The 130493-nt window shown below is 54.5% G+C and overlaps 14 protein-coding genes and 3 long non-coding RNA genes across 42 annotated transcripts in view; 9 read left to right on the top strand and 8 right to left on the bottom strand.

The window, feature by feature from the left end:
• The first annotated feature begins 6027 nt into the window (after positions 1–6027).
• On the top strand, positions 6028–16416 carry TMEM219 (transmembrane protein 219). Of its 4 annotated transcripts, none has more exons than XM_025854088.2 (6): positions 6028–6182; positions 7214–7412; positions 7497–7686; positions 13257–13486; positions 14919–15088; positions 16313–16416. In XM_025854088.2, the coding sequence occupies exons 2-5, from the start codon at positions 7248–7250 to the stop codon at positions 15054–15056; spliced, it is 723 nt and encodes a 240-aa protein (XP_025709873.2). In that variant the 5' UTR covers positions 6028–6182; positions 7214–7247; the 3' UTR covers positions 15057–15088; positions 16313–16416. The 4 variants fall into 4 exon arrangements, with proteins under 4 accessions (XP_025709873.2, XP_025709874.2, XP_025709872.2 ...); XM_025854089.2 differs by having other exon boundaries at positions 6030–6182; positions 7211–7412; XM_025854087.2 differs by lacking the exon at positions 6028–6182 and having other exon boundaries at positions 6217–7412.
• Positions 16417–17203: 787 nt separating this feature from the next.
• On the top strand, positions 17204–36034 carry TAOK2 (TAO kinase 2). Its single transcript, XM_025853931.2, is given in 20 exon segments — positions 17204–17986; positions 21017–21183; positions 21358–21429; positions 21525–21626; positions 22124–22169; positions 22305–22401; positions 22553–22666; positions 22773–22864; positions 25297–25390; positions 25477–25558; positions 26369–26536; positions 26712–26972; positions 27141–27302; positions 28987–29352; positions 29435–29638; positions 29949–30188; positions 33347–33559; positions 34513–34695; positions 34788–35045; positions 35047–36034. Coding segments are annotated over 19 exon segments (3150 nt in total). The 5' UTR covers positions 17204–17986; positions 21017–21051; the 3' UTR covers positions 35311–36034.
• Positions 36035–36743: 709 nt separating this feature from the next.
• HIRIP3 (HIRA interacting protein 3) lies at positions 36744–39659 on the bottom strand. Of its 2 annotated transcripts, none has more exons than XM_025854192.2 (7): positions 39527–39659; positions 39335–39449; positions 39115–39229; positions 37862–38874; positions 37589–37757; positions 37407–37505; positions 36744–37321 (listed from the first exon to the last, which is right to left on the bottom strand). In XM_025854192.2, the coding sequence occupies exons 1-7, from the start codon at positions 39589–39591 to the stop codon at positions 37158–37160; spliced, it is 1740 nt and encodes a 579-aa protein (XP_025709977.1). In that variant the 5' UTR covers positions 39592–39659; the 3' UTR covers positions 36744–37157. The 2 variants fall into 2 exon arrangements, with proteins under 2 accessions (XP_025709977.1, XP_025709976.1); XM_025854191.2 differs by having other exon boundaries at positions 39329–39449.
• Positions 39660–40246: 587 nt separating this feature from the next.
• On the top strand, positions 40247–48693 carry INO80E (INO80 complex subunit E). 6 transcript variants are annotated; one of them, XM_025854197.2, is made up of 8 exons: positions 40247–40380; positions 40537–40607; positions 40823–40875; positions 43549–43627; positions 43734–43845; positions 44224–44340; positions 47416–47505; positions 48087–48220. In XM_025854197.2, exons 1-7 carry the CDS (start codon positions 40300–40302, stop codon positions 47482–47484), a joined length of 582 nt encoding a protein of 193 aa, XP_025709982.1. In that variant the 5' UTR covers positions 40247–40299; the 3' UTR covers positions 47485–47505; positions 48087–48220. The 6 variants fall into 6 exon arrangements, with proteins under 6 accessions (XP_025709982.1, XP_025709978.1, XP_025709979.1 ...); XM_025854193.2 differs by lacking the exon at positions 47416–47505 and having other exon boundaries at positions 48087–48693; XM_025854194.2 differs by lacking the exon at positions 47416–47505 and having other exon boundaries at positions 44275–44340; positions 48087–48693.
• A 259-nt stretch (positions 48694–48952) lies between these two features.
• DOC2A (double C2 domain alpha) lies at positions 48953–54238 on the bottom strand. Of its 3 annotated transcripts, none has more exons than XM_025853939.2 (11): positions 53770–54238; positions 52784–53061; positions 52365–52444; positions 52091–52165; positions 51859–51968; positions 50063–50189; positions 49904–49963; positions 49664–49827; positions 49498–49579; positions 49324–49420; positions 48953–49222 (listed from the first exon to the last, which is right to left on the bottom strand). In XM_025853939.2, the coding sequence occupies exons 2-11, from the start codon at positions 53046–53048 to the stop codon at positions 49077–49079; spliced, it is 1206 nt and encodes a 401-aa protein (XP_025709724.1). In that variant the 5' UTR covers positions 53049–53061; positions 53770–54238; the 3' UTR covers positions 48953–49076. The 3 variants fall into 3 exon arrangements, with proteins under 3 accessions (XP_025709724.1, XP_073744204.1, XP_073744205.1); XM_073888103.1 differs by lacking the exon at positions 53770–54238 and adding an exon at positions 53334–53573; XM_073888104.1 differs by lacking the exons at positions 52091–52165; positions 53770–54238 and adding an exon at positions 53334–53573.
• Positions 54239–55691: 1453 nt separating this feature from the next.
• On the bottom strand, positions 55692–59527 carry LOC141371690 (uncharacterized). The gene is made up of 3 exons (XR_012376844.1): positions 59418–59527; positions 58892–58998; positions 55692–55888 (listed from the first exon to the last, which is right to left on the bottom strand). It is a non-coding gene; the product is annotated as an uncharacterized lncRNA (long non-coding RNA).
• A 79-nt stretch (positions 59528–59606) lies between these two features.
• CUNH16orf92 (chromosome unknown C16orf92 homolog) lies at positions 59607–60579 on the top strand. The gene is made up of 4 exons (XM_025854129.2): positions 59607–59673; positions 59992–60150; positions 60267–60354; positions 60473–60579. Exons 1-4 carry the CDS (start codon positions 59610–59612, stop codon positions 60492–60494), a joined length of 333 nt encoding a protein of 110 aa, XP_025709914.1. The 5' UTR covers positions 59607–59609; the 3' UTR covers positions 60495–60579.
• Positions 60580–60713: 134 nt separating this feature from the next.
• TLCD3B (TLC domain containing 3B) lies at positions 60714–70837 on the bottom strand. 5 transcript variants are annotated; one of them, XM_025854128.2, is made up of 6 exons: positions 70699–70837; positions 69711–69841; positions 65460–65543; positions 62590–62824; positions 62050–62145; positions 60714–61843 (listed from the first exon to the last, which is right to left on the bottom strand). In XM_025854128.2, exons 1-6 carry the CDS (start codon positions 70729–70731, stop codon positions 61556–61558), a joined length of 867 nt encoding a protein of 288 aa, XP_025709913.2. In that variant the 5' UTR covers positions 70732–70837; the 3' UTR covers positions 60714–61555. The 5 variants fall into 5 exon arrangements, with proteins under 5 accessions (XP_025709913.2, XP_073744196.1, XP_073744197.1 ...); XM_073888095.1 differs by having other exon boundaries at positions 69711–69837; positions 70699–70835; XM_073888096.1 differs by lacking the exon at positions 70699–70837 and having other exon boundaries at positions 69698–69805.
• LOC141371688 (uncharacterized) lies at positions 61647–63706 on the top strand. The gene is made up of 3 exons (XR_012376841.1): positions 61647–61753; positions 62312–62658; positions 63613–63706. It is a non-coding gene; the product is annotated as an uncharacterized lncRNA (long non-coding RNA).
• Positions 70838–78539: 7702 nt separating the features above from the next.
• On the top strand, positions 78540–87594 carry LOC112810427 (uncharacterized). Of its 4 annotated transcripts, XM_073888190.1 has the most exons (6): positions 78542–79042; positions 79265–79300; positions 80080–80223; positions 80415–80570; positions 85146–85228; positions 87574–87594. In XM_073888190.1, exons 2-5 carry the CDS (start codon positions 79295–79297, stop codon positions 85182–85184), a joined length of 345 nt encoding a protein of 114 aa, XP_073744291.1. In that variant the 5' UTR covers positions 78542–79042; positions 79265–79294; the 3' UTR covers positions 85185–85228; positions 87574–87594. The 4 variants fall into 4 exon arrangements, with proteins under 4 accessions (XP_025709820.2, XP_025709819.2, XP_025709821.2 ...); XM_025854035.2 differs by lacking the exons at positions 85146–85228; positions 87574–87594 and adding an exon at positions 84458–84979 and having other exon boundaries at positions 78540–79042; XM_025854034.2 differs by lacking the exons at positions 85146–85228; positions 87574–87594 and adding an exon at positions 84458–84979 and having other exon boundaries at positions 78540–79004.
• Positions 85385–90762, top strand: ALDOA (aldolase, fructose-bisphosphate A). Of its 3 annotated transcripts, none has more exons than XM_073888188.1 (9): positions 85385–85514; positions 87926–88052; positions 88138–88349; positions 88946–89000; positions 89100–89260; positions 89629–89712; positions 89837–90011; positions 90174–90373; positions 90462–90762. In XM_073888188.1, the coding sequence occupies exons 2-9, from the start codon at positions 87941–87943 to the stop codon at positions 90555–90557; spliced, it is 1095 nt and encodes a 364-aa protein (XP_073744289.1). In that variant the 5' UTR covers positions 85385–85514; positions 87926–87940; the 3' UTR covers positions 90558–90762. The 3 variants fall into 3 exon arrangements, with proteins under 3 accessions (XP_073744289.1, XP_025709818.1, XP_025709817.1); XM_025854033.2 differs by lacking the exon at positions 85385–85514 and adding an exon at positions 86445–86611; XM_025854032.2 differs by lacking the exon at positions 85385–85514 and adding an exon at positions 87572–87727.
• A 1860-nt stretch (positions 90763–92622) lies between these two features.
• On the top strand, positions 92623–100209 carry PPP4C (protein phosphatase 4 catalytic subunit). Its single transcript, XM_025853943.2, has 9 exons — positions 92623–92739; positions 92971–93133; positions 96711–96762; positions 97353–97403; positions 97620–97721; positions 98287–98460; positions 98551–98677; positions 99480–99669; positions 99756–100209. Exons 2-9 carry the CDS (start codon positions 93036–93038, stop codon positions 99883–99885), a joined length of 924 nt encoding a protein of 307 aa, XP_025709728.1. The 5' UTR covers positions 92623–92739; positions 92971–93035; the 3' UTR covers positions 99886–100209.
• A 319-nt stretch (positions 100210–100528) lies between these two features.
• Positions 100529–104969, bottom strand: TBX6 (T-box transcription factor 6). Its single transcript, XM_025853944.2, has 8 exons — positions 104645–104969; positions 104327–104561; positions 103102–103369; positions 102870–103016; positions 102717–102787; positions 101564–101637; positions 101296–101479; positions 100529–101210 (listed from the first exon to the last, which is right to left on the bottom strand). The coding sequence occupies exons 1-8, from the start codon at positions 104760–104762 to the stop codon at positions 100997–100999; spliced, it is 1311 nt and encodes a 436-aa protein (XP_025709729.1). The 5' UTR covers positions 104763–104969; the 3' UTR covers positions 100529–100996.
• Positions 104970–105905: 936 nt separating this feature from the next.
• On the bottom strand, positions 105906–109273 carry YPEL3 (yippee like 3). Of its 2 annotated transcripts, XM_025854101.2 has the most exons (5): positions 109143–109273; positions 108248–108430; positions 108101–108144; positions 107779–107887; positions 105906–106390 (listed from the first exon to the last, which is right to left on the bottom strand). In XM_025854101.2, exons 2-5 carry the CDS (start codon positions 108362–108364, stop codon positions 106301–106303), a joined length of 360 nt encoding a protein of 119 aa, XP_025709886.1. In that variant the 5' UTR covers positions 108365–108430; positions 109143–109273; the 3' UTR covers positions 105906–106300. The 2 variants fall into 2 exon arrangements, with proteins under 2 accessions (XP_025709886.1, XP_025709885.1); XM_025854100.2 differs by lacking the exon at positions 109143–109273 and having other exon boundaries at positions 108248–109055.
• A 1202-nt stretch (positions 109274–110475) lies between these two features.
• On the bottom strand, positions 110476–116497 carry GDPD3 (glycerophosphodiester phosphodiesterase domain containing 3). 5 transcript variants are annotated; one of them, XM_025853779.2, is made up of 10 exons: positions 115835–116497; positions 115569–115611; positions 115181–115316; positions 115044–115089; positions 114773–114891; positions 114594–114683; positions 114031–114164; positions 112467–112526; positions 112314–112365; positions 110476–110677 (listed from the first exon to the last, which is right to left on the bottom strand). In XM_025853779.2, the coding sequence occupies exons 1-10, from the start codon at positions 115971–115973 to the stop codon at positions 110540–110542; spliced, it is 957 nt and encodes a 318-aa protein (XP_025709564.1). In that variant the 5' UTR covers positions 115974–116497; the 3' UTR covers positions 110476–110539. The 5 variants fall into 5 exon arrangements, 4 of the variants coding, with proteins under 4 accessions (XP_025709564.1, XP_073744209.1, XP_073744211.1 ...); XR_003204794.2 differs by having other exon boundaries at positions 110653–110677; positions 114518–114683; XM_073888108.1 differs by having other exon boundaries at positions 114031–114683.
• LOC112810422 (uncharacterized) overlaps positions 111696–130493 on the top strand; it is a 52718-nt gene continuing 33920 nt past the window's right edge. The window contains exons 1-2 of the long non-coding RNA XR_003204824.2: positions 111696–111911; positions 115223–115330. This is a non-coding gene — a long non-coding RNA (uncharacterized lncRNA). The remainder of the gene's footprint in view (positions 111912–115222; positions 115331–130493) is intronic.
• Positions 116647–123457, bottom strand: MAPK3 (mitogen-activated protein kinase 3). Its single transcript, XM_025853780.2, has 9 exons — positions 123268–123457; positions 122038–122220; positions 119802–119991; positions 119518–119634; positions 119118–119232; positions 118622–118753; positions 118342–118451; positions 118095–118250; positions 116647–117247 (listed from the first exon to the last, which is right to left on the bottom strand). Exons 1-8 carry the CDS (start codon positions 123435–123437, stop codon positions 118128–118130), a joined length of 1140 nt encoding a protein of 379 aa, XP_025709565.1. The 5' UTR covers positions 123438–123457; the 3' UTR covers positions 116647–117247; positions 118095–118127.

Genomic DNA, 130493 nt, shown 5'->3' on the forward strand with positions numbered 1-130493 from the left:
TGGTGTATATATATATATATATATATATATTTATCCATTCATCTGGATGGACACTTGCTTCCATATCTGGGCTGTGTAAATAATGCTTCGATAAACATAGAGTTGTATGTATCTTTTTGAATTAGCATTTTCATTTCCTTTGGGTAAATACCCAATAGTAGAATTACTGGATTGTACAGTATTTCTATTTTTAATTTTTTGAGGAAACTTCATACTGTTTTCCACAGTGGCTGCACCAATTTACACTCCCACCAACAGAGCATGGGAGTTCTCTCTTCTCCACATCCTTGCCAACACTTGTTATTTCTTGTCTTTTTGATACTAGCCACTCTGACAGGGGTGAGGTGATATCGCCTTGTGGTCTTGACTTGCATTTCCCTGATAATGAGTCATGTTGAGGATCTTCTCATGTGTCTGTTGTACATCTGTATGTCTTCTTTGGAAAAATGTCTGTCCAGGTCCTCTGTTCATTTTTAAATTGGATTGGGCTTTTTTTGGGGGGGTTGAGTTGTATAAGTTCTGTTTTTTTTTTAACTTTTTATTTATTTATTCATGAGAGAGAGAGAGAGAGAGAGAGAGAGAGGCAGAGGGAGAAGCAGGCTCCCAAGGCGCAAGGAGCCCGATGCGGGACTCAATCCCAGGACCCCGGGATCATGACCTGAGCCGAAGGCAGACGCTTAACCATCTGAGCCACCCAGGCGCCCTGAGTTGTATAAGTTCTTTATACTTTTTGGATATCAACCCCTTATCAGATATATCATTTGCAAATATTTTCTCCCATTCACTAGGTTCCTTTTTGTTTTGTTAATGGTTTCCTTCACTGTGCAAAAGCTTTTTATTTTGGTATAGTCCCAATAGTTTATTTTTGCTTTTGTTTCTTTTGCCTGAGGAGACATATCCATAAATATGTTGTTAAGGCCAATGTCCAAGAGATTACTGCAGAGGCTTTTAATTTTAAATGTTAAGTTGATCCATTTTTTCATTTACGGCTTCTGGTATTTATGTCTTGTGTTAGAAGGTTTCTTATTCCAGGTTTGCAAACATATTTTTTTCTCTCAATATTTGTATCATGTGTATGTGTGTGTGCATGTGTGTGCATTACATATAGCTGCTGACTAGTTGAAAATCATGGGCAAGTTTCCTAACATTGCTAAGCCTTGGTTTTCTCACCTGTAAAGTAGGGATAATGCTGATTTGGTTTGTTGATAAGACGACATTTGAAGGCCACTAAATGTTTGACCCATTTAGACGTTATTCAGAAGAGAGTAGTTGTTTTTTTATATTATGGTATCATCTATCTATTATGGTATTTGACATTTTATCATAATTTTTTGTGCATCTGTTTCACTAAGGCTTTTCATTGGTAGGAAATGTGGCTTCCCTCAGTGCCTAACCAAGTGCCTGGCATTAAACAGGTGTTCAAGTGTTTGTTGAATGAATGAATTAGTTGATTGAATAGATGAATACCACAGGATAAAACCAAGAACTAAAAGGAAAAAGACTGACTTTGTCAAGAAGTCCTGATATGAAACTAAACACAAAATTGAAGTCCAATTGAAGGAACCTTATGAAATATGTAGGGGCTCTTGTCCAAGGATAGGCTCCAAGATGACTGAGGTTCTGCTGATTGAAACTATATAAACATTCAGGCAAAAGTGCCTTTTTCCATGGAGAAGGTCCATAGGCAGATTTTACTTTCCAGAAGGCTAGGGATCCTGAATACTTTGTCCACCACTGTATTCCCAGCTCGCAGAATACTTCCTGGTAGCTCAGAGATGTTTATTGAATGAATATCTGACTGACTGAAAAGCTTTCATCGTATTTTCACAGAGGTCCGCTACTCCAAAGAGTTTTAGAGCTTGATAATACAGAAGGAAAAAAATCAAACAGATCCCTGAGAGCTTTTATCTGGGCCAGGGCACCTAGAAGAATCTTATCATTGTGGAGTGATGGAGGAACCCCTCTCCCAATTCCTTCCAAAAGACTGGGTGATTCCTTTCTCGATTGGCTTTCTGATTCTCACATTTGTTTGTAGTCAGGCTTGAATCATAAGCCAGCTTCTGCCTCCTACTACTGTGTGACCTTGTTTGAATTATTTAAGCTGTCTAGGACCAGTTTTCTCCAGTAACATCCACCTTCAGGACCTGATGAGTGGATTACCAGATCAGAACATTGGTATAATCCTGGCAGATTACAATGCACCAACAATTTTGTGTCCTCTTGTGCTCCTCCCCACCCCAACTTTTTTTTTCTATATAAGACATTTGTTTACATCCATTTACCCTGATTTCCAGGCCTTCAGGCAGTTCCTTGCTCTAACCAGTTTGTCTCTAGTGGTCCGTAGAATTTGTTCATTGGGCTACATAAGTAAATATCAATTGTGGTCATTTACAAGAACTGCTCTCCAAATATGCCTAATTACTCTGTAGTACAAGAATAATGAAGGGAAACTCACATTTGTTGACTTCTTATTGTGTACCAGTACTACACTGGGCATTTTCATGCCTTATCTTGCCCGACAAATTAGACTTGTCATTAAGTGGAAACATTGACAAAGCTTTTGCCATATGGATATTAATTTTGTGCCTGGACCATAGTAGTCCCAAAATTTAGTGCTATTTTTAGTAGCACTAAAAAATAACTGTTGACCGAATAAACTTTCTTTTACCTTTTAACCTAAATTTCACAAACATTCAGCGCGGGCAACGTGCTCCCAACTTTAAAATGAAACTGAAAATTGCTAAGTTCCCCTGGCAAACTGGCCTGTAAGAAGTCATTTTCAATACATTAAACAACAAATATTTATTGAGTAAATACTGTGCTCAAACTATGAAAAGACCTGGGGCTTGTGGAGCATACTATTTCAGGAACTGAGGTGCTGGCTGGGTAGACAAGACTAAGACTAGGGAAAAAGTGACCTCACTGGCTCAGACTAGGCCAGGTATGACTGAGAGTTGGATGGGCAGAGACTTTTGCAGGTTTTCAGGAGAGATCTCTTGGCAGGACTGAGCAAGGAGGATCTGGTTGGAAAGGACTAGATTCAGTGTTGGGACACTTAGGCTCTAGTTCTGGATGAGGCTTAACTGGCTGGGAGACTTGGGGCAAGTCCCTTAACCTCTCCAAGACATCAGTTTAGCATCTGGAAAATAAAGTGGGGGTGGGGATGGTTATTGTTGGCCTTGTTCAGTTACTGAGTGCCTTCCAATTCTTAGGTTTTAAAACTTTCTGTCAGCCACCCTTATTTTTCCTTTGAGAAGAAAATACTTCCTATGCTTGGAATTTCAATTAAGTCAGTCAATGGCATTCATCAGCCACTATACTCTAGGAGACTGTGCCGTAAATTCCCCTCCCCAACACACACCAGGGTTTGTTTGTTTTTTTTAATGATTGTTATTTTTAATTGTGACAAAATATACATAACATAAAGATTTACCATTTTAACAATTTTTATGTGTACATTTTTTTTTAAGATTTTATTTATTTATTTGACAGAGAAAAAGACAGCGGGAGAGGGAACACAAGCAGGGGGAGTGGGAGAAGAAGCAGGCTTCCCGCCGGGCAGAGAGCCCGATGTGGGCTCCATCCCAAGACCCTGGGATCATGACCTGAGCCGAAGACAGCCGTTTAATGACTGAGCCACCCAGGCGCCCACATTTTTAAGTGTAGAAATTCAGTAGTGTTAATTACATTCACCTGTGCAACCATTACCATCATTCATCTCCAGAATTCTTTTCATCTTGCAAAACTGAAACTCTGTACGCATTAAACAACAGTAACTCCCCATTCCTGTCCCCACACCCCCCACCCCCTGGCGGCCACCATTCTACTTTCTGTCTCTATGAATTCGACTACTCTATACCTCTTATCAGTGAGATCTTATAGTATTTCTCTTTTTGTGATTGGCTTATTTCACTTAGCAAAATGTCCTCAAGGTTCATCCATGTTATAGTATGTATCAGAATTTCCTTCCTTTTAGGGGCACCTGGGTGGCTCAGGTCATGATCCTGGGGTCCTGGGAACCAGCCCCGCATTGGGCTCCCTTCTCCGCCCGAGAGCCTGCTTCTCCCTCTCCCTCTGCCCCCCCACCCCCCCACTTGTGATCTCTAAATAAATAAATAAATAAAATCTTAAAAAAAAAAAGAATTTCCTTCCTTTTAAAGGCTGAATAATATTTCACTGTATGTATATGCCATATTTTGTCTATCCATTCATCTGTTGATGGGCCCTTGGGTTGCTTCCACCTTTTAGCTCTTGTGAATAATGCTGCTATGAACATGGGTATACAAATATTTTTTAGAGATTTTGCTTTCAATTCTTTGGGGTATATACCCCAAAGTGGAATTGCTGGATAGTATGGTAATTCTGTTTTTTTTAGGATTTTTTTTTTTTAATGTAATCTCTACACCCAATGTGGGACTCAAACTCACAACCCCGAGATCAGGAATCACACACTCCACCAACTGAGCCAGCCAGGTGCCTCTCATAATTCTAGTTTTAATTTTCTGAAGAGCCACTATTCTGTTTTCCCTAGTGGTTGTACCATTTTAAGTTCCCACCCACAAGGCAAAAGGGTTCTAATTTCTCCACAGCCTTGTTAACACTTTCCTTTTTTTTTAAATAGTAGCCATCCAATAGCTGTGAGATGTATCTAATTGTGGTTTTCATTTGCATTTCCCTAATGATTAGTAATGTTGAGTTTCTCTTCATGTGCCTATTGGCCATTTGTATATCTTTGGAGAAATACCTTCAATTCCTTTGCCTATTTTTTAACAAGGATTTTTGTTGCTGTGTTATACTGTAAGAGTTCTTTACATATTCTATATATTACTCACTCTTTAGCAGATACATGCTTTGCAAATATTTCCTCCCATTCCATGGGTTGCCTTTTCACTCTGCTGCGTACTTTGAGGCACAGAAATTTTAAATTTTAATGTAGTCCAACTTACCTTTTTTCTTTTGCTGTCTGTGCTTTGGGTGTCATACCCAAGAAATCATTGCCAAACCCAATGTCATGAAGCTTTCCTGTTTTCTTCTAAGTGTTTTATACTTTCAGCTCTTACATGTAGTTCTTTGGTGCATTATGAATTAACTTCTGTATATGGTATATAAGGTAAAGGTTTAACTTCATTCTTTCACAGGTGAATATCCAGGTTTCCCAATACTGTTGGTTGAAAAGAGTAGATTTACTTCATGGAATGGTCCTGGCACCCTTGTTGAATATCATTTTACCGCATGGGAAAGGATTTGGGGCTATAAACTTTTGGGGAGCGGGTGGTACAGGAATGACCTTGTCTCTGTCTTAACGGAGCCTCGGTAGAGTTGAGTACTAAGATTTTGTTTCAAGAGCATTTTTGTCCAGCGCGGTTTTGTGCTCAGTGCACACTGGGCCCATGTTTTCCCACACTTTGTTTCTTAAGCTTCCCATCCAACCAGTGAGGTAGGTGGGTGGAACCCCTTTAGCAAACTCAAATCCCCAAAAGAGCACGGTTATGGCTTGTGCAGAGGCAGGCACAAAGTTAGGATTTGAACCCCAGGTTCCTGGCTCCATGCGTCCTGCTATTTCAGGTAAGGGGGACTTCGGTGTTCTCATCTCTAAAATACGGGCAGAAATGAAACGAGATGGTCTCTCTTGAGCAGTCTGGCAGCTGGAGGATCCTATGCATTAAGGACTCGCTAAAACCAGGGGCCAAGACGTTCGGCCTGCAGAGAACAGCAGCACCCAAAGAGTGCGGAAGGTCAGAATCTCAGGGCTGGAGTCCCGCCCCCGGGCGGACCCCAAACTCCGATCCGGAACCTGGGAGCGGCCGGGCTGTGCGATCGGCGCGGGAGGGAGACGAGCAACAGAAAAACGCCTGCGACGCGATTCTCGTTGAAACGCCCCACAGTGTCTCCGGAGTGAGGCTTTACAGTTCTAACAACGTCCCCACAATCAGCTCCTTTGCCTTCTCTCCCTCTTACTCACCTACCGCGGAGTACTTTCTTCTCCGTTGCCCCTTCACTGTGTTCCTTCTTGGTACGCCCCCAGCCGGCCGGGGAGGGGCCGGGCGGCTGCTCGCGTAGACACCGCGCATGCGAATCGCCACCGTGTGGGTGGGGGTTGGTGGGGGGAGCACGGACCCCGCCCCTTCGCTGCTCCACGCGTGACGTCGCGGGGGGCGCCGGCCTCCGCCCGGCTCCGAGCGGTGAGGGGGAGCGGCAGGCGGACCAGACGCCGCAGGACCGGGAAGGGATGTTGCGGGTGTTGAGTTCCTGCAGGAGGGGCTTTGCGGGGGGAGGGGAGGCCCAGGGGCACCGCCAGCCGCAGAACTCGGGCTCTGCCCTCCCCCTTCGTGCTTTCTCCCCCTTTCCAGATGTGCCGGGACGGGAGGCAGGGCAGGGACTGGGCATCTGTGACACCTGCATTTCCCTGGAGCCCCCCTTCTCTCCCCACCCCATATATTTATCCCGTCTTCCAGAGGTTCCTTTTCATCGGGCTGTCGCTTCTCCCTTGGGAGAAGGAACTCTACCTGGGAGCAGAAGACGGGTTTCAGACCTTGGCCCTGCCACGCCTCTGTGAAAGTCCCCGAACCTCAGTTTCCACCACAGGATTTATTGCCTTCCTTCACCTGGTTTTAAAGATCAGTATGAAACAGTGAAATGGAAAGGAAATGGACATTGTTGAGTTCCTGCAGGGCCGAGTGCTATGCAAAACTGCTTTCTCTGTCACATTTTAGTCCTCATTATTTGGCATTCTTTCACGGAATCGTAAGCTCCCAAAGGTTAACCGATTTTCCTCACATAGCCAGTGAGTAGCAGAGGAGGATACAGATTGAACCGTTTTTGCTCCAGAGTGGAGTTCTTTTCGTCAGACACTTCCTTTGTCTAGGCTATCGGATGGAACCATTCTTCAGCCAAACCCTAGCCCCAGAACAGCTGCTTCCTGAATTTCTCCCCTTAAGAATTCTCCTTTTGGGTTCCTCTTTCCAGCACAGTGTGCTCTGCTTCGCTTCTGCCTTGATTACTTCAGAAATGAAATGCAGCAAACATTTATTGAGTGGTGCATGGGGATGAACACTTGCCCTGGATTCATGTTCTGGCTCTGCAGCTAACTGGTTGTGTGGCCTTGGGCAAGTCCCTTGTCTTTTCAGTGCTTTAACTTCCCTTTGAATAAAATGGGTAAGTGCCTTCTGACCGGCAGGCTCTTGTCCAGTTCTTCCTTCCTGTCCTCCAGCAGGCTCTCCGTGGAGGCCCAGACCCCTCTCCTCTCCATGGGCAGCTGCCAGGCAGGGCACAACCTGCATCTCTGTCTGGCCCACCACCCACCTCTGGTCTGTGCCACTTTGATCCTGCTGCTTCTTGGGCTTTCAGGCCTGGGCCTTGGCAGCTTCCTCCTCACCCACAGGACTGGCTTGCGCAGCCCTGACATCCCTCAGGTGAGTACCTTCTTCATCCTTTTCACACAGGCCTGCTCATGCTGCTAATCCCTCACCTCTCTCCCACCTTTCTTTTGCACACAGGACTGGGTCTCTTTCTTGAGATCTTTTGGCCAGCTGACCCTGTGCCCCGTGAATGGGACAGTCACAGGGAAGTGGCGTGGGCCTCAAGTCGTGGGCTTACTGACCACCTTGAACTTCGGACATGGTCCAGACAGGAACAAGACACAGACATTCCAAGCCATGGTCCAGGCTAGTCAGATGGGATTGAAAGGTGAGATCAAGGAGGACTGTGGGTTGGGCGTCAGAACACTTAGGGATGGGTTCTGTCTCTGACCTCCCCAGCCTGGTTACCTTGGGCATATCCCAAGGCCTTAGTCACTTCTGCTGTAGTAAGGACTAGATACATTCAGTGAACACAGTGACACTATGTGGGTTCCCTCTAAGTGTTTTCTGTTTTCCCTTCCAGCTCTGAGGTTCTTTGAGTCTATCCTTGGAGATGTGACGAGATGGGGTAGATTTGACCTAATGTTCTTTCTTACCACTCTTCATCCCTATTGCTTTCTCCTCTTAGAGGCACCTTCTTTTTCCTCAGGGATATTCAAGCATGTCCTCTTCAATTAAGCAAGTGTCCTGAGTGTCTGCTCTGTTCTTACCACAGCTCCATGTGCTATGGAGGATACAGAAAAAATTAGACATCATCCATTCCCACAGAGCTTAAAGTCTTTTGGGGAAATGATGGGGGGAGGGGAGGGAGTCAGTGGGTGCCACTGATTCCTGCGTGAGATTTGGCCTCAGTTTCCTTGTCTGAAATTGGGGAGATGAAAAGGGAGGAGAGAAAGGTGGAACTTTCTGCCTTCTGAGGTCCTTTCCGAGGCTAAGATTCCCTTGTGAATTTCGTGTGTGTGTGTGGCGGGGGGAGGTCTCTGATGTCCAGGTGTACATGTGTGTGGTCAAAGAATGAGAGTAAAGGAAGGTGTCTGATATATACAGACTTGAGATAATTTTTCCTGCTTTTTATTTTGTAAATATATGTACATCAGCTTTATTAATATATGATCATATAACATAAAATTCACACATTTTTAAAATTGAAAAAAATTTTTTTAAGATTTTATTTATTTGAGAGAAAGAGTGAGTGAGTGAGAGAGAGAGCACATGAGGAGGGGGGAGGGAGAAGCAGGCTCCCCACTGAGCAGGGGGCCCGATGTGGGGCTCAATCTCAGGACCCTGAGATCACGACCTGAGCCAAAGGCAGACGCTCAACCGACTGAGCCACCCAGGCACCCCAAAATTCACACATTTAAAATGTGCAATTCAGTGGCTTTACGTATCATCACAAAAGTGTGCAACCATCACCACAATCAATTTTAGAGCATTTCATTACCTCAAAAGAAATCCTGTACCCATTAGCTGTCGCTCCCCTTTTCCTCCTAACCTCCCAGACCCAGGCAACTATATACCTTTCTTTTTCTGTAGATTTGCTCATTCTGAACATTTCATACAATGTGTGCTCTTTTGTGACTGGCTTCTTTCAATCAGTATGTTTTCAAGGTTCATCCATCATAGCATGTATCAGTACTTTGTGTTTCTATTGCTGAATTAACTCATTGTATGGATATTCCACATCTTATTTATCCATTCATCAGTTGTTTGACATTTGGATTATTTCTACTTTTTGACTATTATGAACAATGCTGCTGTCAACATTCGCATGCAAGATTTTGTGTGATCATACATTTTCATTTCTCCTGGGGGAAATGAAATACCTAGAAGTGGAATTGCTGGGTCATACTGTAACTCTGTGTTTAATCTTTTGAGGAATGTGAGACCATTTTCCAAAGTGGCCGCACCATTTTGCTTCCCCCCAGCAGTGTGTGAGTTCCAGTTTCTCCATGTCCTTGTCAACACTTGTTATTATCTGTCTTTTTTTTATTCTAGCCATCCTAGTCATTGGGAAGTAGTATCTCACTGTGGTTCTGATTGGCATGGTTAATGATACTGAGCATTTTTTTATGCACTCCTTGGTCATTTGTCTATCTTCTTTCAAGAAATGTATATTCAGAGTTTTGCCTTTTAAAAAAATTGGATAATTTGCCTTTTAATTATTGAGTTATATGAGTTCTTTATATTTTCTAAATACAAGTCTCTTATCTGATGTATGATTTGCAAATATTTTCTCCCATTCTCTGGGTTGTCTTTTCAGTTTATTGATGGTGGTTTTTTTTTTTAAGATTTTATTTATTTTAGAGAGAGAGAGAGAGCATGAGCGGGGGGAGGGGCAGAGGGAGAAGCAGACTCCCCACTGAGCAGGGAGCCCAATGCAGGACTCGAGCCCAGGACCCTAGGGTCATGACCTGAGCCTAAGGCAGACACTTAACCGACTGAGCCACCCGGGCACCCCAAGTGTTTATTTTTTCTTTAGTTGCTTATGCTTTTAGTAAGCAAGCTTTGCCTAACTCAACCTCATGAAGATTTACCCCTATATTTTCTACAAAAATTTTATAGTTTTAACTCTTACATTTAGCTCTATGATTCATTTTGAGTTAATTTTTGTGAATGGTGTGAGGATGGGGTCCAACTTCATTCTTTTGCAGGTGGGCATCCAGTTGTCCCAGCATGTTTTGTTGAAAAGACTGTTCTTTCCCTTTAAATAGTCTTGGCAGCCTTATTAAAAATCAATTGACCATGGATGTATATATAGGTTTATTTCTGGACTCTCAGTTCTATTCCATTGATTTATGTGTCTGTCCTTATGGTAGCACCACACTCTTAATTACTGCAGCTTTGTATTAATTTGAAATCAGAAAATACGAGTCCTCCAACTTTGTTCTCTTTTTAGAAATTATTTTGCTTATTCCAGATCCCTTTAATTACCGTATGGATTTTAGGATCAGCTTCTCAAGTTCTGCTTCTGCAAACAAGCGCTGTTCTTTTTATGATGGTCAGAAACAGAGTAATATCATCAATGATTATTTTGAACAAAATAAAAAATAATCCACCTATGATTGCATCATCTAAGCAATAATTACTGAGCACCTACTATGTACCAAGCTTGGGGAATATAGAGATGTGTAAGACATGGGTCCTCACCTCAAGCTGCTTACAGTCTAGCAAGGATACAGATGTGAACAGAAGTAAATACCTTTCAGTGTGTAAAGTAGCACACAAGGTACAGTGGGAATACTCAGGAGTCTGTCAAACAGGGTTAGTGAGGAGGCTTTTCCAAGGATTCAGTGCCTGAGCTGAGGCTTGAGGGAGGTTTAGGAGTGTGCTCTTCCAGCCAGAGGGACAAGCATATGGAAAGGCATGCAGATGGGTACCATAATGGCATGTTTGAGAACTTCAGGGGGTTCAGTTTGACTGGTGCAGGGGAGGGAGTGTTGAATCAGTGGCAAGAGATGTGTTTGAGGAAGCAGACAGAATCTTCTGGAGGGTCTTGTGTGCCAAGCCCAGGTAGTTGAACTTTATCTAGTACGTTGGGCAAACTCAAAATTTTTGTCAGGAAAATAGCAAGGTTTTGTTGTTGTTGTATTTTTTTTAAAGATTTTATTTATTTATTTGACAGAGAGAGACAGCGAGAGCAGGAACACAAGCAGGGGGAGTGGGAGAGGGAGAAGCAGGCTTCCCGCGGAGCAGGGAGCCCGATGTGGGGCTCGATCCCAGGACCCTGGGATCACGACCTGAGCCGAAGGCAGACGCTTAACGACGGAGCCACCCAGGCGCCCTGTTGTTGTTGTTGTTTTAAAAAGATCACACTCTGCTGGCTGACTGCCTGGTGAAAGTGTGTCCAATGGCAGGAAGAGCAGGTAGGAGGTGGTTGCAATAGAGGGATGATGAGGACACCCTAGCTAAGACAATGCCGTTGAAGAAGGGGACTAATCTGAGAGAGATGTTGGCAGTGGATTGAGAGGACATGGTGACTGTTTCAGTCTGGGGAACAGAGAGAATCGGGGTGGTTCTCTTAGACAGTTTTGCATGTGCATTTCATAGTTGTCATTATGATATATATATATATATATATATATATATATATATATATATATATATATACATCCATCTTGGTTTTTATTTCTCTTTTTTCACTTATGACATCATTTTTTTTTTATTTCTGCCTGGCCTGAACGTTATTATTTTAATGGATGTAAGGTGATCCATTAAGTGCTTGGGCCATCATTTGTAATGCTTTTCCTAGTGTTAAACATCTCCATTGCTTCCTTTTTTTTTTTTTTTTTTGTGAAGTCACAATAAACATCTTGGTATACTTGGCATCTTTCTTTTGAATCCTTTCCTTACGATGAGTTTCTATAAGTGGTATTATTGAGTCAAAGGGTATGGACGTTTTTTTAATAGACAAATTAGTTTTGTTGTGGATTCGTACCACAAAGAGGTATACAAAGCGCATGTAAAAATCCGTCCCACCTCCCCTGCAGTGTCCACAGTTTGATGGGCATCTTCTCAGTCACAATCTGTACCCATTTAAAATTGTAACAGATAGAGCTACATCGTCTTCTAAAAGGTGTCACTCATTGAGAGTGCCCATTTCCCCACATCTTCAGCAACTCTTGTTATCAGTCTTTTTAATTTTTACCAATTTAATGAGCAAAGAAATTGCCTGATTGTTTTCATTTACTTTCTTCTGATTGTTAGTGAGTTGAACATCTTGTTAGGTTTATTTGGCCATTTTCATGCCTCCATGAATTTCCTGTTCGTATACTTTGCTCATTTGTCTTTTAAGTTGCTTGTTTTATCTTCTTGATTTTTAGAAGATCCTCATATATTCTGGATTGTTAACCTTTTTGCCGATTAAATATAGGCATTTTGGGGCACCTGGGTGGCTCAGTCTGTTAAGCACCCAACTCTTGGTTTCAGCTCAGGTCAGGATCTCATGGGTTATGAGATCAAGTCCCATGGGTTCCTTGCTCAGAGGGGAGTCGGCTTAAAGAGTTTCTCCTGTGGGCGCCTGGGTGGCTCAGATGGTTAAGCATCTGCCTTTGGCTCAGGTCATGATCCCAGGGTCCTGGGATTGAGTCCCGCGTCAGTCTCCTTGCTCAGCAGGGAGTCTGCTTCTCCTTCTCCCCCTGCTTGTTCTCTCTCTCTCTCACAAATGAATAAATAAAATCTTTAAAAAAAAAAAAAAAGAGTCTCTCCTGCTGTCCCTCCCCCCAATAAATAAATCTTTACAAAAAATGGATATTTTCATCCATTCTGTTACTTTTTTTTTTTTAAGTTATCTTTCATCATAGAGAAGCCTTCAGGCTTATAGGTCTTGTGTCTTTTTTAGGAAGGCCTTCCCCACTTTAAACTTAAAAAATATTCTTCTGTATTTTCTTTGGGTTTTGCTTTGTTTAATTTGTTTGTATAGGTCTCTAACACATCTGGACTTTATTTTGTAGTGTGAGATGAGTCTAACTTTTTTTTTCCCCGAATGGAAATTGTCCCAAGGCCATTGACTAAATAGACCATCCTTTCCCTGCTAATTTGAAATGGGGTGTGAACCTTTTTGTGGATTTTGGTACCTAGTAGGGACTGCTTTCTTAAAAAGGACAGGCTCGTTTATACAGACTGACACTGGCAATGTGTACAGTTTCACTGCAACTTTGTGAGTATTGGCATGATTGTTTTATTGATTGTAAGCAAACTTAATTTTTTGTTTATATTGGTACACAGTTATTGTCATTTCTCAATGACACAGTGATAGTATATAGAGTACTTTATTGAATAGACTCAATGCCAAAACAGCTGTTACTGAAGGAAGCCTTAGAAATGAATGGAAGTCTGAAGATGAATGGCTTCCACCCCACCCTCCATCTTCTTCCACTGCCTATTCTTTGCCTCTCATAGGATCTTCTGCAAGAGAGCCGGTCCTCATTACTGCCAGGGTGACCACAGAAAGGACCCCAGGAACCTGCCTGTATTTTAGTGCTGCTCCAGGAATCCTGCCCTCCAGCCAGCCACCCCTCTCCTGCTCAGAGGAGGGAGCAGGAAATGCCACCTTGAGTACTGAGATGGCTGAGGAGTGTATCAGGGTCTGGAGCCACGAAGGCCTTGTGCTCACCAAGTTGCTCACCTCGGTAAGAGCCTCAGGTTGTTGGGGTTTCATAGTCTGCCATGCTGAATGCTCTGCCTTGAAGGCCGCTGGGGGCAGTTCTACCTAGGAGAAAAGCCACAGGCTCTCTAATTCTGCCTCAGAGGCTGTGTGACCTTGACCAAGCATCTGAGCTTCTCTGAGCCTCAGCTTCCTCATCTGTAAAATGGAAAACATGATACTATCTCCTGATGCCAACAAATAAAGATGAATGAGAGTGAATGTCAGGTGCCCAGTACAATGCCTGCTACATAATAGAGATTGGGTGAGTGACAGCTATGACTATTAATGATTGTCTTTACACAGAATAAAATAGGATCTCCACCTTAAAGGAATGCAGAAGCTGTAATAAGAGGCAGAATGGGCTAATCGCTATCATAGAGGTGTGAGCAAAGTGTTATTCAAACACAGAGTAAGGAGCAATTAACCCTAACTTGAACATTTATGGAGAGTGTTTCACAGAGAAGGTGGCATTTAAGAAAGAGAATTGTGTACAGTAGTTTATAATGTACAAAGTGCTTTCAGGTTCACTATCTCATTTGATCTTAAAATAGCCTTTTGAGGTAGCTGTTATTATCCCATTTTACAGATGAGGAAACAGGCTTAGAGAGAGGGAGTGAATTGCCCAAGGCCACACAACTGGTTAAGTGGCAGACCCAGGATTTCAACCTATGCCTTCTGACTGCAGTCCCAGGCTTTGTCTGCCCTTTCAGGGTGACCCTTGAAGAGGAGGAAGATGTGGGCAGAGAATGCAATAGAGGGGGTTCAGGAGAGGGGAAACACATTCCAGGCAAAAGGACAAGCACGAGCACGGGCCTGGAGATGGAAGTGTTCAGCCTTCGAGGGCACTCCATGAGGAGGGGCTTAGGAATGACTGAGGGGGAGAGGCAGGGGCCTGATTGTCAGGCACCGCGACTTGAGGCTAAAACACTACGACTTGATACTGCAGGCCATGGGGGCCGTTGGTGCTGGGTGAGAGAGACTGAGTAGAGGAGACAGACCAGTTAGAGGTTAGAGTTGGGAGGCTGCTATGTGCTTTTCTCTCACATTTGCAAAGACCCTGGCAAGGAGCATCCCCTGGGAGCTTAGAATCAGAGAAAATACTGGTTTCCAGACCGGGCCTGCTTGAGTACATTTAAAATGTGGGCAGTAGTGAATTTCCCATCTAATGGAGACATTATGGGGGTTCACTTCTGTGGCTGGGCAAGAAAGCAGTTCGTAGACCATTGAGACAATTAGCTTGTATAGAAATTACATTTTCCCTTTGGTTGCTCCCTGGATGTAGAGAGCCCTCTCCCCTCATGGGGGCTTCTCTCTATAGCTCTTGGCCCCAGGGATAAGATTTCTTCCCAGAGGAAGATTCTCCACCCTCCTTCCCACTCATTCATTCCTCCTTCCCTCCCTTTGCCCATCCTTAGGAGGAGCTGGCTCTGTGTGGCTCCAGACTGTTTGTTTTGGGCTCCTTCCTGCTTCTCTTCTGTGGCCTTCTCTGCTGTCTCACTGCTCTGTGCTTCCACCCACGCCGGGAGTCCCACTGGTCTAGAACCCGGCTCTGAGGGCACTGGCCTAGTTCCCATCTTGTTCTCAGGTAAGGTTCTTCGCCCCAGTCCTGTGGGAATAGGGGGTGGGGTGGAGGTGGCAGTTATAACTGAGACAGACTCATTCCTAAACAATATGGTTTGGTTTTACGTATTTTTGCACTTTACGTAGATGGAATCATACATATTCTTGTGTGACTGACTTCTTGCCGTTAACATTCTGATTTTAAGATTCATCCATAGCTGTAGTTCACTTTTTGGCAACAGTGGTGAGTTAACAGGGTTCGCATTTGATGATGCATCCTGGATATGAATTTTGTTTGCCTTGCTTTTGTCCTGAAATTCTGATACCCAGTTTTATGATGCAAATTTTGTAAAACTCACCTTGAACAGCGCAAAAGGATTGATGATGCGCATTTACTAGGCACATAGTATGTGCCCAAGCATTTTACATACACTTTCCCTTTTCCATCAGCCTTCACTGCATTTAGAAAAAGTTGATTTTGCTAATAGCAAAGTAGTGTGAGGAACACACCTCACAAAGGTGGCAGTGGGCGGGGAACATATTGGCTAACTAGTCCATGTGTCCGCTCATTAAGGAAAAAAATATTTCTGTAAAAAAGTCTCACTCTATGAGGAGGAGGTCATATAATTTGAGAGTTATCTGTTGCGCACCCAGCTCTTAAACTGTTCTCAGCTTCAATGACTAGCTGCTGTACCCTAGGAGATAGCCATGGGAGAAGTTGAAACAGCCCAAGCCCAGGGAAGGGCTCTGGCCAGAGGAACTGGATGCTCAAGATCAGCTTTGCTTATTTTGCTCAGGGCTAGGCTCCACCTACTTGGGATAGGAGATGGTGGAACCCTCCTAGCTTTTCTTAGATCTGAGTGGACTGGGAAATGAAGGCTTTCTGGCTCCTAGCAGATCCTAGGGTCCTGAAGCCACCCACCCAGTTGGGATGAGTGCTTGTACCCACTTCCTCTGCTCCTTCCTCACTCTTTTGCAGCCATCCCAGAGCTTCCCCCAACAGCCCTCTGATCTGCCCTGTTTTTTCGGTTTTTAATTTTATTTATTTGAGAGAGTGAGCGAGAGAGCACGAGCAGGGGGAGGAGCAGAGGCAGAGGGAGAAGCAGACTCCCCGCTGGGCAGGGAGCCTGACAACGTGGGGCTCGATCCCAGCACTCCAGGATCATGACCTGAGCTGAAGGCAGACATTTAACAGAATGAGCCACCCAAGCGCCCCTCTGCCCATGTTTTTAATCTTCTTTTTCTCCAGGTGTGAATCAACTTCTCCAGACTTTGTTCTAAGTTGGAAGAAATGTTTCAAAAAATGGAGAGCTGGAATGTGGGGGAAAATAAAAGGCTTTTTTGCCCAGTGTTGCCCAGGGTGTTTATTGGGGATTGGGTTGAGGTGGGAATTTCAGGGTAGACAGGTTTGGGGGACTTTTCCTTGTTGACTCTTCAGTTAGGGCGTGGATTACTACAGCTCTATCCTCTATTGTGACTTGCCTTTGGAAAACACCTGGTTTTGATCGCAGCTCTGGCACCTTATGTCTTGTTTTCTTCTATGAAAGAAAATCGATAGTTCCAACTAGTTGAGAGAACCATGGGGATGCTTTGACATAAAGGCTGTGTGACCTTGTGCAGGTCATGCAATTGTGAACGGCCTGCTTCCTGAAGGGATTTGACAGATTGAGCTTTCCCAGCAAAGATTCCTCGAACTTGGGAGTCCACGCCCTGGCTGTATGGTTACTAACCAGAGCAGTCCATTTTCCCGCCTTTTCTGCGCCCAGCAAGTCTCCTTCCCTTGCCCCTCCCAACCGCTACCTTATACGCAGGCGCAGATCCCGGCTTCTGTCCTTCCACTCGCGCCCCCTCAAAGCTTCCCCTAGCAACAAGCTCGGGCTCCTCGCTAAGGCGGGGCGAGCGCATGCGCTGCAGCCCTCTCCACGGCCAGTTGTCGGACTGCGTGCTGAGCTCCTCCCCCTCCAAGCCTAGCCCTCCTCCCCGCCTCCTCCCATCGAGGGTCCGCGTGGCGGAGCGCGCGCGCACTCTGACTCGGTGGCTGCCCATCTCCCTGGCCCCAGCAGTGAGGATAGAGGGGCGGGGCTATTTCATTTTAGGTTCCGCCCCCTTTGGCCCGGCGTCCCTACCGCGCCTGCGCGCTCCCGCCCGGTCTCCATCTTGGAATTGGGAGGAAGAGGGAGAGGGAGACCGGGACGAGACCGGGGCTGTGGTGCGGAGAGAGGCTGAGACTGAGAAGAGGAGAGGGAGAGAAGGCGCGGGGACCGTCCTTAGCTACAATCTTTCAGCTACCCCCAGGAGAGAGAAGGGAGAAGGGAGGAGGCCGGGGCGGGAGTGAGGGCTGTCACCCTCGGACCCCGGCGTGAGAGGGGCCGTGCGGCCGGACGTCCTCGGGGTGGGCCCCCTGTCGGTGGCCGAAGACCTGGGGCTCAGGCCCTTCGGTCGCGAATTTCCGGGCTTGACCCCTCGCTTCTCAAATATCCGGGCATCAGCCCCTCAGACCCCACATATCCAGGACTCGGGTCCCAACCTCTCTAAACCTGGGGCTCTGTTTCATAGGATTTCAAAAATCTGGGGTTCAGGCCCCTGCGTGCACCAGTATCCGGGGTTCATTCCCCGCGCGTTCAGATATCAAATTCAGCCTCCCTTCGTTCAGATATCTGGGGTTCAGACCCCACAACCAGAAATCCGGGATTCAGCAACTGTCGCTCTCGAGGAGGAGGAGGACTGGACCGCGAGGTCAGATCAGGTTGTCACCCCCTCCCCTCCAGGGGAGGCTTCCCGGGCCCGCCCCTCAGGAAGGGCGAAAGCCGAGGAAGAGGTGGCAAGGGGAAAGGTCTCCTTGCCCCTCTCCCTGCTTGGCAGAGCCGCTGGAGGAACCCAGGAGGAGGCGGAAGCGCTGGGGCACCATAGTGACCCCTACCAGGTGAGACACGGGGTGCAGGGGCGCGGGTCCCTGTATCTAGCATTGAGAAGAAAGGGTGCTCCTTTTTGAGGAACTGGGCCTGGATAGGCCCTCTCCTCAGGATGAAGCCCAGTGGGCCAGTGGTCAGCCTCTGGCTAGCCGTGCCTTTTGCTGCCACCTTGTTCCTCCTTCATTATGTGTCTGATGGGGGAGCATCAGGTGACAGGGTCTTTGATGTCATGGGGGTCACGCCCTAGGGTGCTTGAGCTAATCAGATGGGTTTGTACTCTTCTGGTCTTCTCCCATGTTCACTTTGCCCCTCACAGCTACCTGTTCTCCGTGATTATACCCCTTTCTCTGGATTGCTTTGGGTGTTGATTCCCTTGCCTTTGATCTCCATGGTGGGTCCACTTATCTGTTTTTTAGGCATGGTCTGGTCGGATTTCTTGTCCTTTCGAATGCCTGGCAATATTTTCTCCCAGCTATATCATTACTTTCCAACCTCTTGCTGATGGTGTAATCTCATACATTTGTCAAGCGATCTGTCATTTACAAAGTGCTTTACATCTGTTCTCTCATGTGACACCTCCCCCTCCATTCACCCTGTGGGGGCTTCTTTTGTTGCTGTCTTCCCATTTTACAGTTGAGAATATTGAGGCCCAGAGAGGTTACCCAAGGTCACACAATGGCAGAATCAGGATTTGAACCCAAGTTCTTGATCAAGTTTTGCCCCTGCTCCATACCTGTTTCTTGGCATCTCTTCTTGGCCAGGGATCCAGAGGAGAATGAGTTGGGGTGAGATTTAAGAATGAGGGGGAGAAGAGCTTCCTTTTTAGGAGGGCTAGACTCAGAAGCTTTTCCTGATGGGAGGCTCTGGCTCCTGTCTTCTGGTCTCGTGGATTTTTCTCTCTACTGTGACCTTCATCTTTACCCTGATTCCATTCTTTGGCCTGGGTTCCTGAGAGGGCTCTCTCTTTTGACAGATGATAGCTGTAGTGGTGTCTCTTCACAGTTAAAGCCAAGCTGCTGGGGTAGGATGATCTCCAAAGTATTAAATCCTTGTGGTGACCCTGGAGGCAGGGAAGGAAGAATCCATACGCCAAGTGTCTGCCTAGTGTTCCTAGGTTTGAGATCTCATTAAAAATCTCACAACAGCCCTAGGCTGTAATCCATTTTACCAAAGAGAAGACCAAGTATAAGGAACTTACTGAAAACCCTGTGGTATGTTGCTGGTGAGATGTACTGGTAGTGTTGCTTAGGGACAGACTTGGGTTTCCTCATCTGCAGAATGGAGATAACATTGTCCATTTTAGAAAGTGGCTGTGATTTAGCACAGACCTTGGTAATGGCTCAAATATTCATTATTTGAGGAAGAGGCCCTGCATGATGTTTTGTTGGCATCCCTTATATGTGGCTTGGGGTCCTGGGTTGGTGTTCTGGGCTGGGTGCTGGTAAAGAGGTCAAGAAGATTGCTTTGGCAAGTTGTGAGCCACCTGCCTTTGTGTGTGGGTGTGTGGTGGGGGTGAGGGGTGCTTGGCAGGGTTACTGGCAGGAGAATGGAGAAAGGGGCCTGTTTTGAGCAGCTTGGGAGCTGCTGAGGGCTTGGCTGAAGGCAGTCAATCAATCTCCCAGGCTATTCTGAGCCCTCTGCACCCTGGGGGCCCACGCGAGAGTCAGGCTTACTTCTTGCCCTCCAGCTTCCAGATGGGCTAAGGAGACAAAATTAACACAACAGGAAACAATGCACGACAGAATATAATCACATGCTAAATTGTTAGGTGCTTTAAAGGAGCTAGAACTCTGTGTGCCCTGGGAGTCCAACTCTGCTGAAGGCTCTTTTGTGCCTGAATTCCAACAAGTGCTTAGCCAGGAGCCTGGCCTGGAATTCCCTGGGAGAAAGGGGCGGGGTCCTTGGCTTCCTTGTACTGCAGGAGCTTCTGGGTTTTGGGCTGGGTGCTCTAGGAGCTCCCCCCAAAGGCTAGAGTGGTCAAGGGAGGCTTCCTGCAGGAGAGGGATGAGCTTGAGGTGAGTTGGTGAGTTGCTAAGACAGTAATAAGCACACTGGCCTGACTGGAGAGAAGATCCTGTTCTCTGACCTTGGAGAAATCCTGCCTCCTGTCTATGCCTCAGTCACCTCATCTGTGAAATGGTGACCACTCTCCCGCCCTGCTTATTTCATGTCTAGCATAGGGGACCAGCTTTCGGCAAGACTTAACCTTTTCTGAGCTTGTTTCCTCATCTGCAAGGTAAGGGTAATAGTAAATCCTCATAAAGTTGTGGTGAGGATTGAATGAGAGAGATGCATGTAAGGTGCTTACTTTACATGCTCAATAAATGTTACTTGGACACCACAAATGTCCTGCACCTGTGCATGATGCATATGCAGTTGGACTGGACAAGTAAGGCGGCCCAGGTCACAGAGGGGCCCCCAAAGCCAGGTGCCGTTTCTGTCCCTGCCCGTCCCGTTCCGCATCTCCTCCCTACCACAGCATCCCTAGTCCTTTTTGAGAGCAAGTCCTCTGGCCCTTCTGGGCCAGTACCCACTTCTAACAATGGCCGGATTTCCACTGCCTCCGGCCTGGCTGTTTCCTGCTCTCTTCCAGGGTGTGAGAGGTTGAGGGAGGAGGGGGCCTCGACGCCAAGGGGGACAGGAAGGTGCCTGGAAGTATTTGGGGTATAGGACTTGTGGAACAGGACACTTGGGAATCTGGGGTTCTGGCTGGGAGGCGGGATCTTTTATTCTTGCGGGGAGAAGTAAAGGTTGTGGCAAAATGGATCTCATTGAGGGCTGGGGGTGGTGAGGATGCTTAGCTCTCAGTCTTCCTAACAGTTTTAGGGACTCCAGGGACCCGGCCCCCGTGCTCTGGTTGCCAGGGCAACTTCATTTTTTTGGAGCTTTGATGTTGTTCCTAATCTCCCCCTTGCCCTTCCTCTGCGGTGCCTCCCCCTCATCAGGGAACTAGGGGAGGAGAAGGCAGAAACTTGAGAGGCCCCTTCCTCTCTCTCTGGGTGTCCCATCTTTGCCCTAAGGGTCTGCTCTTCATTCTCCAGGTCAGGCCCCACTCTCAGGGCCCCCAGGGGCCATCATGCCAGCTGGGGGCCGGGCCGGGAGCCTGAAGGACCCCGATGTGGCTGAGCTGTTCTTCAAGGATGACCCTGAAAAGCTCTTCTCTGATCTCCGGGAAATTGGCCATGGCAGTTTTGGAGCTGTGTACTTTGTGAGTTGGGACTTAGGAGAGTGGGGTAGGGATGGGCACTGCATTCTTCTTGCTGTGGGTCCACAGCCCTCTACACTACTGTACCACACCAGCCTTTCCTGCCCTATCCAGCAAGTCTTCCCGCTGCCCAGTTCTTACCAGGAGCCTTCACTACCTTCTGGTCTGGTCTTCTAGGCCCGAGATGTCCGGAATAGTGAGGTGGTGGCCATCAAGAAGATGTCCTACAGTGGGAAGCAGTCAAATGAGGTGGGTCAAGTTTGACAAGACTGGTGGGGAGCAGGGCAGGGGACCCAAGTCTCGATGTGTAGGAGTAAGCCTCTCCTCCCCTGACCTCCTCTCAGAAGTGGCAGGATATCATCAAGGAGGTGCGGTTCCTGCAGAAGCTCCGGCACCCCAATACCATTCAGTACCGGGGCTGTTACCTGAGGGAGCACACGGCTTGGGTGAGCTAGCCCCCTGACTCTGGCCTGATCTTTGCCCCCATCCTGGTCCTGGTCCAGTCTCTTAGTTGGGCCCTGTTCCAGGTGCTATTATATGGACCTTGGAAAGGAGGAAGTCTCCCCCCGCAACTTCTCTAGACCTCAGACAAACCCATGAACAGCAATGTCTGTCGAGAAGGAGAGGCTGGTTTGAAGATTGGCATAAACCATTAGTAGTTGGAAAGGGGCATGTAGACTGGAGGAAATGGAGATAGAATGGGGCTTTGAAGGGATTCAGATGGGAGTGGTGGTATCTTGGGCTGTTTCTAGAGGAGGCCCTGGCTCTAAGGGACTCTCCCACGACCACGTCGTTTTCTCAGTTGTCTTTCCTCTCTGTCTTTACCCCCCGGGGGCAATGCCTGAGTGGAGGATAGGCAGAGAAACTCTCTGGATCTCTGTCCAAGGGAGATGGGGCAGGGGTGGCCAGATAGGCTTATCTCTGACCCTTTATCCTTTCTTAGCTGGTGATGGAGTATTGCCTGGGCTCAGCTTCTGACCTTCTAGAAGGTAAGTGGCTCTGGCCAACAAGTGGGAGAAGGGAGAAGGAAGGGCAAAGAAGCTTTAGGGGAAGGGATCAGGGGAGCTTGTTCCAGCCCCACCCTTGGGCTCCCTTCAGTTTGATGTTTTTCCCTCACTCCCCAGTGCACAAGAAGCCCCTTCAGGAGGTGGAGATTGCAGCTGTGACCCATGGGGCCCTTCAGGGCCTGGCTTATCTGCACTCCCACAACATGATCCATAGGTACAAGCTGCACTGACGATGGCTGGGAGGGGGTGCACTCTACACCACTCCTCATTGAGCTGGTCTATAGCCCTCTTGGAAACTTGGTGCTAAAGCCCCTGCCCAGCCTTCCTGAGATGCATGCCTTATCCCTGTGCTTTGTCTCTGGCAGGGATGTGAAGGCTGGAAACATCTTGCTATCAGAGCCAGGCTTGGTGAAGCTGGGGGACTTTGGCTCTGCATCTATCATGGCACCTGCCAACTCCTTTGTGGGCACCCCATACTGGTGAGTGGGGGTAGTGGTGAGTGGAGAGAGTCCCCAGGATGTTGGGAGCAGGAGTTGGCAGAGTCTGGGTGGGTGATCAGCCTCTTTCTCCTGACCTTTCTCCCAGGATGGCTCCGGAGGTGATCCTGGCAATGGATGAGGGGCAGTACGATGGCAAGGTGGATGTCTGGTCCTTGGGGATAACCTGCATTGAGCTGGGTAAAGACTACATCCTCTGTTCCTTCGTCCTTTTTTCTCTCCACTCCTTTCTCTTTCTCTTACCATCGCCATACCATCTCATCCTTAGGCTTTCAAGCTCCTGTCCATTTTGACTCTACCGTTGATCCCCTATTCAGGCAGCTGTCAAATCCTGCCAGCTCTTAGACCTGAAGATTTCGGAGCATTCTTCCCTTCCTGTCCTCTAGTCTAGTCCTATATCTTTTTTTTTTTTTTTAAGATTTAATTTATTTGACAGAAAGAGAGAGAGCACAAGCAAGGGGGGAGCAGCAGGGAGAGGGAGAAGCAGGCTCCCCGCTGAGCAGGGAGCCCGATGTAGGGCTCAATCCCAGGATTCTGGGATCATGACCTGAGCCAAAGGCAGATGCTTAACCTGAGCCACCCAGGCGCCCACATCTTTTTTGAATGCCCACTGTGTGCCATGCTATCCTAGTAGGTTCTGGGCGTATAGCAGTGAATGAGGTTCTTGCCTTCATGGAACTTATATTCTAGCTGGGGAAACAGGCTGTTTTCTCTCAGTGGGATAGAAGCTGAAAGGAGAAGTTACAGGAACAGTACAACCATAAAACAAGGGACTTGACCTAGTTCAGGGGCTGGGGCTTAGACAGGTTCTGTCTAAGTGGAGCCGTAAGACAAATAGTAGCTGTATGAAGACTGTAGGGAAGAGCATTCTGGATAGGTAAGAGCAGGCACGAGTTGCTGAGACTAGCTTCAGTTGTTTGGAATATTGCAGGTAATGGCATGTAAAAAGCAGTGAGAGTGAGGCTCAAGTGAGTTCATGAGTCCTTGAAGCCCTGTCAAGGTTCTCATCTCTGCCAGCTTACGCTACTGAAACAACAGTTGGTGAGGTCACGTTCATAAAGCCTTCAGCAGGGAGCCAGGCACAGCTAGTTGCCCAAGAAAGAGATGCTCTTAGCTCCCCTTGTCAATGACTTCCTGCAGTGATCTGTCCTACCAATAGTCTCTTCTTCCCTCCAGTCTCTCTCATGTCAGAGAGATCCTCCCTAGCTGGGTGCTGTTGCTTTGCTCCCCTCCGCAAAGCCGTTAATGCTCCCCATTGCCTTCAAGACTGACGCCATCCTCACCCTTCCTTCCACCAAGCTAAAGGTTCCACTTCCTGAAGGTTGGCTCTCCCCTTCCTGAGCTCCACGCCCTGAGTGTGCCATGAACTGTTCCACATTCTTGCCTTGGTTTGTATTGTGTCTTCTGCCCAAAGTCCGAGATTTGGACATACATCCATCCCACACATCCATCTCCACATGTCTGCATTTGTCATTTGAGGACACAGCTGGACAGGTGATGCAAATATGTGAAACAGGCCAGGTATAAGAAAAATTGAGAGCTGTCCCTTTTATTCCTAGTTTTTGGTAGAGACATGAATGGAGAGAAATATTTCTCTATTGAAGAAACAGTCAGTCCTGATCATAAATGGCAGCTGATAGTCTGTATCAGAGAAGCAATGTGGAGAAGGCCCTGGCAAACTGGAGATTGTTCTTGCTTAGCTCTAGCCCATCGTTATGCAGGAATGTCAGCTCCTTTTCACCAGATCTAATTTTTTAGGAGAAACTAAAAATTTAGATGATGATGATGATGATGGTTATTAAATTGTTAGGTTGGAGGCACTCCTGGGTGGCTCAGTCGTTAAGCGTCTGCCTTCGGCTCAGGTCATGATCCCAAGGTCCTGGGATCGAGCCCCAAATTGGGCTCCCCACTCAGCCAGAAGCCTGCTTCTCCCTCTCCCACTCCCCCTGCTTGTGTTCCTGCTCTCGCTGTCGCTCTTTCCGTCAAAATAATAAAATCTTTTTAAAAAAAATGTTAGGTTGGGATTTAATTTAAAAATCACTGTTTAGGCCAAAAAACATAAACAACACAAAACATTTGTCTGGGCCACAAGGAGCTCCTGGCTATGTAACTTCTAATCTGAGGCCTAGCTCCAATATCCCTTTTTCCAAAAGACCTGCCCTTAATCCCCTGCCTGTGTACCAGTTTGAGGGCCCACCATGCACACCCAGCTTCCCAGCCATTTTTCTGTCTCCTTCCCTGTTAGACTGGAAGTTCCTTGAGGACAGGGCCTGTCTCTTGTTTTTCCTTAACTTCCCCATAACACTCCCCCAGTTTTTTGGTCTTATTTGGAACCTAATAAATGTTAGTTGGGCTGATAACTGTGTTTTTTTCTGCCTCCTTTGGTGCTTATGCACATGTTGTTTTCTTTGATCCTGCTCCACCATGTGTAGGGGAGAGGTAGGTGTTAACATTTTACAGAGGGACTTAATTGAGATTGTGAGAATTGGTCAGGGTCATGTGGCAAGGAAGTCAGGGAGCTGGGGTGTGGACCCAAATCTTTTGATTTCCATTCCAGCCTCCTCTGCCTACCTGCCACCTCTCACCTTCTCCCTGTTGACCTTTCTCTGTAGCCGAACGGAAACCACCGCTGTTTAACATGAATGCGATGAGTGCCTTATACCACATTGCACAGAACGAGTCCCCTGTGCTCCAGTCAGGACACTGGTGAGGACTGGGATTCCTGGGCCCAGGGGTAAGGCTGCCTGGCTCATGCCCTTCCCACCCCTCCCTTATCCTCCCATGACTTGTAGGTCTGAGTACTTCCGGAATTTTGTTGACTCCTGTCTTCAGAAAATCCCTCAAGACAGACCAACCTCAGAGGTTCTTCTGAAGGTGAGGGCTCACTGGCCTAGCATTCTCCTAGAACTGTTGCCTGTTAAGAGTCACCTGAGAAACCCTTCAGGGACATTAGTGTTTCCCAATTCTTCCTCCACTAAGAGCTTCCATTTATGAATTCCCATCCCTGTTCCCAGTGCAATGGACTCTGTATTTTGCAAGATTTTGTCTACAAGACTGCCTTTATTTATTAAGTAATAATTTGTTTTCCCATCTTTTATTAATCAAAGATGTATATAATTGCCAGCCAGAGCTTCTGGTCTGCGTGCGATAACCAGGGTTACCACACTGATCTGATGTAATTCAAGCCAAAAGCCTGTGTAGCCTTGTCATGGGTAAATGTATGATTTCCCTTAGGTGTGTTTTGAGTTATCAAAAGTAGAGGGGCCCCCATTCCCTTCACAAATCTATGGGGGCCTAAGGAGCCCTGGTTGGGAAGTGATATAGACAGTCTAGTTTGACCTCCTTGTTTTATAATCATGGGATAGCTTATGAGGTCCACAGAGGCCTCATGATGTGTCCAGGGGCACACAGCACTTTGATAGAGGACCTGGACTACAATCCAGATCTCCTGACTGTTCTTGTCTGCCAGCCACGCCTGGAGGAACAGGAGCCTGTCCCGGGAGTAGTGATCGGGTGGTGAAAATTCATGCGGGAGCAAGGGGTAGGACAAGGCTAGCATCAGTTCATGGTTCGTGGTGGGCATGGGCCCCAGGGAAGTGTCTCAGGGCAGAGGGAATGCCAAAGCCCAGGGGATATTGTGAGGCAGGGTGCTTGGCAGCAGGCCTTAGCGTTCTCTCCCCTCAGCACCGCTTTGTGCTCCGGGAGCGGCCACCCACAGTCATCATGGACCTCATCCAGAGGACTAAGGATGCTGTGCGGGAGCTGGACAACCTGCAGTACCGAAAGATGAAGAAGATCCTGTTCCAAGAGGCACCCAATGGCCCTGGTGCTGAGGCCCCAGAGGAAGAGGAGGTAACCCTGCTTACCATGCCACCCTTTTATACCACTGTGTCGTGCTTGCCTCCTAGCAGCTGCTTGGCTCACTTTCCCTCTCCCTCTTCCTACCCTCTGTCTCCCTGTGCTGCCTCCATACACACACCCCTTGTCTTTCCCCTTCCCTGCCCAAAAGCCTGCACCCTGTCCACAGGAGGCCGAGCCCTACATGCACCGGGCTGGGACGCTGACCAGTCTAGAGAGTAGCCACTCAGTGCCCAGCATGTCCATCAGCGCCTCCAGCCAGAGCAGTTCGGTCAACAGCCTAGCAGATGCTTCAGACAATGAGGAGGAGGAGGAGGAAGAAGAAGAGGAAGAGGAGGAAGAGGAAGGGCCCGAAGCCCGAGAGATGGCCATGATGCAGGAGGGGGAGCACACAGTCACATCCCATAGTTCCATCATCCACCGACTGCCGGTATGCAGCTCACCCTCAGCAAGCCTGACGGTGACAAGGCCGAGCCCCAGCTCTCCCTCCCAAGGGTGATTGCTCCTCCTCTAAGTCTCACTGGGTCTCCAGGGAACTCCCTTTGGGCCCAGTGACCTCTGAACTTTGGTCATTCCTGTTAACCTTCCCTTTCTGTAGGGTTCTGACAACTTGTATGATGACCCCTACCAGCCAGAGATGACCCCTGGCCCTCTCCAGCAGCCGGCAGCCCCGGCTCCCACCTCTACCACCTCTTCTGCCCGCCGCCGGGCCTACTGCCGCAACCGGGACCACTTTGCCACCATCCGTACTGCCTCCCTGGTAAGTGTGGCCATTCTCCCTCAGCCTGGATGCCCCAAACTCTTAAGTCCAGAGATGATTTTTTTCCTCCTGTGGCACTGAATTAAGTCCAGATTCCACCCTCACTTTCTGTTGCTGTCTCTCGCCTTGTCTCCTCGACCTCCCCACTCTCTTCTAACGGACTGTTTTGGTTACATTGCCCAATGTGGGTATTCCTAGCTTGGTAAACTCTTGCGCCATCTTCGTGGCTAGGCTTAAGTAGCATGTCCTGGGGTGTCTTCCCAGGCTCCTGGACAGCCAGGTGCTTCACATCCCTGTGCTGTGTTACTCCTAAATGGCATTATGATAGGTGTGCTGGATTTTATGTTCCTGGAGGGCAAGGAATGGTGGCCAGTGTCTGCCTCATACCATTGATTGGCTCTTAGGCCCACACCCATGCCTGTATCTCATCCTTCCAGCCTCCTCTGGAGGGAGAGGGTACAAGCCCATTTGAGAGATGAGACAGTCGTGACTCAGACATGCTGTTGTCCAAGGCACTTGCCCAAACACCTTTGGTGGTTCTCAAATTTTCAAATTAAGCAGGACCTTGGTCCTCCTAAAATCGAGTCGTGGTGATGTTTTTCTCAGCTCACAGGAAAAGATGGATAGACTTTTCATAAAACAGTTTTTCTTCCATGCTTTTTTTTTTTTTAAGATTTTATTTATTTATTTGACAGAGAGACAGAGAGGGAACACAAGCAGAGGGAGAGGAAGAGGGAGAAGAAGGAGGCTTCCCGCTGAGCAGGGAGCCCGATGTGGGGCTCGATCCCAGGACCCTGGGACCATGACCTGAGCCGAAGGCAGATGCTTAACGACTGAGCCACCCAGGCACCCCCATCCATGCTTTCAGTAAACCTTTAGATTACATTCTTGCTTAGCTTAGCTGCAGGCACCAACATCAAATCCCTTAGAGGCTAGTGGTCAGTCTTATATATTCTATGGCTAATGCTGTGGTTGTTGTGCTAGGACAGTTGTTCACACATCCTGTGGTGCTTAGTGCTTTGTGGTGCTGTGCAGAGAGCTCTGTGACTTCCAGGGACGTGGCCCACCTGGGCTAGTTAGGAGTCATGCCCACTTGACAGCGGGACCTGAGCTCCAAACTTCAGATGGGGACATCCAGGTCCAGTGTTCTTGATACTCCCAACATCTCACGGCCCAACTCCCAGCTCCATACTTGGGCTGTGTAAGGAGTCCTTAGTGTTTGCTGAAATGGAAGAAAGCCAACACTTGGTAGGTCAGAGCGTTTTATTAGGCACTATGACATCTGTATCAGATTTAATTTCCACAGCTTTCTACAAAAGGGTATCATTGCCGCATTTAGCCGATGAGGGAACTGAGGCTTAGTGTCGTTAATTTGCTTGAGGTCACGTGGTTAGTAAGTGACCGAGCTGGGAGTGTAGCCCAGGTATGTCTGATTTTGAATTAATTTGAATTGTTGCCACTTCTGTGTTGGGCCCTGTGCGGGTCTCACCGGTCTGTGAAATGGACTGAGTGTCCCTCATCCTGTGGAGGCAGCGGGCTCAGAGGGGCCGAGTGTGAGGAAAGTACCAAATGAGAATTAAACCCGAGTCTGAAGCGTATATTCTCCAATAGAGCACGACAGTTGCGTGTGTTCATGAGACGGGGCAGGGCTGAGCCCCACTTCTCTTCCTCTCGCCTGCCCCAGGTCAGCCGCCAGATCCAGGAGCACGAGCAGGACTCGGCACTGCGGGAGCAGCTGAGTGGCTATAAGCGGATGCGACGACAGCACCAGAAGCAGCTGCTGGCCCTGGAGTCGCGGCTGAGGGGTGAACGCGAGGAGCACAGCGCACGGCTGCAGCGGGAGCTTGAGGCCCAGCGGGCTGGCTTTGGGGCTGAGGCAGAAAAGCTGTCCCGGCGGCACCAGGCCATCGGTGAGAAGGAGGCTCGAGCTGCCCAGGCCGAGGAGCGGAAGTTCCAGCAACACATCCTTGGGCAGCAGAAGAAGGAGCTGGCCGCCCTGCTGGAGGCGCAGAAGCGAACCTACAAACTGCGGAAGGAGCAGCTGAAAGAGGTGGGATGGGACCGCAGCCCTGGGCAGGGCCTGTGGTGAGCGAGGTGTCCTGACCCCCTGCCCTCCCCACTGCCTTGCGCAGGAGCTTCAGGAGAACCCCAGCACCCCGAAGCGGGAGAAGGCCGAGTGGCTTCTGCGGCAGAAGGAGCAGCTCCAGCAGTGCCAGGCGGAGGAGGAGGCGGGGCTGCTGCGGCGGCAGCGCCAGTACTTTGAGCTTCAGTGTCGCCAGTATAAGCGCAAGATGCTGCTGGCTCGTCATAGCCTGGACCAGGACCTGCTGCGGGAGGTAGGCCACCCCATCCCGCATTCCCTCCCACACCACAGGCGCCTGCCCCTTCCGTCTGCCTTGCTTGGGGTCATCTTTCCCCTCTGCCCTCTTTTGTGTCATGGCTTGGCTTCTCTTCCATGCCCCTGTTTTCCTCGTGCTGTCAGACCCTGCTTGAGCTCCCTGGGCTTTTGTTCCCAGGCCGGTCAGGAGCCTGGCTCCCTTACACCCCTCGGCTCCCCGTGCTCAGCTCCCTGGGAGTCCTGGGGCTCTCTTGACACCAGCAAAGCTTCCTGACCGGGCTCGGGGCCCTGCTTCCCTTCTGCCTCAGGATTTGAACAAGAAGCAGACCCAGAAGGACTTGGAGTGTGCGCTGCTGCTGCGGCAGCATGAGGCCACACGGGAGCTGGAGCTACGGCAGCTCCAGGCCGTCCAGCGCACACGGGCGGAGCTCACCCGCCTGCAGCACCAGACGGAGCTGGGCAACCAGCTGGAGTACAACAAGCGGCGTGAGCAAGAGTTGCGGCAGAAGCACGCGGCCCAGGTTCGCCAGCAGCCCAAGAGCCTCAAAGTACGTGCAGGCCAGCGTCCCCCGGGCCTCCCGCTCCCCATTCCTGGGGCTCTGGGACCACCCAGCACAGGCACCCCTAGAGAAGAGCAGCCCTGCTCATCTGACCAGGAGGCAGTCCCGAACCAAAGAATTCTGGGAGAGGAGGAGGAAGCAGTTCCAGAGAGAAGGATTCTGGGAAAGGAAGGGGCCACCTTGGAGCCAGAGGAACAGAGGATGTTGGGGGAAGAATCAGGAACCCCTAGTCCCGGTCCACAGAAACATAGGAGTTTGGTTGAGGAGGAAGTTTGGGGTCTGCCTGAGGAGGAGATAGAAGAACTTAGCGTCCCATCTCTGGCGCCCCAGGAGAGGAGCGTTGTAGGCCAGGAGGCGGCTGGGGGATGGGGGTTATGGGGGAAGGAGGATGGGAGCCTGCTGGATGAGGGATTTGAGCTTGGCTGGATCCCAGGCCCGGCACTGACCCCAGTCCCCGAGGAGGAGGAGGAAGAGGAAGAGGGAGCTCCAATTAGGACCCCGAGGGATCCTGGAGATGGCTGTCCCTCACCAGACATCCCCCCTGAACCCCCTCCAACACATCTGAGGCACGGCCCTGCTAGCCAGCTCCCTGGACTTCTGTCCCATGGTCTCCTGGCAGGCCTCTCCTTCGCAGTGGGGTCCTCCTCTGGCCTCCTGCCCCTCCTCCTCCTGCTGCTCCTCCCACTGCTGGCAGCGCAGGGCGGGGGTGGCCTGCAGGCATCACTGCTGGCCCTTGAGGTGGGGCTGGTGGGCCTGGGGGCCTCCTACCTACTTCTTTGTACAGCTCTGCACCTGCCCCCCAGTCTGTTCCTACTCCTGGCCCAGGGCACCGCACTGGGGGCCGTCCTGGGTCTGAGTTGGCGCCGTGGCCTTATGGGTGTCCCTCTGGGCCTTGGGGCTGCCTGGCTCCTAGCCTGGCCAGGCCTGGCTCTACCTCTGGCAGCTCTCGCAGCTGGGGGCAAATGGGTGCGGCAGCAGGGCCCCCGGATGCGCCGGGGTATCTCTCGACTCTGGTTGCGGGCTCTCCTGCGCCTATCACCCATGGCCTTTCGTGCCCTACAGGGCTGTGGGGCTGTGGGGGACCGGGGCCTGTTTGCACTCTACCCCAAAACCAACAAGGATGGCTTCCGCAGCCGTTTGCCTGTCCCTGGGCCCCGGCGGGGTAATCCCCGCACTGCCCGACACCCACTAGCCCTGTTGGCGAGGTTTTGGACCCTGTGCAAGGGCTGGAACTGGCGCCTGGCACGGGCCAGCCAGGGTTTAGCCTCCCACTTGCCCCCCTGGGCCATCCACACACTGGCCAGCTGGGGCCTGCTCCGGGGTGAACGGCCCAGCCGTATCCCTCGGCTGCTGCCACGCAGCCTGCGCCGACTAGGGCCTCCTGCCTCTCGCCAACCAGTGCCTGGGACTCTAACTGGGCGGCGATCCCGAACCCGCCAGTCCCGGGCCCTGCCTCCCTGGAGGTAGCCAACTCTAGCTCCTCCTCAGCCCGAATCTAGAGCATCGAGCACTTTATCTCCCACTACTCAGTGAGGTCTCTCCAGTCGCAGTCCTCTCCTCCCTTTCACCCCTCCTTCCTTAGTATGCTTTCCCACCTCACCCCAGTCCTTTGGACCTCTAGACAGGCAGCCTCCTCCACCGTGGAGTCCAGAAGTTACACTTTGTGTTCTCCTGACGCTCCTCCCCCACCCTAAATTATTGCTGTTCTCCCGCTGTGTGTGTGCTCATCCTCACCCTCATCAACTCAGGCCTGGGGCCAGGGGTGGCGGTGGGTGGGAAGTCATGTTTTTTTTTTTTTTCTCTCTTTGATTTTGTTTTTCTGTCTCCCTTCCAACCTGTCCCCTTTCCCCCACCAAAAAAAGAAAAAGACAAACACAAATAAAATATCTGAGCGGAACTGTACCTTTGGCCCAGGCTGCCTCTGTCTGCTTTGTCCTGCCGCCTAGCATCCCGGGTATGCCCCCGATCTGGACCCTTGGCCCCCAGTTCCATGACCTCTTCACCCCCATCTACGTTATCTTAACCCCTTTCACTCCTCAGCCTCATCCTCTCTGCCTTCCTAGCTTCGTTGCCCCATGACCACCAGCAGCTCGGAGCTCTGAGCCCCTGTTGAGCTTCCACAGAACTTCTTGGTCCCATAGCTCCCCTGTTGATGGATTCTTTCCAGAGAGTCCTTAGGTTCCGGGTCCTTTTGTCCTCATCCCCTGCCTTTTCTCCCAGCCCGTTCCCTGTGTGGTTCCCTTCTGTCTGGGAGCTGACTTGCTCTCCTGGCATTAGGCTTTACCCTAGAGGGCTTGGGGATGGGCCTACAAACCCTCTACAGTAGGGGGTGGTGAGCTGGGGGGGAGGGGCCAGGCAGAGTTGGGGGGTGGGACATGGAAATGGGATTGGTTGTGGGCTTGGAGTGGGAGCTGAGTACATAAGGGGCCGGGCTGGAATGCGGAGATCTGGTCAGGGTAGCCGCTGCTGGCCCACTGAACTTGTCAGGCCCTTTCTGGACACCTCCTTGCCCCTCTCCCTGGTGTGGGCCAAGATGGGCCTACTCCTTATCCATTTCTCAGCTCGGAGCTTATCCTTCTGTCCCTCCCACCCTGAGGTGCTGAACCTGGGACTCCTTCTGTCTTTCTTTAGCTGTGTTGCTCTCTTCCATGGGTGTGTTGTGTGACTTGGTTCTCTCACCCTTGTGCCCCACTTGGCTTCTGTCTCTGGGTTGTATTTTCTCCCTCTTTGCACGGTCAGAGCTTCTTGTGTGCATTCAGTACCCTAAAGATTTTCAGTTCCCTGTCCGTGAACTCTCCTGCTGTTTCTTGTAAGTTTTCTACCCAACTCTGAACATGCTCTTGGAACCTGTCTTGTTTACTTTGTATTTCTTGCCCATTGAGAACCTTCCTGATCTCTCTCAACACAATCCCATCTCTCCGTGTCTGTCTGTATACAGCTCCCCCCGCCCCCTCTGTCTAACATGTTTTCTGTTTCTCTCCCTCTCCCTGTCTCTGCTTCTGTCTCCTCTCTCTCTCTCTCTCTCTCTCTCTCTCTCTCTCTCTCCCTCTCCCTCTCTCCTCCCCCTCTCCCCTGGTCGTTTCTCCTCCTCCTCTTCCTCCTCCTCTCCCTTGTCCCCATCTCCCCTTGGTCCGTCCACTGCATAGTCTAAGGAGCTGCAGATCAAGAAGCAGTTCCAGGAGACGTGTAAGATCCAGACTCGGCAGTACAAGGCCCTGCGGGCACACTTGCTGGAGACCACGCCCAAAGCTCAGCACAAGAGCCTCCTTAAGCGGCTCAAGGAAGAACAGACCCGCAAGCTGGCAATCCTAGCCGAGCAGTACGACCAGTCCATCTCAGAGATGCTCAGCTCACAGGCGGTGAGGCCTGGGGTCCAGGGAGGGAGCGTGGTGGAGGCTGGCCTCTGTACGCCCGGCTTAGCTATGGGGAGTGGGAATGGGGGAGTGTGGACAAAGACGGGGCTTTTGTACTTGGGGGAAACTTGGATACTTTCTCACTGTTAGTTTTCTCTGCCATGGTTTTATTGTGTCTCTTAAGTATTTTCTTAAGGTCTTGACAAAGCCAGCCTGACTACCAAGAACCACCAAGGAAAGAGTGGCTATAATTTTTTCCCCGGGCCTGAGTTAGTTTAATGTGTTAACAGGGAGCAAATTAAAATGATTGTGGCCCTTGGGCCGATTTACTCAGACTTCTGGAGGATTTTGAAGATCGCTGTTCTCTAAGAGAGATCACACAACACTGGAATGGGCCAGTTAAAAACTACGTATAGTGTAAAACATCAAAGTGCCCCTATTCACTGCCATTCTCTCATCCAATCCCACCTCTCAGAGGTAACTGTTCATAATTGTATTTTAGTTTTTTCCCTATGCATATTTGGAAAATTACACACAATTTTAAATGGAAATGGGATCAGATTGTACATACTGTTCTCTTCTTTTTCCACCTAATATTTCTTGGACATCTTTCCATGTCAGTACACCTGTCTCATTTTTGAAACAGCATAGAATTTTCCATGGTATGGATGTACCATAATTTCTTTAACCCATCCCTTATTGGTGGACATTTAGGTTGTTTCCAGTATTTTGCTATTACAACGCTTCAGTGAACACCTCCGAGCACATGTGCAAGTATACCTGGGGGATAAATTCCTGGAAGTGTAATTGCTGTGTCACAGGGTATGACGACCTTTCATTCTGATAGATGTTGAGACTGGCTGCTTCTTGAAACCTTAGGGCCCAGGCCTACCTGGGGCAGGGGAGGATTGTGGGGGTGGGGGAGGAGGCCCCTAAAATGAGTTCTTCCCGTTTGCCAGCTGCGGCTTGATGAGACCCAGGAGGCAGAATTCCAGGCCCTTCGGCAGCAGCTTCAACAGGAGCTGGAGCTGCTCAATGCCTACCAGAGCAAGATCAAGATCCGCACAGAGAGTCAGCATGAGCGGGAGCTGCGGGAGCTGGAGCAGAGGGTGGCTCTGAGGCGGGCACTGCTGGAGCAGCGGGTAAGGGGGCTCTGACACCAGGATGCACTGGGGAGGGCAGGCTCCCCATTTCCTGCCCCCGGACGTGCTAACCTCTCTTCTGGGTGTCCCAGGTGGAAGAGGAGCTGCTGGCCTTGCAGACAGGGCGCTCTGAGCGAATCCGGAGTTTGCTCGAGCGGCAGGCCCGTGAGATCGAGGCTTTCGATGCCGAGAGCATGAGGCTGGGCTTCTCCAGTATGGCTCTGGGGGGCATCCCAGCCGAGGCTGCTGCCCAGGGCTATCCTGCTCCACCCCCTGCCCCTGCCTGGCCCTCGCGTCCTGTTCCCCGATCGGGGGCACATTGGAGCCATGGTCCTCCTCCACCGGGCATGCCCCCCCCCAGCCTGGCGTCAGCCCTCTCTGCTGGCTCCACCAGGTCCCCCAAACTGGCTGGGGCCCCCCACACAGAGTGGGACACCCCGTGGTGGAGCCCTGTTGCTGCTAAGAAATAGCCCTCAGCCCCTGCGGCGGGCAGCCTCAGGGGGCAGTGGCAGTGACAATGTGGGCCCCCCTGCTGCTGCAGTGCCTGGGCCTCTGAGCCGTAGCACCAGTGTTGCTTCCCACATCCTCAATGGCTCCTCCCACTTCTATTCCTGAAGTGCAGGGTGGATGAGCAGATGAATGGGACAGGGGCAGGGGTGGGTGGAGCCTGATCCTGGAGGGCTGTAAGCTTGAGGCCCACCCAGGGGTGGGGGACAGGATGTTGGCTCCAGCTCCCCTCAGACCTCCTCATCTCATGAGCTTCTTGGGCTGGCCAGTGGCCCAGGGCCAGCTTGGGCATCGGTGCCTCAAGGCTGACCAGGAGCCCCTGCCTCCCCACCATGGTGCCAGGGTCTCTCTCCATCACAGCCTCGGGAAAGGAGGGAGATGTGCGTGTCAAATATTCATCTGGTCCCCTGGGGGAGGGGAAGGGTGGGTCTAGATATATTATATTCAGAGAACTATACTACCCCGTGTAATGGGGCCGTGGACTGGGGATGCCAGGCCCCCCAGACCTGGGGTGTGGCAGAGCAGGTCTGGGGTTGGGGAGAACAGAAGGAAAAGGCCTTCCTAAGAAAGAAGGATCAGGATGGGGTCTTGGGGTCAGGTTGCCTGGTCTCTCTATCTCCCCCCCCCCCCCGTTGCTGTCTGACGTCCTGTGCCGTCTTGTCCTTTATCTTTTTTTTAAATTGAGATCAGAGCTGGGGCAGGGGAACAAGGGAAGGACCTTCGAAGGGGCTGCTCCCAGGCCTGGGGGCAGTCATGGGAGCCCCTCCCAGCTATGGGGTTGGCACAGAGCCCCACAGCAAGCTTTTAATAAACTGTTGGTTATTCTAACAGACCCCAGGACTCACCCTTTCTGTCCAAGGTGTGTATTAAGGACTGTTTGGCCGGAGGTGATAGTGTGACTTGTATTTAAAAAGGGAATTTATTGGGCTGTGTAACTAAAAATTTCAGTGATTTTAATGACTTTGGGCATGGCTGGATCCAGAGCTTTAAAGGAATTCATCAGTCTTTTGGCCTCTACTTCCCTTTGCTTTGGGCTTCAAAGATTTTCAGAAGGCTCACTTGTACACACAGGCTCCTGGCAGCTCCAAGCCTACATCTTAGCAGCAATCTCAACAGCAGGTATGCCAGCAAAGTCCTAAAGTGACTTCATTGGCTCAGTCTGTAGCCAGAGGCCTGAGGTACTCGGATTGGTCAGGTCTATGCCCCATACCCACCCCTTCAAGGCGAAAAGAATTGGCCCAAGGACTAAGTGGCTGTTTCTAGAAGGGGAGAAGGAAGACGTAAACACCAGCTGTCACCAAGTCACTTCATTATGTTTCTCACATTTTTCTTAAAGCCAGTTATTCAGACCCTCCTCCCAGCTAGGCATGTTAACACAGCTTAAAAGCAGGATGGTGAGGGCCCTGCTGGTCGGGCTGGAGGAAGCGGGGTAGGAGCCCCACTCTTTTTTGATATAGCCCGGTGGCAGACTGGATGGCAGGGTCTGGAGGCTGGGACGTCATTTGGAGAACCTGGGGGAAATAAAAGGGAACCAGACTGGGTGGGGACAGTGGCCACTCCTCACCTTCCTGGCCCAAAGTACAGGGAGTGAGGGTGGGGTCGGTTTTCTTTTTCTTAAGTTTTATTTAAGTAATCTCTTCGCCCCAAACTCAGCGACCCCAAGATGAAGAATCACGTACTTCTCCATCTGAGCCCGCCAGGTGCCCCAAGTGGGGACCAGTTTTGATGAGGTGATTCAAACAACTCCTTTATTGAGTCTTAAACGATAAACCCCTGTAAACACCTTAAACTGAGAACATGAGAAATAGGATCCCAACAACTTGTGTCCCTGGAGGTACAAAGTCTTCTCTGAAGAAAGCTGCTTCTGAAGCTCTGCAGGCACCGACTGGGATGGGGGCTGTGGGTGCTGGATCTGCTTTCTCCAAGTGGAAAGCCTCCTGGGGAAGGGGAGGAGCTCAGTTACTCTCTCCATCACTGCTGATGATGCCGCGCATATGTGACCAGTCTGGGGGCGGGGCACGGGGCTGCTCATCCTCTGAGCCCAAAGTCCGGCGGTATAGCTCCCCCGGGGCGTCTGCTTCTCCTGAAGGGTTCCAAGCTGTGCGTCTGCGTGGCCGGCCTGGATTGAGGGGCAGAAAAAGCAGGAGATCAGTTATCTGAGAAAATCCAAGCCCCGTCTCAGAGAGTGGGAGGAAACCCCTCACCTGAACCACTGATGATGTTGGTAAGGTCCAAGGAGGCCACCTCAGCCGCCTCCTCCCGCTGCTCCTTCAGGGCCCGGCACTTCTCTAAGGAAGGGTTACCTGGGGCAGAAGAGGCTGGTGATCCCCTCTTCCCCAGCCGCCCAGGCCCTCTCCTGCGGCCCCCAGGGCACATCCAGCCTCACCCTTCATGCCCAGGGCTTCCAGCTCTGCCCGGAGGACACTGAGGCGCTCCTTGTGTGAGCGGCAGGGGCCCAGCAGCTTCTTGTAGTTGCGATGGGCACCACAGGCCCGAATGTAACGCTTCAGCCTCATCACAGCTGGGTGGTCCTCACCACGGCGACCAGGGCCAGCCTGGCAAGGAAAGACAGCAGCTGAAGGCCAAACCTTCTGGACTTGAGTCAAGGTCTCCCTCTTCCTTAAAGGTGGCCTCCCACCCCATCGTCCCCCCTCATCACCTTCCTGCCTTTGGGTTCCGGACTGCCATCTGTGGACGAGGAGGAGGAGCTTCGCGTCCTGCCTTTCCTGGAGCTCTTCTTGAAAGAGTGGTTCTCCTTCTCCCCCTTAGGGCTACCCCCTGCCTCACGGTCACTCACCTCCCTCTCCGAGTCGCTCACCTCCCCACTGATACTGCCCACTCTGGCTGTCTTTCCAGTGCCTTCAGTAGTTGGTTTCACCTCTCCCCAGCTGTCTTCCCCATCTTCGCTGCTTCCACTCTGCCTTTTCCCACCCTTCCACGGGGTCCCGTCCTTCCTCTTCCTCCGCACCAGGGGCTCTTCGTCTCCGCCGCTCTTATCCCCACTGCCTGCTTTTTCCTTTTCTCCCTCTCTGTCCCCCGACTCTCCCAGCAGTCTTGCTGCCCTGCTTCTCTGCTCACAGCTCCTCTCCTCCCAAGCTGACTTGTTCCCTCCATTGCCCCGGGCTCCAGCTTTCCGATTCTCCCCCTCTTCCTCCCTGCTGTTTTTCTTTTTGGCCAGGGTGTCCTCCTCCTCCTCACTGTCCCTTTCACTTTCCTGGTGGCTTTTAGCTCCTTTCTTTCCCACTGCCTTCTTTCTTGTCCTCTGGATTGGTTCCTCCTCACTGTCCTCACCCTCCTCCCTGGCCTGCTTCCTACGGGCAGCGGTTTGGCCTGGTGCCTGCTTATCCCTTGTCACGGGTTCCTTCCTAACCCTGCCCTTAGACTCCTCCTCCTCTTCCTCCTCTTCCTCACTGCTCTCTTCCTTGGAGACCTTACTTGTTCTGGCAGAGCCCTCTTCCTCTTCCTCACTGCTCTCCTTGGCCGCCAGCTTCTCTAATCCAGTCCTTGCAGTCAGGCCCCTCTGCTGTTCTTCCTCATCATTGCTCTCCTCAACTGCTTTCTCTGAGGCTTGCTTTGGCCTCTCCCCCTCAGCTGGACTGACTTCTACTGTCGCCATCCCATTCTTTGCTTGGGGGCCAAAGCAGTCCGGACTGGAGGCTGCAGAGCTGGGCTCTGGAATGTGGAGAGAAAAGAAGGTCGGGATGGGTTCCTCCTGGCCCTTCTTCCCTCCACTTGGGGTTGGTTGCCTCTGACAGATGGAGGGAAGGGCAACAGGAAACACAGCTATCAGTCAGTCTACCCCGTGCCTGGTTCCTGCCTCACTGGCCTCGTGCCCGCATCTAATGCTTTGGGAGATCATGCACGCGCAGTAAATACTTTTTTGAATGCACCAACTATGCAGAAGCCACTAACCTGACTCCGAATTGAAACGGAACCTTTTCCTCACGGGGCCACTCATGGGGGTGGGAGGCCTCTTTGCCTTCTTGGCAAGATCTAGCCTCTCTTCCCTGGCACCTGCTTCATCCACCTGTGTGCGCGCGAGAGGGCAAAACGTGTACCGAGTTTGCGTTCCCTACCCCCTCCCAGGCCCCTCCTCCTCAGCAACAAACCCCGCCTCGCGCCACACCTGCACCTTCAGCAGCTCCTTCTCCACCAGTCGCTTCAGCGCTTGCTTCTCGTCGGGCTCCAGGTGGTCGCGGCCCGCGTGAGCCAAGAACCTCCGCCGCACGATGGAGTGCGTGAGCGTGCTGCGGAGACATGTGTCAAGACGGAGTCCCCGTCCCGCCCCTGCCCTTTCCAACCCCAACTCCAGCCTCTAGTGCACCTGAGGTCCGGGCGGCCTCGGAAGAAGCTACGGATGAACTCCTGCATCTCGTTCTCCCGCGCCATTTTGCTCCACCTGGGATTGGTGGCTCCCGCCTTTTTTTCTCTTCGGCCTCCGTCACCGCGTTTGACAGGAGCTTGCGCACTCGCCGGGTCGTGGCGCCGTGGGAGGAGGGACCGTTGGGGGTTGGTCGCGGATCGTCTGGACCGAGAACTTTGCCAGACAAAGCTGCCTGCCTCAGGTAGTTGGAGGGGTTCGCGGCTCCTACCTTTTCTTCGCGTCAATCGTTTTTTTAAAAAATTCTCGTTAGAAACCGACTCGACGCCGGCAGCCTTCGGGTAACGTAATCAACCCGCGACACTGCCTCCGTCCGTGGTCACGGGCACTAGCTAGGCCGCAGTGATTTCGAAAGACAGATAAAAAAGGATATCCTCGCCTGAAGACTAGGAATCCCTGGGGGGAAAGTCTTGGGGCTTGCGATTATCCAGAATCCACAAAGGTACCTCCGGCGTCCGCCATCTTTATGACATCATCGCGTCGCTGCGACGCCATCTTCAGCGTAGCCCCTGAAAGCTACGTTCTTTTCCCGGTGCGCCTAAGAAGGCAACCCTTGCGGTTAAGAGGCTTGGGCGCGGGGTACGCTGGGAGTTGTAGTCCCGGCGGACACAGACTTACGGAGTCTCCGGAAGCGGAGGCGTGAGAGGCGGGGCTGTGCGCAGGCTCTGGGTAGCGGGACGCCTGACACCTGCGGGGCATTGCTCCTGGGGCGGGTCATGAACGGGCCGGCCGACGGCGAAGTGGACTACAAGAAGAAATACCGGAACCTGAAGCGGAAGCTCAAGTTCCTCATCTACGTGAGTGCTGGGGTGAGAGGTTTGTGGGGGTTGAGGCCTGGCGCTGGTAGGACCTCAGTTTACCCACGTGTAAAGGGAGCGGAGTCAGCTGTCGCCGGGTTCCGGGCCCCTTTACGGATGGCCGTTGGCTCAGCGTCCACCTTGCTTGTGATACAGGAACACGAGTGCTTCCAGGAGGAGCTGAGGAAGGCGCAGAGGAAGTTGCTGAAGGTGTCCCGGGATAAGAGGTGGGACACGGTGGGGGGAAGGGGGAATGTCTGCGGGTGATGTGGCTTCTGTGGATCTACATTCGGACCCCGTCCTTGGAATTGGGCCACAGATGCATGGCGCCTGGCTTGAGGCTGTTGCGGGGACCCCTTGACCAGCTAGAGGGGACAGGGTCCAGAAGAACGTTGCTGAGATGGGAATAAACACTCTTGTTCTCCCCCACCTCTTCCTTTAGTTTCCTCCTAGACCGACTTCTGCAGTACGAGAACGTGGATGAAGATTCTTCTGGTGAGCAAGGTCATGAAAAATTAGTGGAGGAAGTGGCTCCTGGCACTTCGGCAAGCTTCCTGGGCCCCTCATTATAGGCTGCGGAGGCTGATAAAACCTCCAGTGGTTCTTAAATCTGTTGCTTGCCCTTCACCTCCACCATTCTTTCACTCGAGTATTTATTGCTTTGCACAGGGGATACAGTGGAATTTGCGTTCTGGCTGGGGGTAACAGGAAAACAAAGAAACTAGGATCTTAGATTTGAAAGGAATAAAATCAGGGTTGCATGGTAGTGATCGGACTAGAGCAGGGGTTGGTAAACGTTTTCTGTAAAGGGCCAGATAAAACATATTTCAGGCTTTGCAGAACTGTTGCAACTACCCAGTTCTGCTGTTGTAGCGCAAAAGTAGCCACAGGTAATATGTAAATAAGTGAGCATGGATGTGTTTCAATAAAACTTTATTTATGGACACTGAAACTTGAATTTCATGTGATTTTCACATGTCATAAGTGGTATTTTTCCTTTGAGTCCACCCTCGCCCCACATTTAAAAACGTAAAAGCCGTTCTTAGTTTGCAAACGACGCAAAAGCAGATGACAGACAGCGTCAGTAGAGCACTCCGGAAAAGCGTTTCTCGGGAAGGAATGTTTGAGCTGGGACCTAGCTAAGAAGCAGAAACCAATTTTGTGCAGATACAAGTGAGAGATTTCCAGGCAGAGGGAACAGCCAGTGCAGATGCCCTGAGGTGAGAAGGGACCAGAGCAGAAGGGCTGAAGCGGTATTTCCAAACTTTGCTTTGAGCACTCCTTATCATGTCAGACTAAGGCCCCGCGGACATACTTGCTTATAAGACCACAAGATGAAACAGCGTCAAGGTCATCGTATATAATTTGTTCTGGTGGTTTTTAGACTGGTTTTTTCTTTTTCTTTTTTTTTTTTTTTAAGATTTTATTTATTTATTTGACAGAGAGAGACACAGCGAGAGACAGAGCACAAGCAGGGGGAGTGGGAGAGGGAGAAGCAGGCTTCCCGCCGAGCAGGGGGCCCGATGCGGGGCTTGATCCCAGGACCCGGGGATCATGACCTGAGCCGAAGGCAGACGCTTAATGACTGAGCCACCCCGACGCCCCTAGACTGCTTTTTTCTTTACTGTTTTGTTGTTTGTTTTTTTTTAAACTTAATGCTGGTTGCAAATCACTAAGTTGACTTCATGACCCACTAATAGGGTGAGACCCACAGTTTGAAAAAGTGCTAAGGTGGGCATTTGTGGTCCTATTCCAGCGTGGGGTCCTTATAACCTATGACATATATGATCAGCTTTCCCCATGGTGCTTTTTAAACACTGGTCTGGAGTGGGGTCAGCAGACGACAGCCAGCCAGGCTACTTGTTTTCATAAATAGTGTTTTATTGGAACACACAATGGTCATTCCTTTATGTATGATGGGTTGGTAGGTGATGGATGAGGTCAGAGAAATAGGCAGGAGCCAGCTCATATGGGTCAAGGCAAACCGTTTGGCTTTTCGTCCTGCTGCTCATTGCCTGCCTGTTCCTTCCCTGAGGTCTTCCAGGTAACTTCCTGTTTGAGGGGCACTTCAGGACAGGAGCCATGAGAAAAAACAGTATGTTCATGGTCAGAGTGAGATAAATCTTGAGGAGGGAGAACCAGAGACGTAAGCCGCCACTCGTATCCTGGAAAAGCCCACCGTCTGGTCAGGGAGACACCCACACATGACACATCTTAGCACAACGAGAGGCAAGCCCTGACAAGTGAGAGTGGAGAGTTTTGGGGAAAGCCAGCAATTAACTGAGCCTGAGGGATTCTGGAAGACTTCTCAGAGAGGCAGTGTTTAATTTTGCTTCTTAAAGGATCTGAGCAGAGAAACTGGGGACAGCGTACATCCCGGGTATCAGTTATTGTTAAATGAGCTATGGGCCTTCTAAGTAGAAGTGCAGAACTGGGAGATAAATTTCTTTCTAGAGGAAATGATGTGACGGAAGAGTATGGTTCGGTCAGGAGACCAGAAAGGTAGGTTGAGACCAGATTAAGAAGCACTCCAGACGTTTGCAGGCAGGAGGCGATGTCACCAGGAAGGCTGGGATCAGCTTTCCAGATAGATCATTCTGGAGCTGGCGTGGACAGTGGGTAGCAGGAGAGGTGAGCCGGCGATGTTGATGTGGCGGTCTGAGGTGGTGGTCGTTGGGGTGGGGAGCAGTGGCTAAAGACAGGGGAGATGTGAAGGGTAGCTTAGCAGGACCCTGGACCTGGGGAGTGGAACAGAGGCAGGAGCTGAAGGCAGCTTAAGAGTGGCAGAAGAGAGTGCATGAGCAGAGATGGGGGGTTCTAGTTCCAGCTGCACACTTTACTCTCTCAGCCTCGGTGACCTCATCTGGAAGGAGGACATGATGCCCTCACCTTCCTCCTTGGGTGGTTATGAGTACAGGGAGCGGGGGTGAACTTTTCAGAGCCTAGCACGCAGTTAAGTGCTTGACAGTTGTGTTATGAGGGAGGAGTCCAGGCAGGAAGTCAGTTGTAAAGGACATTTTAGGAAGCTGTGGGCCTCTCCTGAAGAGCGCCTATGTGCCAACTGGGGAGTCAGATTCCCTGGGGCCCTTCCATAGAGTTGAGATTGCACCTCTCTGGGGTAGGCTGGAGCCCCCCACCCTCCCTCTGACCAGTCCTCCCCCCTCACAGACTCAGATGCCACTGCATCTTCAGATAACAGCGAGACAGAGGGAACACCCAAGCTGTCGGACACGCCAGCCCCCAAGAGGTGGGAAGAAGCCATTGTTCTTCTCTGGGGGTGGGGGTGGGTGGGTGGGGGCACCTGGGCCTCCTAGCTGCCTCTGACAACCTCCCCCCCCCCGTACTTTCTCCAGGAAGAGAAGCCCTCCGCTGGGGGGCGCCCCCTCCCCCTCCAGCCTCTCCCTGCCTCCTTCAACGGGGTTTCCCCTTCAGGCCTCCACGGCCCCCTCCCCGTACCTGAGCTCGGTGAGTTGTCGTCAAGGGTGGGAAGCGGTAGCTGAGCCGCCTGGGAGTAAGGTGGGCATTGTTGGGCAGACGGGCCTCAGGGGGAGGCCGGCCCAACTCTGGGGACATCTGTCTGGGTGTGGCAGCAAGCGTCCGTTGGAGGGGTGTGAGTCGGGGCTGCCCACTTCTCTCTGGTGTAGGAATGGGGGACAGGCGTGACTGAGGAGAGCAGAGCTCAGGACACAGTCCTGCTGCTGTCCCCTCCCCTTCTGTTCTCAGGAGCCACACTCATCACCACCTCTTGTTTTTCCATTCCTCCTCCTGTTTGCGTTTCTTCCCCTCCCCCCTCAACCCCATCCACTCCATTTCCCATCTCCATCCCCTCACTCCTGCCTGCAGCTGGCTTCCCCTCCCTACCCCCCATTCCCTTCTGACTACCTGGCCCTGCAGCTGCCCGAGCCCAGCCCCCTGAGGCCCAAGCGGGAGAAACGGCCCCGCCTGCCCCGGAAACTCAAGGTACCCTGATTGGGGGATGTTAGGGAGGGGCCAGAACGGCAGGAGGACCGCCATCTGAGGGAGGCTCCAGACGGGCTGGGGCCTGTCCGAGAACTTCCAAGGATTGATTTGGGGCTGCTGGGGGCCCAGCCTAGGGCTAGGAGCTGAGGGGTGGGTCAGAGATGTCCTGGCCCACAGGCTTGATGTGGAGAACAATGAGGGCAGGACCACCCTTGGGGCCCGCAAAGCTAAGACTCTGGGGGGCCAGGCTCATTGTTCACAGGTGGCCTGTGACGCCGGGCAGCCCCAGCGGACAGGCAGAGTTGTGGGACCTGGAGTGGAGTCAAGATTCCACCAGTTAAAAACCATGTGACGTAGAACAGGTCTCTTTGGCTGTCTAGGCCTCCTCTTCTGCATCTGTAAGTGAGTGATCAAACCACATGTAGCGAACGAGTGTTTCTGGAGCACCTGCTGTGTACCAGGCACTGTTCTAGGTGCTGCAGACGCGGTAGCGAACAAAACACAAAAATCCCCACCTTCACGAACCTCCCATTCTAGCAAGAGAGGTGGAAGACAGACAAGAAAAGGAGGTGCCAGCGCTGAGAAATGGGGCCAGGTAGAGGGTGGGAAGCCCCAGAGTAGAGAGGGGCCGGTATTTTTGGGTGGGTGGTCTAGGACATTATTTGGTCAGAGGCTTAAAAGAAATGAGAAGCGAGCATGTGACTCTCTGAACAGGTGTTTCAGAGAGAGCAAGCAGTGCAGAGGCCCCCAGGAGTGCGTGTGTCCACCTGTTCACGGACCAGGAAGGAGGCCAGTGTGGTCAGAGGCAAGGGAGGGGTGGGGGGGTGGTAAGCAGGTGAGAGAAATAACCAGGGGGCAGGATGGTGGAGCGCCCTCTCGGTGTCACAGAGGCTTCGCTTGTACCGTGAATGAAATGGGGAGCCGTTGCAGGAGGTCAGGCAGAGGGGAATCTGCTCTGCTTTATGGAACTCACAGCTGTGTGGAGAACGGACCGGGGAGGCACTAGGTGGGGATGCAAGTGGAGAGACCCCCCAAGCAGGCTCCTGCAGTAAAGCAGGTAGAGCGCCAAAAAGTGGCTGATGCATCAATTTCGAAGATGGAGCCATGGGAAGACCAGCGTGGGCTGTGGGAAAGAGCAGAGCCCAGGGGCGGCTCCAGGATTTGGGGCCCGAGCAACTGAAGAAGAGGGGTAGCCTCCCTCTGAGCCCGGGAGGTCCTGGAGGAGCAGCTGTGGGAGGGAAGACGGGTTGGGACATGCTGAATGCTGTCAGGAAAGGCCAGCGAGATCCAGGAGGCCGCAAGCCTGGGGCTCGTGGGGTGCACTGAAGTCCTCAGCGTGGAGGCGGGTGTGATTGTTGGGGGAGAACGTGGCTGGAGAGGAGGGGAGAGAGGCCTGCGCGCTGAGCCCTAGGAGAGAGTAGGGCCCAGGAGGTACAGTGCCCTTCCAGCTCCGAGTCAGAGTGGAACTGGGACTAGATACGAAGCTTTCACGGCGGGTAGACGGGAGCCAGAGGCAAAATGGGAGGTCACGTTTGGGGTGGTTAGGAGTGCTGGTTCGGGGTTCAAATCCCAGCTCTGCTGCTTAGCCTCCATGTGACCTCGGCCCCCGCACTCTCCTTGGCAGGCTTTTGCTTCTGGCCTGTAGGGCGGGATGGTGCGCAAGGCCAGGGGCGGGGAAGCCTGGAGCCGATGGGTGGAGGCGTGGCACGCGTGTGGCATTGCTGTGTGAGGCTGAGGTGCTGGGTCCTGCCGGAGAGGTGACGGGGAGCTGAGTTGTGGCCATCGAGGAGAGAGGAGGTTGGTTGAGAGAGGGGCCCAGATCAGTTGCTGTGGTGGAGGAGGGGGTAAATCAGGGAAGGCCTTAAAGAAGAGGTAACATCTGAGCCCAGGGGAGGTGAGATTTGGAAATTGCAGGCTCAGCAAGAGTGGAAGGAAGATAGGGACCTGGCAGAAGTGTTGTTTGGGCTGACGCAGGAGAGAGAAGAGAGAAGGACGGCGGACAGAAACATAGGGTGAGGGGGGATCACAGAGGCCTGGGTGCCCAGGGCCAGGAGGTCCTTGTAAAGGGGTGGGGGTCACTGAAGTTTCTGGGTGGCTCAATCTGAGGAGACAAAGGACAGCCGTGAAGACAGGAGCAGGTCAGTTAAGGGCCTGGGCCCCAGTCAGATGGAGTGGATTTGAGTCCTCCACACACTTCGGGCAAGTCATTTCACTTTCTGAGCCTCAGCTTTCTTCTCTGTTCGGTGGGGTCAGTGTAGAGTGAAGTAAGTTCAGGAAGAGAAAACACATAGCCCAGTGCCTGGTTCCTAGTAAGCTGTGGCTGAACAGGAGGTGCTTTTGGTCACACAGAGGCCATTGGGGAAGGCCAGGAAGGGGTGGGACGTAGGGACTTAGGTGGAGGTCCAAAGGTGGCAGCCAGAGGAGGGGGGGCTGTCCTCATGGAGCTGGGCCTCTTGTCTGTCACCAGTCCTGGCCAAGTTCTGTACCCTGAGGCACTGACCAGGAGGTAAAGGCCCACTCTGGCCCTCCACCACCCCAGGGACAGCAGCGGGGCTGGGGGCTCCTGGAGAGGCAGCTGGTAGGCCATGAGGGCGGAAGGTGTGAAAGTAGGCTCCGGGGGCCACTGTAGAGACACACGTAAGCACTTCCTGCCGCCGCCACCTGGGGCCAAACGGGACCTGCCCAGCGGGGACCCAGAGGGCACCCAGCGGGCACCCAGTGGGCCTGTGCTTCGGAGTCTTCATTTGCGAGTCTCAGATTCCTCCTCTGGCCCGTAACCTTCCCTCCCTTCCAGGGTGGTCGGAACGGGTGTTAATGGCAGTCACCTGGCATGTAGCAGGTGCTCGGTTTGGGCCCACAGAGCTCTCTGGTGGGGGGGGGGGGGGGGGGCCCTGGCAGGGGGCGGGGGCTGGAGGGTTGGGCAGGACAGAGGCCACGTCCCAGCCTCGGAGGACAAAGCAAGACTTTTGATGGCTAGAAAAGGATACTTCAGGTGGAGGGGCTGGCCTGTTGTCGGGCGCAGCTTCCCGCCTGTCCCTTGAGTGGGGGAATGACACGCTCAGGTCTGTGTTTTAGAGAGCTCACTCTGGCTGCAGTGTGGAAGAGCTGACTCTGGGAGAGGCTGAAGGCAGGGAGTCCAGTTAGGAGGCTGGTACCGTAGCCCAGGTGAGCTGCGGGGGTCCCCAGACAGAAGAGGTAGAAGCCTCGCCCGGCGGGGGGGCGAAAGCCTAGGACAGCGTCCAGCTCACCAGTGAGTCCCGAAGTAGGAGGGAGAGGCCGGTGCCGGCAGCTGTGGTCCGAGGTGCCCAGAGGCGGGCAGGCTGGCACTGCGGGCTGGCTCTGACCGCCCTGACCGGCTCTAAGTGCTGTCCCGGGGGCAGCCAAGGGGCCTCCCTGGAGAGGGTGGGGTCCGGCCTTCCCCTCCTGGTTTCCTGGGAGATCCACCCCCCCCCCCCCCCCCCCCCCCCCCCCCCCCCCCCCACCCCCACCACCCCCCTCATCACCGCCTCCATCACCACCTCTCACCTGCAGGCATTTGTGGGGTGAGATTCAAGGGGCTGAGGTGAGGCAGGCCCCCCCCACCCTGATTCCAGCATTGGCTGGCCCGGCTGTGTCCACTGCCCCCGGCATGAGCCTTTGCCCCCCTTCCCTGTCCCCCAGAACTGCCTTAAGAGGCCCCCGCCAGCCTTCTGGAGGTCCAGTGCCTCCCTGACCAGCCCTCCCTGTGTTTCTTCCCCCTGCTGCAGATGGCGGTGGGCCCCCCCGACTGCCCTGTGGGAGGGCCGCTGACCTTCCCGGGCCGGGGCTCGGGGGCCGGGGTGGGGGCAGCCCTGGCTCCACTGCCTCCACCCAAGATGCCTCCCCCCACGATCCTGAGCGCCGTCCCTCGGCAGATGTTCAGCGATGCGGGCAGCGGGGACGATGCCCTGGACGGGGATGACGACCTGGTGATCGACATCCCGGAGTGACCCCATCTCTGGCCGAGCCCACGCCCTGTGCCTGACGCCAGCACACACGAGCCCCCAGCTTCCGCAGAGACGTTTATTGACGCCCAGTTGCCATGCTGCGGCCACTGACACAATCAGAAGAGGCGTAAACATGCACGGACGTCCCCCGGGAGGTGGGTCCCCACGGGGGTGGGGGTGAGGGGGAGGGCAGAGGCCCTGCCCTCCCGTCCTGGCCCCATCCAGGGGACAGTTCTTTAAATGAGTGGCCGGGAGCATCTGCCACCTCTGGGAGAGGCAGAGAGCCTGCGGTGGCCCCCGCATTTAAAAGGGCAGCTGTACAGGGCTAGGTTGGTTGGTTGGTTTTTAACGAAGATTCTGTATTAAAGTAGTGGCTCTTTTTTTCGTTTTTGTTTTTTGTCCTTCTCTTTTTTGGAGACATTCCCCTCCTCCGAACCCCCCCCCCGCCCCCGAATCCGACCTCCTCCCTGTGGGCCGAGGGGGACGGGGCAGCCTGGAGGGGCAGGAGAGAGGCGCGGCGGCCCCCTGTGGGCGTGCCCGGGCCGGGTTTTTGCATATCTGCGTGGGAGCGAGTCAGGCAGGAGGAAGTTTGCATATGTGAATATAGATGTCCACGGCCCCTCAGGACAGGACAGACCCACGGTCACGGAGACTCACAAAATAAGACAGGTAGTGGGGGGCGGGGCATCCACCCCGTGTAAACGTGCAACACACTCGTGCGGAGGTTGGGTCCTGGCCCCGCGGGGCCCATGCCGGGCAGCTGCCGCCCGCTCAGGCTGAGGGCAGGGCCCCGGCGGCGGGGGGCAGCTCACTGGTCAAGGTGTGCCAGCGCTCCAGGGCCGCGTCCGGCTGCTGCAGACAGTCACTCCAGTGCTTCCGGGCCTCACCCCGGGCCCCAGGTCCCAGGGACACGCCACCTGGGAGGCAGCAAGAGGCTGGCACCGTCAGGGCCCATCTCTGCCGGCCTGCCACCCCCGACCCCCCATCATAGGCTCCACCCGGCAGCCTCATCCCTCACCGATGAAGTCGTTGGATTTGCCGATGTCGTAGTCCCACACTGTGACTTCCAGAGTCTTGGTGGCCAGAGCAGAGAGCTCCATCTCGTAGAAGAAGTCCTGGGGCAGGGCAGGCCACAGCTTCCGTGAGGCCCCGGCCCCGGCCCCAGCCTCCACCGTCCCCCCGCCCCGCTTACCTCATTAAATTCCGGATTAAGAGTCTTCTTCTTCACGCACGTTTTATGCTTGGATTTCTTATCCACGTCAGGCCTCAGGTACCTGTAGAGGAGGGGGGCGGTCAGGGACACATCAGGCCGCGGAGGAGGTCAGGCAGGCTCCCAGGGGAGGGAAGGGCGGGCTCACGTCTTGACGTAGGGGTCGGAGTAGCCGTTGACATCCATGGCAGCCAGGTGGGCGCAGCGCACGATGCCCACCAGCAGCCCCCGGCGCCGAGAGCTGTAGCTGAGACTCAGCAGGATGCGCCCGCGCTCTTCCAGCAGCCCAGGCCCCTGCTCGGCCTGCTCCAGCTGTGGGGCCGACTCGGGATCAGCCTGCATCCCCGCCACCTCCCACCCAGACGCGGTCCCTGTGAGGTTACCTCACCTCCTTCAGGTAACAGGAGATGCCCCTCAGTGCCGCTGACATGGAGGAGGGTGAAGCCAGCTGAGGGGACGAAGAGAAGGTTCTGGAAACCTGGCCTCCCCAGGGCTGCCGCCCCGCCCCGCCCCGCCCCCACCCCCACCCCCCAGCCCCTACACAGACCGGGACCTGGCGCTCAAGGCAGATGTTAAAATGTTTCTTCTGTGAAGGCTTGAGGCGGCGGAGGGGTACTCGGATCTCCCCGATGAATTCATTGTGGCTCAGCTTGTCCTCGTCACAGACGGAGATCCTGGCGGGGAACTGCAGGGTCAGGGCCCCCTGGCGTACCTGAGCCTGCTCCGGTGGGGGAGAAAGGTCCTCCAACCGAACGCGGAGCACCCGAGGCCAATCCCAGCTCTGCCCTACTCTACGCCTCGCCTGTCGCATGGGCTGTGCGGCGAGTCCCGGCCCGGAACGTGAAGAGGATGCTGTGATCGGCCCTGTCCCGCTGCCCTGCCCCCTACAGCTGCCCCGGCCACCCCTGGGCCATCGGGACCCAGGCAGCTACTTCAGGAAGCCCCCACGAATCCTGAGGACCGCCACCCTCCACTGCCTCCATTCAGAGCCTGGGGACGGGATCCAACTGAACAATGTGCCCAGAGCAGGCATTGGTGGGTGTGGGTCCCGGACTCCCGTGTGCAAGGGCTGGAAGCGCCTTGAGGAGCCTTGGGCAGTCGGGCGAGGATCCCGCGCCTCCTCCGGCACTCCTGTCCTTTGCCTGGAGCAGGGCACCAGCCTGGGAGAGACACACAGGAGCCCAGCGATTAAGAAATGACAGCTTATAGGGGTGCCATGGTGGCTCAGTCCATGAAGCGTCTGCCTTCGGCTCAGGTCGTGGTCCCAGGGTCCTGGGATCGAGCCCCGCGTCAGGCTCCCTGCTCCGCGGGAAATCCGCTTCTCCCTCTCCCCCTGCTTGTGTGTACGCTCTCTCTCTGACAAAATCTTTAAGAAATGATTGCTTTCAGTTCTGTTCATCCCCTTATGCAGCTCCCTGCGCTTCCTTCTGTCCTGACCCTCCTGAGGAGCTGTCATGGAGGGCTGTTAATTTCCTTCCTCTGCCACCTACTAGCTACCTATGTGACCTTGGCCAAGTCACTCCACCTCCCTATGCCTCAATTCCCATCTATAAAACGGAGATAATGAGCACCCACCTCCTACAACTATCAGGATCAAGGGAAATAAATGTAAAGGCGCATAACCCAGGGCTGGGCACCAGTGCGCACTCGGCTACTCAGGCCCAATGCGCTCACATCTGAGAGATGGGCCAGCCTTCCCGGTGTCTTGCCTCTGTCCACCCTGCCCCCCGCCCCGATCCCCAGTCAGCCTCACAGCCAGCAGAATGATCTCCAAAATCCAAGGCTGACCAATCCCCCCCGCCCCGGTGCCAACCCTCCCCCAGCTTCCCCATTGCCAAGAACACAGCTAAAGGCCTCACAAGCCTGGGCTGTGCTGCCCTTCAGTCGGGCCAGGGATTACAGTCCCCACAGCTCCACCTCCTGGGATGATGGAGCAAGTTCCCTGTCCCTGAAGACTTCACTCCTTAGCACGGGATGTTAGGGGGACACAGGCATGAGAATGGGCAGACCTCTGCTACATAGGTCTGACATGTTGGGGGGGGGTAGGGTTGGGGAGGGCGCTCGGCAACCAGGGAAAGCTTCCAGGAGGAGGCACGGCGGGGAGCACTTTCCATGGAAGAGACACAACAGGTAAAGGTCAGGAGTCTTGAAGCTGACCAGCAGTAGGAGGAGATATTTGGAGGGCCTGCTGCCGAAGGGGGATGGGGAGCCAGTGATTGTTCTTGAGCATCTGAGAAGGGCTTAATGGGAGGCAGATCAACCAACCAAACAAGGTGGCAATGACAGCTCCCAGAGGAGGTGCTGAGCTGGAATCCTCAGTAACAAGGGGAATGGAGCCCTCACCTGAGCACCTTGTGGGTGATGTCATCATCCGTGATCCCACTGTATGTCAGATCCTCATTCCACACGGGATTCAGCGTGTTCCTCTGAGTCTTAGTTTTTAGCTTATTGGCCTGAGGTGTGGGGACGAAGGTTCTCAGTCCACGTCCCCCAGACCCATGGAGGCTGAAGGCAGGGGAAGGTTGGGGACAGACCCACAAGCCGGCTCAGGCTGGGGGAGGGAAGAGGCCGTTACCTTGCAGGCCCCAGGCAGCAGGTGTAGCTTGACATAGGGGTCAGCCAGGCCATTGAAATCCATGGGCTTGAGGCCCTGCAGGGGAGGGGAGGGGAGGGAAGAGGGCTGCAAGCTCCCAGCCCTGCCTCCCTGCCTCCCTCTGCAGAATGGATGCTCAGGGTGTGGAGAGTCAAGAAGAAGGGTGCCGGGGGATGGGGGGGAGGAGGAGGGGTCCAACCTGGGGACCTGGAAACAGGCAAACGGGGCCAGGGCTTGGGAGGCAGGGAGTACCCACCTTGGCCCTGAGGATACTGCAGTGCAGAGTGCAGGAGGCCTGGTCGTAGAGAAGGTCAAACTCCAGCATGCCCAGGGCGGCTGGAGAAGAGGAAAGACCAGCGTGAGGCAGTGTGTAAGGACAGGTGTGTGTGTGAGAGACCCGTGGGCAGGCTGGGGAAGGTGCGCACGCCTGGGCGTCTGGCGGCCTGCAAGGGAGGGTGTGCGCGAGCGTCTGGGTCCCCGGCTGGGCCGCAACTGGGGCTGTGTGGGTGGTTGAGTGTCTCAGCAGAAATATTGAATATTGAGCCTTTCGGAAACTGTAATCTCCACGCTGACTGCAGCCCTGGAGGCAGAGCCCGCCTCCCCCAACACGCCCAGCAGGGCCCCAGCCCCTTTCCACAGCCCGGAAGCACCCCCCCCCCCAGCCCCCAGACTCACTGGTATCATCTGAGTCGTAGCTGTCCACCTCCGCTCCGTCCTCGGGCGTGGTGGCCCCAAGGAGGGCTGCAGGGGGGGCCAGGGCCAGGGGTGCCAGGCGGGCAGGGGCCGCCCTGAAATCCCTGCCCCCGCCTTCGGGTCCTGGTCCCGGGCGGGGGAAGTAGTCAGAGATCTGCCGGATGGGCCGGATGGGCCCAGGGCACACGTTGATGGCCATGTGCTCCTGGATGTTGATGGTCATGCGGTCGCCCCTGCGGCCCCTCATGCAGCACCCTTGGCTGCAGGAGGGAGGTCCAAGAGAGAGTGAGCCCCAGGCGGACTCCTCGTACCTGCTGCCTGCTGGCTGAGGGCCAGACAGCAACCTCCCCAGTTGGTGGGACCCTCCCTGGCTTCCCTTCCCAGGTGTGGAGGGAGAGGGTGGCCTGGGCCAGCTGGTGGGCAGGCAGGAGGCCTGCGCCCTCCGGACCCCCAGCTTCGCTGCACCGGGGCTGGGCTGCCAGCCCAACTCCCCCAGATAGGTCCTGGCTCCACCTCGGCCATGCCCACATACCTTTGGACAGTTCCTGATGCCATCTTCCCAGCTCCTGCCCCTCATCCTGGGATGCCGTCCGCCCCTGGGCCCTGCCTACCTCTGAAGCAGCCCCGCAGGCCCCCTCCTCTGCCTCTCCTAGGCTCTGTCCATCCCTCTGCACCAGGGGCCTGTCTGGGCCGGGTGTCACCCACCCCTCTAGGCTTTCATGGCCCACTGTCCCTTCATTCAGCCCCAGGATCGGCCTGCCTGCCTGCGTGCCTGGTCCCCCCTACCCTGCAGCCCCCCGCGGGGAAACCCCCCCCCCCCCCCCCCCCCCCCCCCCGCCTCGGATGCCTCCTCCTGAGACTGGCTCTCCAAGAGGAGCCAGAAATTGCAGCCTCCGGGGAGCTAAGCACGCCGTGGGCTCACAGGCTCTCCCTCACCCTCACGCCCCCGGCGGCCCAGCCCTCTGCACCTGTGTCTGTGCCTCCAACAGGTGCCCAAGCCCTGGGGGGGCGGCAGGTACAGGCTGGGCGGTGGCGGCCGGCGACTCCCGCGGCGGCCAGCGAGAAGAGCGCGGAGTCCGGCGGTGAGAGCCGAGAGGGAGGGAGGGAGAGCCGGAGAAAGTGCGGGGAGGAGGGGGTGAGCGAGGTGGAGGCGAGGAAGCAGGCGGCGCAGGCGGCGGGAGGCGGGGAGGGGCGGCCGGAGGCTGGGGAGGGGGCGGGACTCTCCCGCCCGCGCCCGCCGGGCACAGACCGGGGCGCACGCGAGTGCACAGCACACACACACCCCCACGGGCACTCCCGCGCACACGCCTGCGCCCACGTGCGCACGCTCGCACACACGCACTAACCCCCCGCGGAGAACTTCGCCGGCACACTCTCGCAGACACACGGGCTCCCTGCGCCACCGGGAACCAGCGGCGAGAATTGCCCGGCGTTCCCCAACTCCCCGGCAGACCCCGGGTCCCCGCCCCTGCCCCCGCGCCGAGCCCGCGGCGCCGGCCTCCCCGGCGGTCTCCTAGCTTCCCTCTCAGGTCTGCGGGGCTAGACCACCCGGCTGGTTGCCATGGCGACGCCTGTTCCTCCTCCTCCTCCTCCTCCTCCTTCTCCCCCCCCGCCCCCCGCACATCCTCACGCCCCTCCCCCATGGAGAGAGCGCGGGGGGAGGGAGTAGGCTGGCGGGCCTTCCCCCTCCCCAGATCCGTAGGGGCGGGGCTTAGAGATCCGCAGTGACCCCGGGGGTGGGGGGGCAGGCGCAGGGGATCTGATCGGCCCGCTCTCGCTGGCCTGGGATCTGGGGGGTCTCCGAGCCGGGGGCCCGGGAACCTCACAGTCTGAGGGAGGCGACAGGTCCAAGGCTGTGGCTCCCCCCCCCACCCCATGCCTCTTCTCTGTAGCTGTTCAGGCGTCTCTCCTGTGGCCCAAACTCAGCCCCCAAGGGCCGGGGTGCCCTCCCTCACCCCACCCCCTGCCATCTCCAGTTCTGTCCGTCAGGTGGGGAAGGGCGTCAGGCTTCCTTCTGAACGCCCCGGAGCCTTGCAGTTCAGTCCCTCACCAGTCTGCCATTTCCCACCCGAACCCTGCCATCTGCCTGTCCAACTCCAGCCTTGGACCTTTGTTCTTTTTTGCCCCAAACCCGCCATCCCCCCAAGACAGAGTCCTCACAGTGGCCTTTGAGGCTCTTGAGCCCAAGACCCTGACTTCTCTGATCCGTGGCTGTCTGGCAGGAACGTCACTTACAGTTCCTAGAACACACCTGGATCTCCGAGGCCCCTGGACTTGTGCTCACAGGACCTCCCTGGCCTGGAAGATCTTCCCTTCCTTCGGGAGTAATCCTGGGTCACATCTTCCTAGCAGTCTTCCTAGAGTATCCCCACCCCACCTCCTAGCTTCCAATGCCCTACCTTAGGCTCCGTTCTCCGGCCTGTTTACATTTCTGTCTCCCCCACCACCAGGAAGTGCCATGGAGGCTCCCTCAAGCTGCACCTAGCCCTCAATTGGCACCCCGAAGTATTGTGATTTAAAAGTAAGAGAAGTGTGGTTGCACAATAATGTGAATGTACTTAACACTACTGAACCGTATGTTTGCAAATGGTTAAGATAGAAATACTATGTGTGTTTTTTTTAAATACACGATTTTTTTTTTAAAAAGAGAGAGAAATGCAAAGTCAAACCACACTGAGATAGCACTTATCACCTACCAGATGACAAAACTCAAAGCATCTGTTAACACACAATGCGTGCAACGCTGTGGGTAAATGGGCACCACCTCTGCGGAGGCCATTCTGATGTTGGATACCAAGATGACAAATACACAGACTCTTTGACCCAGAAATTCTACTTCTAGGATTTTATCCTACAGATATGCTGGCCCATGAGCAAAATAATCAAAGTTCAGGGTTCTTTAATGCAGCATGTTTGCAATGACAAAAGACGGGAAACAACCTAAATGTCCACGAGCAGGGGATCAGTTCAATCAGTTCTGGCACAGTTCCCAAACGGTGAAAGAGTATGCAGCCACAACAAAGAAAGAGTCCCTTGTACTTGTATGCACACACTTGTGCAGAGCCGTCTTCCCAATCGCAGCTTAACCTAAAAAAGTAAGGCGCAGAACAGTATGAATGGAATGGGGAGAAAGGAGTTTATATGTGTTCGGGTTTTTTTGTGTGTGCATAACTTATCCTTGGAAGGCTGCCCAAGAAAGTGGTAACTACATCAAGCTCTGAGGAGATTGCTGGAGGGTAGGGTAGGGCAAGAATAGGAAAGTCTTATTTTCTATGCTTTTGTACCCTTTGGATTTTGTACCATTCGCCTCTGTTCCCTATTCGAAAGAATACATTAAAATAATATCTAGGGCGCCTGGGTGGCTCAGGTGGTTAAGCGACTGCCTTCGGCTCAGGTCATGATCCTGGAGTCCCAGGATAGAGTCCCTCATCGGGCTTCCCGCTCAGCGGGGAGTCTGCTTCTCCCTCTGACCCTCCCCCCTCTCATGTGCTCTCTCTCTCTCATTCTCTCTGTCTCAAATAAATAAATAAAATCTTTAAAAAATAAATAAAAAATAAATAAAATAATATCTATTTAAAGGCAACCGTCAGGTTTCCTTTGGGGCTATCCAGGATAAGAGAGGAGGCAGGACCAAGGGAGACCCCCATCCAGGACCAGAGCTGGTGGGTTTGACAAGAGGCAGACGTGGGCCTGCGGGGAGTGGGGGGAGCAAGCTGGCCAAGAAGTCCTGCCCTCCTCTGCTGCTGCCTGCCCGGGGCTTAGCTCAGGCCCAGCAGCACGCCTCCAGAAAGTCTTGTTGGGGCACGGTGAGGATGAAGTGGGAGCTCTAGCCAGTTGCGGGGCAAATGGCAGACAATGCTGAGCCCTGGCTTGTGGAAAGGTTTTTATCCATCCACTTGGCCAATATTTATTGGACGCCTGCTATATGCTTTGGTGCAAGTCTGTGACCAAGATCGGTGATCTGTAGCTCCAGGGCCTTGTAGGGGAAAGAGACAGATACACAAACAATTCCGACACAGTGTTAGGATAGGGCAGGATCCGAAGGCCATGGGAGTTCCCCTCCTGCACCAAGTGTGGTCTCAACTGAGACTCGGAAGATAGGAGAAGTTAGCCAGTTCACGGGTTGGGGGGCAAAGACTGGAGTGTGCTGAGCGAGGGGGGCCGTGCAAGACCTGAGGTGGGTGGGTGGATGGGGCTGGGCAAGAGGCTTGCAGCTCAGGGTAAGAAGTTCATAATCACACAGGCACCAGGGGAAGCCATTGGAGGGTTTTAAGTCATGGATCCTTGTGTTCTGATTTGTTCTCCTCGAGGGAGGAGTGAACAGAGAGAAGTCCCCCAGTCCACAGGCTGTTGAAATACCAGGGGAGGAATGGGGTTGACTTGGGAGAGTAGCCGCAATGGAGCTGCCAGGGAGGCGGATGGATTTGAGATTTATGTTGGAAATTGAGCCAACAGGTCTTGATGATGGCTCTGTCAGGAGAGAGAGAGGAAGGGGGATTGGGATGACTCCTGGGTGTTTGTGTGGAGCAGAGCATCTCAAGGAACGGTGAGACCCCCTTGCGGCAAAGGAAAGCAGGAGCCCAGTTTGGGATGGGAGAACCAAGAGCTCCATTTGGGATCTGTTGAGTTGGAGATGGTTTTGGACATACAGAGACACGAAGCAGGAAGCTGGGTAGAGGAGTCTGGAGCTCAGAGGAGAGGACTAGGCTGGAAATATACATTTGTGAGTCACCAGCATATAGATGGTATTTAAAGCCATGAGACTGAATGAGATCACCTAGGGAGAGAGAATATAGACAGAAAAGAGAAGGTCCAAGGCTGAGCTGGCTGGAGAAGGGGGACCCCTGAAAATGGGCGAGCAGGGCTCCCACACCAAGAGGCAGGGGCATGTGTGCTCTGCTGCGAGATAGACAAAACCATTAGATTTGGCAAGTTAAGAGGTCATTGGTAGACTTGGCAAAAGTGGCTTCAGTGGAGTGGTGAGGACGAAGCCAAGTCGTTTTAAAGGTGAGGGAGCAGAGACAACAAGTGTAGACAGCCCCTTAGGGGTTGTCTGTCTATAATGATGTGCATCCAAGAGTTCTTTCCCCTGTGATATTCCTGAGGGCCGAGACCTGCCCTGGTGATTTCTATCTAAGCCATAAATGGAGCCCAGCACAGAGCAGGAGCTCAATACATATACTTAGTGATTGGACGAATAAATGAATGAGAAGTCATTGCCTGTGTCAAAGGAGCCTTTCTTGGGGGACGGGGCAGCTGCATCCTTTTGGGGCAAGTGAGGAAACAGCAAGATCCACTCCAATGGCTAAAGGCTCTGGACCCCTTCCCGCAGCTACACGGTGGCAGCAGCCTCAGACACGCCTGGGCTGGGAACCCTGGCCCGGGGTCAGGAGCCGGACTCCAGCCGGACTCCTCGCTGCTCCTCACGTGCCTGACTTCCGGTAAGTCACTTCCTCTTTCTTAGAAGAGAGAAGTGTAGGGGAAAGGGACCCACAGGAGGTCCCGTAGATGTTAGTCTGTCTCCTTTTCCCCCATTTTCTCCTCCCTGAGCTTTACCGTTTAGGAAATAGAAGCTGAGCAGGGCAAGGACCTCCCCGGGGCTACTGTGAGGACGCTTGAGAGGGTAGCCCCTGAGGGCAAGAAAGAGGAGGGGTGGGGACCCAGGGGAGGAGGGCGCCTCCATCATAGGACAGAGGACCTCCCAACATGCCACAGACACAAGTCTGATTTGGGGGAAGTCACAGAACCGGGACTGCCGGAGACTCTTGAACAGGCATCTGTGTAGTCAAACCAAGAAGACCCTGAACTGTCCTTGGGCTTGGGTGGGGCGGGACACATCTGTGACAGACAGGCCCACCTGCCAATCAGAGGAGAGCTAACTCTTAGAGGCCCGCAGGATTGACAGTGGCTGTTGGGAAGGGACAAATAGAGAAAAGTGGGGATTGGAAATGGGAAATGGGATGGCCCTTGCGGGCCCCGACCCAGAGAGAGGAGCCTGCAAGGGCGCTGTGGGTGACCAAGAGACAGGCCTCGAGATGGGCGGGGCCTTTCCTCTGACAACCCCCGTGCCTGCCGTTCCCGCAGCAGTACCTTCTCCTGCAGCACCTGCGGGAGGAGGCGGGAGGAGGGCTTGGAGGAGCGGGAGCGGTGCCCTCGCGGGTGGGAGGGAAACAGGCACCCGTGAGCACTGCTGCCACCTAGTGGGACACGCCTGTTATTGCTCCCGGCTCCCAATCCCAGGGTCGTCCTCAGCTGAGCACTTAAGGGACCCCTATGCCCTTGAATTTGGGGACCCAAGGCAGGGGGGGAGCCTCAGAGAGGAAAATGCACAACCCTGGGAAGTGTGCGTCGCCCACATTACTTTGCCCCTCTGTGCCTTGGTTCCCTTGTCTGTAATAATGAGGACAGGCTTGCTGTGATGGGTAAGGGAGTCCAGGTAGAGAGTGGATTCGGGGGTAGCTGGAGGTGTTTATCCCTGCCCCCCACCCCAGGAAAGACTGTGCCTACTATACAAAGGCAGCTCTCCTTAGTCCCAGCTTCCAGCAAGCTTGCCCCAAGTCCCTCCTATTTCTAACTGTTGGGGCTGCCCCTGTTACTGTTTTATCATTGGCATCACCCCAAAGGATGAAGGCCCTGGGGGAGATGGGGGGGGTCGGTCCCAAAGTGTCCTCTTCTGATGTGGGGACTTGGGGGGAGGTTCCCAGCTCCCAGCACTTTCTCTCTCCCTTCACCCCAGAGCTCATGCTCAGAATGGCCCCAGGCTGTGACATCACAGAGCCCCCACCCCAATCACAGGAGTGGAAGGGTCATGAGGCTGTGGCAGTGGGCGTGGGGATGGGTGTGGCTGGTTGGGCTGGGGGCCATAGAAACAGGTGGGAAACTGTCCTGGGAGCAGTGGGGAGGAGGAAGTCTTGGGGTGAAGGGTCAATCTGCCTTAGGAGCTGGGAGGCCAAGCAAGGGCCTGCCTCTCCAGGCCCGTCTCTCCCACCCCCCCCCCCCCCCCCCCCCCATCCAGCACGGACCTTCGCATGGAGAGCTCAGTTGATCCTTAAGATGTTCCTGGAACAAAATCAAGCCCCTCCCCAGCCACACTAAGGCTGTGTGGACTGGCAGGGTCCTTGGTCAACCACAGCCTCTTGGGGTGGAGGACAGGGGTCTGCTTGATTCTTGACATAGACTTTGCTCCCTAGCACCCAGCCGGGAGCGTGCCAGCACCTTGGTCCGGGGAGCAGAGTCTCTGCTCTTCATAGACAGACCTGACTTCTTTGATTACCCAGACTCAGACCAAGCCAGGCTCCTGGCTGTGGCCCAGTTTATTGGAGAGAAACCTGTCATCTTTGTTAACTCAGGTATGAACCCGCTTGAGAAGGGGCCTCCTTCCTTGCCAGGGCCTGGAGAAGAGCTGCCCTTGGCCCTTCCATTGGAGAGGAGGCAGGGTCCCCATCTTCCCCTCCTTGTCTAACAGGACCCAACTCCAAGCTCTTCCATCACATCCTGGTGGGCGCTCTGGTAGTGGCCTTCCTCTTCCTCCTTTACCAGTTCTGCACACACATGTAAGGCTCCCCTTCCCCGGGCCCCTCCCACCTCAGCCTGCCTTGGGAGAAGCTGAAGGACCCAAAAGCCTAGGGAGGCAGGGTGTGGCCTCCCACTTCCTGATCTCATATCCCATAGGAGCTGCCAGAAAGGGGCCTGAGGAGCTGGACAAGGGCCCTGGACTCTGCCCTGAGTGCCCAAACCCGCCCTCCTCTCCTGCTGATGAATAAAAATCTGCTTTTTTTCTTGCCTGACTGCTCGGATAACCAGGCAGGGGGTCCTGCCCCGTCCTGGGGTCCGAGGGCCATCCGTGCTTTCTACCCCCAGACCCCCACCCTTCCCCGCACCAAAGAACTGGGTGAAGAGGGCCTTGGTGGCGTTCACGCAGATCAGATCGTCTTTATTAGCGGTCTGGAAAGCACCTCCCAGGGTCCCCTGACCCCAGACTGGAGGAAGCCTTGAGAGGTCTGTAGCACCAGGGACATGCCGGGGCCCGAGGGCAAGATGTGCAGCCTAGTGGGGAAGGGACGGGGTGCCCCCTCACCTGCCCCGGGGTTGCTCAGCACTGGAAAGGTTGGGGGTAGCAGCCACCTCCCTCCCCCCACCCCCACAGACTAGTATGGATTTGGGCGAATAAATAAAATAAATAAGATTCCTCAGGCTGGCCTCCCCGAGAGAGGAGCAGTGGAGACAGCTAGCCCCAAGCAAGGCCTGCGGGGGCGAAGGGGGGAGGGTTAGTTAGGGTGTTCCCCCCCCCTCCCAGATGGTGGGGAACCGAGAGGAGTCTGCAGCAGGGGGACTGGCTGGGATGGCCTTGGCAGCAGGGCCTTCCCCACATCCTCGGAGTCCTGGTCCCCTTGAGTCAGTTTCCCCACGGCCCTCTAGCCCTCAGTGGATGGGAAATGATGCCCCCTTCCTCTGTCCTTTGCTTCCCCAGGGCCCCAGGGTTGGTGATGGGAGAAGGGGTGCGCAGGAAGGGGTTTGCTACCTTCAGCTCAGGCACTGCTGGGAGAAGAGGCACCCCCTCCCTTCCTTTCACCTGGTCCCTGCCCCTCAGTCCCGGAGCAGAGATGTCCCGCCCCTTTGCAGTGCGCCTGTCGGTCCTGGGGCTGCCAGTGCAAGAGGGCCCTGGCTCCCACCTCCTGCCCGGCAGCCCCAGAGCCCCGTCCCCAGGGTATGGGGTGTGTGTGTGGGGGGGTGGAGGGTCCCCCGGCCCCACCCTCAGTCCTGGGTCTGACAGGGAGAGGGCGGCGTGGAGCCCCGGGGCCGGAAGAGGCGGCAGGCCCCGCGGCAGATGAGGAAGAACCAGTAGAGCTGGGGGGCCAGGAGCAGCGCGGCGCCCAGGTTGACGTGGGCCGGGATGGCGAGGGGCACGGCGAGCAGCGGCAGGCCGGCGTGGCGCCCGTAGGCCCAGTACAGGTAGGGGAAGAGCAGCACCCGGCAGCAGAGGAAGCTGATCAGCATCAGGGCCCCGTTCACCTTGTGCAGCAGAGTGTGCTGCCGCTTGTACTGCGGTGGGCGGGCGGGGCGGTCAGAGGGTAAGGGGGTGGGGTGCAGAGCGGGGCGGTGGGGGGGGAGGGCAACTCCGACCCCCTTCCCCTCTTCAGCCCCCTGCGCCCCCGCCTCCCCTGACCCCGGCCCGGCAGCAAAGAATCCCTGAAGGTCCCTGAAAGTGCCCTCCCTTCGGGCTCACGCAGCCTCAGGCACCCTCTCACCTGGATGAGGATCTTGCCAAGGCAGACGAAAGGGGTGCTGACCTCAGCCATCAGCAAGCAGCCTAGGAAGAAATCTCCCTTGCCCTGACGCCACACCTGCGGAGGAGAGGGAGAACTAGCCTGGCCTCTGCCTGGACTCCCTCCCTCTCTTCTCTGGGGCCACTTTTGGAGATGCTCAGCTTGGAAGGTCTGAACACCTCTAGTGTACAGAGGCCAAGCTGCGAACATGACGTCACTGTATCCTTTCAACCGTCCCGTGCAGGAGACTCTATACCTTATGGCACGGCCGAGGAAACTGAGGCTCAGAGATCTGCAACCACAGCTCCCAGGCACCACGGCTGGGCATATCCAGCCCGGGCCAGGCTGAGCCCAGACCCTCTTGCTGTTTGGGGCTGGCCTGGTGCTCAGAAAACCCTCTGCAGGAACTCTCCATCCTGGGCCTGCCCTGCTCCTGGGGGACCCGGCCACAGGGCTCCCCGGGCTCCTGCAGCGTTGGCGTGAGCAGGACGGGGGGCCCTGGCTTTCAGCACCCCGACTCACCACCGACAGCGGGAAGCAGACGAGCACCATGACGGCGTGGTGGAGCACCATGAGGAACTCCTTGTGCAGGTAGCCGCGCGCCACGGCCCAGATGCTGCCCGGGGCTCTGGCCCCTCCTTCGTCCCCTCCGTGCCCCTTGACCTGGTGCTTGTGCCAGTGACAGAGGAACATGGCATAGATGTCGTAGATGAAGTAGGGCACTGCAAATTGCGTGTAGGCAGAGGAAAGCCAGTGTCTGTTGGGCAGAGAGAGAGGGGGGCATCAGAGAGGAAAGGAGATGGACAAAGCAGTGACCAGGTGCCGGGGTCAGCACTGGACGTACCACCGGAGCAAGTGATATTCACAACCACCCTGAGACAGAAGTGGACTCTCAAGGTCTGTGAAGGGTAGAGGGCAAGAAACTGGCCCAATGTGGGACGGTCACAACGCTGGTACGTAAGAGTGCTGGGAATCAAACCCAGACTGTCTGACCTCAGAACCCACCCATTTTTCATATTCATTCATTCATTCATTCATTCATTCATTCATATTCTCTCTCTCTCTGCAATAGGGGGAGAGGTGAGGTAGGGAAAAGACACCAAAGGGCAGCCACAGACCACAGGGCAGTGACAGAGAGAGCAAGCTCAGGCAAGATCTGAGAGACAGCTGAGGTTAGGACAAATAACAGCAGAAGAGGCAAGAGCAGTGGAGGGGGATCGTATTGGCTGACATCCACTGACACGCAGGCACTGTTCTAATATCCAGAATCTTTTACATGCATGAACTTATTCACTCCCCGCAGAAACCCTATACAAAGTGGGGATGGTTACCACCCCCACTTTACAGATGAGGAAACTGTGAGACTAGGTGACTTGGCCAAGGAATAACCAACCATCGGAAGTCTGGCTCCACTGTCCCCAGAAGATTCAAGACAGGTGTCACAGACGAGCCTCCCTGGGGACTTGGTGGTGCCATCAGCACTGCTTTTTCTGCCTGAATATGGCCCAACCTCTTGTTTTTGTTTTCGTTTTGTTTTGTTTTCAGGTACAGCCAAGCATTAAGGAGAAAACACTGAGCAAAAGGAGCCAAGAACAGAGAAAGTTCCTTGTACTTTGAGAGTAAACAAAAATGAAAAGTGCACGAATATGCAACACTGCATTTTTCTTCTTGACTCAGCACCTTGAGCACTTTCTCTTAAATGCTGTAGCCCCGTGGCAGGTCTGAGGTGGGAGTGCGAGGTCAGGGAACTGGCCCAGCTAGGTGGAGGGATGAAAGCAAAGTCAGCCGGAGTAATGAAGAAAAGGAGCTGAGACCCTATATGAGTTGCTGCCCGAGGGAGAAGAGGAATGAGGGCCTGGGGCGGGGAGTGGGGAGGCCAGCGAAGGATCGGGTGAGATGGAGACAGAATGCAAACCCTAGGAAGACTGCCTGCAAGGGGACAGGCAGCCAACTCTAGCAGGGATGATTTGGGGCAAAGAGAACCCGAGACCCATGCTGGAGTTTGGAGAAAGGGAGAGAGAAGAGGGAGCAGAAGCCCAGGTTAGACGAGCAGGGAGAGCCCTGGTGGAAAGGGGTCTGACTGGCCCAGGTGGAGTTGGAGCAAGAGTGGCTGGGAGAGCCAGCCCCAGGGGCCATGTGGCTTGTGGGGGGAGTAGTCCTGGTTTAACTTGAAGAGTTAAACCCATCCGCACACTCTCAGCAGTTAGGTGCTCAGGAGTAGGAACAGCTGTTGTCCCTGGATTAACCCTGATCTTCCCCCAACCACCTGAGGATTACCGGGGAAGGGATGAGAACAGACCTGGGGGGGGCGCGTGGGAGGGGAGGAAATGTAAGAGTGGAAAGGTGACCTCTGTGTGAAAAGATGAGAGCAAGAAATGCCTGGGAATCCAGGCTCATCTTAGACCCAGGGGTGGAGCAGAAAGGCAGAGGGGAAGAGGAAGCCAAGTTACCAAATGGGATCTGAAGAAAGAGTTAAGCGCCCACTGTACAAGAGCCAAAATTGCTTTAGGCATCTGACTCCTGCAGCTCAATGCTTCCTCAGGGTAGCCCTTCCAGGAAGGGATGTACCCCACTCCACAGATAGGGGAACTTGTCTGTAGGGAAAGAGGGGCGCCACCAGGCCAGGGTCCTCCAGACAATGTTCCTGCGGCCCAACAGTCACCAGAGAAGGGGGTCAGGGCCGGAAGTTAAGCGCGGAGCATCTTCAGCACCCTGCCGGGCCGATCGGCAGCAGCCCGCGGGTCACCTGGAGCCGGCCCGTCAGCACCACGGACAGGGCCCCTCTCCCTCCTCCTCCGGCCCCACCTCGCAGGCCTGGGCTTTTTTGGCAAGCACCAGGCCTTGCGGCAGCTGCCAGTGCCAAATTCTGGCCTCTTCACCCTTCCCCTCCCCCACCCCCAATCCCCCACGGCCCAACCGTTAGTGGCCTTGTCTCTGTCATGTCTCTCCTGTCTCCCTCTTTCGCACAGAGCTGGAACTGGGCACCTGCACTCGGGGAGGAGCAGAAGGGTGAGCCTGGCATGAGGAGGGAGGTACCCCAGTCGGGTGCTGGTTAGAAAGGGGGTCTGAGGGACGTAAGGGAGGGAGGAGGTGGGGAGGAAAGGGCACACAGGACCTACTACAATATAAGAGGCCAGGAAGCCTAGGAGCCGCTCTGACAATCCTTTTCGATCCCCACTCCTTTTCCCCCTGGCTCTGACCTTAAAGGACAGGACATGGATAAATTTATCCCTGGGTGTTGAGTTGCAGCTAATGCAGTTAACTTGCTCAGTCCCAAGTGAAGGGCTTGGGGACCACTGAAGGAGTCCCCTGGAAGACCTGGGGTCCTCGGGAGTCACACACACACACACGGGCTGCGGGAACTTGGGCCAAGGTGGTCTCCTGGCACTTACTGGTCATCAATGATGTGCTTGCAGGAGGTGGAGACGATATAGCCAGCGGTGGAGGCCATGACGGCTTGGACAGAGGACACTAGCCTACGGAAAAAGAGGGAGCAGAGGTAGAGGAAGGAGACACAGCCCTCAGTTTCTCCTCTTTACTGTCCTGTTACTGCGCCTCGGGCCACTCTCTGCCCGTCTCTGCCTGAGGCCGGCTTGCCCGGGGCTCGCCCCCCACCCCAGGCTCCAGGACTTCCCGCTGCTACTCCTCAGTACACCCCATTCCTCCCTGCCGGCTTCCTTCCCTTGGTCAGTCGTGGACACTGAGTGGCCTCAGGAGGACACCAGGGAGGTCATCTCGAGGTGAGACAATGCTGATAACAAGGTCTCTTCCCCGGGAGAGGCAGCACAGGGACAGCACTGGATGGCAAGGGGGTGTCCCAGGCCTGTTCTCACAGCACTCAGCCACCCAGTCACCAGGCCACTCCTCGGTGACCCCAAATTCCCCTGGCCACTTTCCCGCTCACTCTTTGACTGTCCCCATGCTCTCCTCCCCAACTCTGGCCCTCATTCTGTAGCTTGTACAGAGTTCTACTGTTCACTCCTCTGTCCCTTGTACCCCCAAACATGTGCCCTGACTAATACACAGCTCTCTGCCCCTTGCCTTGTTCCCTAATATCTTATAAGAATGTTTTAGTCACATGCTGGTCCTGTTTTGGAGGGCGGGAGGGTGAATGGGGGAGAGGAAAGAAAAGCAGTCTGGATACTAGTAGACCAGATGGCTGGGTTTGGACGCGGTCTCCTGGGACAGTGAGTAAGGCAGTGAGGGGGACAGGAAGCTTGGAGGTAAAGCCCACCAACCACTTCAGGAACCGCCAGTCCCTAATGGGCCAAGGGTCCAGGGAAGGACTGGGGTCCCTTCCACCCCCATAATGCCGGAGAAGGGGAGAGGGGCCAGGGGGAAGGGATGCAGTTTACCTGGCTGAGACAATGACCGCGTCAGCCTCCTCCCAGCGCAGCTGGGGCAGCCGCTGGAGCGTGTTCTTGGAGAGGAGAAAGAGTCCGGGGAACACCACCCCCCCAGCCACCATTGGGGTCAGCATGGTGGCTCAGGCCTCGGGCAGGGAGGCTGGCGGCCGCGAGGGGACAGGGAGGCCGAGCTGAAGGGAGTTAGAGGTGGAGAAGGGACACCAAGCCAGGGAGGGAGAGAGAAAAAGAAAAAGGGGCACAAAGGGGACAGGGCGGGGACGGGATGGGGCAGGCGGGTCAGACCAGAGGAAGGCAGAAAGGGAGTTAGATGAGACTGGGGAAATGGGGAAAGACTGGGTAGAGGGAGGATCCGGGAAAGGGAGCCGGAGGAAGCTGGCCAGAGGGCTGGAAGCGAGACAGGAGGAGAGGACTTGATAAGAGGACAGAGAGGGAAAGGGTACCGGAGGAGGATGCAGGTGGGGGAGGGGAGGGAGAGGAGAGGCAGGTGGGGAGGGGGGGCTTACGTGGAGAGGCTGGGAGGACCCGAGAAGGCGGGGTGGGACTCTGGTGCCAGCCCTGAGAGGGAGGGGGAGAGGGGGGGAGGGAGGAGGGAGGGAGGAAGACAAGAGGAGCAGCCCGGCAAGTGGTCAGCGGTCAGCTCGGCTCTCCCGCCTCTCGCTGCCACCACGGTCCCCGCCGCCCGGCCCGGGGGCTGCACGGGGCATTATAGAGAGTTCCTGCCCAGCCCCCTGCCCCCTCAGTGGGGAGGGGGAGGGGGAGGGGGAGTCACCAGCTTGGGGAAGGCGGGGGAAGGGTGGGGAATGATGGCACCGACCAGACACCAAGAAACCGGACCTGCAGCAGCGTCTCCCCATGCAGCTCTGAGCCACAGCAGCGGCTGCGACAGAGATGGGGGGGAGCAGAGAAAGAGGGAGGGGGAGGCCCTTAAAGAGACAGCAGCTGCGGCACAGGGGGCTGCTGGGGACATGGGCCAAGGGAGGGCGGGCTCTCCTCTTGGGAGGGAAGGTGGCCCTGGGCACCCTGGCCAGCCGGGACGGGGCTCTCAGCCCCCAGATGGGGGCTTGACCCTGTTTCCCACCAGCACATTGCAAATGCCTGCCATTTCTTCCTCTGCCAGTGCCTCCCAAAGCTTGCCCCTCAGTGGCCTTGCTGGGGTCCCAGTTTAAGGGCGCCACTCCAGCAGAGAGAAAAAAGATTCCTTTGGGGAGGGAGGGAGACAAAGTTGTGCATCTTGCTGTCTCTGAAGGATGAGTTTAAGGACTGGATGAGAATAAAAACACCTCAACACAGCCTCCTGCAGGCTCAGAGACACCCCCCCCCCATATCCTTCACTCCAATGGGAATGGGGAAAACTATAAGGTATAGGTGAGGTGCCTCTAGATCGAGTCAAGGAATGGTCCTGAAGCCTTCGGTGGCCCTCCTCAAGGTCACACAGTTCGAAGAGGCAGGAGCTCTCCCATGCTGGGTATCAGAGTGGTTGCCGGGTTTGAAGAGGGTGAGGAAACCCTGCCTCTCTGAAAACCCACCGGGAATGGGAGGATGCTCCCGCCCTGTCCCTCAGGCTACCTGGCCTCTCCTGGCCTCCCCTAAGCACTGGTCACTTTCTTTTTCTTCAGGCCTATTATCTTCTTGGCTCCCCTTCCATGGGGGCTTCACAGAACAACAGTGGGAAAGGTCCTTCCCCAGTGGGAAAGGACCCCAGGGATTAGCTGGTTCAAACCCCTCATTCACCTGCAAAGAAACTGAAGCACAGTGACTTGGCCAGGGTCACACTGTATATCTGAGGCCCAGCTGGAACCCCATTGGCCTCTGAGCTGCTTCTCACCCTTTTGTGCTGCCTTCCTGGAATTTGACCTTCCTGTCCTGAACCCCACTGTCCTCTGGGCTTCTGTATGACGTGGGGCCTGTACCCAAACCGTACTTTGGTTTCCAGGCCTACCCTAACATACACCTCAATAAGCAACCCCACAATTTGTCTTTGCCTGTCCAAAGACCATTCCATTTCCTCCCCAGAAGAGGCAAAGGGCTGGATTTGCAATTTTGTGCTGCCCTCTAGTGGCACGCGGAAGGAACAGACTGAGAGGTCTCTGGCCTGTGGCAGGAGTTGGGGACAATTTAAGGACAATAGTGCACCTAGCTTTTTGACCTCAGGGCTAACCCTAACCCTAAGGGGGAAAAGGACCCAACTTCTTGAGTGTTTACTGCCTGCTGCCATGAGGCAAGGTGGTTTATGTTCATTCTTATTTAATCTTCCCAGATGATAGTATTTGTTTTATAGACAAGAAACGGGTTCAGAGATTTAAGGAAAAAAAAAAAAGACAAAAACCTTGCCCAAGATAACACAGCTACGGGAACTGGCAAAACTGAATAGCTCCAAAGCCAAAGAGCAAAGCTGAGTTTGCGGGGAGGATGGGCGATGGTAGAGCACCGTAATGTGACTACTTGATTCAGGACTACAAACCTGGTCAAGTCGTGGCTTCTCTCTGGATGACGTGAATTATGGCAGGCGGACACACTGTTCTGTCTTCCAGGAATTCACCTAGACACCCAAGTAAATTCTGCCTTCTGCCTGCTCCCTCTCCTACCTAAGTTTCCATGATAGCTCACACGCGTATTAAGCTGATTGGGCAGCGGAAGGGCCCAATCCGGCCCACAAACATGCTTTCTTCAGCCAGTATGATGTTGCCAGGATAGTATTTTCTTAAATTCTAACTTATTTGTCAGTGTTTGCAAATTAGGAGATTTCACATCAAAGCTCAACTTCTTTTAAGAAAGAATCAGAAGGTCAGACAACATGGAGCCCACGATCTAGCTCCATAATGCTGGACTGGGGCCGAGCAGCTGTTACCCCATTCGATGGGCTGAATGTTGAGTCCTCCAGCTCACCAGTAATCCTCCACAGAGCCTACAGCCCTGTTCCTTGCAGAAGTCGGCCACCCCTATTTCACAGACATGAATTCACCTGATCCTCACACGAGGTCTCCGTGAAGACCTAAAGGTGGATGTTCTTAGTAAACCCATTTACAAGTGGGGGGGGCTCTGAAGTTCAGAGAGGTTAAATGACTTGCAAAAGATCCCATAGCCAGTTTCTTTTGACTCTTAATTTCCCCCCGCTTGTGCATGCGCGCATCGCGCGCACGCGCGCGCGCACACACACACACACACACACACACACACACACACTGCTTCTGCTCTCACCACTAACTCTTCCTGAAAGCAGGAGCTCAGCTCCACCAGGCCTGGCCCAGGAAGGACACCCTCACCCTGTCTTCTTACTTGGACGCCACCAAAACAGCCTCCGCTCTCTTCATCCGCAGGTTGGAGTGGTTCTGCAGGCCCCAGCAGAGGACAGTGAAGCTCAGTGGGAAGAAAATGCAGCCCAGTACAAAGAGTAAGGTCATGCCTGTCTAGGGTAGAGAAGATGAGAAAAGATGAGCATGAGAATGCACAGTGTCCCTCAGACCCAGAGACTCCCTTCACCCTGATAACCCAATGGCCCATGGGATCCATCCATCTGCAAGCCATCAAGCATTGTTCTTCCCTAATCACTTTGGGATTTTTTAAAAACAGATTTTATTAATTTGAGAGGGAGAGAGAGAGAGCATGAGCAGGTGGAGGGGGAGCAGAGGGAGAGGAAGAAGCAGACTCCCCACTGAGCAGGAAGCCCAAGGTGGGGCTCAATCCCAGGACCCCAGGACTGGGAGATCATGGCCTCAACCCAAGGCAGATGCTTCACTGACTGAACCATTCATGTGGCCCTCTTTGGGATCTTTATTGCACTTTAAATATCCCTCATCCAGGACAGTTGGACATCCTAATTTTTTTTTTTTATCAACCCATTCCAACAATTTCATTCATTTTCCCTGTAATCCCTGGAGCTGGTCTACACCTCCCAATCCATCTCACACTTTAAAATTTCTTCTCTTCATCCTTCAACCCTGAGGATGTGCCTGCTCCTTCTTATTAACTCCACCCCACCCCATCCTCTGCCTGCCTACAAGCTCTTCCGGTCACCTCTCCCTCCTCCTAGGTTCTCACCTCTGAGGGGCAAGGTGGAGGCTACAGAGGGAGGCTGGTGATTCTCATCAGCACCCAGAACTCAGAAAAGGGAAAGAGGGTGTTCAAATTGTAGAGATATTTGAAATTTAAAAATAATACTTTCTTAAAAAGGAAAAAAAAAAACCAAGGCATTATCCCATTAACAACAACAACAACAAAAAAACAAGAAACAACAGAACCCCTGAAAACATACATGTTTACATACGTTATTTTTGTCTGGGAAAGCCTCCCCTCCCATCCACTCCAGGGAGGGGAGGGGTGCAGAAGTCCCAGGGGGTATGCAGGGAGTTGGGGCCTGCCATCCTGCATCTCTTAGGCAGCTTGGAGAGGACCTCCTTTTAGGACACAAGGAAGGTGTCAAACTGCAAGGGCACGAGGCAGAGGCAGCTCGGCTGGAGCAGTTGAGGAGGGCAGGAACATCACGCTCCCATTGGTGGATGGGTGGACGGTTTAGAGCATGCTCTCCTCCCATTGGCCCACCTCTTGACACATGTGCCCTTTCATGTGCTTCCTGGCAGAGGGGCCTCCCCTAGGGGGTGGGCTGTGCGGGACCTTCTAACGCAGAACTGACCAATTAGAATTCGTCAATGGCTCGATGGACAGCTTCGTTTTGGGCAGAGCTGAAAAAGAAGCAAGGAGAAGGAACGAGGGGGAGAATAAGAACACGCTAAGGAGTCGGGCTTTAAAAGGCAGTACAGTATAAGGTAATGGTTAAGATGGCAGTTTCTAGGGTGGGACCATCTGGGCTTCAGAATCAGACTGCGGATAATAAAAGAAACGGACTGCATGGCTCCATTTGGATGAAGTTCAAACCAGGCAGAATATCTTCTGTGAAAAATCAGAATAGCACTCAACTTGGGGGGGGGGTAGGTGTTGACTGAGGGGAGACCCCTGCAAGCCCTCTGGTGTTGGGAATGCCCTTATTCTGATCACGACTGTACACATAGGTAGGCATGCCCTTAAAATGTGTGCACTTTATTTAAATTAAGCTGGAATTAATTTTTAAAATGCTGAACAAATTTAGGCTCTTCTGTTCCCCGAATGATGGTGGGCCAGTCTCTGTGGACCTCAATTCTTCATCTGTGAAGCTGGTTTAATAATAATTCCAGGTCATTAAATGCTACTTATAGAACATTTACTATGGGCCAGACACTGATCTTAGTGCTTAAAAATATCAACTCATTTCCTCATTAACAGAGGAACAGCTTTGTGGCTTATTATTGTGTCTATTTTACAGAGATGGGAAAACAGAGGCACAGAGAGGTTTGGTACCTTGTCCAAGGTGACACAGGAAGTGAACGAGGTAGGATTTTTAAAATCCTATTTTCTGACTGCATTGGTCTCCATAATGTTAAGCAGATATAGAAAACCCATAAACTCATTTTCCTAAAGGAACTGCAAGGTTAAACAACAACAACAAAACAACATTATTTTAATACAATTTAAACAGCAGTCACAATTTAGAGCTTATCTCTGTGGGTCCTGACTCTGAACATCAAATTAAAGGTTAAACCAAGAGCAAGATAAGATTGCTTTTTTAAAAGATTTTATTTATTATTTGAGAGAGAGAGAGAGAGAGAGCATGAGTAGGGGGGAAGGGCAGAGGGAGAGGGAGAAGTTGACTCCCCACTGAGCAGGGAGCCCGACCCCAGGACCCTTGGGATCATGACCTGAGCCAAAGGTAGACGCTTAACTGACTGAGCCACCCAGGTGCCCCACAAGATAAGATTTTTTTTTAAATGAAGATGGTTCAAATTTTAGAAACAAAGTTAAATAATTTTACTAATAGTTTTTATTCCAATATTCTCTTCAACTTTTCTTGTCTACATTTTTAAAATATTTTATTTATTTGAGAGAGAGAGAGAGAGCGCGCGCATGAGCAAGGGGTAGGGGCAGAGGGAGAGAGAGAAGCAGACTCCCTGCTGAGCAGGGAGCCCGATGTGGGACTCGATCCCAGGACCCTGAGATCATGACCCAAGCTGAAGACAGATGCTTAACTGACTGAGCCACCCAGGTGTCCCAAGATAATATTGTTAAAGATGAAGCCTTTAGTTGCCTTATTAGTGGCCATTCTCCCCACCAGCTTCTCACCATCTGATCAGGACCCCTTGCACTGGCTGCATAACCCACTGTGGGTAACAACTCAAGTTGGAAAAATTTGGTTTAGAGCAGTATTTCTCCACTTTTTTTTTCATTATTCTCCCCTAAGCAGCCTTTTTTAGACATTTTGTTTCCTAATCACCACTCATCATGAAATTTTGATAACACAGATAGGGTGCCTGGGTGGCTCAGTTGGTTAAGCGACTGCCTTCGGCTCAGGTCATGATCCTGGAGTCCCAGGATCGAGTCCTGCATCGGACTCCCTGCTCAGCGGGGAGTCTGCTTCTCCCTCTGACCCTGCTCTCTCTCTCTCTCTCAAGTAAATAAATAAAATCTTAAAAAAAAAGAAATTTTGATAACACAGATATACTATATATCTGTGCTTAATATACTAAAAAGAGATTTTTTGGTTTGGTTTGGTTTGGTTTGGTTTGGGTTTTTTTTTTTTTTTTTTTTTTTTTTTTGCCACCAAGAACCTGTTTCTGACCCCTTGGGGGCGATATTACCCCTGTCAAAATCCATTAGAGCCATCATACCAACTCAGGTTCTGAGCGACCGTTACTCACACCATCTCAACATCCAATGAAACACGATTAGTCCCATTCCACAGATGCATGCAGAGAGACCTTACATTAATTACCGAGGATTGAAAGGGCCGCTAAATGGATCGGGAATCCAGAGTCCTACAGAGATCCTAGCTCAGCCACTTAATTCTCTGCTTCAAAACTGTGCTTTCTCACATGGAACATGGTGGGATTGGTCCAAAGAGGTTTTCTCTAAACCTCAGGGTTTTGTTTGTCTGTTTGTTTTTGCCCTATTTGACCTAACAGTAGCAAACATCTATATAGCACATACTAGCCATCAGGCACCAATCTGTGCCCTATACATATACTAGCTAATGTGGTCGTCACAATAACCTAAGGAGGAGATACCATTATTACTTTCCATTTACAGAGGAGGGAATTGAGGCACAGAGAGGTTGTGTGATTTTCTCAAAGTCACAGGCAGTTAAGTGGGCATAGCTAGGATTTGAACCTGGTAGTCTGATTGGCAGAGTACCCACTCTTAACCAAGCACTTTATTTTTTATTTTTAAAGATTCTATTTATTTATTTATTTGACAGAGACATAGCGAGAGAGGGAACACAAGCAGGGGGAGTGGGAAAGGGAGAAGCAGGCTTCCCACTGAGCAGGGAGCCTGATGTGGGGCTCGATGCGGGGCTCGATGCGGGGCTCGATCCCAGGACCCGGGGATCATGACCTGAGCCGAAGGCAGACGCTTAACGACTGAGCCACCCAGGCGCCCCTTAACCATGCACTTTATTTTTTTTTTAAGATTTTATTTATTTATTTGAGAGAGAGAGAATGAGAGATAGAGAGCACGAGAGGGAAGAGGGTCAGAGGGAGAAGCAGACTCCCTGCTGAGCAGGGAGCCCGATGTGGGGCTCGATCCCAGGACTCCAGGATCATGACCTGAGCCGAAGGCAGTCGCTTAACCAACTGAGCCACCCAGGCGCCCAACCATGCACTTTAAAAGGAAACTCTTTATCACTACTGAAAATAGAAAGCCAGTATCAATTGCTGTAAATAGAAAGTAACCAAAAAATAAATACAATGAAAAAAAGTGTTCTAACCTTCAAGCTAGATACTTTCACCTGCTCCCCATTCTGAGCTGGAGGCCTGCACTCCCTTTGTTAAAAACAAGACACGGCAAGATAAGCACGGGTGGAGAGGTGTTAAAGGGCTTCTGGCAGCAAAACGAGACATGCTCCTGTAATAATCAGAAGTGTTGAAGAGGAACTGGAAAGAGAATAGCTTTCGTACGCAGGCGCCCGCTTTCTTGCAGATGGGTGTAGCGTGTCAAATAAACCCAAGACCAGTCGCGTTCCGCACACCGTGATCCCTCATCAGGGCGTTCTAGGGGTGCCCTGAACTCCTCCTCGGAGGAGGGGAGACTGCGCCAGTTCTGGGGGGCAGGGGGTGCAGCCCCTGGGACGCGCCCCCGGAGAGGGGTTAGGCGTGAGTAGCGCTCCCCCAGGTGACCGTCCAGGCTCCAGGGACTCCGGCCGCTTCCCCGCCCCAGCCTGGCTTCCCAGGGGAGTCTCTCACCCCCACGCGGTCCTCACACACCTGTCACACAATTCACCCGGGGCCTGGAATTTACAGTTTCCTGCTACTCCAGGCTCCTGAGTCCAAATGCTGTCCTGCGCATCCTCTCTGCCTGGGTGCTGCGCAGCCTCGGCCCTGGGAGGCGTGCAGGTGTCTTAGCACCGAAGGCTGTGAATAAGTAAACAATAAGCAGCCAGAAGTGGCATGTTTCCCACATGATACCCAGGGAAGGGTCCAATTCCCCCTACCCGTGCTCTGGGGAGAGTCCCGCCCAGCAGGCCAGAGCATCTATTATTTAATGCTTTTATTGTACCTGGCCCAGGCTAGGCACTGTTTAAGCAAGTCCAGTCCCACCCTTTATCTGTGCAGTAGAAAAAGCTGAGGGGGAGATGAGTGGAGTGAGAAGAGGAAGAGTCTGTCCAGGCCCTTTTTTTCTGCCACAGATTGGCTGTGTGACCTTGGTCAAGTGTCAGAACCTCTCTGAGCCTCAGTTGTATACCCACAAAGTTCCGTTGCCTGAGCTCAAATCCCAGCTCTGTCACTCACTAGCCAGGAGGACTTGGGCACGTGATTTATTGCTTCTTAAAATGAGGATAGGGACTGGAGCAGTACCTCTCCCTCAGGCTGCTAGGATGAGTGAATGAGATGTGTTCCTATGTGTCCCCTTGTAAATTCTCACTCTAATATGCATTCCAAGTTGTTCGGGTTCTATTTTTTCATGAGCCCTTTGTTCTATGCTGGGGACGGTACATAACCTTTCCTCCGATCATCACGAGCCCTCTTGCATCTTAGAGATCCCTGCTTTCCGGATAAGCAGCTCACGCTCCATGAGATCAGCTGACTTGCCCAGGGTCACACAGATACACAGTGGCACAACTAGAATCCATTGCCTGACCTAAAATTCTTTTCAACCAGGTCAGGATTCTTTTCTATCTATAAAGTGGAAATAATGGGGGCTCCGTCAGTTAAACATCGCCTTTGGATCTTTTCATGATCCCAGGGTTCTGGGATCCAGCCCTGTGTTAGACTCCCTGCTCAGCAAGGAGTCTGCTTCTCCCACTCCCTCTGCCCCACCCCCCTCGCTCTCTCTCTCAAATAAATAAATAAAATAGAAAAAATAAAAATTAAATTAAAATAAGATGGAAGTAATTGTTCATGCCACTCAGGTCTACTGTTAGGATTAAATAAAGTCTGGGAAGAGGGTTTGATTGATGCTTGCTCTAGCTCTGGTCATCTCCACTTCTTATTCCCTGGGCATGACTACCTGAGCACAGGCCTTTCATTTTCCTAAAAGGATGCCGATAACCTCCTCTTAATCTCTGGGAGGCAGTATCATCTGATGTCCATAGGAGGGGCCGAAAGTCTAAGATCAAAATCGGAGCAGCCGGTTCCGTTCCCTCGCCTGAGGGCAGGCCTGGCTGGGTTTCTTCCATCTCCTGGGTGTTCGGTGGGTCTCAAATCTCCCACCCACCCCACAAGGACTGAGAGTACATCACCTTTTTCTTTCCTTCTTGGGGTCAGTGCAAAACTCCACACAATCATATCTGACATCTCCAGCTTTGAACTTGAGGGAGAGGGAGACCTTATGGTTATTTGGCTATCGTGAAGTCAGTTTCTCCCTGCCTCCAACAAATGGTGTGATGTGAGCAGAAGTGGCCTTGGCAACGTGGGTGCATACATCACCGTCCTATGGGTTTGTCTTGCAGAGAGCAGGCCCGGTGCACTGTCCACCATCCTGCATAATGTATGAACCCTCGGTAGGAACAGAATACCATCAGCAGTGAGTCTGACCACTGCAGGCCATGGACGTGTCCAGAGGTCTTGCCAAGGCTGACGTCTCTCTGTTGGCAGGAACAGAACAGAGGGAGGGAGTCTTTGTCACCTGAGGCCTTTCCTGGGGCTGGGGTGGGAACTGGCCTCATCTTGGGCCTTGGGATTCTGCAAAGATGGGGCAGACAAGACAACAGCCCCAAGAAGGCAACCTGACTCTACCTTAGAGTCAGCAATGATGACATTGGGGATGGCTAGCTTCCTGTCTCCTGGGTCTGAAGCTCCCTCTGAGAGGGCTGGGGGTGGCAGAGGAGGGGTGGGACTCTGTCAGTGTGGTTGAAGGTGAGAAGGGAGATTTGGTAACAGGGGACACAAACCCCGGCAATTTTGGGGGTTGCCTCGGGGTGCCAGAAACCCCTAGGGGCAGCAGTAGGGACAAGGTACATGGTGAGGGGGGGAGGACATGGACAGAAGTAGGTGTATAGTGGTACTGCTGATGTGGGAAACAAAGGCAGAAACAAACTATTAAATTTCCTATAGCTCATCGGCAAGTCCTTGAAACTGGCAGAGTGACATTCCTCTGGGGACTCAACTGCCTCGATGTTGATACTTTGCTAAGGGCAAAAGACAATCCTAGCCCACCCCCCACCCCACCCCCACCTCCCAGGATCCTGTAGGCCTACTTTAACATACAAAAATTCTTTTGGTAACTTCCTTTATCTCTAAGCCCCCCAAGATACACGTTGGCTATCATCCCCCAAGCATATGGCCCACTGATATACATCTGAAGTGTCTCATGAGTAAGGTTTTATTAGACGGTGATAAATGACCTTTTCCCAACAATAGCTAGCCCCTTCAAGGTCCTGGAAACCTTGCTTCCAAAATTCCTTAGAGACTTACGCTATCCCTAACACTCTCCCAACTTGAAAGTATATATAATAATGGGCCACTCCTCGTGACCCCGGTGCAGCTCTTTCTGCTCCCGGGTCGTGTCCCTGTGCTTTAATAAAAATCACATTTTTGCACCAAAGATATCTCGAGAATTCTTTCTTGGCCATCAGCTTCGAACCCTAATGTTATTTCCTACATCACTACTTTCAGGGGAACATGCCCAGATGCAGTTATTGGATGAAGTCTGAGGCTTTGGTGTGCTTACATGAGTGTACAGAGTGCAGCCATGTATGTGTAGATCCCAAAAGGGCAGGAATGCAGGTGGGAGGTCTGAGTGGCTTGTGAGCCATGGGACCAGGGCATCTCGATAACTACCCTTCATTAGTGGATGGCATTGGATTTGATTCGTTCATAGAATCAGTGAGTACTCGCTGGAGGCCCCCAAGACCACACCAACTGCCAGGGCTTGCGATATGGGGATGAATCAGACCCAGGCACTTGTTGTCTAACCAGGGAGCCAGGCGCCGAAGGGGAGAATTCAAATACGTTGTCATCAGTGCTGGAATAGGCAGGCATATAAGGTGCCCACAGCAGCTACCACCCCCTGAGGTTGGCAGGGAGACCTCCCTGAGGCAAAACTGAGCAGAGGCTTGGAGGATGAGGGAGTTCTTCAGGGGGAAATAGGGGAAGGATGTTCTAGGCAGAGGGAACAGTATCTGCAAATGTGTGGAGCTGTGAAACCCTTTGCTCAGGAACCTTGAACAGATGGAAGACTGGAAGAATGATGGAACAGGGAACAGTCTTACTTATTTGTTTACAGATTATCTGCTCCTCCTCCCCCAGTGGAATGTGTGCCCCATGAGGACAGGAAATCTGTTTTATTCTCCCCTGGAGGCCGGGCCTAGATGAGATATGCTGTTAATGAACAAAGGGAAGATAGGACGGGCCCAGACTGGATGAGGTGGACAGTCGGCTAAGCATTTGAACTTTGTCCTTCGGAGGAACTTTGTCCTTCGGAGGTTTAAAATAGAAAAGGGACAAGATCTGAGGTGGGTGGCAGGAAATCACTTAGACAGTGACCAAAGGTTGAGGAGACCCGCCCAAGTCTTAAACTGGAGCACAGTCAATAAAAAATGAGTGGGGTAAAGTTGAGGGGGGAAAAAAAAAAGTAAAATGCTATACAATTGACAAGCTAGCTTTGATTTTTACAGCATCCCCGTAAGGCAGGAGTTTCCAGGTTTTACAGAGGAGGAAATGGATTCCGCGCGGCTCAGTGACTTGGCCAAAGTCACCCAGCACGTTGGTGGTGCAGCCCGGCGGGTCGGTGTTCCCTTTGCGGCGCCGCAGGACCCAGCACGGGATGAGGACCCGACCCGGGCAGGTGGCAGCGGGGAACTCGCCTTTTCCGTTCAGTAACGGCGGGAAAACCCAGAGGACCGCGACTAGGAGGGGCCGGCGGCCGCAGAGGATCCGGCCGGGGAAGAGCGGCGAGCGGCGGGGAGAAGGAATTTGGGTCTCGGCGGCCGCCGTAGGAGCGGCGCTCGGATCCCCATAGCAACGGCCAGACGCAGCGGGAGCTTCTGGGCGGCGGCCGATTGGACGAGCGCGGCGCGGAATCCGCGAACTGCCCGCGGCCCCGAGGGTGCAGGCGCCGGGGACCGGTCACTGGAGGGAGCCGGGGTGCGGGGACAGCCAGGGGTGTGGCCCGGTCGGGCTGGGGCCTGCGAGGGGGACGCCGCCCCGAATCCCCGGACCCCCGATCCCCACTGTCCGGACCAGGAGCCATCGTTCGGCCTCAGTTTCTCCAAGCGAGAGTTGGCGGGAGAGAGGGGGGGGGAGTGGGCATCCCAGTCCAATGGCCCCTCTCAGCCTCTGAGACCCAGGACTTTCTCTCCTCTGCAGCTCCTGGACTGACTGGCGCTGCCCTGACCCATGGACGTGAGTCCTAGGCCCCTTTCCCTTTTCTGGAGCGGCCCCCTCAGGGCCTTAAACTCGCCTTGGAGCCCGAGCCCAGACTGGAGAGGGGGCTGTTTACCCAACAGAGACCCTTCGAGCTCAGGACCAGAGCTGTGAGAGAGTGCCCGGAATAGACTTCACACGGAGAGCACATTCCCGCTCTTTCTGGCAAGATGAGAAGCTTGCCAAGTAATCAAGGAGGCTTTAAAGGCATCCCAGGCTGAGGGAACAGCTTGGGCAGAGACTCGGGGCTGGGAGACTTCAGTCTGGCTGGAGTATAGAGGAGGAGGGAGGGAGAGGTAGGCAGGGCTAGACTGGGGCTTTGTCACTGAGATAAGAAGTTTGGACTGAGTCCGTGGGAGATACTGATGGATTGTAAGGAAGGGAGGGTTACACAACACAACTGGTGTGGAAAGGGGCAAAACTGCAGGTTGGAAGACATTTAGGGCCTGAGGGATGGTAAAGTGGGGCTGAGGAATCAGAGACAATAGGTCTGTGTGGAGAGGCATTCTGAGAGGAAGATCAACCAGTCTTGGAAAATTCTCAAATGACCAGCAGGGACCGATGGTCCTGAAAAGGGGGTGATTGGGAGAAGTCACGTTTGGGGAACAGGATAGTGTAGTCCTAACGACTCTCTCCCCGCCATCTGATGGCTGTTCCTCCTCTCATCCGAGCCACGTCCAGGTGTCCGTCCTGGTATTTTTGTGCTCCCCGCAGCCCCTCCCACCTTCTTGTCACCCCTTCCTCCTGTGCTTGTGCAGGCCTCCTCTAGCCCGTGGAATCCCACCCCGGCTCCCGTCAGCAGTCCTTCCCTGCTGCTCCCCATCCCTGCCATCGTGTTCATCGCTGTGGGCATCTATTTGTTGCTGCTCGGCGTAGTGCTGCTGACTAGGCACTGCCTACTGGTGAGGAGCCTGGTGGAGGCCGAAGGGTGGGCTCCGGGGAAGAGGAAGCGGTCAGTCAGTGCCCTCAGCAGCAGGCCCTTACCCTGAGGCTCCTTTGCCATTTAGCCACCGCATCCATCCCTCCGTGCCATGTCCCCCCCACCTCCTCCCCCCACCATCTGGCCCGGATCCTGCCCCTTTGCATCTCCTAGGCCCAGGGTGGCTGCACCGACTGCAGCTCCCCCTGCAGGAAGCAAGGTGCCTCCAGGCCCCAGGACTGTTGCTGGACCTGTGCAGAAGCCTGCGACTTCCCTCTGCCTAGCCCAGCCCACTGCCTGGACGCCTGCTGCCCCCAGCCCACAAAAGCGGTGAGTTCCCGTCCCAGCCCTGACACCCTGAGCCCTGACCTGGGCCCTCTCTGGGCATTTCTTTTGTTGGTGCTGTTCAACAACATGGATTGCTGAGCACTGACTCTGGGGAGACTGGGTCAGTTGGAGACAGCCAAAGAAAGACATCATAAACAGCACATCGCATACTTTCTGGTGCTGAAAGCTACTTGGAGGACAGAAAACAGGGTGGCAGCTGGGGACAGGTGTGTAACCTGGAGGGCACACTGGCTTCTGAAAATGGTGGTTAAAAGAAAAAACAACCCGACACAGAGCTCCTTCTGTTCACTGAGTGAGTACGACGCCCCAGATTCTGTGCCACTTTATTGACATTATCGTTTACTCAACAACCCCGAGAGCTGGGTATTTTTGAAAACCTAGATATATATAGTTCTGAGTATGAAAAGCATTGATTACAAAGCGTGCATGTAGAAATGCAAAGAAGGCACCAGTCAGCGTGTAAACCAGCTCTATAACCAAGGCTGCTATGTTTTGTTTGCGCCCTCATATACTGGTAGACTGTTGTCACTGCTGTGTTATCTACCAGTATTTGGCAAAGATGGGGTCATGCCACAGATACTCTTTCATCACTTCTGCTACCTGCCCTTTTTGACTTGACATCACACCTTGACCTCCTCTCCGTGCCTGTGCATGTAGAGGGGGAAGTATTTCTGTCCTTTTGCAGGGAGAGGAGTTGGCTGAGGGAGATTCAGTCGCTTCTACAATGTTACATAGTAGAGTGGTGCACAGTAAATTGCTCCACTGTGTGTCGAAATAGAATCCTCAGGGAGAAGCCTGGCTCCTGGAGGGCAGGCCATTTTCGCTTTTGCGGGTTGAAAGATGGTGAATGTAATTGACCACCTTCCTATTTGGGGCTCGGATTTAGACAGCGAAGCTCTTGCCCTTGAAGTGGTGACCTTCCCCCCAGGAGGAAAGCAGGAGGATGAAAGACAAGCAAATTCATAACTTGGGCTGACCATAGTTGGTCAAATTCCCGGGAGATGTTTTGAGTTTTGAAGGAAATTATGGGGCAAGGGGCTCTCCTCTTACAAAAAAATCTGCTTCTGGTTTCCTAGGGGTAGCTGGGAAAGGGAGCCCAGGACTGAGGCTAAAGGGGCAAAGGGGAAAAAGAAGATGGCCCTGGGTCCTAAAAACTCCCTATTTCATAGGAAATGCTCAATTACGAAGCGATTTCTGGTCCCCTGTTGGGGGTACGCTGCTCCTTGCCCCTTCTGTCAGTCTGGGCCTCTCCTCCTCGGTCAGGGTGAGGTGCAGGGAATTCCAGACCTGGACATATATTTTATATATATATATCAGACCTCAGGGTCTGATCCACCCGGCTTCTGCCGGAGCCAGGAAGGATTCTAGAATGGCCACAGGGCAGGGCAGGATCCCATTCTGTCCTTGAGCTGTCTTGGCACAAGGTACAGTAAAGTGCCTGTTCTTCAGTTTCTTTGTAGTAACAGTAACAACCACAAATATGACAAAGCTCTTGCCTACTTTACAGCTGTTAGAAACAGCCTTCCAGAGGCTGGAGTGACTTACCTGAGGCCCAGGCCGGGACACAAACCCAGATTTCTCTTCCTCTCTGGGGGAGACACCTGCCTGCTCTGGGCTTTCACCAAGCATGTGGCAAAGATCTCATTCACTCATTCACCCATTCCTTCACCTACTAAAGATCTGTGCAGTTGAGGCACTGTGCCAGGCCCTGGGGGCTCTGCGAAAGAAGCTGGACTGGGTCCCAACCCACACGGGGCTTCCACTGCAGCAAAGGACAGAGAGGAGGAAGTAGGCAGTTACGTTAGAGCATGAGAAACAAAGTGATACATAGCGCGATGGTTGGTTCTCAGCCCTGTGTGTGATCAGAAGTGCGGATGGGACAGACACAAAGCCAGGCATCCGGGCCCCATACCCAGTAGGTCTGGCCGGGGCAGGGGCCGGAGAGCTGTAGCAAGAATCGCTGCCTTTTCTGGAGTGCTCACCACGTACTAGGCATCAGGCTCAGCTCCTTCCCCTGATGCCCCACCGTGAGCCTCTGAAGCAGGCATTCTGTTGGTTTCAGAGATGACCGAACTGAGGTTCAAAACATGAGTGAGCCAAACCTGGGCCTGAATTTGATTCAAATCTGGGCCTGAGCTCTGGACACCAGAGACGGCGGGCCATCACAAAATCACAGGGAAAGGAATCGAAGCCGAAGCTGCAGAGCCTAGAGAGACACAAGGGTTAACAGGCTTGTGGCATTCTTGTTTATGTACCAAAGTAGCAGATTCCTTCCAGAAGCCACATGGCTGCTTGTGAGAGTCCAGAAATCCATTAGACAGTTATTAATGACTAGCTCTAAATCCTTACAGTGGACAGAGCCCAGAAATGCTTTCAATACCCTCTCCTTCGAGGTGAGGGTGGCAGAGCCTCTCTCAGCCACCAGTGCTGCGCACAGAATGACAGTGTGGTCCTCCAAAACCTCACAGAGCCCACTTCATCCCAAACTGGGACTCCCCAGAGACGCCCCAAACCACTCCTTCGTCAGATACAAGGAAACCGCTTCACTCCCCCTTCCGCCATGACGCCTGTAGCCTCCTCCTCGAGAGACAGTCCTGCTGACAGCAGCGCCAGCCCAGGTCAGACCCCTGTCCCTGCAGCCAGCAGATCCCCTCCCCTCACTGGAGCCCCTAGTGATATCTGATCTCACCAGTCATCTGACAGCGCACCCCCAAACCTCAGCTGTTTCAAAGGTCATTCCCCTATTTCTGGCTTGGCCTGGCATCTGATTGAGGTGTGCAACTGGGACTGTCAGCTAGCTCGGCCTCAGGCCTCAAGGAGCCAATCTCCTGGCACGTCCGGGGTGTGTCCCACTCCAGCCACTTGGCCTGACTCCAGCCCATGCGTGAAGCAGTAGCAGATCACCCCTGTCACCAGGCAGGAGAGGAGTAGGCTGAAATAGACCAGTTCTCCCTTCCTGTCACAAGGGACAGACCCTTCTTTCCCCCCGGGGAGCTAAGGAGTCCTCTTCTTTCTTCTTTGCCCAAAGAGGGGAAAATGGTTTGATTCATCCACTCACTCGACATTCATTTGTATCTCACATACCTACCGAGGATGAGTCCTCGTGCTAGCTCACCGGTGACATGAGATGAACTGTCCCTGTCCCCGCGGACCCAGAAAGAAGCTGATAGTTCTGGCTCTGGGGGGCAGTGGAGTCAAGGGGCCTCTCCCTCTCTGAGCCTCTATTTCCTCTTTTGTGGAGAGGCCCCCTGCCCAAGGTTTGATAAATAAAAGAGAGAGGACTCTTGAAAACATTAAAAAAAAAAATCTGCCAATTACCATTTTCAAAGACAACTGGGAGATTTTTCAGAATCATGCATGAATACAGCCTTGCAGGGAGTAGGTGCTCAGAAATAATGAAAGAGGTCCTGCAGTTTGGTCTCATGCCAAGGAAGAAAACAGAACCAAGTTCTTTTTATCATAGAAGGAAAACGTGTGTGTGCTCTCCCTCGTCTCCGTACTTGGAACTGAAGGAGGCCACAAGGATATAGTAGAACCAACTTTAAGCTGAACATCAGGACTTCATGGAACAGGGCTACTTGATCTCTCAGTCTCCTTGCCTATAAAATGGGAAGAAGGAAAGAACCCCCTGAATAATTTCTTCCAGCTCCTGAGCTCAGTTGTTTGGAACGCCGCCTCCTTGCTGATTTCTCAACAGCACAGGGAATTGATTTGTTCTCAAGAAATGGTAGATGGTACCCTCTGTTCCACTGGGCAAATGTGGCTTCCCAGGCCTCTCTGTTCCCTTCTCCCCGGAGAGGGAAACAGCTTAGGGGACTGGTCGCCCTTCCTCCTGCCCCTCTCCCTCACCCCTCTCTCCTCTCCCTCAGGGTTGGGCCCCTAGCTGTCCCCGCTGCTGTCCGCTCTGTGACTGTGCCTGTGCTTGCCAGCCTCCCGACTGCCAGAGCCTCAACTGTCTCTGCTTCCAGATCAAGCTCCGATGAGGCCCCGGAGTCCCTGCCCCTTGGGGAGTGGCCAGCCCCCGGGGCCCACATGCCCCGCTCCCTGCCCCGCTCCCTGACGGGGCCTCTAGGCCCCTGGAACCACAAATGGCCTGCCCAGCTCATCGGCCTGGGAACCAGCGGCGGAGAGCCTGGCTCCCTGCAGAGCAGGACTCAGAGAGCCCCTGGCCATTTGGACTGCAGCCCCTTTGGAGGGCCAGGAGGGAGAGGGGCTAGTGCTCTGGCAGGTCACCCTGCCCACCTCTCCCTCTTGCCACATAAACTATTATAATTGAAGGTGAGGGTGGGAGACACTGCTCACCACAGACCACCTCATGGGACGAACTTGGGCCTGGAGTATCAGGATATAGGGGTACCACAGCCACACAGTGTCCATGGACTCTCGGTTATCTTGAGGTGAGCATCGCATCTGCATCTGCATCTGCTCTCCCGCCAAAGGCATGGTCTCCCCAGAATCACAAGAGCCATCATCAGGGCCCAGAGGGGAGGGAGGATAGAGAAGGAGGCAGGGAGGGCCCCAGATCCGAGTCTCCTTTCCTCTTCTCCCTCCCCATAGATTCTTGTGCGAAGACTGATTTCTCTTGACAACCTCTGAGGGCTTCAGACTGGATTTCCAAGGAAATGTCCTCCAAAGTACCGGTGAGTGGGCAGGGCCCGCCCCTGCCCCCCAACTAGGGCAGGCCCAAGCCTTCCTCCCCCTTCCCTCACTGTAGGCCCCACGCTGGCATGAATGTCAGGGGCTTCAGGTTTCCCTAAATATAGGTCCCTGCCAGCGGATCCGTGGCAAGGAAAGGGCAGGGGTCACCGGAGGAGTTGCGGACATGGGCTGGGGGGAGGGCGGGAGCTGCCTTATAACCCAGCCCGGGAGCGGCCAGGCTCACTCGCTGCTGACCAGGCTCTGCCCGCTCCTTCTGCCTCCTCGCAGGTAGGCGCCCACGGGACGCAGCGCGGGGGGGGGGGGGGGGGGGGGGGGCAGGGGGGGCCGGAGGGGGTGGGGGGGTTCAGCTGGGGGCTGACCAGCTAGGGACAGGTTTGATTTGGAGGGGGAAGTCACGTCCCAGGGAGACGTTTTCGCGGGGCTTCTGGCGCCGCATCCCCAGACTTGCTGGGACGAGCGGTGGCTGCTGCAGGACGGTCGGCGCCGGCCCGGGGCGGAGAGCGCCTGCGCACGCGCGGCGAGGCTGGCCCGCCGGACCCAGAGCCCCTGAGCCCGACGGGCGCGGCCGGGGCGCCGACACCCGCGCGGGCGGGCCTCCCGGAACCGCTGCCCCGCCGCCCTCTCGGGCTCCTCCCAGTGCAGCCGCTCTTCCGCGCGGGCGGGTGACCCAGGGAGGGGTGGCCCCGCGCCCCTGAGCCCGCAAGGGGAGTCTGCGGGCGAGGCCGGCCGACGCCCGACCTCCGGGTGTGCCACAGCGTGACACACGCGGCCATCAGCGCCGGCCGGAAGCTGGGGCTGCCCCGGGCCGCCCGGCGGGGGCTGGGCGGGGAGGCTGAGCCTCCGTCTTTTCAGGCTCTTGTACCCGCTTCCCCCCTCCCCATCTCCTCCGGTGCCCCAAATCGGCTGAGTCACAGCGCCCCAGAACGCGCCAACTGGGGGGGGAGGGAGAGGGAGGGGAGGGCCCCGGCGACCCGCAGGATGTGGCCCGAGTCACGTCCTAGGGGGCCGGGGGAGGGATCGTGTTCTCGCCGCGCTGTCCCCGCCCAAGCGCCGCCTCCGGGCTTCGCCTTTCGGGGGCGGCCTCTCCACTAATCCTCGCCTGCAATTGGACGGCAGGGCGCCTCCCGCCCCCTTCAAGGGAAGAAACCCGGCGGAGGCTGGCGCCGTGCCTTTATAAAGCCCGGCACCACCTCCCTCCTGCCCGCCCCCTGCGCCGCCCCCTCCGGAGCTTAATAGGCTGCGTTCCTGCTGGAACGCGTCGCAGAACCAGGGTCCTGGTAACGACTGCCGCGTTCGCTCAGTCTGCTCGCCGGCCCGCCGCCCTCCACCGCCGCACCCCGCAAACCCGCCCCCTCCCGTGCCAGGTGAGCGCCCCTCGCCATGTGCGAAGGTCAGGGACCGTGGAGAAGGATCCTGGGGGCCGTCGGCAGCCGGACCCCCCCTCCCCCAACCCCGGTCCCAGCATCTCCCGCGTCCCACTACCACCCACACATATGCTCTCAGCCCGGATTCCGCAACCCTCTCCAGCTTGAGCTCGGTTTGCTGCGCAATGCAGCGGCTCCGCGCGCTGCGTCATGGCGAGGGAGGAAGCAGGACGAGATGAAGGGCCGTTCTCTCTCTCCTTTACTTGCCGGGACCCCAGGTGCAAAGCATTACGGCCCCTTTGCCTCTGCGGGGATCCTAAGAGGCAGCAAAGGGATGGGGGCCAGCTCATATAACTGCCTCAGGGTTCCGGAAAGCGTGGTTGGGCCCTGCCCTGGGAGGTGGGCGCCCCCGGCGAGGAGGGGAAACCCCTTGGAGGCGCCTGATGCCCAGTTAACACTTTCCGTGTCTTTCCTTATTGGGTGACCTTGATGGTGAGCTTGGAACAGCTGCAGCCGTGCGAGCAGACAGGAGCATTTTCAGGGGAAGGGGTGGGGCGCTTGCCTCTCTACAATTCTCTCACCCTGTATGAGCAGTGAGATCGGCAAACCTTAACCCATTTCCGCCACCCCGGCCTGGGCTTCCTCTGCTGCCCGTTCCTGGGCTTCTGATTACCCTCCTACCCTTTCTTCCAACACCCTTTTCCGAACGCCCTCCCCCAACCCTGGTGGAGAAGCTTGACCTTGGGATGTCCTTGAGGCTTTGGAGCCTGGGCCAGCCCTGGGACTTTGGGTGGATTGGAAGGCCCTGGCAGTCAGAAGATCTGGGTTCTAATCTCAGCTCTGGCTCTTGTGCTGTGTGACTTGAATCACAGAACTTTCCCTTCTCCGGGTCCTTGGGTTGGGCCCTCTGCCTACATACCCCCTCTAAATTCTAAATTACTCCGGTTCGGTTCTGCTTCTAGGCAAGGTGACCCCATGGCAGAGCGCAAGCCAGAAGGGTCCGGCTTCTACATGACCCGTCTGTCCATGGCTCTGGCCTATTGCATTGCCCCAGATGCCAGTACGCCACCCCACCCACAGCTGGGAAACACCCAGCAACAGACAGTGTTAGGAAAGGTACAGGAGGCAGGCCTAGTATAGGGAAGTTGGGTGTAGGGGAGGGCTGGGGACAGGAAGTGGCCAGATACCCACCGGTATGGAGCAGGGGAGGTAGGGAACCTTTATCCCAACCTCCAGGCAAGGGGCCCTGCTAGTTGGAAGACCCACAGTGAGCCCCCGCTAACCAGTCCTCCCCTGTCTGCCCCCTTTGCCCAGGAACTGACCGGCACCATGCCCTACCAATACCCAGCGCTGACCCCGGAGCAGAAGAAGGAGCTTTCCGACATCGCTCACCGCATCGTGGCTCCGGGCAAGGGCATCCTGGCTGCAGATGAGTCCACTGGTACGGGCAAGACACCGTAGGAGGAGAGCCTAGGGTCAAGGGTGACTGGCTGACCCCCTTATTTCTGTATGCTGCCCTCTCCCAGGGAGCATCGCCAAGCGGCTGCAGTCCATCGGCACTGAGAACACAGAGGAGAACCGGCGCTTCTACCGACAGCTGCTGCTGACCGCCGACGACCGCGTGAACCCCTGCATCGGGGGCGTCATCCTCTTCCACGAGACGCTCTACCAGAAGACAGATGATGGGCGTCCCTTCCCCCAAGTTATCAAATCCAAGGGCGGTGTTGTGGGCATCAAGGTGAGGGGGCGGGGTCTCAGGATGTGAGAGGTGAGCAAGCACTCTGGGAGAGAAGGCCAGAGTAGTAGGCTGGCGATGGATGTTGGGTTGGGAGTCTGGAGACTTGGGTGAGGTCTGCCCCACATCACCTCCAAAGCATATGTGAGGAAAGCTAGAAACGTAGGAGACCCGCTTGGCCTGTTTTTAATATTTCATTTTTAAGTAATTCCCACACCCAACCTGGGGCTTGAACTCACAACCAGCCCTGAGATCAAGAGTCACAGGCTCCACCGACTGAGCCAGCCAGGCGCCCTTGCCTGGCGTTTTTAATCCTTGTAATTCTCAGAGCACGGTATTCCCTTGATCGTACAGAGAAAAAAACCAGAAACTCAAGGCAGTGATGTGTGCGGCTCAGCGAGTTAGTAAGTGCTAGGAGCCCAGGCTCTGTCCAGTCACATCCCCATGTATTTTGTCTCCTAGGATCAGGTAGTGTAACTACGTGAAAACGTTTGCAAAGCGAGATACCATTTGAGGGATTAAGGAAAGTTGAGGGCAGAGTGGAGTACTAGAGGTCCCTTCCCCCACCTTATGTTGTTGCCCACCCCACCCCCCCACAGGTGGACAAGGGCGTGGTACCCCTGGCAGGAACAAATGGCGAGACTACCACCCAAGGTGAGAACTGCTCTCTGCTCCCTGCCCTCCAGACCTACCCCTCCGGGTGCCACCCGCCCCCTCCTCCGCCATGTTCTGACTCTTCTACTCCCCATCCAGGGCTGGATGGGCTGTCTGAGCGCTGTGCCCAATACAAGAAGGATGGAGCTGACTTTGCCAAGTGGCGCTGCGTCCTGAAGATTGGGGAACACACCCCCTCAGCCCTTGCCATCATGGAAAATGCCAACGTTCTGGCCCGTTACGCCAGCATCTGCCAGCAGGTGGGCCGATGGGTCCCCAACAGGCCACCTCCCACCTCCTTTGGTTCCAGAGTATCAGCTAGCCTGCCACCCATCTGTCAGGATACATACCCCGCCCCCGCCCCCCCCCCCCAGCAGCTGTTCTGGATCCTCACCAAGCGTCCGGCTTGGGCCCATGGAGGATACTCGAGGGCTCTCTGAACAGAGGAGCAGAAGAGGGATTATGTGGGTGGCTTGGAGGACATGCCTGTCTCTTGCAGTCCGCTGAGGGCTATGAAGCCATGAGTCTCTGTCATCGTGGACAGAAGATCTCGGCTGATGGCTGTGGAGAGCTGTAGGTGGGCTCTAGGTTAGGAGGCCTCATGGCTACCCTGTCCCTCATCCCACAGAATGGCATCGTGCCCATCGTGGAGCCTGAGATCCTCCCTGATGGGGACCATGACTTGAAGCGCTGTCAGTATGTAACCGAGAAGGTAAGGTACCTGCCTGCCTGGACAGTGTGGTGGCTAGGCAGCTGGGCCGGGGGCCTTGGGGCTGACCCATCCCCACCCTGCCCCCAACTCCACCCCAATCCACCTTGGCCCTGCTCTGCTGTAGGTGCTGGCTGCCGTCTACAAGGCTCTGAGTGACCACCACATCTACCTGGAAGGCACTTTGCTGAAGCCCAACATGGTAACCCCAGGCCACGCCTGCACCCAGAAATATTCTCACGAGGAAATCGCCATGGCAACTGTCACAGCCCTGCGCCGCACAGTGCCCCCCGCTGTCACTGGTGAGACCCACATCCTCCTCTTGATCTCTGGGAGGTAGATGAACTGCACCCGTAATCTTTAAGCCCATTTGGTCAGATTTTCAGGTCAGTTTCTAGAGGCTGCTACCAATCCCCAGGTCTTTGCCCACAGCCACTTACCCCACTTTACCCCTTGTTCTACAGGGATCACTTTCCTATCTGGAGGCCAGAGTGAGGAGGAGGCATCCATCAACCTCAACGCCATCAACAAGTGCCCCCTGCTGAAGCCGTGGGCCCTGACCTTCTCCTATGGCCGAGCCCTGCAGGCTTCTGCCCTGAAGGCCTGGGGTGGAAAGAAGGAGAACCTGAAGGCTGCCCAGGAGGAGTATGTCAAGCGAGCCCTGGTAAGGATGGGACTGGATGGAGGTGGGCAGGGTGTCGGGGCGGATGGAATTCTGATGAGACCTCACTCTGGCTCCTCTCCCCTCTTAGGCCAACAGCCTCGCCTGCCAAGGAAAGTACACCTCCAGTGGTCAGGCCGGGGCTGCAGCCAGCGAGTCCCTCTTCATCTCTAACCATGCCTACTAAGCGGAGGTGTTCTAAGGCTGCCCCCTCAACACTCCAGCCCCTGCCCCCTCCCACACTCACTCTTGAAGAGGGGGCCTCACCGGGGCTCCAGGCTGCTCTTTCCCATCACTTTGCCTCCCACGTGACATTGGTGTGTGGTGTTGTCTGTATATGCTAATTCCATCTCTTTCCAGCCCACTGCCAATAAACAACTATTTAAGGGGGAGTCTGCTGTCCATGTCTGGTATTCAGGCCAGGGAGGGCCAGGGGAGGTGTCAGAGCCTAGAAGAGTCCTTTCTCTTTGTCCTTGTGAGGCAGGAGAAAATCGAATGGGTTGGGAGAGGACCTTCGTACGTTGTTTTACGCTTGCCCAGGGCTTCAAGAAGAGAGCTTGTGAAATTTTCTTCCCACCATCAAGGGCTTCGCCCCCTTTTGCCAGCAGCACCTGATAAGGCTCACAGTTGGGGACTACGTGTGTAACTGTTAGGCTCAGCTGCACTTTTAGACCCAGAATTTAGAGGTGCAGAAGAGGTGCCCCTGTGACAAAAACAGTCGCTGACAAAAGCCAACATTTCCCGAGTGCTGTGACCCAGGTGACAGAAGTGATCTATATAAGTAGGTGCTTCGTGCTTAAGGCCGTATTGCCTGAGATTGCCCTTTCTTGAGGAAGACAAGATTATTAATACATATGTCCTTCATCTACACTGTTGAGCTGGTCTGTTTTCCCATCTTAACAGGGGATGGGATTAGAACTGGCTTCTTAATTAATCTTCTTTGGGCTGGGGAAGCCCTTGACAAACTTGGAATCCCTTTCCAAAGGGGCCTCAGCTACCCAGACAGAACTGTGGGGCTCAGGTTCCGGCTTAAGCCCTGAGCCAATGTAGCTGCTGTATTCCATGTAGCCAGAAGGAAGGCCCTGCACTTAACCCCTGTGCCAGCCATGTCTTGGACCCTTCCCCGGACACCTAGGCTGAGGTGTAGCAGTAATCAGCTCTTCTGAGCTGTTAAATTAGATCCTGTTCATAACTGGGGACCTCGTGAGTCTTGCCATTTCCTGAATTTCCTGATACGAGGCACTTTGCTGTCTGAGCTTCCTTCTAGAGGGAGAAAATAATCTTAACTATTGTGGTCTTTCTGGCCTTAAGGGAATCCCTGTAGTGATGCTCCTAGAACTGACTAGGACCTTCTAGGAGTTTTAAGGACTCGGTCCTTTCCTTCAATGCACATTTGCATGTTGCCTACATACAAAACCAAATCCACTCTTAGTGCTCCTCTAAACTTTGGCCTCACTTCTGTACCTAGCCTCACAATTCTCTGTGAAACGAAGTAAAGCAAATAAAAATGGAAGGTCATCAGAAGATAGCAAAAAAGACTTCAAAAGGGAGCAGCCTGTGTAAAGGCTCAGATACCACAAAGTGTGCATCATCTCAAGTGTCAGTTCGGGGCTTTGGACCTTTTTAACAGAGTGAATTCCAGAACGTGTAAGTGATAGGTGGAGAAACTAGAACGGATTCCTTAAAAAAAAGGAATACAACTTGGCAGACAAGAGGAAGCAACTGAGGGATGTCGGGGACTCTTCTGGAATCAGGGAGGTCACGTTGACTGAGATGTAAGCTAGGTGTGAGCAAGGTGGCCTCCTTTTCTGCCTCTCACTTCAGAGGTCCTCTATGGCAGAGAGTTCTCCGGGGCCGTGGAAAGAGATTTGGACAGGATTCCTCCGTCCACTGAACACATATTTAGGTATGCCTACTGTGCCCGGCCGTGTTCTAAGCACTGGGGCTTCAAGGGTGACCCTCAGGGACTATAATGGGGGAGGCCGACGCACACATAAAATCAAAGCGTGCAACGAAGTTACAAGCGGAGCCGTAGCTCAGCTTGCTTCCCTCACTGAGACCCGAGGGGAGCGGACTGAGGTGTCCAACGGCCCGACCAGCACCGGCCCGCAGGCCCCGGTCACCCCCGCCCACAAGCTGCGGACATCCGGTTCCGTCGCTCATTTCCATTCTTAGCTCGAGAGGTGGGGTTAGGGGCGCGGCGCGGGAGGGGGAGGGTGTGTATGACGCCACATCCGGCGCGCGGCGGAACTGGTCCCTCTTTGCTTCCGCGGCGGGGCCGGAAGTAGAAGCGGCGGTGGCGGCGGCCCAAAGCGTAGGGAAGGAGGAAGGCAGGGAGCCTAGGAGCGGGAGCCGGAGTCGCGGCGGCGGTAATAGTCTGAGACCCCTCTAGGCCACCGTCCCGAGCGCGGGACCGCGGGGTTCGACGGGAGTTAGCGGGGAGCGGCCAGGGCCGTGGGACTTTGGGGGTCCCGGGGCCGATGTGAGGGGAGGCGAGGGTGGGGGGGCCGGGCCAGCTTCAGGATGGAGTTGCCTCCCTGCCTCCCCCCGGCGCCCCCTACGGACATTCTCATCCACGGGCTCGTCTTCGCCTTTCTCAGGAGACCCCTGTGCGGTGCGGAGGGGGCGACGGCCCCGGCTCTGACCCGCGCCGGGGGGGTGGGCCATGGCGGAGATCAGCGACCTGGACCGGCAGATCGAGCAACTGCGGCGCTGCGAGCTCATCAAAGAGAGCGAAGTCAAGGCCCTGTGCGCTAAGGCCAGGTGAGCCGGGTGGCCCCGCTGCCCAGGGGTTCCGACCTGGGGCAGACCCAGCTGAGAACTTGGGGCCTGGCTTATCCTGGAATCTTTCCCAGAGAGACGCAGACTAGGGCCGCTTCCCTCGAGGAGCAACCAGCCTGTTGGGAGAAGACAGACCTGGAGAAAGATACTTAAAAGTATTAGGTGATGTGTTTTCAGTGGCGTTAGAGAGTTATAAAAAGTACTTAGGAAGCTCAGGGAGACCACCCTACTTGTCGGGGGAGCAGAGGTTTCTTGGAGGAACTGAACTTTGGGGATAGGCCTTGAAGAATAAGATGATAAAAGGGGGTGTCCACAGAAATTCAAGGCAGGAAAGCTAAAGACGCTGTAGTTTATGAAATTCTTTTTAATTCTAAGAACAACCCCTAAAGGCGGGTGGTATTGTCCCCATTTTGCAGGTGAGGACTCTTTTATGTTCAGAGTCAACCAGCAAGTAAGGGATGGAGTCTGAAGCCAGAGCTCCATGTCCTGTCTCTTTTCAGGCCTTAATGCAAGATGGTGGAGTTGGATCACCTCGTGTTCAGTGTGAAATGGTAGCAAATAAGCCAGAGTAGAATTAAATCTGACTGAAGGGAGGCCCGTGGGAAGTAGGATGATGTGGTGGTTAAGAGCTCCGGCTTTGGAATGTGATGATTCTAGGTTGGAATGTGAACCCTGCCACTTAACTGGCTGTGTTGGTGATCTCGAGGTTTCTGCACAGTGTCTTCATTTGTATAGTGGGAATAATAGTATTTAAGAAGATGGTGTGAAGAACCAGTAAAGTGGTGCTTGGGATGAGCTTAGCATAGTGCCTTGGTACAATGTAAGTGCTCAGCAGTCTTTAGGTGTTACTGTTAGGACTGGGTAGGAAGAGGACATTGCCGGTAAGGACTGACGTCACCAGAGAAGGCCTCTAAGAGAAAGTGGCCTTGAAAGATGAAACTAATTTGGAGAGCTGATGGGAGCAGGGCCAGGGAGGAAGGACATTTCCAGTAGGATGAGAGCAGGAGTAGAGGCTCTGAGATGTGTGGGCACCAGTGAGGAGACCACTTACCTGCCTCCCCCGAGGTACAGTTTCCCATCCAAGTACTAACCAGGCCCGACCCTGCTTAGCTTCCGAGATCAGACGAGATCGAGCGCGTTCAGGGTGGTATGGTCGTAGACCCCCGAGGTACAGTTTGTGGCTTGCACCACGCTGGAGATTATGAGGAAAGAGCCAGCAGAATGACCATACATTTGCTGAACAACAGGCCCACTATTATACAATAGGCCTTGTACTGACAAGCAATTTCTGTCTTCTCCACAGCAGTCTTGTGAGGTTGGAACTATTTGCTACTTTTGACATGACTCCTAGAGGCCTCTTGACTGAGGTCACCCAGAGAGAAAGTGGCAGAGCTGGGTTCTGAACTTGTGGCTTTCAGCCTCTTGCTTGGCTCTACCTCAGACAGACCCACAGCGGCCAGACCAGGCCTGTTTGACAAACAGGCAAGGCCTCGTTTTAAATGCATGTCTGTGCCTCTGTGTTTTGCCAGCTAAAGAAAATTTCCCTGACTGGACCAGTCCCAAGGTGTTTTTAGTCATCCCTGTTCTCTCGGTTTTGAGTGGCATTTTTAGAAACTTAAACCAATTGTTGCTTGGCACCATTTTTTTTTTTTTTCCTGTAAGACTCATCCTGCCCCAAGGGCCTGAATTGATTTGGTGGTGATGGTAGCTAGTTCTTGCTTCTAGAGATCTAGCCTCTGCTCTTTCTCTATATATCAGCATAGTAAGAGAGCAGAGGGTTTGTTTTTTGTTGTTTTTTTTTTTTTAAGATTTTATTTATTTATTTGAGAGAGTGAAACAGAGAGAACACGAGCAGGGGGAGAGGGAGAAGTGCTCCCCACTGAGCAGGGAGCCCGATTGCGGGGCTCGATCCCAGGACCCTGAGATCATAACTTGAGCTGAAGGCAGACGCTTAACCAACTGAGCCGCCCAGACGCCCCAGAGCGGGGGGGTTTGAATCAGGTGGTCTTCAGTATGAATTCCAGCTTTGTCACCTATAAACAGTGTAACCCTGGTCAAGTCACTCTACCTCTCGAAGACTTTGATGTCATTATGGAGCTCAAATGGGATTCTGCATATGTAGGGACAGGGACTGGGACTTCGACTTCGGCAGGCACTTCCTAAAGGTGGCATTTGTTGGCGGAAGTAAGGGTGGGCCGGTGTGAGCCCTGAGAGTGCGGATGATGTGCTGGGAGTGACAGAGCTGGGGTCGGAGGCTGGCCCTTGTTCCCAGACCCTGCTGGGCCCTGCCAGCACTGGGTGGGGGGCGTTAGACCCGGAATCTGTGGGTGAAGCCGGCACGAATTCTTAGGGGATTGGGCTCCTGAGTTCCACTTCTTTCACTCTCCAGCTTTGTGACCTTGATCCTGCCCTTTTTTTCTCTAAGCTTCGGTTTCTCTGTCAGATGAGGATGCAAAGAACCTCCCTGGGTCAGCTGGGAAGGTCATCACAAGCAGTTGATGTGGAAGGTTGTTGGACACAAGGTGCAGTCCCAGTGGGAGGGCCTGGTTGCCAATGGGCCCTCAGACCCCTGCCAGGGCCTCTTTTCATTCTCACAAAGCCAAGCAAGCACACTTCCCTCCAGCCTTTGTCAGAGAGAGTGCTCTCAGGGACATAGGTAAAACCACGAGTTCTCTGAACTCAGGAAGCTCCTAGTCTCCAAGCAGGAGGCTGGCAGAAAAAGGTAGGCGAGTGCCCAGGGCCCTCCCACACCAGAGCAGCTTGATAAAGGCGTCAGACCCCAGAGCCAGGCCTCTTGGTTCAAGTCCCCCCTGTAGGACTGCGGCCAGTTTATTCATCTGAGCGGTGGGCGGCGTCACAGTACCTGCCTTTGGGGTTGGCTCTTCGGTTGTGTCATTGATGCAAGGCTCTTACTACGGTCCTGGGGCACGGCGTGACCTGGAGTGGTCACTGCTGCTGTCATCAAGGTTGAAATCTCGAAGCGTGGCACCTCTTCCATTGACTGTAATCGACCAAGTGGTTTTATGTCACGTACCCTCAAATAGCAATAGACTCCACTGCAGGGAGAAATGAAAGAACAAAGTTGTCACTCCCTCTAAATAAGGAAAAAGCACAGCGCAGCACTTTGACGGTGTGTCTGATGACTGGGTGCCTTTGGATGGTCTGGGCGAGGCCTCCGTGATGGGCAGAGGGACTGTAAGCTCAACGGGGGACACGGTCTCAGAGCGCTCCAGGCCGAGGGAGCAGCGTGAGCCGAGGGCTCTGTGCGGAGAGGAGGTCTGTTTTCTGGAATAAGCCCTGGATGTGTGACAGAGGGCAGCAGGGAGGGTCAAGGCTCGGAAGGCCACTGCCTCCTTGGAAGGGCTTTAAATGCAGTTAAGAGTTGGGGCTCTGGCCTGTTGGCCTTGGGGAAGCCCCGTCAGCCCATCCTGGGGATCTTGCACACCTCACTCCTGCCCCCTAGAGATTCAAGGGGTACCTCATATCCTCCCCTCAAAAAGATGTGGAATTGGGCTGGGCTGGCCTGGCTGTGGTGACCCTGGTTTTCTCCTGTCTCCAGAGAGATCTTGGTAGAGGAGAGCAACGTACAGAGGGTGGACTCGCCGGTCACAGTGAGTACCGTCTGTCCTTTCAGAGCCTAGCTTGGGCTTTTAGGCACATGGGCATTCCCCTTAATCTTGGGGACTGCCAAGGTCTCCCCCTCTTCCCTGAGAGCCCAGAAAGCCCCGTGTATCTGCTCCCTCTCCTAGCTTCAAGGGAGCCTTGCTGTACCAAATGGATGTTATGGGAAGGCTCTTTTGATTTGTTGGGGGGATGCTCTTGGCCAGAGCAGAAGGCCTCTTAATATGGTGAGTGATTCTACTCCACACGTTCCTGTGCATTCTGTTATTAGTAGCTTTCTTCTGGGTTCTTTGAGGGGAACAGGGAGAGGAGGGGCCAGGTCCTCCAGAAGCTACAGGTCTAGCTGGAAAGACCTGGCTCTAGCTCTTCCACCCAGAATAGTTGGCACTCTGTGTGGGATGGGGTGTGATTCCAGACCAGGCGAAGCTGGGGTAGGAGAGTAGATTTTTGGCCCTGAGGAGTAGAGACTTCGCCAGGAGTGGTAAGGCGCTCTTGAAGCAGTGGGTGTTGTGAAGGCTGGTCCCTGGGAGCAGAGCTCTCAGACTGCCTGAGTTCCCACCCGCCTCTCCTCACTTCCCAGGTGTGCGGCGACATCCATGGACAGTTCTATGACCTCAAGGAGCTGTTCAGAGTAAGTGTGTGGAGACTTGGGGACAGGGGACCTGGGGGCTGACTGGAAGACCCCTCTCATTGAGAATGGAAGCTTTGAACTTGGTGCGTGGAGTGTGGGTGAGAGGCCTCTAGTTAGGTGGGCCCTCCGAAAGATGGGCTGCCACTTGACTGGCAAATGGGCTGCCATGGTAGGGGACATTTTGGGACCAAGCAGAATCATCTTCCCCCGCCGCAGGTGGGTGGCGACGTCCCTGAGACCAACTACCTCTTCATGGGGGATTTTGTGGATCGCGGTTTCTACAGCGTCGAAACGTTCCTCCTGCTGCTGGCACTTAAGGTGGGAACCCGGGCTCCGGGTGCCCGCAGCTGGGCCCTCAGACCTGAGCTGTCTGTGTCCTTTCCGCCCGCTCTCCTGCCTCATCCGCCTCCCGCTCTGAGCTGTGCTGCTGGGGTGCAGCTTGCTAGGGGGTGGGCAGAGCCGCTCTCCTCGGCTCAGGGGCGTCTGATGGGGCCCCTGGAGGAGGAGTCGGAGGTGCACGTTGGAGGGGAGGGAAGAGAGGCCCCCCCACTCCCGCCGCCGCCATGTTCAGAAAGTGGCAGGGCATTGAGTTCGCCTAGGTCCAGTATCCATTGGTGGGCGAGATGACAGGGCGCCTGGGGGTCTGGGGAAGGACTTGGTGGTGAATGAGTAAGTGTGTGGTTGATGGAGAGGGGTCAGCCTCAAATCCCCCAGAGGAGGGGCTGGGGCCCACGCGCTGGATGCAGCAGGATTCAGGCATGAGATGACAGGATTTGGCGTGGGGGTGGGGCTGACACCTGTGAGGAGGTCTGGGAGGGGTGGGTGAGGTGACGACGGAGAGACAGAGCCCAGACCCCAGCCCCGTGTGCGTGGCTGCCCGCAGGTTCGCTATCCTGACCGCATCACCCTGATCCGGGGCAACCATGAGAGCCGCCAGATCACCCAGGTCTATGGCTTCTACGACGAGTGTCTGCGCAAATACGGCTCGGTGACCGTGTGGCGCTACTGCACTGAGATCTTTGACTACCTCAGCCTGTCGGCCATCATCGATGGCAAGGTAGGCCGGCCACTGGGCCCTGCAGGGATGGCATGGGTGGGAGAGACGCGGTGCCCAGCTTGCCTTTGCTCCTTTCTTGTCTCCCTGTAGATCTTCTGCGTGCACGGGGGCCTCTCCCCCTCTATCCAGACCCTGGACCAGATCCGAACGATTGACCGAAAGCAAGAGGTGCCCCACGATGGGCCCATGTGTGACCTGCTCTGGTCTGACCCCGAAGGTGAGGGCGGGTGAGCGGGTAGGGGCAGGCGGGCTCTCCCCTTCATTTGGCAGGAGACTGAGGGGCTCCTGTGGTAAAAGGGACAGTTAAAGGTTGAAGTGTGGAAGGGACAGTTGGGCCAGGCGGTGGGGAAGAGCAGAGCGGGGCTGGTCTCCACCGGCACCCTCGGTGAGGAGGTGCGTTGAGCTTGGAGAGGGGTTGGGCATGTGTATCATCGCTCAGAGGCTTGTTTGGGACAAAACCATCTGTGCCCTCAGTGTGAAGGACCTTCTGCAGAGGGTAGACTCCCAGAATGCTGGCCCCATGAGGATCCCTCCTTTTGTGGGGTTCCCCAGCTCGTCTGGAGCAGAGCCAGGATTGAAAGCCGAGTCTCCCAAATACCCGTCCAGAGCTCCTTCTGTGATAACACAGCCTCCGCTCAGTCACTGCCCTGCCCAGCTGCCTGGCTGCCCCTCCCAGGGTGGCCGGGACAGCCCTCTTCACACGTGCTGGACCCACGGGGTCATGATCAGCACCTCCTTTCGCTTTCGGGTACACCTGTTTGGCCAGTAAATCACATGGTCACTGAGGACGGGGCAGCTCCAGCTCTCAGAAAATGCTCCCTCCCTTGGAGCTTCTCTGCTCCAGCATTTGCTGTCCTGTCTCCAGGATTCCCCAGAACACACTCGGGCCCCGGGCTCTTGCCCCATGGGCCTGACTGGGAGAAAGAAATAGGGTGTTCTCTTTCGAAGGGCAGTGGGCACCAGAGAAGCCTTGAGGACACCCTGCCCCCCCCCCCGATCCCTACCTTCCTTTGCCTCAGACACAACAGGCTGGGGCGTGAGCCCCCGCGGGGCTGGCTACCTGTTTGGCAGTGACGTGGTGGCCCAGTTCAATGCGGCCAACGACATTGACATGATCTGCCGTGCCCACCAACTGGTGATGGAAGGTTACAAGTGGCACTTCAATGAGACTGTGCTCACTGTGTGGTCGGCACCCAACTATTGCTACCGGTGAGCTGCCTGGGCCAGGAGGTCGAGGTGGGGGCGGGGAGCCCTGCTGACCCACTCCTCTGACGCTGCCGTCCTCCTGCTCGCAGCTGTGGGAACGTGGCAGCCATCTTGGAGCTGGATGAGCATCTCCAGAAAGATTTCATCATCTTCGAGGCTGCTCCCCAGGAGACCCGGGGCATCCCTTCCAAGAAGCCCGTGGCCGATTACTTCCTGTGATCCCTCCAGCCCCTGCCCCTCCCAGCTTCTCTGGCCCTCGGACCACTGTGACTCTGCTCCCGTCTCCCTACGGAGGCTGGGCATCCGGGGGTGGGGGGCCGTCTGGGCTCTGCTCTCCCCCCAAAGAGGGCACTGTGAGGGTGAGGACTTTCTCTGGAGAGGCTCGGAGCCTCAGCTCCATGCTCCTCTCCTTTCTCCCCACTTGAACCATGGAGTTTCCAATAATTTTTTGGTTTTCTTTTTTCCTTTTTTTTTTTTTTTTTTTTTTTTAGATAAAAAATTTTGAGAGAGAAAAAAAAATTCTAATAAAAGGAGAAAAATGGTCTTTGGGTTTGTGTCAGACTTGATTGATAATGAGCAGCGCCGCCGGCCTGGGACCTGGGAGTTGCGCAGAGCACCTTGACTGCCCCGGAGCCTCCTGGTCTATGTCCAGTGACAGTGACTGTTCCCAGAAGGCTTGCCACGGGCTAGGTAGAGGGCTGGGTTCTCAGAAGCAGCCTTATTTAATTCTCAAAACAAGTGAGTGTCAGGACATTCAGATTTCCCCATTACCCTGAAAAGGAAGTAGCCCCAGAGCCGTTGATTTACCTGCACGAGCTCAAGCAGCTGGAAAGTGGCAAGTCGAAATCGGGGCCCAGGTCTCCCCACAAAACCTTCACTGGCCCGGCCCTGCCCAGGGCTAAGCAGCATTAGCCGACGTTTCTAAAGCACTGAGATCTTTTTAAGTTTTATTAACAAAAATACTCTGGTCCTGAGAACAGACTGGTGTGGCCTGCACTGGGGCAAGGGGGTAGAACTTGCGGAGCCCGAGGGTGAGGCCCAGGAGGTGGGAGTGCTGGGCAGTGGCCCCATTTGGCCAGGCAGAGCCTCCCTGCATTCACACGGAGGTGAGAGCCTGGAAGGGGAAACTGGCCCCAGCAGGACTCCCAGCAGCTTAGCCAGGGCTTTGAAGCCGGGGTGGGTGGGAGTGAAATCAAAGTGTGAAGTGGGGTGGTGGGGGAGGCCCCAGGCAGCCATTTGGTGTGGGGGATGGGGCCAGCAGGCCTGGGGGAAGGGCAGCGGAGGCCTGTGATGGAAGACAGGGAGGGAGGCGGAGGGGCCCAGTGAGAGCTCAGTACATTGGTTTGGAGCCCACATCCAGGTAAGCCCCAGGGCCGGGGTAGGCAAGGGGGAAGGGGCCCCCCTGGAGGAAGTGCGAGGCGAAGGGTGCCGGGGGTGCAGCCCCTGGGTATCCTGAGCCCCCCGGACCAGGCTGCAGCTCCAGGAACGCAGCCGAGTAGGGGGCCGGACGCCCTGAGTCTGGAGCCTCAGGGAAGCTGGGGTTCCTGAAGGAGAGAGAGGTGTCAGAACAGGGGAGAGGGACCCCCCCCAACCTTGAACAGCCCAGCTCTGCGCCTTTGTCCCACTCGCCTGGTTGGAAGGTGACTGGGGGCCCCATGAAAAGCCGCCGGGTGCAGAAGGTAGGCTTGGGCGCTGGAGCCACCACACGGAGGAGCTGGGGCTGGGGCAGCTTCGCGGGGGGCCTGGGCCTGCTCTGCATCCGGCTCGCGGACATCCCCACCCAGCGTGGAATCGCAGGGACCGCCTGGTGCATCTGGGGAGACGGAGGGGACAGGCTGGGCTAAGGAGGACTGGCAACCTGAGCACTGGCCCCCGTCACTACTGAGACTACGCTCACCTCCACTCCCATAGGCCTCTGCGGCTACCGGCTCTGGGCCCCGCAGTTTCCTCTTCACACGGGCATCTCGCTCCCTGGAGAACAGTGACAATGATGATGATGGTGACGGTGATGATGATGGTGATGATGATGGTAATAACAGCACTTGCCAGGTGCCAGGCATTTCACCCTCCCAGGGACCCTGTCGGGTAGGTGCCATTATTATACCCATTTTACAGATGAAGGAACTGAAGGCCAGAGAATTAAGTGACTAGAAAGCGGCGGAGCTGGGCTCAATTTCTCCCTTAAAACTTTCCAATGCTTTCCTATTGCATGTATTGCATTTGGGAAACTGCTTCCCAAGCTAGAAGGCCAGGGCACGGTCTGAACCCAGCTCATCCCGCCTGGCTTGCCAAGCCGTCATTAGCTATCTTGCGCCGGACTCGGGAATCCTCTTCTGTCTGCCCCTGCTCCCCTGTTTAGCTCATCCTTGTCTCAGTTCCCGTTCTTGTCTCACTTCCTCAAGGAAGTCCTCCCGACCTCCCACAGCACGACACAACCTCCCTCATGACATCTGTCCACAGTTTACATTTGTTCGGGTGACCCTTTGATTAATGGCTGCCTGACTGTACTTGCCTTGAGAGAGCCAGAGTCCCCAATAAACCTTTACTGTCCAACGTAACGTGGCTTCCCTTCGCCTCTGACTTGCCGCTTCCACTCCAGGCACACCACAGGTGCCATCCTCCCTCAGGGCCGTCGCATAGGCTGTTCCCGCTTCTTTGTCCCGCTTTTCCTCAGATACCCACTATACGTCCTTCAGGACTTGTCCAGGCCTCTAATCTAATACATACCTCACTCCGATCCTTCCTATCTTCCTTCCTTCCTTCATTTCTTTTCTCTTCAAAACTTATCCCTAACATACTATATTTTACGTATTTCTCTCTGTCTACTTGCCTACTCTGTCCCCTCGAGTATCAGTCCCGTTAGGGCAGGGGCTTTGGTTTTGTTCACTGATGGATCTCCAGCACCTAGAACTGTGCCTGGCACACAGCAGGTGCCAAATAGGAAGCAACGAGTGAATAAATGTCTTTACTTACCACTGTGTTCCTGGCACACCGTGGTCAGCTCACAAACATTTGCTGAATGAACGAGGGAATGAATGAACAATGCCTACCTCTTACAGTTTCTGCCATTCTCCCGGAAGCCCTTGGCAAACGGATTGGCTGCGATCTTCAACTGTGTGATCTGGGGACACACACATCCAGGGTCAAAGCTCCCATGGCCCCGGGGGCAGGGCCCACTGCCGCCCTCAAGCGGGGTCACTTACCCGCGGGTTCTGGTAGGCTGTCACAGAGATGAATGTGGTCTCAGGGAAGCGGAAGGAGGCGACGCCGCCCCAGTGCTGGCTGCAGAGCTGGGCTGCCCGCACCAGGTGTATGCGGGGCTGGTACTTGTGCATGGAGTGCAAGATCAGCTGGGAGAAAAGGACCGAGCTGACTCCCTGCCTGGGGCCCCACCCCCACCCCTCAGCCTGTCCTCCCTGCCGGCCGGGGCCTCACATGGCCGTGGGGGTCCAGGGTGCTGTTGGTGAGCTTGACACGGTGGAAAGACACAGGCTGCCGCATCCAGTGGGCGCCCGTGGCAGGAGAGTCAGGGTGAATGTAGACGCGGTCAGGCAGGCGGGGCTCCGCCTTGCCGCTGGGCTCCCAGCGCCGGCCCTGCCAACGGTAGCGAGCCCCATCCACTGGAACCACATCCAGAAGAAACAGGTAGCGGGCCTCGGGGTCCAGGCCAGTGACTGATACTCGACAAGCAGGGAACATGCGCCTGGACAGGGGAGGGGATGGGAGAGGCCTGGCACTACCCACTGGCCAGGAGTGGGCACAGCGCCGGCAGGGGCCACGGCCACCGCAGGCTCACCCAGCTTTGTCAGAGAAACATCCAGGGAGGTGGAATTAGAATTCAGAGGGCAGGGTCTTCGAGCTGGAGGCTTGTCTCATCCCATTTTACACACGGGAAACAGGACAGACAGGAGATCTGACCAGGGTCACACAGCAGATTAGGAGCAGAGCCCGGACCCCTGACTCCTTAGCCCCTCCAACTCCACTGCAGAAGCGGTGGCGACACACTTCTGTCCCTAAAATCTTGCCAGGGGTCTGCTGCTCCCTACTCTGGTCTCCTCACCTAATCTCCAGCACCAGAGTCTACACCGCTGGCCAAACCTGCTTCAGGAAAAAAAAATGTCCTGCCTGCATCGAGGCAGAGGACTTAGCATGCTCGGGCCCGAGCTCCCGGCCTAGAAAGACACGGGCCACACACTGACCACATCCCTGCCTCCAGGGTGACCCCAGACCTAGTCATATACTGACCCTGATCCCGGCCAGATTTCCCTGAATGCTGGTCACTGGCTGGCCCTTGACCCTAGTCATAGTCTGAACGCTGGCTCCAGCCGCAGGCTGACCCCCGGTCTGGGCCACAAATGAACCTATAACCCAGCCAGACTTTCTGACCCAGACCCAGAATGACATAGGACCCTTGCGATAGGTTGTTCCTTAAATCAGCTACAGATTCCACAGACTGACCCTTGGCCCTTGCCACCGAATGACCCCTGATCCAGCCTTAGAGTAACCCTTGACCCAGGCCACACTTGCACCCTGAACTTAGGCAGAGCTCTAGACCCTCTAGCAACCCCCAAACCTAGCCCCATCACCAGGAACTCTGCCTTTCCCAAAAGACCCCCACCAGGAACACACTGGGCCCTTTGACCCTGGCCCAGCCCCTCACCTCCCGGCTTTGGTGATGATCATCTCTGTTCCCACAGAATTGAACTCTTTCCACAGCTCCCGGTTCTCCAGGCTCAGGCTGACTCCGGGGAGCGAGTGAAGGGCTTCTGGGGCTGGGGGGGCCGGCTCAGTGCCCAGGGCTGGGGGCAGCGGGGGCAAGGGTGGGGGAGCGGCCAGGGTGCAGGGAGCAGCCTCAATCCCGGAGAGGAAGCAATCCAACTTGGGAGTGTCCAGATCTGGAGATGGGGGCAGAATGAGGAGCCAGTAGAGGGCCACAGCCCCCCACGGTCCCTACACAGGAGCTGATCCCCATGCTCACCAGGGTAGCGGTAGCCCTCTGCCAGGGCAGGCGGGAAGCTGGAATCTGTCCCCGGCTGGGGGGGCCCAAGGCGGTAGCCTGTCCCCAGGGAGGAGTACAACTCTCGTGGATGGTACATGGATGGAGTAGTCCTGTCTGGCCTCAGGTCACGCTGCCTAGAGTCAGTCCCCCGGTGCTGAGAGATGCCCCCTTTATAGCTCACAGCTCAGCCCCTTCCAGACCCAGGATCACAGCCCCTCCCCTATTTGGGGCCCTGGAGTTGGGCTGGGGTGGAGACCCCTGGGGCCTGGAAGGGGTCCAAGAGGGGGCCGGATACCTGGGTACCCTCCCCTTCTCTCCCCCCCCACCCCAGGCTTCATTAGCTCCGACCCCCTGCCCCCTCATTACATAATTAACTCCTCGGCCTGATTGATCCCCGGGGGCTCGACAGGGACGCAGTTTGGCGCTTCCGGCCAGCTGGTCCCCGTTCCCACGGGGGGAGCCCCGGCTAGGGATAAGCTACTCAGGGGCGGGGCCTGGACCCTGGGATGGAGCCTAGAGTCCTGGGGCAGACCTTGGCGCCCCAGACTTTTCTAGCAGGTACCCCCAACCCCCTTCACTTGGAGGCCAGGGCTTGGAGGGATGAAGCATGACTGGAGGGAAAGAGCAGGGCTGGAGGGACTTGGCCTGAGCTTATTGTTACGCGGGGCACTGGGGACCTTGAGGAGTCCGCAGCCGAGGCCCGAACCCTGGAGTCCTTCCTTCCTGCTTCCCATTCTGCAAAACCTCCACTCTCCGCAGAGTCTCCAAAGTGCAGAAGCACGCACAGTTCAGACAGTCTCTGACGGCCGGCGCCGGAGTTTCCCAGAAGGTCCCGCGCTGGGGAACCCTCGGAACTACATTTCCCAGCAGGCCCAGCGCCGAGACTCGGTGTGAAGGAAACGGACAGATGCCGCTGGGGCCGCTGGAAATTGTAGTCGCGACGAGAGGGGCGGTGAAACCGGCGGCCCAGAGCGCTTGCCTCTAGGCGGCGGCAAAACGCTAGAGCAGAGACGGCGCAGATCAGCCGAGGTCAAGGCCTAGGCGGGCAGAGTGGGGTCGGGAAGCTCCATGGGCAGTGAGATCGGTCCTGGGTCTCAGGGCTGAGCCCCCGGCGCGCAGACTCCTGGCTTTGACCGCAGTGCCTATCCCATGCCATGTGGGGCCCAGAAAAGAACAGGTCTCCAGAGGCAGGAATCTGCATTTGAGTCCCCCTTTCCCGGATTCCACGTGAGCCTGGGGCTGTCTCCACTCCATTGTTTTATTATGTACAAACGCTACAGAACGAGGGGAGCAGACACGCGTGGGGTAAGAGGGGCCCGGTGGGAGGAGTTCACAGGGCAGACGGTGCACCGGGGCCAGGGGAGCAGCACACGGGCCATATCTATAGGGCAGGCGGGGCAGGAAGGGGTTAAAAACGAGATCCAAGCCAGCCAGATCGCAGGGAGGTGTGGGGGTGTCGTCCACCTTCTGATCTCCCCCCAAGGTCACAGTGCATGCAATAAAATATATGTACAGGAGCTGGATCCTTCCTCTGCAGGGGCCCTGAGGGTCCAGAGCCCCCTTCTCGTGGAGGGAAGCCAGTGGCGCCCCCTGGCGGCCAGGCCGGGCTCGAGCCACATGCGGCAGGAGCAGGGGTCAGTCCCAGCCGTTGTCTTTGATCATGTGGTTGAGTTCAATGATGTACTTCCCCTCTTTGTACTTCTGGCTGCTCTCGAAGGCCTGTTCCTGAAAAGAGGGGAGAAGACATCATCCCTGGAGCAAAGGCTTTACCAAAAGGGATCGGGGTTGGGGAGCAGGTATGACTGGCCCCATTTTACATATAACAAAACTGCAGAGAAGCCCGACCACCCGGCCACAAGACACAGAGCTGGTAAATGACAGAGCCAGGTTTCTCACTAATGGGACAGACCAAACTCTCTGAATTACCGGTACTTTTTAAGTACTAATGTTGGCGCCAACAGAGAGGGTATGGAAGTTTCTAAAAGATCCAGGGATTACAGACTTTTAGTTAAAGGCCTGTTTTGATCTATGCAATGTGTTTTGTTTGGCCAGCAGAGAGTTTAGTAAAAATAACTTTAAAGTACCAAAATATAGGTGAGGCCAGGCTCACTCCAGTTTGCCAGAGACTGCCCCTTCCCTCCCCAGAGCTATGTTGCCCCTTTTGCAGACCCACAGTATCTTGGCCCTGCAAGCACTTGAGTTTTTGACCTCTGGATCAGGCCATCTCTTTATATGACAGAGGTCCAGAGAGGTTGAGCCACCCATCTGGGGACACAGAGCAAACGTGTGGCAAGGCCAAGGGTGAACTCGGGTTAGGGCAGCCTGCCTGGGTCATCCACCCCACAAAGGTACCACAGCTCCAAGTGATGCCCGAGGAGCCCTGGCCCTTGCCATTTCCCAAGAGCATCTTCTCTTGCCGCATCTAATCTGATCCCCGTAACAATTTTGGGTGTCAGGTGGTGGCTTTCTCCTCCATTGCCTGATAAGGAAATGAGACTCAGGGTAGTGAAATCAGACCCTGGACAGCAGCTGTAGCAATGAGGGCAGTGAAAAGGAGGCTCATGGACCCAAGCTCCATGTTGCTGTGGGGTCTTGGGCAACTTCTCTGAACCTCTGAATGGCAGTGGAAGCTGGCCGTCAAGGATGTGGAGTTAAAAACAAACAAAACACACAGCCAGGATTCTGGTCCATATGCTGTTCCTTACAGTTGTGTGACCTTGGGAAAGTTACCTAACATCTCTGGGCCTTCTTTTCTTCTGTGAAGTGGAGTTAATAATAGATTCTACCCACAGGATTGTTGTAACGACGGAATGAGATAATGTGTGCCAAGCACACACAACAGTGCATGGCCCATAAGCCCTCAATAAATGGTCATTCTGATGGTGGCCTCATCTCTAAGATGGGGTGAGGAGAGCGATGGGTGGAGAGAAAAGTTCTGGAAGCCCTTGCAGGATGTGACAGAAGACAGCATGGCCAGGGGATGAAAAGACAGTCTGACTTGTGGGAGCTGGGCCTGTGCGCTCTGAAAGAGGACCACATGACTCCTTGTGAGGAGGAGGAGGTGATGTGAGGTTGGGTTAACGGTAGCCTGGGGTCAGAGGTCACAGACTCACATATTTCCAGCCCAAAGTTGTCTTGCAGTTCTCGCAGTGGATGTCAGCGACAGCATGGAGGCCTGTCAGCAGCACCCGCTCCTCGGCTGGCCCGCAGCCCACGTTCACCCTGTGGGGACATGGGGGCAGTCCCAGGGAGGGTCCCGCCATCACAAAGCCCCCCTCTAGCTTGTATCCAACTGTGTCTGTCCTTAGCATCCAAGAGAAGGGCCATCACATCTTCCAACCTGAATCAGGGGACTCTGGGAGTCTCGGCATGATGCCAGGGGTCACAGGTCACAAGAGAGGTCAGGGAAAGAAAGAACGGGGACCGAATACTCACACAGAGTTGAAGAGGTAGGCACGCCCCTGACTGCCCTGGAAGGACTAAGAGTGGAAGGGAGAAAGGAAGGGAGTCAGGGCTATTGGTGGAGAGTTGCCAGGTAGCCCTTCTAGCCTCTCATTCCAGCCCCAGCCGTGACCTGGTTACCTTGGAGATGAGGTCGTCGTGGTTGGCCAGGTGAGCGCGGCAGTGGGCACAGCTATACCTCCGGTGACAATCATCCAAGTAGGCCTGAAACGTCTTGGGCTTTGAAATCCGCACCATGGCGGGGGCCGGGGGCAGTGGCCCCACGCGGGGAGCAGCCCACGGGGAGCAGAGGGAGCCCAGTGCCTGCCGGGGAGGGATTGAGTGGGCTGTCAGGCCCCGGGCCACATACATGCAGGCACACCCAGGGCCATGGGGACTCTGTCACACTTGACTGCTGTCTCTTCTCCCCAGAGCCAGCAGCTTCTCTCCAGGGGCCAGAGCCGGCTCAGTTTCGACTCACTGAGGAGGCCTCAAGTTGCATCATGGGGAAACTGAGGCTTGGAGGAGCCTGAGGTGAGTCACCCATCCACTTCCGGCCTCACCCCTGCTGACCTGGCTACTGAAGGTGGAGGAAGGGGTTTTAGAGTGGATGAGCTGTCAGTTCTGGTTTAGGGGGAAGTATGGAGGGATGAGGAACTGGATGGTCCTTAGGTCCTTAGGACCTCACCTGAACTGCCAAGGGCGGGGGTGGGGTGGGGTGGGTGGGGAGTGGGGGGAACGCGGCTCCACTTGAGGTACAGGGAGTTCACCTGGGGAGAGGGTTCCTCACCTGGAGAAGGCAGAGGCCCTCACTGAAGGTGGAGGGTCACCTAGGAGGGGACGGGCTCTTACCTGGGGGGGCGCCGAGGCCTTGTCTGTGCCGAGGGGCTCTTACCTGCATCGCGGAGCCTTACCTGAGACCCCGGGGCTCACCTGGGGCGCAGGGGTGGGGGGCGGGCGCCGGGGGAAGGGGGCAGTCCTCGCTGGCGGGGCGGGGGCCCGGGGCGACGCGCAGCCCTGACGATGCGGGCCTCACCTCGCCTGGGCGCGCGGGGACCCGGTCCGCCGGGGTGGCCTGGCCTGGGAGTGGGGGGCGCTCCTGGTGGGCGCCGTCCCCCCCGGCCCAGGTTCGCAGCCGCCGCGACTTGTTTACACCGAGACCAGCTGCTGCCGCCGCTGCGGCGGGAGGGGGAGGGGGCCGGCCTCCGGTCCCGGCGGTCGCCGTGGCCAATCGGCGCGCCGCATGCAAATGAGGGGGCGCGTCACACAGCGGCCAGCGCAGGCCCGGGCTGCCCTTCCCCCTGCTCCCCGCTCCGGCCGGCCCGGAAATGCGGCTGCGGCCGCAGCCCAGCCCGCCGGCCCCGCGGGCCCGGGGCGCGTCGCGTGTCTGGCCTCCCGCCGTCCCCGAAGGGGCCCGGCTCTTTGGTGCCAGACCTGGCGCGGGGTTAGGAGGGGGATGGTGTCTGGACGCACGTCCCCGAGGAAATAAGAGTCATGATTATCGCGTTCAGCCACCGCCCGTGCCCCACTCTTAATCCCCGCAGCAATCCTATGAGGCGGCTTTTGCTATTGTTCCCGTTTAACGGGGGAGCAGAGGTCAAAGAGGTCCAGCAGCTCTCCCGAGGTTATCCAGCTGGGAAGAGGCAAAGTCGGGATTCACTTTGGTCGGATTCCACGGTCTTTGCCCTAGCAAAAGGCACCAGGGAAAGGCTCTTGGCACAGAAGAGCTAACGGTGCCCATCCGCTTTAGGCCTCTGGGAGCCAAAGCCTCGGAACAAAGCCAGTTCCTACTGTTGAGCATCACCTCTTCCAGGCAGCCTCCTTTGATGCCCTTGCCTCTGCAGGCACGGTTAGTTTACACAGGCTTCTACCCTACTAGGCTTGTCTTACTGCCTGCGGTGGCCACAGGACGCAGCCTGGCCTAGAGTAGTCAGCAAATGTTGGTGAAATGAGATTTGGTCAGTGAATAAGGTACTAGGTCTGGAGAGGGCTGAGGAGTTTGGGGGAGCTTCTGGCTTAGATCTGGGGCAGCAGATGAGCACCGGGGACTCAGCCTCTGCAGCCCATGGGGCCAGATGAAGTCCCTTGCTGTGTGCCTGGCGCTCTTCATGGCCTCAGGAGAATAGAACCCATGGCTCTGAAGGGGCAGGAGGCCTTGCTCCTTCCTGCAAGGGACGTTCCTGAGGAGAGCGGAGGCCAGGATGGCATGGGGTGTGGCACTACTCTGGGTCTGGAATGTGGTGGAACCAGTGGGTCAGGCTGCTTAGGGCCCCAAACTCTGGCCCCAGGCTGGCCTCTTCTGCCCTCAGTTGCCATCTTTGCAGTAGGCTAGGATCTCCTCCCACCCGGGTCCCCCAAACACCAAGATGTGACTCAAAAGAAGATATTTATTGGGGAAGAGACATAGAGGAGAGGGTGAGGGCCTCCGGGCTTTTAGGAGACCTGGGCAGCTCCTCCGCGGGTGTCCAGGTAGCGCCTCAGTGCTGTAGGGTAATCAGTTATGACGCCGGTGGCCCCCAGGCCGTAGGCTGCTTCAAAATCCGACTCTTCGTTGAGGCACCAAAAGATCACCTGAGTGGGGACGGAGGGGCTCATAGTTTCACACAATTTACCTGGAACTTCCCCTTGCATCTAGATGGTGGGAGCTCTCCTCCCCTGTGGAGACCTCCCAGCAGTGGGATGCTGGGGTGGATTGTTGGATCGTCAGGAATTTTGTAAGACTGGTTATTAAACACAACCATCATGAAATACTAAATTATATAAACCTGTAATTCAGTAAACGATCTTAAAAACGAAGGTAATAAATACTCAAAACTCTTCTGTTCCTAATTATTTTACTACATGTTACTATTACCCCTGCTCGGGAGGTTAGTCACATCTGTTGAATGTGGCAGGTGGAAATACTACCCAAACTCTGTGCTCAATGACTTCGTGTTGGCTGCCTGAAATCAGACAAGGTGAGAGTACATACACCAGGGAAATCATCTATTGCTCGAACACAAGCTCCTTTTCCTCTTCTCTGCAAAGCTGGCTGAGGAACATCCCCCAGCCTGCCCGAGTCTGCTGCTTCTCCGTGTCTTCCCTTTGCTGGAGCTTCTCTTGTGGGCATGGTGGTAGGGAGGGATGGTACTGGTACCCTGGGCAAGTCGCCGGGCCTCTCGGTTTCTTAACGTGGCAAATGGGAATGATGGTCCAAAGCTGAGTTGTGGTGAAGACCCTCGGAGTCGGGGGGCTAATCTGAAGGAGGTGTGTCATCCGCACGCCTCACTCACCCCCGCGTCCAGGCCGTGGAGTCCCAGCCTGCCCGCTAACTCCTCCACCCATAACCCTGCTTGCCCTCTATGCCCGACACCTGGCAGTGACAGCACATGGTGGCCAGAGTGACCCTTAATGGGGTCACCCAACTGGATCAGGCCTCTCCCCTGCTTCAGACCCTCGAAAGCTTCCCTTCCTCTAGGCTGAAGTCCGGGCTCCTTGCTGACACTCACAGGCTGCCTGCCTCAGCCTCTGCTGCCTTCTCCAGCCACCATCACCACCACCACCACCCCCCGCCCCGCCCGGCCACTTCCTCTACACTGCAGCCTGCCGGAACCCGCTCAGTGCCTCCACTCAGTGCCTGCCCTGGCCTCTGGCTCCTCCCGGCCCTCCCACATGCTGAGCCTCCTGCCGGAGACGCTCTCCCTTTCCTCTCACTTCTTCCAGAAGGCCTCCTCTGACCCTGCAGATCACGGCGCTGTTTCCTTTCTGTCCACTGGGTGCCCTGTGATTGTCTACCTCACTTCCTGCCTCTGCCCCTGATTTGATGGTAAGCTCCCTGGTACCGCGGTGCCTGCAACGCAGTGTGTTCTCAACAAAGGTCTGCGAATTAAATGACTTCGTCAAAGTGAATGTCCAGGGGAGGGGCGAGGAGTAGACTGGGCCCGTTTTTCCCTTCTCTGGTCCTTCCCCAGCCCCATTAACCCTCTCCTCAGGAATCAGGACCTGAGTAGGTTCAATACATCATCATCATAACGGCTAGCACTTATCAAGCCGTTAGGAAGTACTAGTCAAATATACCATTACCCCCACTTCACAGATCAAGAGACTGAGACTCCCAGGTGACCTGCCAGGTGACCCGGTTAGTTGGTGGCAGAGCTGTGACCGGGACGCTGTGCTAGGCCCAAAGTGCGAACCACCACCTGCTCAGGAGGTGGCGGTCAAGCCTCACCTGCACTCCTCGCTGTTCCAGGTGTCGGATCAGACTCTTCCTCATGATTAACCTGGTGGGGGGGGGGGGTTGGCAGAGGCCCTGATGAGAGGGGACAAAGGGCAGTGGGAGGTCTCCATGGGGACACGCCACCCAGCATTCTTGCCCCCTCACCATTTGGAAACCACAGCTGCCAGCTTGTTCAGCCCAGAGCAGGAAAATGGGAAGTAGGTCCTGCAGAGAGGTGGTGGCATGGTCAGTCCCCTGCGTCTCACTCTGTCGCAGGGGTGGGGGGGTGGTGGTAGTGTGGTAGTGTCACCCTGGCTCCTCTAGAAGAATCTCTGCAGTTGCCCAGATGAACAAGTCCCCTGTCATTCCGTGAGAGTCTACTCCCACATCCGTGCATCCATACTCTGAGAGTGTGCCCGTCCTCCCCCCGCCCCCCGGGGCCATTTTACAGAAGAGGAAACTCAGTTTGGGAGAGTCGAAGTGACCTGCCCAAGGTGTCACAGCACATCTGTGGTGGGGCCAGGGCCGAGACCAGAACCCAGCTTGATTGCCAAACTGGACGCACAATCTGAAGGTCCCGTGGTTGGGCCCGACCAGCCTCCTGCGGCTGAACAAGGCTCAACGGGTCTGCTGCTTGCCCTGATTGGCCCACTTCAGGGATGACTTTGGAGGCCCTTTATAATGTCCCAGCGCAGGCTCTGGAGTCAGACCCAGGCAAACTTGGGCCCTGCAGTTCTAGCTGTGTGGCCTGGGGCAAATTCCAGAGCCTCTCCGAGCCTCAGATTCTCTATGGGTACTATGGGGGTCATGATTCCTGTAACTTACGGGTTGCTGCAAGGTAAAGCCCTAATCAACTAAAGGATGTGAAGACACTTTGCAAACTCTGTATAAAAAGTTATGTACAGGGGCGCCTGGGTGGCTCAGAAGGTTAGGCGTCTGCCTTCGGCTCAGGTCATGATCCCGGGGTCCTGGGATTGAGTCCCACATCGGGCTCCCTGCTGGGAGTCTGCTTCTTCTCGCTCTCCCTCTGCCTGCCTCTCCCCCTGCTTGTACTCACTCTCTCTAATAAAAAAAAAAAGTTATGTACACAAAGTTCTGTAGTCTAATGATATCTTTGTAGCAAGGGATTGTGGGGACTGGCTGGGAGCCTCCCTTGGGACAACAGGGCGGGAGAAGAAAGCGCTGGAGCTGCCACAGAGTTCTCAGAAAGCAAAGGGAGGGGCCGGGCTTAAGAGCTGGCGAAGTATCCAGATTCCTGATACTTTTCCCAGCTGTTACTTTGTTAATCCTGGTCTCCCAGCAGGAGAAAGCTTGCTTTGCCTTTTGAGAATCAGAGAATGATACTGTAATTGATTATGTGAACTCACGGGGGCCTTACCCCACCCACATCTTATTTACTAGTATAACTGCACCTGGAACAGAGTAGACACTCAATAAATATTTGTTGGATGAATGGATGAATAAATGAATACTTTGTCCTAAAACTCCACCCACATCAACACACATTTGCATAGAGTTTCAAGGGGTTTGTGGCCGCCCCCCATGGTATTCATGAATGCTCGCTGAGAACCAGTGTCTTCAGAGGACCCTGGGGGTTATCCCTGAGGATGGCCAGGGAGCTGGGGACCCTGCATCATGGGGTTTGAGGTGGGGGGGTCTTTATCTGAGGACAGAAGCATGTGGGGGACTGGGGGAGGATGCAGAAGGGAAACAGGGACACTGTGAGTACCTATTGATGGTGGTGGGCAGGAAGCAGATGAAAAACCTCTCGGGGATGTGGACGAAGGGCAGCAGCCCCAGGTAAAAGAGCAGCACCAACCACAATCCTCGGCTTATCGTGAAGGCGAACGGCATCTCGGAGTTCTGGGAGGCAAGGGGAAGTGAGAAGGGGGTCAGTCTGCTTCTGGAAAAGCAGAGAGGAGCCTCAGGTTGCAGGGGGAATAGTGCAGGACATAGAGGAAACGCCACCACCTGCAGGATCAAAGCTGTGATCTTGGCCCAGTGTTTAGGCCTAACTGCACCCCCTCCCCCCCGCCCAGTTCCCACCAGCACGCCTTTGCTCACACTGTCCCCGGTTCCCACCAGCACGCCTTTGCTCACACTGTCCCCGGTTCCCACCAGCACGCCTTTGCTCACACTGTCCCCAGCACCTCTCCTCTCCAAATCCTCCCCTTTGAGACCCTGCTTGGGGCCAGGTCCTCCACAACCCCCCAGACCTGTCCAGCCTCGGCCCGTAGAGCCTCCAGCTCCTGGGAGGAGGGGCCGCTGAACAGAGAAGGCACCCGGACTCACGGCAGCCCTGCACTTCTTCATGATTGAGCTCTTTTCTGAGGCCCAGATGGTGATTTCATTGCGGTCAAAGTGCCTCACCAGGCCCGCTACCTGGAGGAGGAGGAGGGGGAGGAGATGAAGAGGGGGGTCAGGCCTCTCTCCAGCCCCAGGCCCCTGGCCACCCTTGCCCGTAGTCCCACCTTGTTAATGAGCTCTTCGTTTACTGATTTGACCTCCACACTCACGGGCATCCGAGGGAACCTCCGGAACACGTCCTCCAGGCTCACCATGCGCCGGTCTGTCCCGTGTGCAAAGTGGCCTGGGTGGGTTGTTCAAGAGGGATCAGAGGGGTATGGATGGGGTGGGGTGGGAACCCAGCGGGGGGAGGAGGGGAGGGAAACAGAGTCCCAGAGGAGAAGAGAGGGCAGGAGGCTGAGGCCACGACCCCACTCGGTGAGGTCACGCTCTCACCTGGTGAGAAGTAAACCTCCAGCTCCTCTTTGCAGAGGGGCAGCTCCTGGAGAGAAAGGGGGTACGTCACCAGGAGGCACGCATGGAGGCACGGTGGCTCTCGGTATGGTGGCGGGGGGGGGCAAGGCGAGGCCCACCTCAAAGTCCAGGCTGCTCACGTCCCTGTTCACGCCTGACAGGCGAAACAGGTTCTCGTCGTGTGACACCACCACCACACCATCCCGGGTCAGCCGGCAGTCAAGCTCCAGAAAGTCGGATCGCTGGGCCACGGAGCTATGGGAGTGAAGGTCAGTGCAGGGAGTGGGGGGGCCCAGGGAAAGGGGCAGGCCAGACCCCAGGGCGGTGGGGAGGTTGAAGGGGGCGTGGGGCAGAATTCACGGTAGGATGTGCAGGCTCTGCACTGCACACCTCCAGGGGGCCCCAGGCACTCAAACTAGGAAGGGAGTGGCACCCCCTGGTGTCACACAGTGCATGACTGGGACGACATCAAGCGGGCAGCTTGGGATGGCAGGTGCATGCACTCACTTCTCCATGGCCTCCATGGTGTGCTCCAGCCGCTCCCCGGACCCTGTGCAGGGCAGCTGGGTGGGTCCCAGGGGCCTGGCCTCCCCCTTCGCTCCTCACTCCCTGCCCCGTCTTCCCCCTTCCACATCCTGCCCTGCCACCCTGCTCTCCTCCTCTCTCGGGCTCTGCCCTCTAACAGCCTGCTGCCGTCCGCCCTGGTACTTTGCACCCCGACTCCACCCTCCGTAGCCGCCATCACCATCCTCCCTTTCGGGTGCCCAGCTCACCTGCCCGGTGGGCTCCCAGGCGCGGCAGGAAGGCTGGTGCCCAGGGCGTGTGCAGCAGGCGAGGCCGGCGCAGGAAGAAGACGGAGAGCATGACATAGCTGCCCAGGGCGGGCAGGGCATAGTACAGCACAGGGCTCATGGCCACACTGCCTCTCCGGGGCTCCCGCTGCGTGAGCCCTGACGTTCCTGAGGGACTGTGTGGCCTCTGCCGACAGCCTGGCTGGTGTAGGCTGGCTCTGCCACTGGTTGCCACCACACCCCTGGGACCTGCTGAGCCTGCTCCTGGCCTGGGGCCAGGCTGCAGGGCTCAGCTGGGGATGGGGGAGAGGCAGGAGGAGAGGCTTCTGGCAGCTCTGGCTCTCCCACCCCTACACCCTTCCCAGACCCCAGCACCCCTGCTCCCCTTGGCCACACTGCGGGAAACAAGCCTCCCACCACCCCCGGGTTGGCTACAACCTTTCCCTCCTCCCATGGGTGCTTGTGGCTGGGGTATACAACACGCCACCCCGAGCCATTTCCAGAGAATCCAGGGGTGTGGAGGATGCCCCTGAGTCACCCCCGAATCACCCCCAGCCAGTTCGACGGGAAGCCATTAGGGAGGGGAGAGGACAGTGACTAAGGGGAAAACTGACCCCACTCTGTCCAGGAGTCTGGCGCTCCTGACTATCCCACCTTCAGCCCAGGCTGGCTGGGGACCAGAGATCACCAGGGTTGGGTAAAGCCACACAGCTGGGAAGTGGCTGGGCAGGTGCGTCGGTCCCCAAAGCGACGGTTAGCATGGGGGCATCGGCGGACACAGACAGAGCCAGGGCCATCATATACACATCTCTATATTTATATATTAGATACAGGCACAGGGTGGGCGGGGGCACCAGGCTCTCCTCGTGCCCCCCACTCCACTTCTGTTCACCCACATACAGAGGCAGCAGGGGTGTTAGACGTGGCAGCTTTGGGGGAGGGGGCTTAGGCCTGGGCCCTGCGCCTCAGGGGTACTAGCCCTTGCGCCTTAGGAAAATTCCTTTCAGGGAAAATGGGGTAGGGTTTTAATGGGTCAGGGCTTGCCCCGAGTCCCTACTCAGGATCCCGCATCCCCCCACTGCCCTTCAGTAGGTCCCAGGGCAGCCAGAGCCCTTCCATTCCAGAACTACCAGAGACTGGGATAGCTGGGGTAGACAAAGGCAAGCAGCAGAGGGCAATTTGCTTTGGGGCCACCCAAGCCCCTCGGGCCCTGGGAGGGGAGGCAGGGCGGAGGGAGCCTTGGCCTGCTGGATCAGGAGGCCAGAGTGAAGCCGGGGAGGGTGGCCAGGCACGCCCTCTGCCCTGCCGGGGGCCACCGGGGGGGGGGGTTCTGGGCGGGGCGCAGTGTCCATTTCCTAACAGTCCGGCAGGGGAGGGGCAGGCAGGAGGCAGGGCCTAAACAAAAGGGCAGGCGGAAAGGCACTGTTAGCACCCACCAGAGGACCTGCCAGAGCCCTGACCTCCATCTCCCTCATCTCATCCTCACGGCTGCCGGGGATGGGCCTTGTCTCCCTTAACTGTACGTGGGGGGAGCCCCAGTGCCTATCTCAGGGTCCAGCTGGAGGGTGGAATAAGTTAATGCATATGAAGCCCTGAGAAGAGCGCTTAGGGCTCTGTGTTTGCTCTCGTCCTCAGGGCTCTCCCCGGGAAACTGAGGCAGAGAGAGCTGAGGGGTCTTGCACAATGTCACATGGCTCTTACTAAGTGTGAGGACTGGAGTTGGAGCGCAGGTGTGTCTGCCTTCCTTCCGTCAGGCTGCAGCTGGCCGGGAGGACGGAAAAGAGACTCGAGGAAGGAGAGCTGTGTGGGCGGGTGTGCAAACCACTGACCCGGACACCAGGTGGGAGGGGACTTGGCATCTGGGTCAGGCTGGGGACTGCTGGCTCCTCCCAAAGCAATTACTGCCCCACCTGCCTCTCTGCCCACATCGGGGAGCCAAAACCTGGCTCTGGTCCTCAGACCAGGGAGAGGGGCCCTCAGGGCCCTCTGGCCATGAGGCCCGGAGGGTACAGGGGTGCAGGGGTGCAGGGTGTTGCCAGGTGGGAGACCTTTGGGGCTGGGGGAGAGGAAGCAGATGTGAAGGACTGGTGGCCCACAGGTCTGTGGCCTGGGCAGGCTCCAGCCTTTCTGTTGCCACTATGCACCTGCCCTGTGGGCGTGAACAAGCCTGTGACTGTATGGAGGTGTGCTGGGCACACTGGTATCGGGGTGAATCTGTGTGTGGGCAGTGGGGAGCACTCACCAGGCCCCAAGGAACATTAGGTGTCTGTCCAGATTAGGGGGCCTCCAGTGCCCCAGGCTGGAAGCGGGCTGTCTCTTGGAAGATGAGCTCCTTCAGCCGTTCCTTGGGTAGATCATCCAGCTCCATGTCGAAGGTGAAAGGCTCCTCAGCCACTGGCTGGGGTGGCAAAGAAATCAGGCTCAGACCGGGTACAAGGGACGCCTACCCGTCACCTACCCGCCAGCCCTGCTGCTGGTGGCTGGCCCACCTCATCTGTTGGGTCGTAGTACTGCTCCAAGTAGGGGTGAGCCAGCGCTTCTTCCACTGTGATCCGTTTGTTGGGGTTAAAGGTCAACATCCGGTCTAGCAGGTCAAGGGCTAGGTAAGGGCAGGAGTCAGGGGTCAAAGAGAAGGCTGGAGGAGCTCCCAGAAGCATCGCTTTGCTTCTTGTGCCCAGGGTCCTGTCTATTCAGGCAGCTGCATGGCTCATGTACCCTCCTCTGCACCGAGTTTTTATCCGGTATTGGCCCCCATTGTCTTTCTCTCACCTTTGGAGTCTGACTTGGGAAAAAGCTTGGCCCAGGCCACCTTGGTCTTGGAGGGCAGAGACTGCAGGTAGTTTCGGGCCTTCATATTGATGATACAATTCAAGTCCTCCTGGGATGGGGAGCCCAGGATACCTGTGGGTAAGGCAGGTGCCTTGGTCAGAGTTCTCCTCTCCCTTCTGGGAACAGAAGGAAACCAAAACAAGAGTCCCCACCAATGAGCTCCAAGCCCTGACAGTTATCTACCAGCCAATACTATGGTGATGAAGGGCAAGGGTTCTGGGTGTGGGCAGCCACAGGTTCAAATCCTGATGTGAGCACTTCCCAAGTGTGGGGTGTAGCCTTGGCTTCTCCCATCTCTCGAGTGGGGACTGTGTCTATTATCTCATTGAAATACCGTGAGATGCTGCAGGGACTCCACATATGGTGGTACCCTGGCTATAAAGAAACCTCACCTCCCACTAGTCTCCCTCCCACTTAGCTGGCCAGGCCCCCTCACCCAGAATGTGGTTAAGCTGGTCCAGGTAGTGCTTGCCAGGGAAGATGGGCCGGTTGGAGAGCATCTCAGCCAGAATGCAGCCCACAGACCAGATGTCGATGGACTTGGTGTAGCCCTGGGGAGGAGGAGAAAGCAGTGGGCTCCTGGGCCAGCCTCAACAGGGCCCTCCTGTCTGGGCCAAACCACGACTCCAATCTAGACTCAATACCAGCAGGGAGGAAGAGGGCAGAGGCCTGGAGGACCTAATGCTCAGCTTCCTCCCAAGGCCTAAAAACCGGAGTCATGTGACAAGGCCTGGAGGCAGATGTCCTGGATCATGGGGGTCATGCCTGGCTCAGGGGTGGCTCCAGGGCTTTCTGGGACTTGGCCCCTTCCCTTCAGGGATGGGTGGCCCCCCTACCTTAGAGTTAAGCATGATTTCTGGAGCCCGGTACCAGCGTGTGGCCACATATTCTGTCAGGAAGCCAGTGTGGTCATGCTCGGGATCGGCAATCCGGGCCAGGCCAAAATCGCAGATCTGGAAGCCAACCCAGGCTGCTAAGCTCGCTGCTCAAGGCCCAAGGCCCGAGCAGTCATATCACCCACGCTGTTCCCTTTGCTTGTGAGGTTCTACTCAAGGGGGCTACTGGTCACCTAGAAGCCCCAGACCCGTGGGAGGAGGGGATAGGCACCCAATCCTCTGACCTTAAGGTCGCAGGTGGTGTTGATGAGCAGGTTAGAGGGCTTTAAATCCCGGTGGAGCACGTTGGCTGAGTGGATATACTTGAGGCCTCGAAGGATCTGGTAGAGGAAGTAGCAAACATGGTCGTTGCTCAGCTGCTGGCTTTTCAGCAACTTGTAGAGGTCTGTCTCCATCAGGTCCTGCACGATGTAGCTGAGGATGGTACCGGAGACCCCCCGGGCGGGGGCGGCAGGGGGCACTTGGTTAAGAAGAACAGGCTCTGGTGGCTAGGCTTCACGTCCCCTTCCAGCCAGTGCCCTTAAGACTCAGAACATCTGCCAACCCATCTCATAGGCTGCACAAGGCCCAGACTCAGCAGGTGGGCTCAGGGCCTCTGCTGCATCTCAGCGGGCGGCCCTGAACAGAAGTACTTCAATTCTGTGGCCTCAGTTTCCCTACTGGGAAAGCAGGGATAATAAACTGCAGGAGGCAAGAGAGCTTCACAGTGAAGAGCAGCAACTCTGGGGTTTAGTCTGCTGGTGTCTGAATCCTGCCCCCCCACTCCACTGCTTGTTAGCCTTATGACCTCAACCCGTCTGCACCTCCATTTCCTCCTGTGCAAAGTAGGGGAAAGAGTGGTTCTGTAGAGAGTAGTTATGAAGATTCAGTGAGATGACCCGCGTAAATCAGCCAGCCCAGCCCAGAGCTTGGCACGTTGTAAGTGCTCAGCAAACATGAATACTGTTGCTATTATAAATGCCTCAGCCACATGGCTGCTGAGAGGGTTAAATGAGATAGTGCGAACACCATCTGGCGTGCAATAAATGTTTGCTTAAAAATAAATGCCTGCCTTATGGGAATGGTTTGGGCAAGACAAATGAGGAGACGCTCCCAACAGCACGCTACTCCTCAAAGAGTGCTTGGCCATATATCAGAAGATAGAGGAGTAAATGTCCTTTCGTATTTTCAGAAAAAACAAAGATTAAACATACGTTAAGTAAGTAAGTAAGTAAGTAAGTAAATAAATAAATAAATGCCATTTGGTGGGTCTCTGAAAGAATAAGTCAGGACTGTCTTTTGGAATCAGCCTCGAAAGGGCCTTCTGAAGACATCTGGACCAATCCTGCTGTTTTAGAGGTGAGGAGGCCCACCCAGCAAGATGCAGTGACTTGCTTAAGGTCACACGGCGAGCTGGGGGCGAGTGTGGAGATTTCCTGCCCACAGCTTGTGGTGGGGGCTGCAGACAGTGCAGCACAAATCCCCATGTCTGGGTGGAGAACTGGGACTGCCCGGGGGAGGGTGGGGTGGGGAGAGGTGATGGGTGCTATAAGCCACTACCGACAGGGCCTGGCAGGAAGTGGACGGCAAGCCCGGGAAGCAATGTGGGGTGCCCGGGGAGGGGGAAGAGGACAACAAAGGCAAGGCTGTCCCTCCCTGGGCAAAGTGCAAGTCCACAGGTGACTGGGGTGAGGCTCTGAGCAGGAAGTGCCAGAGAAAAGACAGTTCTCATCTGGGGGAGGGTAGGAGGAGGTAGCAAGAGCCGCGCCTGATTTTAGGCTTTCTGAGCCTCAGTCTCCTCATCTTTGAAATGGAGCTGGGGAGACCCATCTCCTACAGCAGCTGGGAGGGAGAATAAGAAAGGCCAAAGCGCCCGCATCAGGCTCCCTGCTGGGCAGGAAGGCTGCTTCTCCCTCTCCCGATCCCCGGGCTTGAGTTTCCTCTCTTGCTGTGTCTCTCTCTGTCAAATAAAGAAATAAAATCTTAAAAAAAAAAAAAAAAAGGAAATGCCAAAGCACTTGGCATGCACTGCACCTCACTCATAGTAGGCCCTCAAAAACGGGCAGTTTTCTTCCTCTCTGCCTTCCTTCCAGTCTGGGGACCCAGAGAGGAAAGAATCATCATCTGTTAAACGAGAACTGACTGTGGGCAGAAGCTGGGTCATGTCACAGAACTGCAGATGTCAAAAGACAAAGCTCCCATAGAGCCCAACCCTCTCCCCCCCTGCCCCCCCCCATCAATGAGGCACAGCACGGAGAACAGACTTGCCCAAGGCCTCACAGCCTGGCTGCAGCAGGCAGGATTCACCTCAGGCCTCCCAGCCCTCTTACACCCTGTGGTCTCTTTTCTGCTGGAAAGTTTCATTTACTGGGTTTGTTTTGGAGTGTGGCAGGGAAGAAGGAAACAGAAAGAAAGCCAGCGTTCTCCCAGCCCAGCTCTGAGGCCGGGCCTGGCCAGCCATCTGGCCAAGGTGAAGGATACACATCCCTCATGGCTTCCAGGGTGGGCGCCCGCAGAATGTCCCGAATGCCAATGACGTTCTCATGGCGGAAGCGCAGCAAGATCTGAATCTCGCGCAGTGTGCGCTGGCAGTAAGTCTGATGCTCGAAGGGGCTGATTTTCTTGATGGCCACGCGAATCTTGCGCACGTGGTCGTAAGCTGAGCTGAGAGGGCCAGAGAAGTATTTGTTGGTGTGGCCTTATAGAGGGGGAGTCCAGGCCTGGTGGCCCCACCCAGGCCTGAGCAGGGAGGGGAGGGAGCAGGAGAGGACTCTGGCCAAGTCATAAACAATGCTGGTTCCTTCCTGCTGTGAAGGCCTGGGATCTCCAGGGAGAAAGCTGGGGACCGGCCAGGCAGCCCTTCAGTGACTTCACAAATAGAGGAAGAGACTGACCACTCACTGACTTCCCCTCTCCTCAACCCTGTCCATTCTAGTTGCCCTGACCTCTCATCCTCCCCTCTCCAGGATGGGCTCCCTCAACCCAAGACAGGTCCAAGGAGTGGGTGGTGAGCCGAGGCCCCGCGGCAGTGAGGCAGATACATTGAGGAGGGAGTCAGGAGGGACGAGAAAGAAGGGATGAGGAGGGCACCAGTGTTAGGGCGAGGCACCTGGGCAGGAGAGCTGTTCCCAGATGAACAAAGGCCCAGAGCACACGGTGGGGATGAGCGAGCTCACAGACCCCTCCTCAAAGTTGTAAGGACACACTCCTGGACCCCTCGTGGCTCACTGGGCCCCTGGCCCCAGGCCCAAAGCCCTGCCCCACCCTGCCCAGCCCTGAGCTCTGCTCTTCTCTCTCAAACTCCTTGGCAGGCCTCACTGGGAGAATCCAAGGCATCCTCTCCCCAGAGTAGGGTCCTTCACTCGGTCCTCACTAAGGATATCACCTCCCTAAGAATACTTAGTATCTCCGCCTCATCCCGTGTCCCTAGGGCTCCCAAGGGCCCCACAGCTCCCCCGCATACACTCAGATGTCCCTCCCCTCATTACAGAATGGTCGCTTCTAGGGCCTCCAAGCCCCCTCCCCTTAGAACGTACGAGGAGGCGCCGCTCCCCGAGAAAGCACCCCAAGGCCCTCTCCGTGGGACGCCCCCCTGCCTCGTGAAGCCCCCGCCTCCTCAGGACACCGGGAGTCTCCCCGGCCCAGAGGGCACTCCTCGTCCCTCCCGGCCCCCCACCCCCATCAGCCCCCTCCCCCGGAACGCCCCCTCACCTGACCATGCCGTACGCGCCCTCGCCGATGTAATGCAGCTCCGTGTAGCGGGGGCCCACGTCGAACGGCTGCCCCTTCACTACCTCCACCTCCCCCGAGACCCCCGGGCCGACCCCATCAGCTCCCCGGGGCTCCCCGCCCCCGCCCCCCTGAGCCGCCGCCGCCGCCATCTCCACTCCTCCCCTCCGGCCCGCCCGCCTCCCCCCGGCGGCCCCGCCCGAGGCCCCGCCCCTTCCCGCCCGCCCCGCCACCAGCGGAGCGGTGCGCGCCAGGCCCCGCCCCCGCGCGCCCCCGCGCGCCCCCGCGCCCGCCACGTGACCTGCGCCCGCGCGCTCCCGGTTCACGCTCCGCTGCTGCCGCCGTGGTCCCCGGCCCTCGCCCGCTCCGTTTGCTCCAGGCAGCCTAGGGGCTCCCGGGGCGATCGGGAGACGGTCCACACCCTCCCGTCGAATGCATAGCAGTGTGTGCGGGAGCTGGGACCGGGACAGAGTCGCCTGCCGCCCCCCGCCCCAGCTCTGCTACAGCTCGAGTTGTGGCCCGGGGCTCGAGATGGAACCCCAAGGGAACCCTCACCAGCCCTCTGGAGTGTGGCCTCCCTGAGCCAGGCCCGGCCCGATGATAAAGCGGTCCCATCCGTATTTCCCAGTAGCGTGGGAGACGGCTTCTTCACAGATGTGGTCTGCCTTTCACAGATGAGGCCACTGAATGAAGCCTGAGCCGGGGCTGGTGACTTAGAGCTGGAGAACCCACAGGCGCAGACTCCCAGCCTAATGGCTTTCTGACAGACACCTGCAAGACTGGGCTAGTGACTTGGCCTCTGCCAGCAACCCGACAGTGCCCGAAGTGAGGACAGATAACCTCAGCCCACTTTCTGCAGCAGAAAGGCAGGGAAGCTGCCTGTAGTGTTGACTAGGTTTGGCTAAAATACACTATCAGGCTTTTCTCAAAAACAGCAAAATAGATAACTTTTTTTTTTAAGATTTCATTTATTTGACAGAGAGAGAGAGGGACAGCTAGAGAGAGGGACAGCTAGAGAGAGAGGGACAGCTAGAGAGGGAACACAAGCAGGGGGAGTGGAAGAGGGAGAAGCAGGCTCCCAGCTGAGCAAGGAGCCCGATGCGGGGCTCTATCCCAGGACCCTGGGATCATGACCTGAGCCGAAGGCAGACCCTTAACGACTGAGCCACCCAGGTGCCCCATAGGTAACGTTTTTGTTGTCGTGGACTTGGCAAAACTGGAATCCTGGCAAGATCATCATCTTTTGGTTGGGTACTAGACTTTGTAGTTTACACCATACTTGGACCAGCTGAGTTTCTTCCGTAGGACAACCCCACATTATAGGTGTCATCTGATTTCCATAGCAGGATGAACAGGGGCCACATCTGTCTTACTGTATCTCCCCCGGCCCCCATTCCCCCAGGGCCTGGCACTCAGACATTCAAAGATTTTTTGACTGGATGAATCAAATTTTACAGACGGGGAATCCGAGTTGGGGAGCTGAGACTCAAAAGGGTATCTTCTGACACAGAGGTAGAGGCTCTTTTTAATTCCATTCAGTCTCCCAGAATCATAGACTGTTAACACCAAGGAAAGGGCCCTCAGAGGCCATCCAGTCCATCCCTCTCACTTCACAGAGAAGATGTGAGCTGGAAGCTTCACAAAACACATCTCCTAGGCTTCAGTAAGTAATCACGTTGTTGGCTTTTTTTGTTTGTTTGTTTTGTTTTTTAAATCCCTTAGAAGCTGGGAGTAGATCCTTATATGCATTACAGACCAGGAGACCAAATGGAACAGTAATTATGATTCTGAAATTGCTCATAATTAGATCTACAGTCAGGCACTCTAATTTAGATTAATGAGACCAAGTTGCTGGTTCCCAAAAGCCTACAAGTCAGTGAAGGTTTAAAAAGATGCTAATTAGATAAATGTTTCGGGTTTCTTTTGTTTTCATTTTGTTTTTAGTTATTCATTTGATAAGCTATTAAGTAGCACTGTGTGCAAAGCTCTGAGCTAGGCACTGTGGCTGATGAAAGACTACTATATGGTTGTGAATTAGTGGTTAAGAGCAAGAGCTCTCTGGATTTCCTGGGCTAGAATCCCATCTTTACCACTTACTCGCTCTGTTACCCTGGACAGATTATCCTCTGGTCTCTGTACCCATGGAATTTCTAATCTATTGAAGAGAAAAGGTGCACATACATAAATCAATGTAATACAAGATAGATGGATGTCATATGGGGTGTGTGAGCTCAGGGTTGGTGAGATCACTCTTTTTTTAGAGAAGCGAGGAGGGAGTTGAGGAGATAGCATTTGCATGATGGAAAAAGAAGTAGGGTTTGGGAAGGTCGGCATAGAGGGAAGGCCTCAAGAAGGAGGCGCAGCGTGAGGCCCCGGCATGGAGGCAGAGCCTGATTTGTCCAGTATAAAGGATTAAAGGGAGTTCAGGCTGGAGAGGCAGCTTGGGGCCTCGATTCAAGCAGGGAGGCTGCATGTTACTCAGTAAGCAGTAAAAGCCTTTGAGGGACTTTCGCCAGATCATTTTGCAACTGTGGGAGAATATAATGACTCAGAGAAAGCACCATGGAGTTCAGCATGGAGCCGGGTTTCCTGAGCGGACCGGGTTCCCCGGCAAAGGAAAGGCGGGTGCATGGAGAGCCGCGGCTGCCCCATCAAGCTGCTGCTGTCTGTTTCAGAGGAGTGTGACTCAGACCCCCCTCTAGTGGCTGAGGCTGGTACTTCCTTGGGATTTCTTGGTCTATTTCAGAGACTGATACTCAACTAATAAAAGCTGAACAGTTATTCTGCACCAGGTACTTTTATGTATTTTGTCTTCCGTCATCCTCAGAGCAGCCATATGGAGTAAATACTATGAACGTTTAACAGAAAGAAAAACCCAGAAGCTTACTGAACCACTGAGTTGGTAGGGGCTGTCGGAATCATTTTCTCCATCAAACGGTTCATTTCCTCACAGCTCACTGCACTGTTAAGAGTTTTTCTAACGGCTGCCATTGGCTTAGTTCCAGCCTCTGGATCTACCCAGACTAAGGCTTAACCCAGTTCTTATCTTTGATGTCAAGGTCACAAGAGAGGCCAGTGGGTAGTTTGCCCAGGGTAACAAGTGAGTAACATCTGAAGAGCATAAGTCAGCATTCCCATTTCAACCACCTCAACCTGTCAGTACAACCCGAGAAGGCAGCAAATGGGCAGGAACAAGGGTCAGAACGCATTTAATAATTTATGGGGTGCCTGGGTGGCTCGGTCGGTTAAGCGTCTGCCTTCTGGTCAGGCCATGATCCCGGGGTTCTGGGATCGAGCCCTGCATTGGGCTCCCTACTTAGTGGGGAGTCTGCTTCTCCCTCTGCCCCTCCCCCTGCTTGTACTCTCTCTCTCTCTTAAAAATAAAATCTTTTAAAAAATAATGTATGAAGATTTAAGAACTTACCATTTTTTTAAACCCCAAAAACCTCTGATACAGTTTTTGTTTTTTTTGTTTTTTTTTAAAGATTTTTATTTATTTATTTGACAGAGACAGAGACAGCAAGAGCAGGAACACAAGCAGGGGGAGTGAAAGAGGGAGAAGCAGGCTTTCCGCTGAACAGGGAGTCTGATGTGGGACTCGTTGTGGGACTCGATCCCAGGACCCTGGGATCATGACCTGAGCTGAAGGCAGCCGCTTAACAACTGAGCCACCCAGGCGCCCTGATACAGTTTTTGTTTTGCTTTGTTTTCATCACTTCTTCCTATCTTAGAGATGAGCTCTACTCAAACATCTCTCCTCTGGCATAACCATTCTGCAGATGACCCCTTCTCTGAAATATTTATTATTTTAAAGATTTTATTTATTTGAGAGAGAGAGAAGGAGAGACAGTGAGAGAGTACAAGTGGGGAGGAGAGGGAGAAGTGGGCTCCCTGTAGAGCAAGGAGCCCGATGCAGGGCTCGGTCACAGGACCTTGGGATCATGACCTGAGCCGAAGGGAGACGCTTAACCGACTGAGCCACCTAGGTGCCCCTATTTTATTTCATTTCATTTTATTTTACTTTATTTTATTTATTTGAGAGAGAGAACCTGTGCTCAAGGGGGTGGGGGAGAAGGCTCGATCTCACAACCCTGAGATCATGACCCTGAGATCATGACCTGAGTCAAAACCAAGAGTTGGACACTCAACAGACTGAGCCACCCGGGTGTGGTCAGCGCTGCCTATCCCGCTGGGCTCCTTTCTCTACGGCGTCACCCTTGGTTATGTCATACTCCAGTGGTATCAACTGTTTCCTTTATGTAAATCTCTGCCCTTAGTTACTGCCTTTCTCCTTGGTTCCAGTTGCAAAGTTTCAGTGTTTTCTGGACAACTTCACCTGGCGCGCGGATGCTTTCACATCCAGTGAAATTTGTCCTTTTTACTTCAAACCTGTTTGCCTTCCAGACTCTGCTTGCTACACTCCGTCACAGCGTCGGACCCTGTCATGTCTCGTCTGTCTAGCCAACTCCTTGCCATTTTATTGTCATCATAGTTCCTGAGGCCATCATCGCTACCACGGCTCAAACCCTAATTGCATATTTTTATGTTTTTCCTTTTTAACTTTTTTAGATAATTTCATAATTGATAATGTTACCAAAAAGTTGCAAAAATATTTCAAAGAATTTCTGTATACCCCTTCATCAACATTCCCTAAATGTTAACGCTTTAAATAAACAGTGCAATTATTAAAATCAAGACATTAGCATCAGTAGAGTTCACCTATAGATTTTTTTTTCTTCAAATTTTGCCAGTTGTCCCACGAATCTCTGTTTTCTGGTTCAGGATCCAATTCAGGATCACATGTTGTGTTCAGTTGTTATGATTCCTTCATTTCCTTTAATCTGGAAAATTTCCTTAGTCTTTTTTTTTTTTTTTGGTCTTTCATGACCTTGACACTTTGGAAGACTACAAACCAGTTATTTTATAGAATGTCCCTCAGTTTGGGTTTGTCTTATGTTTCCTTGTGATTCCTTATTTCACTTTGCCTTCACCACTGTGTTGTCCCATATACCGCTGTACTGACGAGTCTCCTTTCTTCAGCCCTTATGAGGTTTGCATTAAGCAGGAATCTTTCAGTAGCAAGAGGTCAAAGACCCAGCTCAAGCCGACTTAAACAAGAGGGGAAATTCATTGGCTTACTGAAAAGTTTAGAGGTAGTTATTAAGGTACAGTTGGCTCCAGGGACTCAATAGCGTTAGGATTTTGGTCCCAGCCCTAAGCCCTGCCTTCTTCTGAACTGGTTCCATTTTCAGCTGGTTCCTCTCATGGTATCAAGAGTACCAGCAGTTCCAGATTTATGTCTGATTTTTCCCCCTAGTAACTCCAGGAGGGGGAAAAGCTTACCTCTGTCTGTCTCTGTCTCCTTGTCACTAAAACCCCAGATTTGAGTCCCATTGGTTAATGGTTTTGTTTGGAGCCTCTACGAATCCCTAAACCAATCAATGTGGAATTGGGGGTTTAGTCATCTCTACCTGTGTGACGTGAACTAGGCAGGGAAAGGGATGGTTTCCCACGGAAAATTGGGGTGCTAGCCCCAAAAAGCACTGACCAGGCAAGACAGCAGTGTCCATTACAATGTTTCTGATTAGAAATTCTTTCATTCATTCATTCATTTATGTATTTATTTATTTTAAATTTAAACTCAATGTAGTATACCTTGGCTAATTGATTAGAAAATTTTTTTAAAAGATTTTATTTATTTGACAGAGAGGCACAGCGAGAGAGGGAACACAAGCAGGGGGAGTGGGAGAGGGAGAAGCAGGTTTCCCACCCAGCAGGGAGCCCGATTTGGGGCTCGATCCCAGGACGCCGCGATCATGACCTGAGCCAAAGGCAGACGCTTAATGACTGAGCCACCCAGGCGCCCCTGATTAGAAATTCTTAATTCCTCCCATTAACTACCAAATAAAGTCCAAATTCCTTGACCAACTTCCAAGGCTCTACTCAATTTGATCCCAATCTGTCTTTCTGGACTCATTTTCTAGATGAACCTTTTGCTCTAGCCAAACAGGACTTGGACCTGGCCTGCGTACCGTACACATTCCTGCTTCGGCACCTCTGCTCACTCTCTGCTCTTATGGATGCTCCTTCCTTGACATGGGTTTTTTCAGTAAAAGGAATTCTTTCTCATTCCAGAATTAGCTCAAATACTACACTCTTATGAGGTGTTTCCTGGTGTCCTCCACCTGCGTGTGTAACACCTATACTTCTTATGTCTTTGAGCAAATGTCAGATTTGTATTATATTTATTTATGTCCTCGCCTGCCCTCCCTACTAAGTCGTAAAGCGTCCTGAAGCCCATGCAGCTGGTGTCTTTACTTTTAAATCCTCTCCAGTGTCAAGTAGTGTTTTGCTCTCAATCAATATTTGTTGAAATGAGGGACCTGAATGGTGTCCATAGCCTTCATCAGCTGGGATAGCGCTTTTCTAGATGAGCTCAGGGTTGACTGTGTTCCTGTTAAAATGCGGCATCCAAAATAGAATGCCGTTTTCTATATGTAGCCTAACTAGTGGGAGTGCAGTGGGAGTATTGCCTCCCTTGTATTGGGCCAATATTTTATTTTCTTCCACACAGAGCCTTTCCCTGAACCCCCAGTCTGAAATATCAGCTCTTCATAGGCCTCCCTCGCAGTGTTCTTTTCTCACGTGGAACTTACCGCAATTTGTCATTGCAGATTCATTTGTGAGGGGATGGAGTGCAGTGATGGGCCGGGTGGGGGCTATAAGGGTCCCTTCTCTTTCTGCTTCTGTGAATTTACTTCCCAGAACTGTGGAGAGATGAGGCATACTCCTATTATCTGCAGAAGCTTGGATTATATGATTTCAACGCGCATTTACTGAGTTCCTTTGTGCTGGGGAGGTGGGGGGGGGCGATGGCTAAATTGGAGGGGGAAACCAAGTGCCTCCCAAGGGCTAGTTTTGTTTGGGAGGTACATGATCATATTTGATTTTCACACTAGCCTTGTGAGGTAGGTGTTGGCCTTTTGCTCCACACCATACATGGGATGAGTGTCAGGCAGGGGAGTCAAACCCCATGTCTCTTTCGCTCCAGACTGGAGGCTGCAAACAAGTGGTCCAAGGCCGTATTCTTCCTGCAAATGAAGAGTGCCTGGCGTGTTGCATTCCTTTAATTTGAAAACCAGAGCAAACAAAAACACACGTTCTGGAATCTGACTGCCCAAGTTTGAATCCTGTCACCACTTACCTGT

Source organism: Callorhinus ursinus, unplaced genomic scaffold (assembly GCF_003265705.2).
Source record: "Callorhinus ursinus isolate GAN/ISIS: 27379988/994484 unplaced genomic scaffold, GSC_fseal_2.0 scaffold87, whole genome shotgun sequence".
Lineage (NCBI taxonomy): Eukaryota > Metazoa > Chordata > Mammalia > Carnivora > Otariidae > Callorhinus > Callorhinus ursinus.

Excerpts from the sequence above, each read along its gene's own strand:
- TMEM219 (XM_025854087.2), top strand. The coding sequence starts at position 7,152 with ATGGGTAAGTGCCTTCTGACCGGCAGGCTCTTGTCCAGTTCTTCCTTC. Across the intron at positions 7,413-7,496 it reads GCAGCCCTGACATCCCTCAG|GACTGGGTCTCTTTCTTGAG; the intron begins GTGAGTACCTTC and ends TTTTGCACACAG. Across the intron at positions 7,687-13,256 it reads TAGTCAGATGGGATTGAAAG|GATCTTCTGCAAGAGAGCCG; the intron begins GTGAGATCAAGG and ends TGCCTCTCATAG.
- HIRIP3 (XM_025854191.2), bottom strand. The coding sequence starts at position 39,591 with ATGGCGCGGGAGAACGAGATGCAGGAGTTCATCCGTAGCTTCTTCCGA. Across the intron at positions 39,230-39,328 it reads AGGAGCTGCTGAAGGTGCAG|GTGGATGAAGCAGGTGCCAG; the intron begins GTGTGGCGCGAG and ends GCGCGCACACAG. Across the intron at positions 38,875-39,114 it reads CCGTTTCAATTCGGAGTCAG|AGCCCAGCTCTGCAGCCTCC; the intron begins GTTAGTGGCTTC and ends TCCACATTCCAG.
- INO80E (XM_025854193.2), top strand. The coding sequence starts at position 40,300 with ATGAACGGGCCGGCCGACGGCGAAGTGGACTACAAGAAGAAATACCGG. Across the intron at positions 40,608-40,822 it reads AAGGTGTCCCGGGATAAGAG|TTTCCTCCTAGACCGACTTC; the intron begins GTGGGACACGGT and ends CTCTTCCTTTAG. Across the intron at positions 40,876-43,548 it reads CGTGGATGAAGATTCTTCTG|ACTCAGATGCCACTGCATCT; the intron begins GTGAGCAAGGTC and ends CCCCCCTCACAG.
- DOC2A (XM_073888103.1), bottom strand. The coding sequence starts at position 53,356 with ATGGCATCAGGAACTGTCCAAAG. Across the intron at positions 52,166-52,364 it reads GCAGTATCCTCAGGGCCAAG|GGCCTCAAGCCCATGGATTT; the intron begins GTGGGTACTCCC and ends CCTCCCCTGCAG. Across the intron at positions 51,969-52,090 it reads TGCTGCCTGGGGCCTGCAAG|GCCAATAAGCTAAAAACTAA; the intron begins GTAACGGCCTCT and ends CCCACACCTCAG.
- CUNH16orf92 (XM_025854129.2), top strand. The coding sequence starts at position 59,610 with ATGAGGCTGTGGCAGTGGGCGTGGGGATGGGTGTGGCTGGTTGGGCTG. Across the intron at positions 59,674-59,991 it reads GCTGGGGGCCATAGAAACAG|CACCCAGCCGGGAGCGTGCC; the intron begins GTGGGAAACTGT and ends TTTGCTCCCTAG. Across the intron at positions 60,355-60,472 it reads TACCAGTTCTGCACACACAT|GAGCTGCCAGAAAGGGGCCT; the intron begins GTAAGGCTCCCC and ends CATATCCCATAG.
- TLCD3B (XM_025854128.2), bottom strand. The coding sequence starts at position 70,731 with ATGGGAGGGGAGGCTTTCCCAGACAAAAATAAC. Across the intron at positions 62,825-65,459 it reads AAGCACATCATTGATGACCA|ACACTGGCTTTCCTCTGCCT; the intron begins GTAAGTGCCAGG and ends TCTGCCCAACAG. Across the intron at positions 61,844-62,049 it reads TTGGCAAGATCCTCATCCAG|TACAAGCGGCAGCACACTCT; the intron begins GTGAGAGGGTGC and ends CGCCCACCGCAG.
- LOC112810427 (XM_025854036.2), top strand. Across the intron at positions 80,224-80,414 it reads TGACTAGGCACTGCCTACTG|GCCCAGGGTGGCTGCACCGA; the intron begins GTGAGGAGCCTG and ends TGCATCTCCTAG. Across the intron at positions 80,571-84,457 it reads GCCCCCAGCCCACAAAAGCG|GGTTGGGCCCCTAGCTGTCC; the intron begins GTGAGTTCCCGT and ends CCTCTCCCTCAG.
- ALDOA (XM_025854032.2), top strand. The coding sequence starts at position 87,587 with ATGGCAGAGCGCAAGCCAGAAGGGTCCGGCTTCTACATGACCCGTCTG. Across the intron at positions 89,261-89,628 it reads ACGCCAGCATCTGCCAGCAG|AATGGCATCGTGCCCATCGT; the intron begins GTGGGCCGATGG and ends CTCATCCCACAG. Across the intron at positions 90,374-90,461 it reads AGTATGTCAAGCGAGCCCTG|GCCAACAGCCTCGCCTGCCA; the intron begins GTAAGGATGGGA and ends CTCCCCTCTTAG.
- PPP4C (XM_025853943.2), top strand. The coding sequence starts at position 93,036 with ATGGCGGAGATCAGCGACCTGGACCGGCAGATCGAGCAACTGCGGCGC. Across the intron at positions 97,722-98,286 it reads TCCTGCTGCTGGCACTTAAG|GTTCGCTATCCTGACCGCAT; the intron begins GTGGGAACCCGG and ends GGCTGCCCGCAG. Across the intron at positions 98,678-99,479 it reads GCTCTGGTCTGACCCCGAAG|ACACAACAGGCTGGGGCGTG; the intron begins GTGAGGGCGGGT and ends CCTTTGCCTCAG.
- TBX6 (XM_025853944.2), bottom strand. The coding sequence starts at position 104,762 with ATGTACCATCCACGAGAGTTGTACTCCTCCCTGGGGACAGGCTACCGC. Across the intron at positions 101,480-101,563 it reads AGAGGCCTATGGGAGTGGAG|ATGCACCAGGCGGTCCCTGC; the intron begins GTGAGCGTAGTC and ends CCGTCTCCCCAG. Across the intron at positions 101,211-101,295 it reads CCCAGTCACCTTCCAACCAG|GAACCCCAGCTTCCCTGAGG; the intron begins GCGAGTGGGACA and ends TCTCTCCTTCAG.
- YPEL3 (XM_025854100.2), bottom strand. The coding sequence starts at position 108,478 with ATGTATGTGGCCCGGGGCCTGACAGCCCACTCAATCCCTCCCCGGCAG. Across the intron at positions 107,888-108,100 it reads GCCTACCTCTTCAACTCTGT|GGTGAACGTGGGCTGCGGGC; the intron begins GTGAGTATTCGG and ends ATGTCCCCACAG. Across the intron at positions 106,391-107,778 it reads CAACTTTGGGCTGGAAATAT|GAACAGGCCTTCGAGAGCAG; the intron begins GTGAGTCTGTGA and ends CCCTCTTTTCAG.
- GDPD3 (XM_073888108.1), bottom strand. The coding sequence starts at position 115,973 with ATGAGCCCTGTGCTGTACTATGCCCTGCCCGCCCTGGGCAGCTATGTC. Across the intron at positions 114,892-115,043 it reads GGAGGTTTACTTCTCACCAG|GCCACTTTGCACACGGGACA; the intron begins GTGAGAGCGTGA and ends CAACCCACCCAG. Across the intron at positions 112,366-112,466 it reads GCAGCTGTGGTTTCCAAATG|GTTAATCATGAGGAAGAGTC; the intron begins GTGAGGGGGCAA and ends CCCCCCCACCAG.
- MAPK3 (XM_025853780.2), bottom strand. The coding sequence starts at position 123,437 with ATGGCGGCGGCGGCGGCTCAGGGGGGCGGGGGCGGGGAGCCCCGGGGA. Across the intron at positions 119,992-122,037 it reads CTGGAAGCCATGAGGGATGT|CTACATCGTGCAGGACCTGA; the intron begins GTATCCTTCACC and ends TACCATCCTCAG. Across the intron at positions 118,251-118,341 it reads ACTACGACCCAACAGATGAG|CCAGTGGCTGAGGAGCCTTT; the intron begins GTGGGCCAGCCA and ends TTGCCACCCCAG.